This window comes from Myotis nattereri, assembly GCF_964212035.1.
Source record: "Myotis nattereri genome assembly, chromosome: 18".
NCBI lineage: Eukaryota > Metazoa > Chordata > Mammalia > Chiroptera > Vespertilionidae > Myotis > Myotis nattereri.
This window is the reverse complement of record NC_138093.1, coordinates 6,564,216-6,704,244: the sequence shown is the minus strand read 5'-3', so window position 1 is coordinate 6,704,244 and position 140,029 is coordinate 6,564,216. Positions and strand designations below refer to the sequence as shown.

General features: G+C 47.7%; 8 protein-coding genes and 1 long non-coding RNA gene across 12 annotated transcripts; 5 read left to right on the top strand and 4 right to left on the bottom strand.

Annotated features, from left to right (window-relative positions):
• Positions 1-49,245: 49,245 nt before the first annotated feature.
• LOC308534553 lies at positions 49,246-51,981 on the bottom strand. Its single transcript, XR_013997201.1, has 3 exons — positions 50,968-51,981; positions 50,803-50,885; positions 49,246-50,034 (listed from the first exon to the last, which is right to left on the bottom strand). It is a non-coding gene; the product is annotated as an uncharacterized lncRNA (long non-coding RNA).
• Positions 51,982-56,556: 4,575 nt separating this feature from the next.
• Positions 56,557-60,453, top strand: ADORA3 (adenosine A3 receptor). Its single transcript, XM_081113087.1, has 2 exons — positions 56,557-57,222; positions 59,349-60,453. Exons 1-2 carry the CDS (start codon positions 56,873-56,875, stop codon positions 59,950-59,952), a joined length of 954 nt encoding a protein of 317 aa, XP_080969213.1. The 5' UTR covers positions 56,557-56,872; the 3' UTR covers positions 59,953-60,453.
• A 2,857-nt stretch (positions 60,454-63,310) lies between these two features.
• Positions 63,311-68,070, top strand: TMIGD3 (transmembrane and immunoglobulin domain containing 3). The gene is made up of 4 exons (XM_081113088.1): positions 63,311-63,848; positions 65,487-65,834; positions 66,085-66,151; positions 67,752-68,070. Exons 1-4 carry the CDS (start codon positions 63,671-63,673, stop codon positions 67,822-67,824), a joined length of 666 nt encoding a protein of 221 aa, XP_080969214.1. The 5' UTR covers positions 63,311-63,670; the 3' UTR covers positions 67,825-68,070.
• Positions 68,071-71,424: 3,354 nt separating this feature from the next.
• Positions 71,425-88,111, bottom strand: LOC308533891 (transmembrane protein C1orf162). Of its 4 annotated transcripts, XM_081112087.1 has the most exons (7): positions 87,325-87,957; positions 86,923-87,048; positions 76,613-76,690; positions 75,833-75,890; positions 72,472-72,569; positions 72,173-72,222; positions 71,425-71,935 (listed from the first exon to the last, which is right to left on the bottom strand). In XM_081112087.1, the coding sequence occupies exons 3-7, from the start codon at positions 76,647-76,649 to the stop codon at positions 71,789-71,791; spliced, it is 390 nt and encodes a 129-aa protein (XP_080968213.1). In that variant the 5' UTR covers positions 76,650-76,690; positions 86,923-87,048; positions 87,325-87,957; the 3' UTR covers positions 71,425-71,788. The 4 variants fall into 4 exon arrangements, with proteins under 4 accessions (XP_080968213.1, XP_080968211.1, XP_080968214.1 ...); XM_081112085.1 differs by lacking the exon at positions 86,923-87,048 and having other exon boundaries at positions 87,325-88,111; XM_081112088.1 differs by lacking the exons at positions 86,923-87,048; positions 87,325-87,957 and adding an exon at positions 85,225-85,576.
• On the bottom strand, positions 87,900-102,152 carry ATP5PB (ATP synthase peripheral stalk-membrane subunit b). The gene is made up of 7 exons (XM_081112084.1): positions 101,976-102,152; positions 101,664-101,700; positions 97,231-97,376; positions 93,964-94,127; positions 93,419-93,544; positions 89,295-89,474; positions 87,900-88,314 (listed from the first exon to the last, which is right to left on the bottom strand). Exons 1-7 carry the CDS (start codon positions 102,013-102,015, stop codon positions 88,237-88,239), a joined length of 771 nt encoding a protein of 256 aa, XP_080968210.1. The 5' UTR covers positions 102,016-102,152; the 3' UTR covers positions 87,900-88,236.
• Positions 102,153-102,296: 144 nt separating this feature from the next.
• Positions 102,297-108,398, top strand: WDR77 (WD repeat domain 77). The gene is made up of 10 exons (XM_081113172.1): positions 102,297-102,491; positions 102,738-102,923; positions 103,931-104,072; positions 104,257-104,306; positions 105,070-105,140; positions 105,278-105,332; positions 105,766-105,837; positions 106,196-106,304; positions 106,828-106,896; positions 107,427-108,398. The coding sequence occupies exons 1-10, from the start codon at positions 102,377-102,379 to the stop codon at positions 107,584-107,586; spliced, it is 1,029 nt and encodes a 342-aa protein (XP_080969298.1). The 5' UTR covers positions 102,297-102,376; the 3' UTR covers positions 107,587-108,398.
• Positions 108,399-112,310: 3,912 nt separating this feature from the next.
• OVGP1 (oviductal glycoprotein 1) lies at positions 112,311-122,379 on the top strand. Its single transcript, XM_081113168.1, has 9 exons — positions 112,311-112,957; positions 113,765-113,821; positions 115,569-115,734; positions 116,198-116,322; positions 117,752-117,860; positions 117,952-118,137; positions 119,663-119,779; positions 120,178-120,313; positions 121,546-122,379. Exons 1-9 carry the CDS (start codon positions 112,338-112,340, stop codon positions 122,031-122,033), a joined length of 2,004 nt encoding a protein of 667 aa, XP_080969294.1. The 5' UTR covers positions 112,311-112,337; the 3' UTR covers positions 122,034-122,379.
• Positions 122,380-124,404: 2,025 nt separating this feature from the next.
• Positions 124,405-130,872, top strand: LOC308534684 (pepsin B; the record flags this gene model as incomplete). The annotated part of the gene is made up of 9 exons (XM_081113251.1): positions 124,405-124,460; positions 124,999-125,155; positions 126,019-126,136; positions 126,635-126,753; positions 127,437-127,636; positions 128,752-128,874; positions 129,244-129,391; positions 130,223-130,321; positions 130,544-130,872. The coding sequence occupies 9 exons, from the start codon at positions 124,405-124,407 to the stop codon at positions 130,694-130,696; spliced, it is 1,173 nt and encodes a 390-aa protein (XP_080969377.1). The 3' UTR covers positions 130,697-130,872.
• A 291-nt stretch (positions 130,873-131,163) lies between these two features.
• Positions 131,164-137,069, bottom strand: CIMAP3 (ciliary microtubule associated protein 3). Its single transcript, XM_081112945.1, has 6 exons — positions 136,989-137,069; positions 136,622-136,764; positions 135,901-135,996; positions 134,658-134,788; positions 133,834-133,951; positions 131,164-131,416 (listed from the first exon to the last, which is right to left on the bottom strand). Exons 1-6 carry the CDS (start codon positions 137,005-137,007, stop codon positions 131,315-131,317), a joined length of 609 nt encoding a protein of 202 aa, XP_080969071.1. The 5' UTR covers positions 137,008-137,069; the 3' UTR covers positions 131,164-131,314.
• Between the last annotated feature and the right edge of the window lie 2,960 nt (positions 137,070-140,029).

The following is a 140,029-nucleotide window of genomic DNA, read 5'->3' as shown; positions in this document are numbered from 1 at the left end:
GCCTGGGTGTGGGTGCCCCCTGCCTCTGCCGGCTCTTAGCTGCTGGGGCCACTCAGCAAATCCTGAGTCCATCTTCGTCTGAGGTTCAGTGGACGATGATAACTACGAATTTGAATTTCTGGAAGTAGGTCTGCCTCTCACACCTCACCCCAAAGTAATCTAACAGCATAGAAACCAGACAGAGAGGTTGATGAGTCACAGAAATGGAGACACACGTGGTCCCAGGCGTGTTCAGAGAGGTGGCAGGCCCGGTGCTGCCTAGCACATTGCTGATCACGTTTGATGGAGGGCCCGGTACTGTCCTAACTAAAGGGTTGTTCGCGGAGCTGTTTTGTGGCCTGGGTGTCAATGGGTTGGCCCAAAAGGAGGAAGAAGGAAAAGGGCATCAAATAAGGCAAGTGACAAAGCAAGATGGGAAGTAGGTAGAATCTGTCGCACTGGAAACAAATCAAAATTGTGCCAGGAGTGGGGACTCATTTTCATCTGTTTTGATCGTGATGACATTTTTCATCTGTTTCTGTTTTTAGGGTATAGATGAAACTGTGGACACTGGGAACTGGTTTCAAGCGGAATCAGCCTGTAACAGGAACCCCTGAGAAGAGTTCAGATCAATGCGAGGAGGTGAGGGGGGCACCAGGAGGTGAGAGTGAGGCAGAGGAACTAATTAGTCCCACGGAGAAGCAGTCCCTGGCTTCACAGGGAGCCCGTGCCACCGACTGCCTCGAGCAGTGCCCTCAGGGTGCAGAAAGCGGCTCAGCCCCGACTTGGACTATCTGGCGGTTTCTCTGGAGCGCACTGGGCACACGCTCACTCGCTGCCTTCTTCCGCCTGCAGGTGCTGACTTTGCTGGTTGAGTCTCCACCGCAGCCCTGGGGCCTCTTCCCACTTCCTCCTCCTCGCTGCTCCTCACCAGAGAAGCCCAGGCTTTGTGTGTCTTACATCAGAGCTGGGGACAGCAGATGGCAGGCCATCGTGGCCATCTTTCCCTTTTGTGCTCTTGAAGTCGGATTGGAGAGGCAAAAAGAATAAGGGGCCCAGAGCAAGAAACGTCAGCATTTCCAGAATGAGCCTGGAATGAGGCTCCCCTGCAAATGCCACAGGAGCTAAGTCACCTTTCGGGGCAAACGCTGAACAGGACCGAATGGAGCTCCAATCCTATACATTTTCCTTGTTTCGTTAAATAGAGAAGGAAAGAGCCGGGCTGGCATGGCTCAACGGCTGAGTGTAGACCTGTGAACCAGGAGGTCGTGGCTCAATTCCCAGTCAGGACACATGCCCAGGGTGCAGGCTCCATCTCCACTGTGGGGTGTGCAGTACACAGCCGACCAATGATTCTGTCTCATCATTGATGTTTCTCTCTCTCTCTCTGAAGTCAATAAAAATGTTTGTTTGTTTTAAAGAGAGAGAAGAAAAGAAAGAGAAGAAAGCTAGATACTATTCCTTTAGTTGATATGGTGTGGAGAAGAATCTGAACTATGCTCACTACTTTTTAAATTGCAGTCCTGGGCAGCTCAGCTGGGTGGAGTGGCTTTTAGATTCCAACACTTAGAAGGAAAGAAATGAAAGCATTTTACAAAGGAAAAGAATAAAAAATAAAACGACTGTGGTCCAAAATTGTCTACTTTGACAAGAATTAAAGTTCAGTTCACAAGCTAAAGGACATTCTGTCAAAAGCCACGGCACCCCCAGCTAACACCCTACCACTTGCCTCAGCTCTGCCTAATTCTGTCACCTTTTGCCTCAGAATACGTGGTAAATACGAGTTCATTTTCATAGCTTTCTGACAGCTGGTCAGGTCATTCACGCGTGGAGTGATGACAGGTTGGGTGGCAGGTAGCAATCTCCCTTTGTTGCCACTCCCTTCCCACAGGCTGGGAAACTGAGGCAGAGGAGGCTTCGGGCTCTGGACCCAACCAGTGGTGTTCCAGGAACCAAGCCTTGAGCAGGGCAGTCGTCTCTGGGAAGTGGCTTTTTGATTCAGCAGCGGTACTTTCCAATGTCAGCACTTTGTGTCAACAGCTACAGTGACTCCGTCCACAGGGCCCCTGGTTCTCGGTCTCCGCTGCCTCTCAGAAAAGTTCTCAGGGTGGTTGAAGACAAGGAGGTGGGGGAGGGGCAGGTAGGGCTTGACGGTTGGGTGCTTGACTGGATCTTAGCAGGAAAGGTGAGGGGCTCGGTGATTGTGAATGAATACAGCTACGGGGGGCTGGACTGGAAGCTCCATGTTGTCCTTAAAACGCTGGTAAGAAGCTGGCAGGACCTGCACTAGCTCCCCGCTTGACAATGAAGCACCTCAATGCATGGCCAAGCCTGACCCCAGTCTCACTTGTCCTGCCTCCTTGGGTGTTCCACACGCCCTGTAAACTTGGAAAGGTTTGGGGTAGATTTTCTTGAGGCCTTACTTGTTTCCACCCTCCAAAGAGATGAGCAGGGCACTTATTCCTCGCTTGGTCAAGGTGGTCTTAGAGCAGCTGGGTAAGTCACTAACAGCTGGACTTTGATCGCTTTTTTAAGTGCTAGAAGAGAAAGATGTTTTCGCTGGGTAGAACAGATCAAATCAATGGATGCTTGTTTCTTCCCATCCTCACCATCTCATGCTCAGTAGAGTGAACGAACAATGACTGACACATCACTCAATGAATGCCCCTCCCCCAAGGCAGGCTCTGTGTCTCAGCAGGAAACGAGGGGCGGGGGAGGAAGTGGAACTGGCATTTAATGAGTGCCTACTCTATGCTGGTCACTTTATACAAGTAATTTAATTTCATCCTCCCTCACAAGATCCTACTACAAGCATATCAAACTCGCGGCCCACATGTGGCCCACACGAATATTTTTGCGGCCCAGCCAATATAATAGTATGTAAAAAGGTTTTAATAAAAATTTCACAACTTAATTTTTACAATATCCTATTATACATAATTATTAATAATTAACTACAACATTCGCTAATGACTGATTACTATAATCGTGTTTCATTCATTTCCCTTACGCGCCTTGCGCGCAGGTGCACCATTTCTCCCCACTAATACTAGCAGCGAATATTTTAGCCGCCAATGGCCACGTCATTAGTCTTGGACTGACTTGTCTGGTGTGTTGAACAGGAAATATTTCACTTTCGGAGAACAAGAAAAATAGGTTTATTTATGTTATCCTTATTAATTTGTGCAGTTATTCAGTGTCTGGTAAGTTAATGTTCAAGAAAAAATATTAATTTTTATTAAAATGTTCTATTATTTTATATTAACAATGACTTATTTATTTCAGCCCTTTGTATTCAGCTTGTCTCTATTGAAATAAACCTACGCTTTTATGAAAATTGAAGTTTTTGGTTTTTTTGTGGCCCACATACATTTAAACCTTGTTTATTTGGCCCGTGTTAGCCTTTGAGTTTGACATGCTTGCCTTAGACTCTCCCAGTGAGGAAGCCATGAGATCAAAATTTAAAACCTACGTTCTCTCCATGAATATTGTTTTCATGCTAAAGTGCGTATTTCGAATGAAGACAGACTTGACCCTGACCTCAGTCTACAGGAGGAAAAGGTCAGCCGGAGGGGACTGTCTTCTTGTACAACATGGTTATCAGCAAGTTCTTCATGACAGGAAGGGTCAGAGGTCAAACTTGTTCCAAACCCTGTTTGGCTGGAGGATCTGATTTATTGAATGAACATCTTTCTTTCCAGGGGTGGGGGTGCAGGTCCTTGTGAAGTGGAATCAGCTTATGAAGGGAGATACTCTATAATTAGTGTGTTGAAAAATCCAATTAGAATTTACCCTTATTCATTTGTTAGTAAATTAAGGGGTACCTTAAACTAGAAGGGCCTTCAAAATCATACGACTCTTACCCTTGTCATAAAATAATTACAGCCAAATTTATTGAGGGCTTATTATGTGCCAGGAGCTGTTCTTTAGGTTTTATATGTGCCATTTAATCCTCTGACAATCCTCTGAAGAAGGTACTATTATGTTCTTCATTTTACAGATGAGAGACCAGATGAAAGGCACAGAGAGGTTAAGTAACTTGCCCAGGGTTACACAGGAAGGAAGTGGCAAAACTGGGATATGAACCTCCAAACCTGGGCGCCTATCTTCTACATTTTTGCGGCCTGTCACGGGGAAGATTGCACAGAGATGGGAAGGGGCGATTATGTCCTTGGAGACCATTCTTCTTCCCTCATTTTCCATTTCTAGCATAATAGCAACCTTCTGCCACTGGACACACCAGGTCCCTCTATCCACACACACGTTAAGCTGCTAGCGAAGTCGACAGAGTTGAACTCCAGTCCTTCACGACACAGCGGTGTTCCTCTCGTCCCTTCTCCTGGGCTGGTCTTCAGGGTCTTCCTCTTGTGATGGGAGCGGGGGTGACTGTAGACTCTCAGTTGTGGGTGCTCACCTTCTGCCGTGGTCACTGTCCTGGACACACACAGGCAATAGAAAGCGGCAGAAGTCCACTCCTTGGGCACAATGAACCCCACTGTCACCATCGTCCTCCCCCAAGAGAGCCAGGCAGTTTACCCACACTGGGTGCTGTGGTTGAGGTTAATGGATGTGGTCTTACGTTGTCTAAATATAGGGATGTGGAACTCTCTGGGGAGAGACCAGGCCCGCAGAGAAAGGTCGCTACGGAGAGGGGCTGAGCGAGGCCTGGCAGCCTCAGCTTTGAATGTGGCTGCTGAAACTCACATCTGCCCAGCCTTGCAGGTGTAAACCAGGATCGCAGAATTACTCACACCACTCAGATGTGTAAAGAAAACATGGTTTCCTTTTTCTCTAATGTCACCTTCTCAACCCCCTCGCACCCCCCTGCTGGGTCGCCAGAGGGGAAAACCTAATTTTAGTTCAACAGGTTTGAAAACTCAGTCACTCAATTATGTAAATAGTTTCTTTCAGCTCAACCCTGTGTCTTTGGGGTAAGGCTCAGCCTTTCGGATTCCTCCCTCCTTCTGCTGGTTTCTCTGTACATCAGCGGTTTTCAAGCTTTTCTGTCTCATGGCACACCTGAATTAATTACGCAAGTTCTACAGCACACCAAACAATATATTTTTTTGCTGATCTGACCAAAACAAAAGGTATAATTTTGATTCGTTCACACCGGACAGCTCTTGTTGTATTGGCTGTTGTCTTATTTTGGTATTTGACAATCTAAGGGGAAAGAGGCCAGTGCCTTGACTAAGTAGTCAGGTATTACATGTTTTAAAAATTCTTTCGGCGCACGGGTTGAAAATCGCTGCTGTGGATGGTGCTCTTGGCTCTGAGACCGGGCCTGGCTCCCTCACCCCACGGCTGTGCCCTCTTAAAGGCGATGCCCTACCAGCCAAGGGATTCCATGGGGAATAGGAAGTAGCTCTCCTGTCCTTGATGTCCCCTTAATTTATTTCATTCTCCTTCAGGCAGAAACCTGGAGAGGAGCAGTTAGGAGAGGACAAGGAACTCTGGGCCTGATGTGGGGCTGTCTACTGCATCTCCTCTAGCATCGGCTGGAGAGGAGGCCTGCTGGCCGCTGCCACACACAAAGGAATAGCCTCTTTACCTTAAGGAACTCTTGAACTTCTAAAGAGTGTTGATTATCCAGTTTGCTTTTCAAGCTTGTTGTAACCTGGCAAAGCCTCAGGGCTGCAAAAAGAGGGTTGTAGGGAGGAACTCAAATACTGTGTTCCTGGGTATCGTCCCTGTTATATCTATGTATGGGTGATCGAAGGGGTGGAGGACTCTAGGATGTTTAAAAGCTCTCCTCAGAGGAGAGGCAGTGTGGTGCCGTGCTTAACGGCCTAGACTTGGATCCAGAATGGCTTCTGATATTTCCTTGTGATTCGGACAACTTGATTCATATGTGAACTCGGTTTCCCCATCTGTAAAATGGGACAATAGCAGTATCTACCCCATGGGGTGATTACAAGCTTTCCATCTGTTAACATAAAAAGGACTTTGACATTCTTTGTCTCCAGCACTATCTCATAGTAAGCTCACGAAAAATGTTCGGTATTTAGGTTCCGAATGCATATACCATTAGAGCTTAAGCCGCGGAAGCCTCTTACCTGTGATATAGGTGAAAGGGCGTGGATCTCAAAATAGACAGCCTAAGTCCCATGATCCCGAGCAAGGTTGTATGGCCTCTGAAAAACAAAGACAATATCAAAGGATCGCTGTCACGATGAAATGAGGTGATGTACGTGAGGCACTTAGCAGGGTTTGGTGGAGTTTCTTCCTCCTCCTTCTCCTTATGTCAGCAGCACGCTTCCATAATTGTTCACCGTGATATCCTCAGCCAGGGATCTAAAGCTCTAAGCAGCCCCTGAGTGGCTCACGCACAGGAGAAGCCCGTAGATGCCAATGAGGCCCCCAAGGTGGGGCTCAAGACCCAGAACTTCTCCCCCGTCCCGTGTGGCTGGTCCGAGGACATTCCTGTCTTCCCGTCCTCACAAGGGCACGCATTTCTCCCCTCTTTTTCAGTAAGTTACACTCTGGTCCGTCGGAGGCTGTGGCTGCTTTACTCACATCACTCAACCCACACTTGGAGAGCAATGTGTTTGCATAAATAGTAGCAGATGAAAAATTTTAAATATCACTTTTTCTCTCCTGGCACTCTGTGAGAGAAATGAGCAAATATAAACAGAAGGGTGTCACACCAGAAATACAGCAGATGGGTTCCTGCTGGAGACCCGGACTTTCCCAGAGTTGACACATTGGGGAAATTTAGGATTATGACAAAATCTACTTGTAATGCTTTCGCTTTCTTATTTCTTGGGCACAGCATTCGTGGCTTAATGACTGGGCTTAAAGTACACTTGCAGTCCAAATCCTCCCTGGGGGAGCAAGCAGGAGGCTGTGGGCACTCTCTGGAGGAGGGAGTCCCTTCCGGGGCCTCACACAAATCCAGTGGGATTTAGGGACCAGGGAGGAGAGAGCAAGAGAGAGTTTATCTTCACTCCACGCTGCGAGGGCAGGAGGAAAAGGGAAACTCTTCACTTCCCATGTCAGATGGTTTCGTGCTTGCGACCTGGAGCTGACTGTGGATAACCACACACGCCCCTGACCAATGCTGGTTTGGGCCTCCTCAGTTCCGGCAACACATCCTGAGAAACACATCTATCTATACCTGGGGAGTGGATCACAAACCATCCTGAACTCAGCTCGCGCCTCTGGGCCAGACTTGGTAAAATATTATTTTCACTCATTCATCCAACAAATTTTATTGAGCACCTACTATGGGCTAAGCACTGCACGAGGAGTGGGAATATGGGAATGAAAAAGACGAGTATAATCCCCGGAAGAGCTCCTTACCCGCAGCCGGCCCGGCTGACCCTTGCTCTTCATGAGTTGTCTTCAGGTTATGAAGGAGTCCGCCTGCCTGCAATGGTGACTTTTGGATCTCAGAGAAAGTTCCACCCTTAACTGATAAAAAAAATTACTTAATACTATTAAGTAATTTTTTATTACAAGCATGTTTATCTGTTAGGTTTAATAAGAGAGGCAGCATGATGGTAAGACCACAGACTTTAAAGACGGCCCTGGGTTCCAATCTAGGCTCAAACATTTAATAGCCATGTGCCGTGGGGAGAGTTCTTTTACTTTCTGTGGTTTCATGGCCTCATGTGCCAAATGGGGAGAAGAGCACTTAACTCCGGCCGCTTAAATGAAATAATGAAACCATCACCACGCAGGGCTTAGTGGGGAGCTCACTGTCTCCCGTTAAGCCCAGGAACTGGAGTCTGGGTGACACAGGACTCGCCTTAGTATGGAAACATCACTGGCCTGAAATTGTTTTTTTAAATTTTTTTTCTAAAATATATTTTTATTGATTTCAGGGGGAAGGGAGAGGGAAAGAGAGATAGAAACATCAATACTGTCAGGGAATCATTGGTCGGCTGCCTCTTGCACACCTCACACTGAGGACTGAGCCATAACCTGGGCATGTGCCCTTGATCGGAATCAAACCTGGAACCCTTCAGTCTGCAGGCGACGCTCTATCCACTGAGCCAAACCAGCTAGGGCTGGCCTGAAATATTTAATGACAGCCACACAACTATGCTAAATGATCAATTATATCCATAGCCCCCTCTACCCATCCTGACTGATGCCAACTCTCTCTGCTTCTGCTGCCCTAACTCTGCAGCTCAGAAGATGCCCCTCCAGCAAGTGATCCGCCCAGGGAAGCCCAGAGGAAATCAGAATCTCCAATAGGAAATCAGAGAAGAGACAGGAAGGCGTTTTATAAATGTTTTAAAACGAGATCCATTTTACTGTTATTTTTACTCATCGAAAATATTATCTGTTCTCTGCAGGATCCTTGAAAATGCTGGGCCGAATATGGAACTTGGGGGCCACATTTAGCAGGGAAATGCACAGCTGGACGCTGGTGACACTGCCTTCAGCCATGGCTATGTCCTTCAGGACCCTGTACTGAAACCCCCCAGGAGTGACACTGGCAGCTCCCTCTGATTGTCTGTCCTGCGGGTCCCTCCGCTAGCTCTCAGGTTACCCATCCAGATATTGGTGGGATTTACCCCATGACTAAGTGGTGGGGCTGATGTGAAAATCTCCAAATTCCGTACATTAAAGAATTATAGTTTTAAAAATGCAAAATAAACACAATGCCCAAAACATTGGGGAGAATTCAGTCAACTCTATGCCTTATGAGTCAGCCATAATAATTATGGGGACATCATTTCCCATGTGATCACAGGGAAAGACAGTAAGATACATTTAGCAAAATGCAGCACACACAATTCTATATACAGAATGACAGCAACTGGGTTAAAAAAAATAAACCTACGCCTAGAAAAGGACGAGGAGGAAACACACTACACTGTGAACATTTTGAGTGTTGGGACGATGGCTAATTTTTTGTTTCTACTTTTATTTTTATAACGAGCATATATTATCTATAGTGTCTTAAAAAGCATTTGAAATGAAGACTTCTGAGGCCAAGAATATGGATTTCCCTGAGATGATTTTCATGAATCATTTCCAGAGAGGTTTATCAGTAAGTAATTCACTGGTTGGCTCAGCTGAATGTAGGTCCAAGTGAGCAGACATGGCTCTTAAGGAACTTAATAGGGATCTGATCTTTTTTTTTTTTTAATATATTTTTATTGATTTCAGAGAGGAAGGGAGAGAGAGATAGAAACATCAATAATGAGAGAGAATCACTGATTGGCTGCCTCCTGCACGTCACCCACTGGGGATCGAGCTCTCAACCCGGGCATGTGCCCTTGACCAGAATCAAACCCAGGACCCTTCAGTCCACGGGCCGATGCTCTATCCACTGAGCCAAACTGTCCAGGGCTGGTCTTTCTTTATAGGACCTGTAGTTTTCTTTCTAGCTACCAAGCCTTGGTAGTTTCCAGTCTCCCCCTTCTTCTTGATGCCAAGCTTTGCCTTCTCCGAGTCGTGGATCTGATGGTACACGTATGCGGGATAGGGGTGAGGGCTGCCCAAGATGAGCCTACGGGCTGAGTCCAACCAGTGAAGCAGAACGTGGCTTCAGGCTTAAAGACACACACCAACTTGTTTTGTCTTTTCCTGTGTTTAAGCAAGTCCCTAAACTCCCTGGGTTTTAACCTAAAACAAGAACCAGACAGCCTGTGACCTAACCCTATCGTCCTCCTAATCTGAGACAGCCTGCCCCCGGGGCATTTGATCATTTCTTTTCCCATAACATTCTCCTGGCAGCCACACCCTAGCGACAGTCTCTGCATCTGAGCCCTCGTTCCTCGCACACGTGGTTTTACTTTCTGGTGTGGGGGTTCAGACGGAGCCACCACAAGGTGTGTAGATTACTCTGAACTACAGGCAGTTTTAGCTTCAGACTCAGGAGAAACCCGGCCTCTCCCTTTAGCTACTATCTCTTGGGCAGGGCCCACTGCTCTATACTGAACCGCTGTTCTTCTCCCCCCCCCCCCCCCCCCCCGCAACGATCCTCTGAAGCCCCCAAGGTGCATGACCTCATCCCTAGCTCAGAGGTCCCCATTTCTGTCTCTGAGCCTCTCCTGCACGGGGGGCTCTGACGCTCTCAAACTTGGTCATTTTCTCTTGCTGATCTGTCTCATGTCTGTTTGACCAACTAGAGAAAGCTTGAGGGTAAAAGGAAGTTTGTTCCTCCTCACGCTGGCTTCTTGTATCAGTGTGACAGTCAGTCTTTGAGAGGGACCGGGGCTGGCCAGGCAGATCCCCACAAAATCAGACACTAACATGTCTCAGGGACTCAGCCGACTCCACTCCTTTTTGACTCAGGAAAGAACAAACAGCCGGAGTGTGTCCTAAGCGACCAGGTCACATGCTCAGTGCTTTGTAAGTCAAGCTGGTCCTGAGGGGCGAGGGGTTCCGGCCTCTCAGCCTTTGCTGACCATCACGCCCACCCTGAGGGCTGCCCGGAGCCTCCTGCCTTGAGCTGGCCGACCAGCTCCACCGTATGCTTCAAGATAACGTTTTGGGGAAATGATGCATTCTGAAAAATCCAGACCAACAGAAAAGTACAGAGGAGAGATTTAACTTAGGCCCCGACGCCTATCACCCAGGCCATGGCCTTAGAGCAACACACCACCGTGTCTCTAAGTAGCAGCCCTGCCCCAGCCTGCACCAAGAATCCCTGGCCCTGGGACTCAGAACTTGTAAACAGAAGAGGACTGCAGTCAGGTGGCCCGTCCAGCTGAGTTTTACTAGACAGCCCGGTGTTAGCCGTTGCCGAGGGGCCTGCTCTAGCCTGAGTCAGCCAGGGCGTGACAAGCCACAGCGTGGCTCTTACCTTGGCAAGCCCATCGAGTTCCCCGCCCCCTGCGCCCACTCAGCTGCTCTTAGCCACCTCTGCCAACTTGTTCATTTTGTTTCTATTTCTCCCCCGCCCCCCCGCCTCCCGGCAGCCACCTCCTCTGCTATTTACCCCCCAACACACCCGCTCATCATCAGAGATCTGCTATCGAAGCGTGGTGACTCATTTGTCACTTAGGTATTTTGGGTTCATTACTCTTCAGCCAGTTTACCCAGAAGAACCACAAAGAGCCAACACAGAGAAGAGAGGAAATGGGGGCGTGCAGATGGAGGGGGCGGGGCAGGAATCCAAGGGCTGCTGTGGAAAAGCTCAGCCGAGGTGCGGTTGTCACAGAGCCAGGGCCTTCCAAAAGCAACAGGGGGAAGGAAGCAGTGCTTTGATGAAAACTTCATTGAGAGGCCTGGACGCGCCCCCCGGAGTCCTCCCACCACAGGGGATGGAATGTTCAGGAATCCGAAAGAATCGTCTCTCCTCTTAGGGAATACGAAGAGCAACCACGCCCGAGCTGTGTTGACTCGGTCAAAGCAAGGTGGAAGGGAGCACTTACGGGACAGCCAAGCAGCGCCTGCAAAATACAGTTCACATCGTTTGCCGGAACCTTCTGACCCCCGCTCCCCTGCATCTGTGTGCCTTTGGCTCAACCATCTAGGTTTGCTCTGAGAACAGGATCGGGAGTGTGGGGGGGAGATGCTGCTCTGCTAAGAAGAAAGACGCTGCTTATGCTGTGAACAATGGAAAAATCGTGTGTGACAGGTCAGCCAGAAGACTCATAGGCTTGAGAAGCTTCCAGAAAGTTATTGTTTAGAAATTAATCTTCCTTACATTGTTCCCCCCTTAAGACACTGCTCAGTACGTGACGCTTCTGCTTGTACGCCAAGCCTGCCTTGTTTTAGTTCTAATCTCTTTAGTAAGAGGATTAAATTACTGTTTGTGACATTTGCCATCCGTTTCTAGTTTGGGGCTTGCAAAATGAGCAGGCTGGGAGTATTCATTCCTTTCTAATTATGCATCCTTCAACTCAACAAATATTCCCCAAATGCCTAATGCTGGAGCCAGCCCTTCAGGTCCAGACCCGGGGCCATGGGCTACATCCCAGGCTGGGCATCTCCAGAACAGGGTTCTGAAATTGAGAAAGAAGCTGATGAGAATACGGGGAGGATGTGCCCGACGGGCGTGTCTCAGTGGTTGAGTGGCAACCTACGAACCAGGAGGTCAAGGTTTGATTCCCAGTCAGAGCACATGCCCAAGTGGTGGGCTCGATCCCCAGTGGGGGCGTGCAGGGGGCAGCCAATCATGATTCTCTCTCATTATTGATGTTTCTATCTCTCTCTCTCTGCCTTTTCCTCAGAAATAAAAAAAAATATATTAAAAATATATATTAAAAAACAACAACAGGGCGGATTCATGATAAATATCATGATTTTTCATTTGGGCTGTTAATTCCTTCTTATGCCGCACGGTACGTTAGGACAGTAGGCTGTCCACAGCAGCTGCTATGTGCAACCACCTCTCGGGAGAGAGTGAGAAATCTAACACATGTCTACCGTGGAGTCCCGGTGTCAGGATAATGGAGCAGGAAGAAAGCATCCAGGTCTCTGATGACATTATGGCATCATCTCAGCCAGACCACAGTATCCTGTAGGTCCCATTTTCTGATCCATAAAGACCTCACTTTAATTTCCATGCATTAGTACCTTTAAAAATATTTCTAAACTGCATTAAGAATAAATCATCATTGATGGGTCAAAGAAAAAAATCATTACTAAAATGAGGCAACATATGGAGCTAAATAATAAAATATATTTCAAAATTTGTGGGATGCAGCAAAAGCTGCAGAGAAATTTGCAGAGAGGCATTTACAAAAGCTTTAAAATACTTATTTTTTTAAAAAGACTAGAAATTACTAGACCATGTGTTTATCTCAAGACACTAGATAAAGGAACAATAGCACACACACACAGAAAGTAGAAGAAAAGTAAAACAGGAGAAGTTAATTGAGAAGAAAGCAAAGTTATAATAGAAAAGATCAAGAAAATAAAAAGCTGGTGCTCTGAAAAAACTAATAAAACCAACAGAGATTAAAAGGGGAAATCACTACATACATAACAGAACTTTTAAGGAATAAGAGAATGGCCCTGGCCAGGTGGTTCAGTTGGTGGGAGTGTCGTTCCATACACTGAAAGGCTGCGGGTTTGGGATGCATGTGGGAGGCAACCGATCAATGTTTTTCTCTCACATTGTTTCCCTCTTCCTTCCCTTCTCTCTAAAATCAGTGAACATATCCTCAGGTGAGGATTTAAAAAAAAGAACAAGAGAATGTTATAAACTTTCTGCAACTAAATTTGAAGACTTACATGAAATAACCAGTTTTCTAGAAAAAAGAAACTTACTAAAACTAACTCAAGAAGAAATAGAAAGTCTACTTAGAGAGCTATACCTATTTTTACAAAGTTGACTTGATAGTTTAATAATCTATACACAAAAACAAAACAAAATATATGGTGGCCAGAGGAGTTTGTACGCAGATTCTGACAAACACAGCAGGAAAAGATCGTCATGATCTTGCACAACCCATTTCAGAGAACAGAAGAAAGAAATAATTGCCACATGTTTTATGATACTGGCAGAATTTTGATGTCAAAACCAGACAAGGATAGATAAGAAAGGAAAATCACAGACGAATCTCTCAGAGGTCAAAATCCTAAACAAAATAGAAAATCAAATCCAGTAATGCATTAGAACTAATATTTATGATCTGTGTTGGTTTATCGCAGAATACAATGCTAGAACATTAGAAAATTTAGTAACGTCATTTACTACATTTATATTCTAAAGGAGAAAAAAACAAATCATCATCTCAATGGATGCAGAGAAAAACATTTGATAAAATTTAATTTGTGGCAAAAATTTTTTAGCAAATTCATTATGAAAGGAATTTCCTTAACTTGACAAAAGATGTTCACCCAAAAATTACAGTAAACAATATACTTACTGGTTAATGCTTCTTAGAAGCATTCCCTTGGAAGACAGGAATAAGACAAGAATGTCTAATATCTCTATTTCTATAAAATTGAGTGACGGAGGGCCAAGCAAGCAACCAGAAATTAAAAAGAAATTAAATGTATAAGGGCTTAAAAAGAAGAAACAAACTGTTGTTCTCCCCAATCAATGTAACTGTACAGCAAATTGAAGACAATCTACACACTAGTAAAATAAGAGTTCAGCAGAGTCCACAGAAACAAAACCAAATGCAAAAATTAGCTGATTACTATCTAGGAGAAACAAATAATTAGGAACTGTCATTAAAAAACAATGCTTCTGCCCTGGCTGGTGTGGCACAGTTGGTTGCGTGTCATCCCCTGTACCAAAATGTTGCCAATTCAATCCCAGGTCAGGGCTCACACCTGGGTTTGATCCCCAGTAATAGGGGGTTGGGGGGTGAAAGAGGCAGGTGATTGATGCTCTGCTCTCACATTGATGTGTCTCTTTCTCTCTCTAAAAATCAATAGAGCCCTAGCTGGGTTGGTGCAGTGGATAGAGTGTCCGCCTGTGGACCAAAGGGTCTCAGGTTCAATTCTGGTCAAGGGCACGTACCCTGTTTGCAGGCTCCTCCCCAGCCCAGGCCCTGGTCAAGGCTCGTGCAGGAGGCAACCAATCGATGTGTTTCTCTCACACTGATGTTTCTCTCTGTCTTTCCCTCTCTCTTCCACTCTCCTTAAAAATCAATGGCAAGCCCTAGCTGGTTTGGCTCAGTGGATAGAGCATCGGCCTGTGACCAAAGGGTCCTGGGTTTGATTCTGGTAAAGGGCACATGCCTGAGTTGCAGGCTTGATCCCCAAGAAGAGGCAGCTGATCAATGATTCTCTTTCAATATTGATGTTTCTATCTCCTTCTCCTCCTCCCTTCCTCTCTGAAATCAATAAAAAAATATTTTTTTTTAAAAAAGAAAAATATCCTTGGGTGAGCATTAACAAAACAAAATAAAACAAAACAAAAATCAACAGAAATATTTTTTAAAAATGCTTCCTACCAGCAAAATTTTTTTAAAAAGATAAAATGAATCTAGCCAAAGATGTGTAAGATATTTGCAGAAATAGCTATAAATCCATATTGGAAGACATAAAAAAATACCTAAACAACTATGAGAGGTACTATATTTTGTCAGTTCTTCACAAGATAATTTATAAGTCCAGTGCAATTCAGTAATAATCTACAAGTGTTGTTTGGTTTGGTTTGGTTGTTTTCTTGAGTGCCACTTGATAAGCTCAACTTCCAGGGCCTAGAACAGTGCCTGGCACTGCAGGGTGGTAAGGGCAGGCACTGGACAAGCTGAGAAATGCATATACTCTAACACTCACTCATTAGAATACGAGCCACAGGAAGGTTTTCTAGAACAACGCTTTCACATGTGCTCAAGAGATCATGTCCAAATCTGCTTATTTATTCCAAAATAGCAACAAGTGGGAAGTAAGAGAATAGATAAATAGATTGCGAAATATTTAGACAGTGGAACAACATATGCCAGTTAAAACACACGAATGGGAGCTATCATGTGTCAATGTGGGTAGAGTATTATGTTATTTTCTGTACTTAATGTATATTTGCTTGAAATATGTCATTAAAAGAGTTACAGACCCTCTTTAAGGGGTTTAAAAAATGTTAGATGAGCAAAACCTTTAATATAAAACCAAATATGATGGTGCATTGTATTTTTTGCTACATAAAAGTTAGTCAATAAAACCAGGTATGATAAGAGGTACAAAATGCTATGAGCCCCGAAAGAGGAGAGATGAATCTCTCCAAAGGGAATGAGAGCCCTGTTCAGGCAGGAAATTGCTCTTTTTATTGGCGTAAGTTGGAAATGGAGCAGAGATTCTTGGTGGAGGGAGGAAAGGCCCAGGTAGAGAACATCGCGGGCAGTTTTAGGGAGTGTTTGGAAGTTCAGTTGGACTGAAACGTCGGGTGAGTACAGACAAATGGGGAAAGAGAGTTTGGGATAAAACCTTGGAGAAACTTAAATACCAACCATGGGTAGAAAAGCCAAACTGCCCAAGGTGTGCTCGGATACCTGGACTTGTGTTTCAAGTTCTAGTCGCCACTTAAATTTATTTCCTTGGGAGTTTAGTTCAAGATATTTTTCTGATGTATTATTTAGTGTGGGGTTTTTTTTTTCACTTATAATTGAGAATATCAGTAAGACACCAAAAGTTTGATAATAACTGTATTAACACGCTTAGTTAAGAGAATGATACGATTTAGAAAAAGATGTAACTGGAGATATCTATTTCAATGAAGTGCTTTCTTCATACTTCTTTCACTGTTATTACTACTTAGTTTATCCAGAATTTTCCCTCTGTCTTGACTATAAAACAACTTTTTATGCATTTGACCTTATTTTTAGACTCGAAGGCTCAGTGACTCATTTGTTCACATATATCATTGTATTATTTACAACAGCCCAAACCCAAATAATAATGGCCTTGACTTTCACAGAGCATAATATTCTGGGACAAGACATATAACTAAGCCAGCAATGACAATAGGGTGACAGAGGTGTGTCCAGGATGTTCTTGTGGAATAGAGGAGTGGCCGCTCATCAGGGAGTTAAGGAAGGCTCCCTGGAGGAAGAGGTATTTGAGAAAGATACTCAGCAGTTAGTTAGCTAGAGAGAGTAGGAGAGCATCCGAGATGGAGGCTCAGGGGCATAAAACATCCTGCGCATACTGCCAAGTATGATCAGGAAAAAGAAAGTGTTAGGGTACTTAGTGGAATAGAGGCCACAGATGTAAGCAGGGGCACGCCATAAAGGATTAGGTGTTAAGTAAATGGGAGGTGAAAGTGGAGACCATCATCATAGGTAGACTTTACAGACTTGGCTTTGAAGGAGAGAGAAAGGGCTGGAACTAGGAGAGGAGAGTGCTGTGTGGAAGGGTGGAAGTCCTTTTTAATTGAATTTATTAGGGTGACATTGGTTAATAAAATTGTATCGGTTTCAGGTATACAGTCCTACGATACATCATCTGTATGTTGTATTTTGTGTGTTTACCACCCCAAGTCAAGTCTCTGGTTGGAAGTTGTTTTTAAAGAGAGAAGAAAATATTTATATGCTGTCAGGAGAGACCCAATGAAGGGGAAGCTTGGCGTAAGGGAGAACGAGGGTATGATTAACAGAGTAAGAGTTTCCGGAGGAGGAGGCAGAGACCAGATGGAGGGATTAGCCTTGACCTGGAGAGAAGTTTACTCTGAAACAGGGGAGGAGGATAGAAGGAGAGAACTTGAGTCTTTCGTCTTTAGGAACTCAGGGAGTGCCAACCAGATGTCTTTAATTTCTCATGGTTTGCTGAAAGTCAAGGTGTTGAGGGTCTGAGGAAAAAAAGGGAACTGAGTAGAAGACAGATTGACAGCCACCGGAAGCAGGAGCCCATGTACCTGCACGAGGCTGGAGCCGCCTGGTGCACAAATGCCAGGGACAGGAAGTCAGTGATGGAGGATGGGATGTTAGATGCCAGGACGAGGAGGAGGAAGAGGGCTGGGAGGAGGCTGCTGGAGAGGCTGAGGGCAAGGCCCTGGTATTGAGGAGAGTCCAGAATCGTGAGATCACATTTCTGTGAGACACCAAGTCTTCCACGCGGACACCGGAGTTTCACAATCGGATAGAGGCCTAAGAGGTGCTGGGGGGTGGGAATATGGGATGTGAAGCAGGTGCCAAGACCTAGGTGAAGGTCAGGAGATGCATGATTCCTGCCGGTTCTAGGGATTGAAGGCTGCAGGGCAATGCCACCAAATAAAAGACAATCTGAAAGAAGGCAGAGGGGGGTCATTTTTGCATTCCTCATAAGCACTCACTTGTTTACTCATCCTTTCATCTATCCTTGCATTCCAATCCTTCAACAACCTAAAAATATTTGTTGGCCATTTACTATGTGCCAGATCCTCATCACTGGAGGCAAATAAGATATAGCTCAATCCATCAGTTAGGAAACACACATTCCCCACCCACCCCACTGCTCCAGTTGTTGAATGTCTCGGGAGTCATTTGGGATACTTCTTACGCTGATGTCACCTGGCTGCAGTCGTGCTGGAGTTGCCATGGTCTGCCCGGGCTCAAACTTAGTCATGGCTGTTCACGTTGCCATTGCATCAATGGAGTTAAGTACACTGTTGGTAATAACAGGCTGAGCTTAGTGGCTGTTTCAATTCCAAAAAATTACACTATCATTTGGCATTGAAATGAAAGTTATTGTGTTTGGAAGAGGCAAGGACATCGTGGGACGTGAATCTGATGTCAGTGAAGCAGACATTCATCATTACAGAAATTCCCACCGTTCCATATATCATCACAAAGCTCAAGAACCAAGTGCTCTATGGGACTCTCAAAAGAAAAATACCCACACACAGATATAATTGTGTTTGTCTGTTACTGATATATATACAAAGAACTGTCTAAGACAAGCCCAGCAATGAAATAAACGGAGGGTCTGGAGCACCGTCCCATGTTTCAAAGCTCAGAGGCTGGTGTGACTAATTCCCGGGTCACAGGGTTAGGGTTAAGGCATTGGGTCATAGTTTAGGCAGAGGTTTTTTGTTTGTTTGTTTGTTTTTTACAGAGGTTTTTTTTTCTTAGTGATACATCAAATAATGGTGTAGCCTATAATTAAATGTCTTAGAATGGATGATATTCTAATGGATGTAATTCTTGTCCTGGAACCATCTAAACATTTTCTTTTAGAAAAGAGATTTCGCCCTAACCGGTTTGGCTCAGTGGATAGAGCATCGGCCTGCGGACTGAAGGGTCTCAGGTTCGATTCCGGTCAAGGGCACGTACCTTGGTTGCAGGCACATTCCCAGTGGGGGGCGTGCAGGAGGCAGCTGGTCGATGTTTCTCTCTCATCGATGTTTCTAACTCTCTATCCCTCTCCCTTCCTCTCTGTAAAAAATCAATAAAATATATTTAAAAAAAAAAAAGAAAAAAAAAAGAGATTTCATAAATCACAAGTTTTAAACAGCCCATGCCTGGCTGGTGTGGCTCAGCGGTTGAGCATCAACCCAGGAACCAAGAAGTCGCTGGTTCGGTTCCCCGTCAGGGCATATTCCCTGGGTTTCAGGCTCCTTCTCCAGCAGGGAGCGTGCAGGAGGCAGCCAATCGGTGATGTTCCTCTCATCACTGATGTTTCTCTCTCTCTCTATCCCTCTCCCTTGCCTTTCCAATGACATGATGCCGTCCACGAAGACAGAGTGTACTCCAGATCTCCACCCACCCTTCATCCTTTTGCCATCATTACCGGACTGTGTGGTGGTAGCAGCCAGGAGCCCAGAGCAGCTAGGATCAGGGCCAGGAGGCCGGGCTCTGGCCTGGGTGGGAGTAATCCCCTAGCCTGGCACCTAGAACTTCAAAGAGCAATTTGATCTTAACGACCTTACTTAGGTCCGCGTTCTAACACAGCTGTTGGAGCACACACCCTATAAACAGGAAATGCCTGAGAAAGTACAACTGAGAATATCTTATTTTTATTTTTTAAGAAACTACGATGAAGCCAGCACAGAGAGTGACATTTATCTGGTATTTCAGTTAACAAGTTAGAGCTGCTCCCTGATGACCCTGGTTTTATGTTCTGGGCAATCGTGTGCCTGCTGCTGCCTAGACAGCCCCCCGTTCATCAGTAACTCATTTCGCCTCGTGCAACGAGTGTCTCAGTCAAGGGAGTTGTAGGTACATATCTGTGTTTTGCTGTCATAGAACAGGAAAGGACTGATTAAACCCTAAAGCGATATTTAGATGTCTCTGTGCTTGGAATATGGAAAATGGAGGACTGGGCGAAAGGAAAACCATGTACAACAGAGGATGGGTAGGTTCTCATTGGTGGGAGAGCATCAGAAAGGCTACAGTGAAGAAGTGCTGGCTTCCAGAAAAGACTGAGCTGCATAGAGGGCACAGTTCTAACCCACCCTTTGCTCCAGATTCCACACCTGCCCCTGCCCTGCCCATGTGCCATCTGCTTCAGTCACGCAGTCTCATCAGCTAGGCTGTTTCACACCACGGGTCTTTACACGTGCCCCCCACACCTGCAGTGGTCCTAGTCCTCTCTCCTCCTCTCTGTCTGGCAAATTCCTGCTCATCCTTCGGGGATGAGATGTCACTTGATTTGCTAATAGCATGAAGACAGTCTAGTACAGCATAGTGGAGAGAGCTTGGGCTTTAGAATGAGACATAACTGAGTTCAAATCTTGGTACCATTTTTACTGGAAGGGTGACCTTGGACAAGTTCACTTCACCTCTGGAAGTATGTTTCCCCCTCAGTTAACAGAGCTAATATCTTGTTCCCTGGTGTGGAGTGAATATTAAGTCACAGAACTATATAACGTGCGGGCACACAGGAGATACTCAATAAATGTCAATCTCCTTCCGCCATGCCCATCTTCCAAGCCTTCCCTAATTCTCTAGGCAGCATGATTTTATGGAAAACTTAGAGTATGAATGAGCCTGTGTCTTATCGCTGCGCCTGTTGTGTCTACATAGTATTCACATTCTTCATGCCATGCTTAAGATATAAGGTTTCCAGATGAAAATTCAAATTCATTTATTTATTCAACAAATATTTATTTAATGACATCAGATGGCAGCTAACCCTATCACTTGTATGTGTTTTTTTATTGTTGGAAGTATTACAAATGTCTCCCTTTTCTTCCCATTAACCTCTTCTAGCCTGCTCCCATTCCCCACCCCAGGCCTTCACCACCCTATTGTCTGTGTCCATGGGTTATACATATACGAATACAAGTTTTTTGGTTGGTCTCCTCCCACCTACCCTCCCCTGCCTTCCCTCTGAGATTCTGTAGTCTGTTCTATGCTTCTATGTCTCTGGATCTATTTTGTTCATCAGTTTATTTTGTTCATTAGATGCCATATATTAGTGAAATCATAGGATACTTGTCTTTCTCTGCCTGGCTTATTTTACTTAGCATACAACTCTCCAGGTCCCTCCAGGCTGTCTCACAGAGTAAGAGATCCTTCTTTTTAACTGTTGCATAGTATTCCATAGTGTAAATGTACCACAGCTTTTTTATCCACTCGCCTACTGGTGGGCATTTGGGTTGTTTCCAGATCTCAGCTATTGTAAATTGTGCTGTTATGAACACAGGGGTGCACACATTCTTTCCGATGGGTGTTTCGGGTTTCTTAGGATATATTCCTAGAAGTGGGAGCACTGGGTCAAATGGCAGTTCCATATCGAATTTTCTGAGAAAACTCCATACTGTTTTCCATAATGGCTGCACGAGTCTGCATTCCCACCAGCAGTGTACTAGGGTTCCCTTTTCTCCATAACCTTGCCAGTACTTGTCATTTGTTGATTTGTTGATGGTAGCCATTCTGACAGGTGTGAGGTGATACCTCATTGTCCTTTTAATTTGCATCTCTCTGTTGATCAGTGACTTTAAGCACTTTTTCACATGTCTCTTTGCCACCTCTATGCCCTCTTTGGAGAAGTGTCTATTCAGGTATAGGGAAAGGGTGTGAGGCTTCCCTGCCCACTCTAAGGGCACCACTCTTTCTAAATCTCCATGTGTTCACCAACCTGGAAGCTCCTGAACCCCTTTCTTATCTTAGTCTCCAAACTAAAAGTAAACATGCTCTGCTTTGTTGCCCTTGCCCATTTAGACATTTGTCAGGGCACCTGGGATGCTTAATTATACTTATTTGTTGAATCATCTGTCTCCCTCTGAGAAACTGTGTGCTCCTTAGGGCAAGGACTGTGCCTTTTATTTGGCATATAGGAGATGCTCATTTAAATGTCATCTAACCGAGAAGCACTGCAGTAGACTTTAGGATGGGAGGAGGGAAGGGAAGGGGAATAAGCCACCGCCCCTACTGCCTTTTTGGGAGCTTGCAATTGTATAAGGAAAAAGAGTGTGATTAAGTGGGGTTATGAAAGAAGAGATTATAATAAAAGCTAACCACTTCATATGCTTTATCTCTCATTTAATCCATGATTTACTTGGAAACACATACTATTATTTTGTAAATGTGGGAAATTGAGATTTTACTGACTGGACCAAGCAGCTAATATGCTCCCAAATCCAAGCTCCTCATGGAAGTACAATATGTATTTGATGCTATAGTTTGAATGAAGTCCTCCAAAATCTATTCGGGGAGAGATTACCATCAGGGTTCGGTCTTCATGACTGCTTACCTCACAAGAAACCTGGATTCCTGAGAAAGAACACCCAGATGTCAGTGGATTCGTCCAAACTGACAGGGGCTGAGATTTCTACTACCCCTTCTCAACCCATCTTCCCACCTCCAACTCTAGAAAAACTCTAAAAACACAACCTCCCGGAGTTGCTGGATCCACAAACCTCCTGGGTCTCAGGGGACAAGGGAAATCTGACCTGCGTGGGATCAGGTGTCCGGGACTACTTCCTGGGGTACAGTGAGGACAGTAGGTCCTGATGATGAAAGTCTGGAGTCTCTACTCAAGATGTTTGTCTGAGGTTACCTAGTAACCCAAGGACAAGTTCCTCCTTCCCCTCATAGGTCCTCTTCCCACAGCTCTGGCTGCAGGCCCACAGGGAGGCCTACCTCCTGGTGTCTTAATGACTTTACAGTCTGATTGAAATCAGGCGGCCTCCACGCTGGCACCAACACCCATGACACTCTCCAAAGATAAGGAAACCCCACATGACCCAGCTGGTAGCAAACAGTGCCATAACCACGCCCACACCTCCCTCCCCTGCACCCCTTCAAAGGAGCAGCAAACGCCACTAGGGTCCTTATTTGGATTGGGAAATACAGACACCCTGACACCACATTGGCTATTTCAAGTTGCTTATCCCAGAGAGGTTCTACAGCGTGTGCTTTCTTCATTCATTTTGCTGAACCAAGTGCCACCCTTTCATCCTCCAGGAATTCTCTGGATAGCTTTACCTGCCTGAGCACCCCAACCCTCTGGCTCAAATGATATGTTGACTGAAATGGTACTGCAGACTCTAATCATGATGGACAGATACAGGATGCAGTCCAACGAGCATTTTCTGGCCACTTGATGCATTTGGTTTTGTCTTGTGTATCCAAATAGTTGATAACCCCCATTGGGACTAAACAACCCATTTCTTCAGTGCCACCTGGTGTGGTCCTCTGACCAACAGTGTGAGAATTAACTGGGAGCTTTTTGGAGATTCAGACCCTCGGGGGGGATCGCTTTGTAAAGTATATGATTCTCTAACCACTAGGCTGTACATCTGAAGCTGATACAGAATAACACTGAGCATAAACTGTAATTGAAATAATACTTTAAAAAGCAATGCAGATTCTCAGGCCCCACCCCAGACCCCCTGAATCAGAATCTGTATTACAGAGACCCTCAGTGGTTCGTGTGCACATTACAGTTTGAGAAGCTCTGGGCTACCGTGTTGTTAACTGAGACACTGAGAGGCTTGTGACCCCTGCATGGCGGTCAGCATGCAGGGCAACCTCTGCTTTCTCGTCCCCCAAGATCCTCCACTGTGGACAAGAAGTCTACTGATCCCTGTTGTATGTTTCGTACATATTGTATATTTTTTCAGTGCCCTACACAGATATTTTTTAAAAATATATTTTTATTGATTTCAGAGAGGAAGGGAGAGGGAAAGAGATATAGAAACATCAATGATGAGAGAGAATCATTGATTGGCTGCCTCCTGCATATCCCATATTGGGGACCAAGCCCACAATTCAGGCATGTGCCCCAACCAGAAATTGAACTGTGACCTCCTGGTTCATAGTTCGATGCTCAACCACTGAGCAATGCTGGCTGGTCTACACAGGTTTTTTTTTATTAATAAATAATAAAAAGAACAACAAGTTGTTACTGAGCATTCATGCACTAGGGGATTTACATGTGTTATTATGCCACCATAACAAAGTACCAAAGACTGGGCAGCTTAAACAACAGGAATTTGTTTTTCCCACAGTTGTGGAGGCTAGAAGTCCAAGATGTCAGCAGGTTTGGTTTCTTCTGAGAGCTCTCCATCCTTGGCTTGCGGACGGGGCTTTTTACTGTGTCCTCACATGACTCTTATCAAAGTGGGCATGTGTCTGGTTTCTCTGTGTCTAAATTTCCTCTTCTTGCAAATCAGATTGGATTAGGGCCTATCCTAATGGCTTTGTTTTAACTTAATTACCCCCCCCCCCATTCTTTTTTTATAAGACCATCTGAGTCACAGCACCAGAATGTTAATGGGGAATGGCACCAGATGTTAGACCTCAGTCCTTGAGTTTTGGCTAAGAAAGAATTCAGAGGCAAGACTCAAAAACAAACAAAAGTTTCTTTAGAAAGTCACACAGGTAGAAGAAGTGAGCCAGCAGGGCTGTGTGGGCTCAGGAAACAAGTTACAGAGGCAAAAGAAGGGTCCTTGCAGCTTAGGAGAAAGAAAGGCAAAGAAAACAGGCCTGGGGGAAGCGTGCTCCAGAGCAGCTGTCACCAACCTTTCGGACCTCACGGACCACCAGTGGTCCACAGACCACCAGTTGGTGACCGCTGCTCCAGAGGTAGCGCATGATTGGGCCTTAATGACGACCTTGTCTCCAAATACAGGTACCTTCTGAGGTACGGGGGCTTAGGATTTCAACATACACATTTTGGAGGGACACAAGTCAGCCAATAACACCTATAAAGTGGCTAATTATTATTATAACCATTTTATAGGTGAAGAAACAGGGTGAGAACTGGGTGCTAGCCTCTGTTCACTCCTAAAAGACTGGAGTTCCCATGCCAAGATAAAGGTTAGATTGGCAAACACTTGCACATCCTCTGTTAAATTAAGAAGCTTCCCTATGGCCCTAACCGGTTTGGCTCAGTGGATAGAGCGTTGGCCTGCGGACTGAAGGGTCCCAGGTTCGATTCTGGTCAAGGGCATGTACCTTGGTTGCGGGCACATCCCCAGTAGGGGGTGTGCAGGAGGCGGCTGATAAATGTTTCTCTCTCATCGATGTTTCTAACTCTCTATCACTCTCCCTTCCTCTCTGCAAAAAAGCAATAAAAGATATTAAAAAAAAAAAAAAAGGAGCTTCCCTATGCCACACACTCAGGACACAGTGTTCAGAAGTTTCATCCTTGACATTTTATGCTTTGATATTTTTAAAATATATATATTTTTATTAATTTCAGAGAGAAAGAGAGAAAGGGAGAGGGAGAGAGAGAGAAACATCAATGATGAGAATCATTGATCCGCTGCCTCCTGCACACCCCCCACTGGGGATCAGGCCAGCAACCTGGGCATGTGCCCTGACCAGAAATCAAACCATGACCTCCTAGTTCACAGGTCGATGCTCAACCACTGAGCCATACTGGCTTGGCTACTTTGATATTTTTTCCAACCACAGAGTCTGCTCCTCTAACTGGGAGATTCTGTTCATCAGAATCTTCCAGGACCTCTGAATTTCCACTTCCTACAAATACATCTGTGGCTTAAAAATGCTAACAAGTGGGGGGGGGGGGGTTTGAGACTTTGGAGTAGGTAGTACAGTCCCCTGTGCACCCCAGGGTGATTTGAAGAATGCTGGGAAGGTCTCCTGGCCAACCTCCCCATCTTAGACAACAATTCCTTCATGTGGGACCTAGAGACATTTCAGGCCTCAGAGGCCCATGAAAGTGAATCCCGGAGAGATAATTGCTCAGACTCCTGGAATCACTCAGGTAGACAGGAGCTTAGAGATAATTTCGCCCATTCCCCTCATTTTATATTAAATTAAAAACTCCTATCTTGCCTGACCGGTGTGGCTCAGCAGTTGAGCGTCAGCCCATGAACCAAGAAGTCACGGTTGGATTCCCTGTCAGGGCACATGCCCGGGTTGTGGGCTTGATCCCCAGTAGGGGGCGTGCAGGAGGCAGCTGATTGATGATCCTCTGTCAGCATTGATGTTTCTATCTCTATCTCCCATCCTCTCTCTAAAATGAATAAAAATATATATATTTTAAAAATTCCTTTCTTCAGTCATACTAGTCACATTTCAAGTGCTTGGTGGCCCTCTGTGGCCAGTGGGGTTGCTGAGCCCATGAGACAGCCGAGGCCTACATGTCACCTCCTCTGACGTCCCCAGGCTGCACATGGCGCCGGAGCCTTTGGGCTGGACCTGACCACAGTACTGATCACATTGTGATACAGCCGCCTGCTCCCTCCCCCGTTTCCCATTAGACCCTACACTTGACAGGACTTTGCCTCATTCTTCTTTGTATTTTCTGCACCCAGCAGCGCAGGCCCAAAATAGCCGCTCAGTTTGTCTGCACAAGGTTGAATGCCTGAACACCAGCAATTTTCTCAGGGCCTTCACAGCGCTATGAAATCTGGTCCCTGGCTCGCTCTGGGACCTCATCTCCTACCAGCCTCCCCTCTGTTCACTGGGCTGCAGCCACCTGGCTCCTCGCCATTCCTTGAATGCCCTCAGCACCGTGTTCTCTGTCCGTGAGAGCCAGGCGACTTTAGATACCTCATTAAAGCTGCCTTCCCTGGCCAACCTCTTAACAATAGGCTCCATTCTGCAGCACATATTCTCGCCCCTTTCTTTTTCTTTTTGAATTTATTTTTATTGGTTTTAGAGAGGAAAGGAGAGGGAGTGAGAGAGGTAGAAACATCAACAATGAGAGAGAATCATTGATCAGCTGCCTCCTACATGTCCCCTACTGGGGATCGAGCCTGCAACCCAGGCACATGCCCTTGACCAGAATCGAACCTGGGACCCTTCAGTCCACAGGCTGATGCTCTATCCACTGAGCCGAACCGGCTAGGGCTTCGCCCCTTTCTTTTTCGTCATGGTGCCATCACCACCTGGCACGTTATTTACTTCACTAACCCGACGCTCCCTACTAGAATGTGGGTTTTATGAGAGGAGGGACTTTTTCTGTGTGGTTCAAAGTTGCATTTCTAGAACAATCCCTGACATCTAATAGGTGCTCAATAAATATTTACTGGCTCCAAGGAGGGCAGGCTATCTATGAAGGGGAGCTGGGGGAAAGGGAAATAAGGCTGTCCAAGGCAGACTTCCAGAAATTTCAATACTTTTCCCATTTCAAACGGTCCAAATGGCTTTTCCTTGATTTATGGTGCAAAGGTGGTTGCAGGAGAAGCAGGGGTTGGAGCAGGCCAAGGCTTCCTGAGTGCCCAGAGGCAGGAGGTTGGCTGGGCGGAATGTGGCTGTTGGAAGCTTCTGTGGCAGTTGGTGCAGGAGACCACCCGTTGGGCTGATGGAAGGGACTCCAGGTGGACGCGTGGAGCAGGAGGGGGCCAGGTAGGCAAGCTCCGGGAAGAGCAGTTGGGCGGGTCGGGTGGGCTTTGGGCCGCCTGGTTCTGAGTGGCAGGGAGGGCTGGGAAAACGGAAGAGCTGGGGGCAACAATCTGGGGTTGGGGCTGCATCCTGGAACGTGACTGGGTGACACGGGGCAAGCGACTCGGTCGATGCTTTGTCCTCGCCTGTGAAATGAGAGAACTTGTACTTCACAAGGTCGTTGTGAAGATGACATGACGTGATATCTGGGAAAGGGCTCCGTTGACTGTACAGTGTTGAGAAATTCAAGTGATGGGGACTCCAGGCTTCCCCCGTGTGTCCTCTTGTCTGCCTGCCCTACACATTCAATCGTTGGGTTTATCAATTACATACAACGCAGGGCTCTTGTAAACTTTTATTTGGTTATAAAACTCAGATCCTTTCCTCCTGTACATCCCATAGGGCTCAGAAAAACAAATCTCAATCTGGCCTCAGAGAACCGCTGGAGACACATTTCGGCATTTTAATGGAGGCTGTTCTCCAATGACTTCACTTGTGAATGTCGGATCTCCCAGACAGACTGCAAGCTGCTTGTTGTTAGAACACAGACGGCAGTCATTCAATCCTGGGTTTAAATCTGGGCTTTGCTGCTTCCTTGCTGTGTAGGCCTTCGGGCAGTTACTCAGTCTCTTTCAGCACTAGTCTTATCCACAATATTGATATCCTAATACTATCATTTGTAGTGTTATGAGAATTAAGAGATAATGTATACTACATTCTTGCAAAAATGTTTAGTCTGATCACATAAGTTTCTATATGTATTTTCATTTAAGCCTCAATATTTTCAAATACAAAATGTCAAATAATGTTTTTTAAAATTATCTTTTAAATTAGTGTGTAATTGAATTGCATTATGTTCACAGCACATGGCGTATATGATACTGATTATTTTAAATACAATAGAACTTAGTTTATGGCCTAGTATATAATTTATTTGAAAGTATAATCTGCACTTGCTGGGACTATGTTTTATACATAATCAGTTTCATCGAGCTTATTGAAGAATCGAATAATACCTTCTTGGTGTTTCAGTCAGCTTGTTCTATCAGTTTCCCAAAAAGGCAAGTCAAAGTCTATCACTATGGTGGTAGATTTGCCCATTTTTTTGGTCATTCGGTTACTTTTTACTTTCTATAGTTGAAGCTATTTTATTAGGTAGTTAAGAGTTTAGAAGTTTCTATCTTCCTGGGAAATGGGAATGTTGGTGATTATGTAGTGACCCTATTCTTTGAGTGATATGTTGGTCCAATATTAATATTGCTAATCCAGCTTTCCTTTATTTATTACATTGCCATTCTTTAAGTTTCAATCTTGCTCTGTCCTATGTTCTGAGTATTTATCTTGTAAACAGCAAATAAGAGGATTTTTTAAAATCCTTTTTAAAAAGTCCTTCATATTTGACTTTTAACCCATAGAATTTGGTCTATTTGTTGTAAGTGCTGTTATACTAGTATTTAGATCATTTCTTTCATCCTCATTTGGACCTTCTATTTGTTTCATTATTCCCACTCCTGTCTTACTTTCTTTTGGACTGAGATTTTTCCTCTGCTTATTTCATTTCCTCCCTTTGATAGATCGTCTTTTCCTATAATGGTTACCCTAGAAATTTTAATGTGCCTAATTTACTTACCATAGACTAAAGCTAAAGGGATGATATATTTATCATCCCTTCTAACAGTACGAGGAAGCTTAGGGTGCTGTTACTCAGATCATTCTCCCAAACTCATATACTATTACTATTTCTAGTTCTGTTTATTTTCATCCCGTAAGTTACCAATTTTTATTATTGTTTTATATGACCAATTGTTTTATAGATTTACCTACATATTTTTTAGACTATTTGCTCATTGTACTTTCTGGCATCTCAAACTTTTTTCTGACATAATTTACTTCTTCTCAAAATGTACTTTTTAGAAGCTCATTTAGTGCTTATTAGTAAAATTCGAGTTTTAAATTATCTGGGCTTAATTTAAGATTTGTTAATTAAACTATCTGTTTTTAGGCAGAATTCTTTTTCATCTTGGTCTTTTGAAGACATTGCACTTCTCTCTTCTGGCTTCCACTGTGATGTTCAGAAACCCGTTGTCGGGCCCTAGCTGGTTTATCTCAGTAGATAGAGTGTGAGCCTGTGGATTGAAGGGTCCCGGGTTCAATTCCTGTCTAGGGCACATGCCCGGGTTGTGAGCTCAATCCCCAGAGTGGGGCATGCAGGAGGCAACCAATCAATGATTCTCTCTCATCATTCATGTTTCTATCTCTCTCTCCCTCTCCCTTCCTCTCTGAAATCAATAAAAAAGTATATATGTACACATAAAAGAAACCAGTTGTCGGTGTAGATATCATTTCTTTGTAGGTAATCTCTTTTCCCTTTGACTGGCCTTAGCATTTTCTTTGTTAACCTGTAATTTTACTCCAATGTGTCTAGATATATTTTTCTTTTTTTTTTTTAAATATATTTTTTATTGATTTTTTACAGAGAGGAAGGGAGAGAGATAGAGAGTTAGAAATATCGATGAGAGAGAAACATCAATCAGCTGCCTCCTGCACATCTCCCACTGGGGATGTGCCCGTAACCCAGGTACATGCCCTTGACCGGAATCGAACCTGGGACTCCTCAGTCCGCAGGCCGACGCTCTATCCACTGAGCCAAACCGGTTTTGGCTAGATATATTTTTCTTTTACTAAGGATTCATTGTGATTCCTTAAGTGGACCATTTGTGTCTTCTATCAGATCTGGAAAAATTATCAACCATAATAATCTTTTCAAGCTTAAAAAATTGTAGTAAAATGTACATATTAACTATTTTAACAATTTCTTACGTGTACGATTCAGAGGCAATAAGTACATTTACATTGTTGTGCAACCATTATCATTATTCATCTCCAAAACATTTATCTTCTAAAAGTGAAATTTTATACCCATGGAAGACTAAGCCTCTCTCCCCCAGCCCCTGGCAGCCACCATTCTGTCTCTCTGGATTTCACTGTATACTTATTTAATGTTCTGTAACATTAATACCTATATTTAAAGCCTCAGCAGGTGATTTACCCCCCCCCCCACATGTTTTTCTGATGTCTTTCAGGGAAGTTTGTGTCTTCATTCATTTTGTGATTTTTGGATTGTGAGCTAACATTCTTTGGAACTCTGTGGGAATTCTTAGAGGCCTGAGTGGAGATAATTTGTTCGCTTTTGTCAGAGGCTTGGGTACTTACTAATTTGGGACCACAGAGACTACCTAGATTAAATTTTTGATTTAGGTTTGCTTTTTTTAAACATGAAGAAAATCTGAATTCAGGCCCCAAACTGATTAGAGATCTCATATGTGGTTAACAAGTCACAAAGGGGACTCTATGACCATGTACCAAATGCCACAACTGATATATTAGTTGAATTTCACTATGTTCTTTTGACGGATATATGTGTCTCTTCTATTTACTGAGTGTATAATCCTTTGCCACTCCTGGATAAATGTCTGGGTTTCTGATCTTACTCTTCAACCTATGTGAACTTGAGACTTATTGTACTGCCTCCAAGTGGCCATTAAAACAAATGCTCTAGACCAGTGGTCGGCAAACTCCTTAGTCAACAGAGCCAAATATCAACAGTACAATGATTGAAATTTCTTTTGAGAGCCAAATTTTTTAAACTTAAACTATATAGGTAGGTACACTGTTATTAACTTAATTAGGGCACTCCTAAGCTGGCCTTTGCTAAAAATGTCCTCAATCTCATTGAGGTACGTTTGCTGAGGTCGACCCCTTCCAACTCTCCCATCCACACTCAACTCATGCATGAACTGCGCGCGCCTCCCCTTCGCTATGTCTGTGTCTCCCATAGACTGACCGACACCCCCACTTCTTCTAACGCCACTTGTTCAAAATAGACTCGCCCAGGCCGAAAACCGACTTCTGCGCATGGGCTACTGTACGTGCGCGCTTGCACGTGGTATTTTGTGGGAGAGCCACACTCAAGGGGCCAAAGAAGCCGCATGTGGCTCGCGAGCTGTGGTTTGCCGACCACTGCTCTAGACCAGTGGTTCTCAACCTTCCTAATGCCTCGACCCTTTAATACAGTTCCCCATGTTGTGGTGACCCCCAACCATAACATTATTTTCGCTGCTACTTCATAACTGTAATTTTGCTACTGTTATGAATCGTCATGTAAATATCTGATATGCAGGATGTATTTTCATTGTTACAAATTGAACATAATTACAGCATAGTGATTAATCACAAAAACAATATGTAATTATATATGTGTTTTCCGATGGTCTTAGGTGACCCCTGTGAAAGGGTCGTTCCACCCCCAAAGGGGTTGCGACCCACAGGTTGAGAACCGCTGCTCTAGACCCAATACATTACATAAAAAGGAAACAAAACAAATAAAACAAAAAATTCCACTACAGCCCCCAGCTTTAGCTTTCATCCTCTTCTTGAGGTTTGTGCTGTGGTTTCATCCATAAGCTTCAAATATTTTCTTTATTTTATTGCCAAATAGAAGATGTTTGTTAGATTTGACTTCGTGGTTTTGAGGGGTTTAGAGCAGCAAGGTTTTCGGAAATGAAATCCCCTGTGATACTACACACTTCTGTGGATTCTCGTAGCTCTAAATTCTGTGATGTTTCTAACTTGATCTTTGGTGCACCTTTTTGTGTATTATTTTAATTCTCTCAACATGTCTGTGAGATAGGCATTATCACTATCAGCATTCCCATTTTAAAGACGAAGAAACTGAGGTATAGAAAAGCTAAGTAATATGCCCAAGGTCACACAGCCAATAATCACTGGTAGGTATTTGAATCTAGGAATTCTGGCTTCAGTGCGCATGCTCTTACCCACTCCAATCAATCATCTTCAGTTTCTGCTTTGTGCCCAGCACACTTTCTTCCTGCTTATAATCTGTATGAGGAGGCAATGCATACCCATACGAAACCATTTGAAAACAGAGAGAACACTATGAACTAATTAGACAACCTGGATGAAATGAACAAATTTAAAAAAACACACAAACTACCAAAATATGAGTCAAGAATAAATAGAAAATCTGAATAGACCTATAAAAAGTAGAGAGACTGAGTCAGTAATAAAAACACACACACAACTTTCAACAAAGAAAAACCCAGGACCAGATGGCTTCACTGAATTCTATCCAATGCTCGAGGAAGTAAACCAATCTTACACCAATAAATCCTACACCAATACTTCCAAAAAATAAAGAGCAGCGAACACCCCTTACTTATTCTAGGAGGCTATCGACACCAGACAAAGACATCAGAAGAAAACTACAGATCAAATTCCTTATGAATATAGATACAAAAATCCTCAATAAAATACTAGCAAAACAAACCCAGCAGCATATACAAAAGATTACATATCATGACCAAGTGGGATTCATCCCAGAAATGAAAGACTGGGTCATTTCTTGTATGGTATACAAGCAATGTAATATAAATTATATATATAGAATAAAGGGAAAAGCACATGATTATCTTTTTTAAAAATATACTTTGATTTCAAAGAAGAAGGAAGAGGGAGAAATAGAAACATCAATGATGAGAGAGAATCATTGATTAGCTGCCTCCTGCATGCCCCACACCACAGGATCCAGCCCGCAACCCAGGCATGTGCCCTGACCAGGAATCTAACCCTGACCCATAGTTATGGAAATAAATCTACATGACAAACTCTGAATGCAAGAACTGGTCTGCATGTGGGCAAGCATGTCTGGTATCGTAAGTCTGTGCAGAAAAGAAACGCTTCCCTGACGTCCTGCCCTCAGTGCCCGCCTGGTCCTTACTCCATCAAAGGATGGAGGCCATCAGGCCACTTCCTGCGGCTCCCGCCTCTCACCCGCACAGTCCTTTCCCCCACGTGGACAGGAGCCACAGAGCCACTTCTCCTTATCTAACCTTTGTGCATGGTCCCCAAGTCCAACGGCTATTTAAAGAAGGGAATGCCAATCCAACGAGCTGGTGACACAGACCTCATAAAATCTCACATCTTGCAACGGGTTCTTTTGAGGGCAGCGGTCATCTTCCCGCCCGTTGCACTTGTGCCTTGCTCGATGTCTCATAAAACCTGCACGGTTTAGGGCAGTCACTCTCAGCTTCCCGAGACTCTCCATTTCCTGAGCCTCTGTGAGGCTCCTCCCTTCTGGGGGTCTTAGACCCATAAGATGATGGTCCCTCTTCCCTGCTCATCCACCGAATGTCAGGCTCCCCGGCATTCTGCCCACTGCTCTTCTCTCACTTTCTCTCCTTCAATGGTGACCTCATGTAGTCTTGTGACTGCCACCATAGCATATGAGCCGGCTAAACATCTCCGTGGACATCTCATAGGCACTTCAAACTCGGCATGGGCAAAATTGCCGCCTCTGTACGTGTAGTCCCCCCTTTTTTGGTTGGGCTGTAAGTTATCTACTGATTTCACTTTCAGGTGCTCACGGAAGATTTCAGATCCCCTCAGTGGGCCTGGAGCTAGGGATATAGGGCCCCGAGCTCATCGGTTCATGTCCCTAAGTTCTCCAACACATGCAGAAGTGACCAACCAATTCTATCACAGCTCGAATCGGCACTAAAATCTCCTTGTTAACTCAAAGCTTTACCTCTCATGGAAGAACTTGGCAAGCTACATCCTGGCCCAAATCTGGCTTAATTTAAATAACACACATTTTACTGTTTTCAAGTGCACAGTTTAGTGACATTAAGCACATTTACATTATTGTGAAACTGTCACCATCACTCATCTCCAGAATTTCCCTCATCTCCCCAAATGGAAAGTCTGTACCCATTAAACACGCACTCCCCATTCCCCACTCATGTCAGCCCTGGGCAGCCACCATTCTATTTATCTATGAATCTGACTATCGACTGCGCTCGATACTTTATTTAAGTGGAATCACAGTATCTGTCCTTTTGCGATGGGCTTAGTTCACTTAGCATAATAGCCTCAGGTTCATCCATGTTGTTACGTGTGTCAGAATTTTCCTCCCTTTTTCAGGCTGGATAATATTTCATGGTACCATTTTGCATATCCATCTTTTTGCTGATGGACATCTGGGTTGCTCCCATCTTCTGACTATTGTGAGTAATGCTGCTATGAACATGGGTTTGCAAATATCTGTTCGAGTCTCTGCTTTCCATTCTTTTGTCCCATCTGTTATAGCTCTACTGTCCTTAATCTCATCTCTGTCCCCACCTTCCACCTTGTACTTCTTTGAAAATTAAGGCCCAACTGCTTGCACTCCTCATCACAGCCCATTCTCTTGATTTTTTTTTTAAGAGAGAGAGAGGAAAGGAAGGGGATAGAGAGATAGCAACATCCATTGGCTGCCTCCTGCACGTCCCCTACCGGGGACTGAGCCCACAACCCAAGCATGTGCCCTGACAGGGAATCGAACCAGTGACCTCTTGGTCTGTAAGTCAACATTCAACCACTGAGCCGCACTGGCCGGGCACAGCCCATTCTGTATACTGCTGTACGTTTGCTCATATTATTCCATCTGCTGAGAACACCCTTCCTACTTGGGGGGAATGACTTCACATAATTCTTCCTTTAGAAATTGGGTTACCTGTTATCTTCTCCAAGAAGCTTGTCCCAAACTCCCATGTGAATGCGATCCTCTCTTCTGAGTCCTACTGGTTCCCAGTCTACGCTGTCCGGTCAAGACATTATATTACATCACAGCTATCTAGAAGATTTTTCAAGAGCAAGGTTTAGATCTTCTTTTGCTTAACTTCCTATGGCTAACCTCGATTTTTGGCACATAGATAACATCTATTAAAATTAGTTTAACAAAACGGAAAAGAATTTTGTGTTTCCAAGGCGAGTGCCTGACTCTCTAAGGGTGGGATGTCACAGCCAATGGCAAAGCGAAGCTCAAGTAGGAGAAACCCTCCAGTAATGGTCCCGAGAATCAGGCTCACTGGGGGGTAGAACAGATGAAATCCTGCAGATTAGGAGTGTAGGTATCAGATGACTTCCGTATCACAGGCTGGGAAAACCCTCTGTTGCCAGGGCACTACGCAGGACATCTACTAAAAAGGTATGTCAAGTTCAGGTCATGCTGAAGGCCCGTAGGCAACAATCTGGTCTCTGTGGTTACATGCTTCTTTCCTGGAGGAATGCCAGAGCCAGAGGGAACCTTCTCGTTCTATGGTGCATTTAGATGGAAACATGTCTTATGCAAGGTTGGGTCTTCAACTCTTGAGAACGTTTCTCCAAATGCAGTCCAATAACTGTAGGTGTTGCCATGATTTTGTAGACAATGTGATTCCAAACCCAAAGGAGACCCAGTGGGCTTGGTTCCTGAGACATCAAAGATGAACAGGCGCATTTAGGGCTAAATATACAGAGTAGTAGGTGCCCACTACACAGGGCGAGGAGCCAGGAGCAGGCTGACTCAGCAGCCACAACAAAAGGGACACATCCTCACAGGAACCTCCTCCTCACACTTGGAGCAGAGCCACTAATCACACACAGACATATGGCGTGTCTACACAAAGAACTAGATAATGGAAAGACCTCACCATTTCTGCAGACTTGTGCATGAAGGCTTGAGTAATGAACTTGCCAACTCAAATCCTTTCTCTGGATTTGGAAAACTTGAGAGTAAGAAGTCGCTTGGGTATAAATTGTTGTTTTGTGGGGTTTTTTTGTTTTGTTTTTTGGCATAGTATCTTGTCCATAAAAAGAGTTCATTGAAAAAGGGGGGAGGTGAAGAGTGGCTAGCTAACATCCTCCCAGCGCCCTTATCAAATGTGCTCGATAACTGTTTGATATGAGATCTGTTGCAGGAGAACTAATTGTGATTTCTGTGAAATTGCTGTCATGTTCTGCCTGTCACAGGAAGTGTGTGCTTTAATGGCTGGTATCACCCAGGCCATCATCCTGAGATGTTCGATTTTCCGATGCAGTTCTTCTTTTTAAAAATCGTGAAAATGCCATGTGAGCTGACAAAAAGCAAACAAGTGGTTTTTAGTCTTAACGGCTTAGGTTTTTAAGGAAATTATTTGAAGAAAATAGTAAGAGGGACTTTCTGGTGCTAAGAGCATGGTGGGGTGGGGTGGGGTGGAGGGAGATAGGGAAATGGTCTTGAATAAATGAATAGTAATTAAAATGGTCCAACAAAATGATCACATCCATTTTAATCCTTATTATCCATGTCCCCCCGAATCTCATGTTGCTAAGGGTGATTTTTTTTTATCCTCACCTGAGAATATGTTTTATTGGTTTTAGAGAGAGAGAGAGAGAGAGAGAGAGAGAGAGAGAGAGAGAGAGGAAGAGAAAGAGAAAGAGAAAGAGAGAGAAAGAAACATTGATGTGAGAGAGAAACATTGAGCAGTTGCCTCCCATACACACTCTGACTGGGGATCGAACCCACAACTTAGGTGTGTGCCCTGACTGGGAATGAAACCTAAAGCCTTGTGGTGTACAGGATGACACTCCAACCAACTGAGCCATCCGGCCAGGGCTATACTGTATTAATTTCATTTATTAACTCCAGATTAGATATGTCTTCCTTAGGCTAGTAAAGTAGAATCGTTTCCCTTGGAAACATAATGTTGTTGTTCCTTAGCATTTACGAGTGAGTTCAGATTACCTTCTTTTTCATTCTTTCAAACCACAGATCCAAAAGGGAGGGAGAACTCCCTGGTGTCCTAAGACAGCTTGTCCTGGGACAACTTGCAAAGTGCAGCTCAGATTTTCGGCCTCTTTGGCCTTGGTCACCCAAAAAGGAAAGTTTTCCCTTTAAACAACAACGCTCTTATGAACATGTGTCTTGCGTCATAATTGCCATTTACAAGTGTGGGCCTGCGTCACTGCGTGATGAGCTCTGGTGTCGGGTTACCCGCAGGTGCCCAGCGAGTCTTCTCTGAGCCTCTGGGTTTCAGTGAGGGACTCAACGCTGTACTGGGAACCAAGTATTGATGCCACGCAGGGCATTTACTGAGCATCTGCACTCTGCTGGGCATTAGTATGCAAAATAGGAAGGATGCTCCCTGTGTCCAAAGAGCTCAGAGTTTGGTGAGAAGCCAGCTGACGAACAGATAACCACACCGCAGTGTGAGCCATCGTGTGCCAGAGGGGAGCACCCAGTGATGCCTAAGAGGAAGGGAAGAGGAATTCTTTTTTTCTTTTTAAAATATTTGCATTGATTTAAAGAACTTGTTAGAGAGCAAGTGACCGTTGACCCCAGGCCTTGAAGGATGAATGAAATTCTTCCAGTTCAAGAAGAGTTAGGTGAGAACTGTGGGGAAGTAAGTTTGCGTAGATAAGGTGGTTGCAGGGGAACTTGAAAACCAGGGGCAGGAACTTGGACCTGAACTGGTGAGTCACGGGAAGCAATCAGCTGTGAGCTGCGGAGCGGGACAGCATGACCCGTGAGCTGTTCAAGGGAAACTGTTCAGACATGACCTGTTGGAGACACGGAGGTTGGCCCAGGCACAGCCAGGCAGTTCTGCCAAATGCCAGTCAATTGGACGGTAATGAGTCTGGGAATGGGGTGAGGAAAGAAGAAATGGAGAGCAAAGGACAGTGCTTGGCACACGGGAGGAGATGCATAGAAGTCTGCTGAGAGGAGACTGGAATAGTTAAGTGGCTCGTTGACAGCACTCCATGGATTAACAAGGAGTGGACATGAAACCTGAGAGGGATGAGGAATATGAGGGATGAATGGCTTCAAAGAAAAAGAAATGCACTAGCCCTGGCCGGTTTGGCTCGGTGGATAGAGCGTCGGCCTGGGGACTAAAGGGTCCCGGGTTTGATTCCACTCAAGGGAAAATGCCTGGGTTGCGGGCTTGGTCCCTGGTGGGGGGCATGCAGGAGGCAGCTGATCAACTGTTCTCTCTCATCATTGATGTTTGTATCTCTCTCTCCCTCTCCCTTCCTCTCTGAAATCAATAAAAATTATTAGAAAGAAGAAGTTTTGTTTCTTTCTCCTGAGTGCGCCGTATCACACCTCCAAGGGGTGGACAGCAAGTTATCAGTACGCGTTAATGGGAAGTGACAGCTCAAGGAAACGAGGGAAAGACGGTGTGGCTTTCAGCCTCGCTGGTGTCCTAAGATGGCTCGTCCTGGGGACACCTCTCAAAGTGCTGCTCAGGCTCTTAGCCTCTTTGGCCTCGGTTTCCTCATCTGAAAAATGGGGCAGCTAAGTGTGACTAGCTACCGTCCTGCCAGCATTAATAATCAGTGACTCTGTCCTTTTTTTGCGAATACTGGTGTTCTTTCTACTTAAAAAAAAAAAAAAATAACAAGCTGAAAAATGCACCTCAACGCTTCCCCCTGAAGTGAGCGGAGAGCACCAATGTATGAGGTACACAGAGAATCTAAAGGCCTGTGAGCCGAAGGATCCCACTGCCAAAAATGGAAGTGGCGTTTGGAGTGTTGTTTTTGCCATGTCCCCTGGACTTAAATGGAACGAAATCCTCTCGCAAAGATGAAGAGGAGGGGAGAGGAGGGGAGAGGAGGGGAGAGGAGGGGGTGCCTTGGCAGGGAGCGGCTGCTATTCCATGCAGCCGAGGTCCAAGTTCAAACACGCTTGCAGGAAAGCTGCGGTCCAATCCCCCCACCCCCTACACAATGAAGCTGTTGTGAGTCCCCAGGCTGGGAGAAGGCAGCTGGGTTTCTGGAGCTCAGTGGCCAGCGTCTTTCTTGTTCCTCTTTGAATCTCCTCTCTGGGAGACACGCCCTACGGGACACACTGGTCTGGAGAAGGAAATCCTTGTTGTCAAGTCTCACAAACAGGCAGCGATCCCGAACAGGAGCCACCAGCCCTCGTGAGCACGTGCCTCCGTGAGTCACCCAGCCGTGCGGGGATAAGGACTTTCCATAAAACAGGGAGCGCCCGACACTTTCCCCTCGCTCAGGGCTTGCCCTGCCTCTGATGACCATTTTTGGTGGGGACGTCGCTGGACGGCTGGGTCTTTTTGCTGCGCTGGCTGAATTTTGTAAACCACCCCCTCCAGGAATGTGTTGGATAAATGCCCATCTGATTGCCAATGTCCAGCGGGACTTCTGTGCCTACTGCTCACGAGATCTAATCGGCCGGTCCCCGACATGGCTCTGACCCTGTCTTTGGGAAAAATTTCCCAAATGATGAATTCCTTTTCCTGCTGAACCTCTCTCTGTGCGAGCGTTTTTTCTGCACGTGAAGCGTAAGCAGCTGACACGAAAGGAAACTTAGGCTCCCAGAGACGGAGGCGGGTATGATTCCCATACGGCACCTGCTCTGGGCGTCCTCCACGCCAGGCACTGGGAGGGGCTCTCTGTGAGTTTAATTCATTTAATCCTCAAAGTGACTAGAAAGTAGATATTATCGTCTCCCACCCTTTAATGCCGAGGAAACTGTGGCCCTGAGAGGCGAAGTCAGGAGCTGCTGGCTGGTGCTCGGAGCCGGACGCGGTGCTGACTTCCCCTGAGCGGGCGGCCCCCTAACTCTCCTGCCTCCTGGTCTCCTGAGGGCCATGCCGCGTTTTAGTTCTGGATTCGGTTCTGGACTATTTATTGTCTTTGTCCTCGGGTTCCCAGACATCAGATGGGCAGAAAGTAATGGGGGAGTCCACAGGGGTGGAGGGTGAGGGACGAAGTCATGCGTTGAGTAAACACACATGTGGGTGCGCACACATGTCCACAGGCACGCGCGTATGCAGACACGCATGCACACACATACGTGCACATGTGTGTGTGTGCACAGACATGCATGCACACAGACCCACACACTCCCAAGCGGCCCACTTGCTTGCTTTCTATTCCCGTCCCTGGGCTCCGCGGCCCCTTCCTGCCAGGTTATACACAGCCCTTCCCCGAGGGACCAGCCTTTCGCCGCCAGGTCCTGGGAAGGGGCAGGAAGGCGATGACTTCCTTCCCAAGGGCCGCCCGGAATCCGTGCTCGGAGAGGAGCCCTGACCAGAACTGCTCCACCAGAATAGCAACTGGCAGCGCCCTCGGCGCCCCGGGGCCGCCTCTGGCTTCCACCGTGTTTGGACGGAGCAGCCCAGGTCGCCCCATCTTCCAGCCTCGACGCCCCCCCCCCCCACCCCACCCCCGTCTCTCGGTGCCTCCCGCACCACCTGCGAGGCCAGCGGCACAACCACCTGGGCTCCCGGCCCGCCCGCCCTGGCCACCTGCCCTGCGGCCGCTCGCCTACCTCTCCCTGGGCGCGGCCTGGAGTCGGCACCGAAGGAGCGCGAGGGTCCGAGCGTGTCCGACAGATGCAGCCCCCGCGCCGGGCCGCGTCCGCTTCCAGGGCCCGCGGGAGCCCCCGGGGCGAGTGGGCGAAGCTGGGGCGCCGTGGGGGCCTCGCAGGTCCCGCAGAGGCGCCTGAACAGGCCCTTTCCAAGCGCCACCCCTGCGCGGACCCTCGGCTCCCTGACTTCCGGGAGAACCGCTTCCGGGTCAGGAGGTGAACCGCGCGGGGAAGGTGGGCGCCCGCTGACCCGCCACGTGGGCTGCTGGCCCCGGGCTGCCGGGCGGGTCTGTCCCAGAGGCTCGGCCTCCGGCGGGACTAGGGGCCCAGCGGCCTCTGGGGGCCCCTCTGCCTCCCCTGGGGACTGGCTTTGGCCCGAATCTCCCCCTGAAACTACTAGCCATCCTTCTCACCGCCCTGCAGCCCATCCCGTGCATTGGACCAAATGGAAACAATAAAGCTTTTTGCAGCAAAAAAGAAAGAAAAAGAAAAAGAAAGAACAGCCACTGTAAAGGCCGGCCTCTGGGCGTGAGGCGTCGCCATCGGCAGCTCGCAGACCTAGCAGGAAATTCGCTCTGTGCTCGCGTTGACCAAAGCAAACCCCAATCCCGATGGGTCACCCCCACACGTGCCCCCAACCCAGGACCCCAGGATTGCCATCTGGGGACATATTCTTTTTTTAAGACATTTTTAATTTTTCAATCACCGTTGACATGCAACGTTGTATTAGTTTCAAGTGCACATGGGGACATACCCTGAGACACGCTGTCATTGCTCTTAAAACCACAGCGTGGAGAGCTGTGCTGTCGTGACAACGGATGAGGTTGAATTAATACGGAAAGATGCCCGGGGTGTGTTCATCAGGTGAAATGAGCTTGCGGAGCTGTATGCAGGGCACAATCCCATTGGTGTAACAAAGATAAAAATACCCGCATGATAACAATAATAAAAATGCACAGGAGGAACACCTACATGGGCTCATTATGCACTTGCCATTGTTCTAAGTGTATTTATTAATGTATGAATCCTCAGAACACAGTCCTATGAGATGGAAACTCAGATTGCCTCAATTTTATATGAAGAAGTCAAAGTACGGAGAAGTTAAGTAACTTGCTCAAGGTCACCCAACTAAGGGGCGAAGTCAGAATTCAAACCCAGGCATCCTGGCTCCAGAGCGTCTGTTACTGAGCACCACATGCGACGTAAGCAAAGAACAATTCTAGGCAAGCACACGGCACCCTGCGAACAATGGTTGGCTAAGAGGAGTGGAAATGGTGGGTGGGATGAAGGACAGCACGGGAATTTTATTTTTATAATCCCTACTTTGGTACTTTTGGGCGTTATTCTTTTTTTATTGTTGTCGTTAATCCTCACCCAAGGATACATTTTTTTCTGATTGATTTTTAGAGAGCGTGGAAAAGAGGGAGGGAGGGGCAGAGAGAGAGAAATAGAGAGCAAGAGAGAAACACGGATGGTTGCCTCCCACACACACACTGACTGGTGCCAGGGACTGAACCTGCAACCCAGGTACATGCCCTTGACCAGGAATGGAACCCAGGACCCTTCAGTGCGTGGGCTGGTGCTCTAACCACTGAGCAACAGTGGCCAGGGCCTTGGCATTATTCTTAAACTATCTGATGATTTGCGCACAGTTTTAAACATTCTTGAAGGGCTGCAGGCAACCATTGACTCTGTGGTAGCTCTGCCAAAGGAGGAGATTCCACAGACTTGGTTTCTGGGAGGACAGAAGTGGATTGGGCTTATGAGCGGAAAGGAAAGAGTCGAGTTTGACTTGAGGATAAGAGGAGGTAGGAGGTGCTTAGTCAAATCCTAGAGACAGGAAGTGGAACTGTGCTCGGGGACTGGGGAGGGGGATGGGAGTCAGTGTTCAATGGGTACCGAGTTTCAGTTACACAAGGCGAAGAGCTCCGGAGATGGAGGGTAGTGACGGCTGCATAGCAATGGGAATGCATGCAATTCCGCCACCCTGGGCATTTAAAAATGGTCAAAATGAGCCCTAACCAGCTTGCTCAGTGGATTGAGCATCAGCCTGCAGACTGACGGGTCTTGGGTTCGATTCCTGTCAAGGGCACATGCCTAAGTTGTGAGCTCAATCCCCAGTAGGGGGCATGCAGGAGGCAGCTGATCAATGATTCTCTCTCATCATTGATGTTTCTCTCTCTCTCTCCCTCTCCCTTCCTCCCTGAAATCAATTACAAATATATTTTTAAAAATGGTTAAGATGATAAATGTGATCTTAGGTATACATTACTACAATTAAAAGCATTGAGGAGATGCCCGGCCAGTGTGGCTCAGTGGCTGAGCAATGACCTAAGTCCAGGAAAGCCATCCTGCGTTGCCACGGTGACGGCGGAGGCCTGGCAGTGCGAGAGGGGATGTGGGCTCAGTTAACTTAGGTGAAGAAGTTACTGACTCAGGCCACTCGGTGTCGGTACTTTCTGCCACGAGGTGTTTTCCAGAGGATTCCTGAGACGCCTTCCTCTCTCTACATGTTTCATGAAATGTGTATGTGTCTGTGTATCTGTATATATGTGTGTATGCATGTATGTGTGTCTGTGTGTCTGTGTATGTGTCTGCCTGTCTCTATGTATGTATGCGTGTCTGTCTGTGTATGTGTGTGTGCCTGTGTATGTGTGTGTGCCTGTGTGTGTGTGCCTGAGTATGTGTGTGTGCCTGTGTATGTGTGTGTGCCTGAGTATGTGTGTGTGCTTGTGTATGTGTGTGTGCCTAAGTATGTGTGTGTGCCTGAGTATGTGTGTGTGCCTGTGTATGTGTGTGTGTGCCTGTGTATGTGTGTGTGTGCCTGTGTATGTGTGTGTGCCTGAGTATGTGTGTGCCTGTGTATGTGTGTGTGTGCCTGTGTATGTGTGTGTGCCTGAGTATGTGTGTGTGCCTGTGTATGTGTGTGCCTGTGTATGTGTGTGTGCCTGAGTATGTGTGTGCCTGTGTATGTGTGTGTGCCTGTGTATGTGTGTGTGTGCCTGTGTATGTGTGTGTGTGCCTGTGTATGTGTGTGTGCCTGAGTATGTGTGTGTGCCTGTGTATGTGTGTGCCTGTGTATGTGTGTGTGCCTGAGTATGTGTGTGCCTGTGTATGTGTGTGTGCCTGTGTATGTGTGTGTGTGCCTGTGTATGTGTGTGTGTGCCTGTGTATGTGTGTGTGCCTGAGTATGTGTGTGCTTGTGTATGTGTGTGTGCCTAAGTATGTGTGTGTGCCTGTGTATGTGTGTGTGCCTGTGTATGTGTGTGTGCCTGAGTATGTGTGTGTGCCTGTGTATGTGTGTGTGTGCCTGTGTATGTGTGTGTGTGCCTGTGTATGTGTGTGTGCCTGAGTATGTGTGTGTGCCTGTGTATGTGTGTGCCTGTGTATGTGTGTGCCTGTGTATGTGTGTGTGCCTGTGTATGTGTGTGTGCCTGTGTATGTGTGTGCCTGTGTATGTGTGTGTGCCTGAGTATGTGTGTGTGCCTGTGTATGTGTGTGTGCCTGTGTATGCGTGTGTGCCTGTGTATGTGTGTGTGTGCCTGTGTATGTGTGTGTGCCTGTGTATGTGTGTGTGTGCCTGTGTATGTGTGTGTGCCTGAGTATGTGTATATGTGTGTAGTGGGATGAGACCACAGTGACCTGGGATCCAGCAGACCCAGGGAGGGCCGGGCTGGCAGCGGGCCTCCCTCCGACAGCAGCTCCGTTTAGATGGGGTGGAAACGGTGCCTAAAATAGCTGCGGCCTCCACAGGCCCCGAGACCAGCAGCGCCAAGGGGTCGCACACACTGATGCCTGGGGCTGGGCTGTGAGACAGGTGTGGTTTCTGGCTTTCCTGGGGCCCCTTCGCCCCATCCGGTGTCGGAAGGCATCACGCCCTCTGTGGGCAGATCCTGGCCGCCCCAGTGGGGCACAGATGAGGCTGGCGGCCCACAGGAAGTCTGGCTCCCTCAGCCGCCCAGCCCTGCGCACTCTGCTCCGTGGGAGGCTGTGCCCTTCCTCGGGCAGAAGGGCAGCATGCTCTTCCCAGTTTACTGACCCAGGGCCTTCGCTGCAGGAGGGAAACAGCTGTGGGCTGGGCGGCAGTCAGCCCCCGGGGAGACAGGGTGAGGCGGTGGCTCTGGGCTGATGAGGGTGGGTGTGCTCCCCACCGGCCACTGCACTCGCCTGTGGGCCTTTCTGAGCCACTGGCATCCGCATCCGAGCGTGGCCCCTGCACGCGCCCCCCGCATGGCCGACGGGGGGAGGGTTATTTTTAAGCTGCTCTGGGTGACTTCCTTTTGGCCTCCATCCTGCTCTCCTCTCTCAGAGGCTGACAGCGGCTTCCTGCTTAGACCAACCCAGTCGGGGGGGGTGGGGGGGTGGGGGGGTTGCAGGGTCCTGGGGGCAGGGCTGCTGTGTGCAGGTTGTGATGGGACAGAGGAGGGAGCCAAGCTCCTGGCAGGCAGAGTCCAAACCCAAGGATAACAGGACTGTCGGAGGCCTCCCAGCCTCAGGCCCAGGTCTCCGTGGGGGTGGGTGGGGCGAAGGGGGCCTGGATGGGTCCCCAGCGGGGGGTCACAGGGCACCTGCAGGCTCTGGGGCCAGGCCGTGGGGCTGCACTGAGCCCCAGCTCTGCGGCCGGCAGGGAACTCCCTCCGTCCCTCGGCATGTGGCGTGTCCGGAGGGTGGGCCAGCGTCCCCAGATGGTGCCCCTGGTGAGTCACACTGCCAGCCCCCCCCACCTTCGCATCAGAGCGGGCACACGCTGAGCTCCGCCTGCCCCTCTGCCTCATGTGGCTCTCAGACCCACAGCTGGGGCAGCTCAGCCCAGATGACAGCTCCGACCGGGGGCTCGCAGCCCCTGCCTTGAGAGCGCCTGTCCACTGGGGCCTCGCAGGGCTGAGGACGGGCCTCGCAGCTTAGGGGCGGCAGGGGGGCATCCAGGTGCCAGAGCGCACGGGAGACGGGCCGGAAGCGCCAGGGTGTGTCCCAGGGCCCAGTGACCACTGCGCCCCCAGAAGGGCGGGTGCAGATGGGGGTCGGGGCCGGGACCTGGGCCCTCACGCTAGAGGCTCCTCCTTCAGGGGCAGAGCCAGCCCCGGGGCCAGCTTCCTGCTGAATTCAGGATTCTAGACTCTCAACCTCTGTGGCTCGGTGCAGACTGGCCATGGACCCCCGAGCTGCCCGGGCCAAGGACTGCTGGGCTGGAGGCTGGCTCCCCGCCCACAGGCAGCGCGGCCTTGGCAGGTTACACAGCCTTCCCCAATGTCAAGTTCCTCACCTGCAGGAAGCAGATGTGATGAGGATGCTGGGGGCTCCGGGCCTGGGCCACACCCGGGATCACGGGAGAGCCGGTGACAGCGCTCGGCGCGGTGCCAGGCCCAGCGGAAGCCCGGGAGGAGTAGTTGCTATTTCTGTATGACTGCAGAGGAAAGTCCCGGCCACACTGCGCACACACGCGCGCACACATACACACACGCATGCACACACGCAAACACACAAAACCGCACACACACACGCATGCACACATACCCCCCCACACACATACACACAAACACACACATGCACAAACACACACAAACATACACACGCATGCACACTGTGCTAGGTGCTACTTTAGATTTTGCTGCTAACGTACATACTACATCTGTTCCCTCTTGGGGCCTTTGTCGTCGTCTGTGACAGGGGAGTTGGACTTGCTGGTTTCTAAGACCCATGGCAGCGCTCGCAGGGAATTCAACATCTAAGAGGGCACGTATTCAGGGCTATGCAGAACCCGTCCTTTGTGAGTGGGAGGGAGGGAGAAGTGGGGGGCCTGGTGGAAATGTTAGGGCCTTACCCCGGGGCCGCTCAGCCTCGGGCGGTCGGACTGAAGCTGTGCCCTTTGCCCTCCCTGAGGTTCTGCATCTTCCTCCCACAGCCTGCCCCACCCCCCCGTCGCCCCCTCCCGCAGCCTGGCCCAGCCTGTGCTGCCCGCCTCCCAGCAGGTTTCCAGCTTGTGGGTGGCATGGGGTCCACATTGGTCATTTGTTCCATTTGCTCAGAAACAACAGCCAGCATTATTGGCCGCAGCTGGAGAGGGTGCCAGCTCCACCATAACACAAAAAGCCCAGTCATGGGCGCCGGGCGGGGGCGCGGCCGGGCGGGCAGGCAGCGGCCTCGAGTCCCAGGGCTGCCGCTGAAGTCCTGGTGGCCGGAGCGAGGCCCGGCTCTCCGCTGGGCAAGGCCACAGCCGGCCCGGGCACGCATCTCGGAGGGACAAAGACAGGATGTGATTCTTGCTGCGTCGGGGCCAGGCCTGCCTGGAGCCCAGCCCGGCCCTGAGGCCGAGCCCTTGACCTAGGACAAATCCTACTTCTTTGTTTCTTCGAAATCAGGAAAGATCCCAGGGTTGACGAAAGATGAGATGGAGCTTGGTGTGGAGGGCTGAGAGCAAGTACAGCGACTGGCAGATGAAATTGTGGGCCTCGCGAGTGAGCCCTCCCCGCCTCACCCTGCCACCCTCCCCCCTGCCACCCCTTTGCCAGAGCTCGCTGTCATACTCCCGCCCTGCGCAGGGGGGCCCTTCCTAGTGAACAGTGCCCCACGGACTGCAAGGCCCTCCCCCGCCCCCCCTCCCCCCCCGCCCCAGAATGAATGACACACGAGAGACAAGAAACTATGCCGGTTGCCGGTTGCGGGGGAGTTTCACCTGCGACAGGTGGGGAGCCCAAGAGGCCTCACAGGCTGGTGACCCTGCGGGAGGCACTTGTGGGGAACTGAGTACCATGGGACCTGAGCCTGCCTTCCGCAGCCTCACACAGGAGCCCTCCCGGCAGGGCAGGCCTGCTATGCTTCCCAGCAGGTGGGCGGGCACCTCGCCTCCCCAGTGCTCACTAACCACTCAAAATTGGGGGGGGGGGGTGCAGAAGGGAGAGGAAGGTGCTTCCCTGAAATCCCCTCTGAGAACTTCCCATTTCTGAAGCCAGGAGTGGGAGGAGTGGGTCTGGGATTTGGAACAGGAATGGACCCCCCCTCCCCGCTCCGCCCCCCCAAAGAGACAGAGTCTCACGGAAGATTAAGAGGACCTGGGAGGGATCCTAATGGACCCCCAGCCGTTTCTGTGAGTGAAGGGCCTGGCTGCTCACTCCAGGTTTGACCTTGAACCGCCCCCCCTTCCCCCCCCCCCCGGCATCAGTTACCTCTGGTGCTCCAACCCACCCCCGTCCGTGGGTCCAGGAAACCCCGTGTCAAACACAGTGATCTGCGTCACTCCATGTCATGAGCCCCCGTTGCATCACGTGTTGGATGCACTGGCCAGCCAGGGCTCCGGTGGTTCTAGGCCAGTGATGGCGAACCTTTTGAGCTCGGCGTGTCAGCATTTTGAAAAACCCTAACTTAACTCTGGTGCCGTGTCACATATAGAAATTTTTTAATATTTGCAACCATAGTAAAACAAAGACTTATATTTTTGATATTTATGTTATATATTTAAATGCCATTTAACAAAGAAAAATCAACCAAAAAAATGAGTTCGCATGTCACCTCTGACACGCGTGTCATAGGGTCGCCATCACGGTCCTAGGTCCTGCGTGCAGGTGGAGCAGTGACAGGACAAGAGAGGAAAGGAGTGGGCTGATTCCAGCTGTGAATGAGGTAGCGCAGGAGGCAGAGCGGCGATGGAGAGTACCTAGGCGTGAGTGTGCGTGAGTGCATGTGTGTGTGAGAGAGGGGTGGGGAGGGGACCATTTGAGAACCACAGAGATAAGAGAATGACACGGCCCGCTGCATGTCAACATGCTGAAACCACAAACCGTACTGCCCATATCAGACCTTCTCTCCCAGGGTTCCTTTGACTAGACCCCAGCCCGTCACATGCACTGGTTTGAGGTTGAAGTCAGATGCAAAAAGCTATTTTTGTCGAGGAAGCGGTCTTTCCAGATCCCTCCTGGTTCCTGCTGGCACGGAGAGAGGCACGGTCGGCACTCTGACAAGGGGAGGCGACAGGCTCGCGAGAATACGTCGTACCTTCCGTGGGGACGTACCGCAGGTCTCCTCTGGGCCAGCTCCTGTCCCAGGCTCCTGGTGCTCTGGGGAGAAGGGGAGTGGGAGGGAGATGTAGAGACAAGTAACGCATATTTTCACGTGGAATTTACAGAAGCTGCTTATGAGCTCGCGGGAGTCGGCTAGCCAGTGGGAGAAGCAGTTGTGTAAATAAATAGCTACAAGATGGCGTGCCAAGAGCTCAAGTAGAGAAATGTGTGCGCGGAGGTGGGCGCACAGAGTGGGGAGCCACTCGCTCGGCTGGTAGTAACGTCAATCCTCTGTGGAAGGAGATGGGGTGTCCCCAAGTAGATAAGCCCCACTGGGGGAGCGCGCCCTCACGCCCGGCTCGGCACATTCCCAAGTGGCTATGACTGGGTATGGATGATTCAATTACTGTATTGAAAACGTGCCTCCCAGGGCTCACCCAACCCCACAGGGCAGCTTCAGTTTCATCACTGGCATTTTCCTTTTGCCCAAACTGACCATCCGGGCGACGATTCTGGAACAATCAACCTGCGGACACGCCTTAGAAACACACACGAATGCTCCTTCCCACGTCAGCCCCGTGTGCGTATCATTTATGCCGCCGGCCTCCAAGAAGGGTGGAAGCCGCTCAGAGTAAAAGAACTGGGTGTGTGGCAATCACTGGCCCAGAGGAGCCAGGGGCCGGCGTGGGGCAGGCAGGTGCCCTGGGAAACGAAGCCACGCACCACCCCCGAGGTAGACGCCAGCTCCCGGCCTCTCGGCTGCCCCCGCAGAATTCACCAAGCCTCCCCCCCGCCCCCCAGGAGCAGTTAGACAAAGCAGGCTCGTTGCCGAAGAAGAGCAACCTCTGTTGTAGCACTAAACCCTCCAGAGAAATTTATCGTCAGAAACCAGCGGTTCTCAACCTGTGGGTCGCGACCCCTTTGGGGCTCGAACGACCCTTTCACAGGGGTTGCCTAAGACCATCGGAAAACACACATATAATTCCATATTGTTTTTGTGATTAATCACCATGCTTTAATTATGTTCAATTTGTAACAATGAAATGGGAGGTCACCACGACACGAGGAACTGTATTAAAGGGCGCGGCATTGGGAAGGTTGAGAACCACTGCTCGGAAACTTTCTGCCAGCGACATCACAGCAGAGCGTCTGCAGTGGTGACGGGAGGCCGGGACACATGGCTTTCCACAGTGTCCTTTAACAAGGAGCAGAGAGAAGGTCTCAGCAGGGAATGGAAGTGTGTGGTTTTACGATGTCGTCGTCTGATCACTGACTCGACGGAGGAGCAGCAAGTAGAGAGGGTCAGGCCGAGGTGGCTGGCCGCGCTCCACCGGCCCCGAATAACAATCCTCTTCGCAGATATTCGACAACTGCTGGAGAGCAGGCAACAGGCACGACGACACACTGCCCCCCGTAGCTGGCCTGACCTACGGCACAAGTCTTACGCGTTAGCACACTGGAGAATTCCCGCCCCAGATGACAGCTCGGGCTTTGGCACAGCTGGTATGCGACCGTTCTCGGGGGGTTCGTTGGAAAGAGCCGGGCCTTTGAGCCAAGTCAGACTCGGGTCCGGGCCCCATCTCTGCCGTTTGCTGGCCACGTGGCCCGGAGCCGGTCACTCAGTTGTCGAGAAGCCTTAGTTTCCTCACCCGTGAAATGGATCTAATAGCACGACCCCGCAGGGGTGCTGTGGCACTGCGGGCGCCGTGGGGAGAGAGCCTGGCAGGGTGGAGCGCCTGGCACGTGCCCGCTGGCCTTCTCCCCGTGACGGCTCTCGTGAGGGTAGCTATGGAAGGCGGTGGAGCAGGAGGGAAAGAAAGATGTGTCATGGGGACAGGGGAGGCCCCCATTCACTAAGGGGTGTCATCACGTTTGTTGGGTAGAGGGTAAACAGGAGGGGGCCAGGACATGGCCCTGTGTGTACATTTAGGGTCAGCAGTTTCTCTGCCCAGAATTCCTCCCTCCACCTCCAGGTGTGCAGATAAAGGGCATGGGGGTGGGCAGCAAGGTTCACAGCTGGCCCACGTGACATCTGGCCTTGAGGATGACCACTGTGGGCAGGGGATGGGGGAGACGCGGGCATGGGTGGCTAGGTGCCTGGGGCTGGGCCCAGCCGGCGTGGCTCAGTGGTTAAGCGTCGATCTATGAACCAGGAGGTCATGGTTTGATTCCCGGTCAGGGCACATGCCCAGGTTGTGGGCTCAATCCCCACCGTGGGTCATGCTGGAGGCAGCCGATCAATGATTCTCTCTCATCATTGATGTTTATATCTCTCTCTCCCTCTCTGAAATCAATAAAAATATATTTTTTAAAAAAGAGGAAGCTGGGTTGTGAAGAGACCCAAGGTGCTTTGAGAAATCACAGGTTCCAAATGAGGAAAGGCCAGCCAATTTCCAGCAAAGGCCGGGGAAACTGGCCAGCGGACCCTGTGTGCAGAGAAGGGAGAGGGCAGGGCGGAGGTTGGCAGGGGTGAGGGAGGGGCCAGTGAGGTAGGTGTGGCAGGTAGGTTGCTGAACAGCCCAGTGGAACCTCACTCACACCAGCAAGCCCTCACCTGAAGTGAGGAGGCCAGAGATGGCAGGCCTCTTTCCAGCTGTCCGATCTCGAGCAGAGTCCTCTGCCTCCGTTTCTCCTGCTCTAAGATGAGATGGACAATGCCTGCGTTGTTGGGTTAATTTAGTGAGGAAAACACAAACATTGTTTTTATTGGAACACTCACAGGTTTGAATGGAGAAGCTGCCTCTGCTCAGCCTTTTTGAGTCAAAAGGATTGAGTGTATCTTTGTCTCCTTTGCCCTTGATTCTCACTTTTATTTTATTTTATTTTTTCATTTTCTGCCCGTCCTGAGGTGGCGGCTAAGGCGGGCTGGAAGGGGTGCCACTAAATTCTCATCGTTTTCAGCCTGCGTCCTGCGTGGCCGTGGGAAAGTGCTGCCACCTGGTGGTCACTGCTGGCTATAGCAGCCCAGCAGGGATACAGGAACAAGCCTTTCGGGCACTGGAAGCTGGTGCCTGCAAGCTTCTACCCCGTGAGACTCGTGTAGTTCGAATACCTCCTCACTTTCCGAGGGCCCAGAACCTGGAATAAAGGGTTAGCTGAACCCTTGTGTGGGTCCTCCGCTAGGGCCGGGACCTGGCACACTGATGTAGGTGGGTGGGTGTGGTGCCTGGAGCGGTTCCCCTTTGCTGGCAGGATTTCCTGTTACTCAGAGTGAAGGAACCCTGACACACACACACACACACACACACACACACACACACACACACACCACACCACACCACACTGGCTCTAAGGGCGTCTCCTGAACTCTGCAGGTCTCAGGAGTCCCTGCCTCTTGGGCCATAGCTGGATTGGCTCAAGTCACTGGGCCCCAGTAAGAAGTCCCCTGGGGACTGTGGCTCCAGGCCAGGCCCCTGGAAGAAGCCCTCTGAAGGGCCCAGCCTCCCCCCTCTGGCCTGATGGAACGGCGAGGAGAGTGGGGTGCTGGGAGCGGGGAGTAAGGGCTGGCCACCTCCCTGGGCTGATGGTGGGCCCTCGTCCTTTCTAAGCCCCTGCCGTTGGCTAGCAGGACTAAAGCTCTGTGAGGCTTTGGGGAAGCCGCATGGAGCCAAGAGGAAGTGAGCAAACTGATTTTGTGCAACTCTGCAGGCAGCAGTGAGTCCGGGAGAGCCAGCCCCGCAGAAGCAGCCACCTTCCGCCTGCCCGACATCCTGTCTTGGCTGCCACCTGCACCAGCCGTGGGGCTGGCCTCCCTGCCTGGGCCCCGCTGACACTGCCTCTTGCTGCCTTTGCAGGCTGGCTGCTGGGGTTTCCCAGGCTTCTCTGAGAAGCTGCAAAGTATCTGATGAGTCTCTGGCCAGCCTCTCAGGATGTTAAACAGAACTCCAAGGTCCAGGCTGCAGGCTCGTGGGTGAGCCCTTGGTCAGGAGGCTCCGGCCCAGGCTGGGGATAGGCTAGGCCTTTCCCCAGGACTCCAGTGGCCTTCTCTCCCACAGTCTTGCCTCCTCCACCAAGTTCAGGTTCTTTAGTAGAACTGAAACCAACATGACCCTCATTTTATGGGAAAATCCCTGAGCCACGTTTCACTTGTAGTTTATTACTTAGAACTAGAGGCCAGGTGCATGAAATTAGTGCACTGGGGGGGGGGGTCCCCTCAGCCCAGCCTGCCCCCTCTCACAGACCAGAGCCCTCAGGGGATGTCCTGCTGATGGCTTGCCTCTGTGGGAAGCAACTGGGCTGATCAGGGGAAGGCGCCACCGCCATCACCCCACTGCTGCTGCCACTGCCAGCTGCCGCAGCCACCAAGGTGTTTTTATCCACATGGACTCCAGTCCCTTCACCACGAAAAAATGACAACTTTCTTTAGGCATTTTCAAGATGTCTCTTTCATAGGATATGACATTTTTTTCTTTCTTCTTCTTTTTTTTTTTTTATCCTCACCTGAGGATATTTTCCCATTGATTTTTAGAGAGTGTGGAAGAGAGAGGGAAAGACGGAGAGAAATATCGATGTGAGAGGGACACTTCAATTGGTTGCCTCCTGCATGAGCCCTGACCTGGGCCCTGGCCAGGGAGGAGCCTGCAACCTAGGAACATGCCCTTGATCAGAATCAAACCCGGCCATGGGGCTGGGGCTGGGGGGCCGCCCCCCCCCCAGCCCCCCCCCCCCCCCCCCGTGTTGTTCTCTTCAGCTCCAGGGCCAGGCGTGGGGCCACCTGTCTGTTGTTCTCTCAGGCTCTGGGCCCCTGGCAGGCCCCTCCTCCTGAGCTGGTTGTGACCGTTAGGGTGACCCAGCCTAATTTGCATATTACAGTTTTTTTATCTCTATATAATTCTTTTTGGCATCTTGGTCCAATGGAAGCTTTTCTTTCTGGCCCAGGGCTCCCTCGGGGCCCCAGCCCCAGTGGCCAGCGTGTGTGTGTGTGTGTGTGTGTGGCATCTGTCTGGTTCCTCCTTCTCTTCCTAACTCCGAGCTGGGGCCCGACCTGCTTTATACTTGTGCTTCACTCCCCTGGTCTTGGCCGCTTCTTTATTCCCCAGATGTGAGGTTAGAACCTCCTCCTGACAACACGGCACCGTCAGACCCAGGGGCTCCTTGTGCCAGCAGTTCATTTCTCGAGGGGCAGGCAGCAGACAGGAAAGTAGAGGCACTGCCCTCCAGAGCTCGCAGGAGAAACTCGGCACCTGGGGGCTCCAGGAGGGGCGGCGTCTGGGACTTTCCCCCCAAGGCCTGGTTTCAGGGCAGCCTGGAGGGAACAGGGCTTGTTTCCTGGGCCCAGAGCGTGTGCACAGGGGCGGGCGGGAAGTGAAAGCTGCCTCCAGCCTCGGGGATCCGCCCGCCCCGTGGCCCGTGGTTTCTGGGAAATCAGGCGGCAGGAGGCTGCAGGGGCCAGGAGACCCCATTGCAGAGGGTCCCCTGGCCATTCCGAGGAGTGTGGACTTGACCCTGAGGGCCGCTGGAGGCTGTGGGGGAACCCGGCCTCTGGGGTGGGTTAGGAGGGTGAGGAGGTCCCGCACGAGGTGATGGGGCAGCTACTTAACCAGGACTGGCGGCGGCCTCCTGTCCTCTGTCCCCTGCACCTGTTGGCGGAAAGGACACTCAGGCCCTGTCCTAGGCCCAGAAGGGAAGCGACCCTGAAAGCTCTCTCTGCTCAGAACACATAGAGCAGTGGTTCTCAACCTGTGGGTTGCGATCCCTTTGGGGGTCGAACGACCCTTTCACAGGGGTCGCCTAAGACCACATATTGTTTTTGTGATTAATCACTATGCTTTAATTATGTTCAATTTGTAACAATGAAAATACATCCTGCATATCAGATATTTACATGACGATTCATAACAGTAGCAAAATTACAGTTATGAAGTAGCAACGAAAATAATGTTATGGTTGGGGGTCACCACAACATGGGGAACTGGTTTAAAGGGTCGCCGCGTTAGGAAGGTTGAGAACCACTGACGTAGAGGAAGGCGTCCCCGCCCAGGAGGGGAAGTCCCAGGTCGGCACAGGGAATTCTGGAGACGGAATCCCAGGTGTGAAGAGGTGGCTTGGTCGGTGGCCCCAAGCATGTCCCCTGCCTCTCCTGTATCCCATGGGTTAACGTCTCACGGGCTCTCCTGTCCCCACCACGCTGCTCTTATGACTGGTGCTGGGACAAAACCCCCGTCCGTGGCTTCTCTCATGCAGCTGAGATGGGCAGGTCTCTGCTGAGCAGGGCTCCCCTGGGCACAAAGGGGAAGGGAGGGGCAAGGATCAGAACACACGCCGGTCAGGGGCTGGCTCTGAGGCTCGGACACTCTCCCCGGCCGGCACCACCTCTCCATAGGCACCTAAGGCTTCCTTCTAGGAGTTGTGTCACCCACCAGCTCCCCAACACAGAGCCCCCGCCGCCCTCGGCAGCCAGGCTGGGTGCCAGCAGACCCTGGATGCCAAGGCCCCAGGAAAGCTGGGCTGTCCCAGCCCCACACCCAGGCAGCGTACCTCGCCTCACCCTCCTGCAGGCTCCTTGGTGCCCCCGCGTGGGAGGGGCTGGGGGGAGAGTGTGTTTTCTAGAGTGACTCAAAGGTCACCACAGCGTGAGAACAACCCCCCACCCCCCATCCGCACGGCTTCCTAGACATGGCTCCTGTGACTTCCTTCTCCGAGGAGAGATAAGAGAGCGGTTTCAGGGGAGACGTTGACAAGTGGCCACGTGGAAGCCGGTAAGGGACGCAGTCAGAGGCCCCTCCGTGTCTGGGGAGTTGGCTCAGGGAGACGGGGCAGGGCAGGCACTCAGACGTGGCCCCGCCAGCTTGGGGCGCAGTGGGCATCGGTGGGTGGCGAGGGGACCCTGGCAGGCCCCAGCGGAGGCATCTCGCCAGCACCCAGGGCCAGGGGCCAGTTAGCAAGCCCCAGAGCCGCACTTAGTCGGTCGGGCAATGCATTTGGGGCTGTACGTAGGTTGGTGCTTTAAGGTAAATATTCCAAACCCCTGCCGGAACCGGTTTGGCTCAGTGGATAGAGCGTCGGCCTGCGGACTGAAAGGTCCCAGGTTCGATTCCGGTCAAGGGCATGTACCTGGGTTGCGGGCACGTCCCCAGTGGAAGATGTGCAGGAGGCAGCTGATCGATGTTTCTCTCTCATCGATGTTTCTAACTCTCTATCGCTCTCCCTTCCTCTCTGTAAAAAAATCAATAAAATATATTTTAAAAAAAATATATTCCAAACCCTTTAACCCACTGTGTGGGCTGAGGTGCAGCTGTTTCTGTAAATGACCCCTTTGGGCGGCACAGAGAAGCACCTGAACGAGGTGGCCCTCGAATAGCAATCGCCCCGAGTGTCTGGTTCCCAGGAGCAGAGACCAGGTGAGCAACTTCAGGGATAGGGCCCGATTCCCAGACAGACACCTGTTCCTCGGGGTGGGGGTAGGCTTTGGGGCACGAGAGGGGCGGGGATGCCCTGTGATCACATGAACACGTTGCTCTTTCCCTCCTTTCTGCATGGCCGGCCATCCTGTCGTCCTGCTATCCCTCAAATAGGTGTGACACAGGTGGTTGTATGGTGGGGTGCGAGCTGGGAAGGGGTGATTGAGCAGACATGATGCTATGGGACGTGCTGCATCCTCTGAGCAGGGAACCTTAGCTTGTCCCCGTGACAAAAGATCTTTGATATGAAGGCCGGGTTGCCCCTGTGCCCAGCAGAGTGGATGGTTTATAAACAAGAGGCTGGGAAGTTCAAGATCAAGGCTCAGGCAGACTCCGTGTCTGAGGAGGACCCCACTTCCTGGTTCACGGATGTGGGAGGGGCGGAGGAGCTCTGTGGGGTCTCTGATAAGGACCCTGATCCTATTCATGAGGGCTCCACCCTCATGACCTTATAATCTCCCAATGATCCTGCCTCCATATGCCATCCTCTTGAGAGGTGGATTTCAATGTGTGAATTTTGGAGGGACACACAGTCAGTCTCTATGCTCTAGGCAGGAGGAAGAGTAAATTCTGGTGAAGGTGAGGGGCCTGCCACCAGAGACCACTTCTTGTTCCTCTGTGTGTCCGTTTGCCTCATTGTCACGGGATGTTTTGCTAAACCAGCAGAAAGCCAGAAGAGTTCACTGTCAGTGCTCCCAGCGCCTCTCCCACCCGCGCTACGCTAGCGAACCAGCATCCGGTCCTGAGTGAAGAATGCTGAGCCTTCTCCAAGCCACTCACACACCCTCCTCCGTCCTCTCCATCTTCTTGCTGAGCGTCCCTGGCTCCGTGCTTCCTCTTGGCCCATCTCACTTCCTGAAACACCCTGAAGAGGGCTGCTTATCTTGATGGAGCTCCGTGGGCCCTACGGGACAGGGGAAGGCGGAGTCCTTGAGCGCATCTGTCTGGGGAACTAAGAGCGACAGCTCTTTCAGATTCAGCCCACGAAGCTTTTGGGAGCCCAGGGATGTGTCGCCGGCAGAGGGGCTGGAAGTGAGCCCTGTGATGGGCTCTCTCTAAGGTGCGGAGGTCCTCCCGGGGCGCGCCCCACCAGAGACCAGAAGGCATGGGCGAGTTGTAGACTGTGGCTGCTGCACCTGGACCTCCAGCAAGAGCTGAGCTCCCCGGCTCACCCGGAGCCTGTTTGTGCACCTGTCACCCGGGAGGCTCCTCTGGGAAACCAAGATGCCTGTCAACAGCACCACCCTGACGTGGGCCAACATATTCTACATCATTATGGAGATTGTCATTGGGCTCTGCGCCATAGTGGGCAACGTGCTGGTCATCTGGGTGGTCAAGCTGAACCGCAGCCTGCATACCACCACCTTCTATTTCATTGTCTCCCTAGCCCTGGCTGACATTGCTGTTGGGGTGCTGGTCATGCCCCTGGCCGTTGTCGTCAGCCTGGGCCTCACAGTCCACTTCTACGGCTGCCTTCTCATGACCTGCTTGCTGCTGGTCTTCACTCACGCCTCCATCATGTTCTTGCTAGCCATTGCTGTGGACCGATACCTGCGGGTCAAGCTCACGGTCAGGTAACCGGCTTGAAGAGGGGTGCGGTGGGGCAGTGATAGAGGTGCCTAGGAAACGGGACTGCAAGGTTCAGGTCCCAGACTTTTTGAACAAAAGCAAATCCAAATTGGCCCCTGAGCCCGAAAGAGGCCCATTTCAGCAGTTGGTGTGTGAGGGCTTCGGCAGTGACGAGCTGAGACTCAGGAGTGAGAAAGAGGAATCCCTCTCCAGGGACTCGGGGCATGTGTGCTCGATCAGCCAGGGGAGCCAGCGACGATCAAAGCTTGATGCATTTTTCATTAGTAAAAAACGCTCTTGACTTTTAGAAGCGGTAGAATCCTGCAAGATAAGATAAGGAACAGACATCTAAGATAAGCGCAGGCTTCTCTTCTTTGCAAATAACTGTAGGTTATTTTAAAGTTGTTTCCACTTTGCTTCCTCCTCCTCCATGTCAAGAAGGGGACCAAAAAAGTTCCCCATTGCACAGAATAGTGACAATCTCTCATGTGACCAAGTGAATGGAACAGACCACCAAATGGAGGAATCCGGTTCCCCTGACTGCGTGCGTCTCCTGTTCCTCCTCTCTCCTCTCAGGGAAGGAGCATGTGAGGGAGCTGCAGACAAGCTTTTGACACAAACAAGCCTGGGTTCAAATCCCAGACCTTGAAATCTGATCTTGGGCGTAGGATAGAACTTTCTCTCCTTTGGTTCCACATCTTACCACATAATGGTTATGATGCTCTGCGCATTACCTCTTTTCAATGTGAGCTTCTCCACTTCTGACCTGTAGAAGTTACTTGTCAGATTCATTTTTCTCACCTATAAAAGGGAGACAGCGATTACACCTTCCTCATAAAATTAAGTGGATTGACACACGCAGAGCTCTTAGAACAATGCCTGGCCCACAGTCTAGGCCAGCCGTGGGCAAACTACGGCCCGTGGGCCGGATCCGGCCTGTTTGAAATGAATAAAACTAAAAAAAAAAAAAAAAAAAAAAGTACCCTTTTATGTAATGATGTTTACTTTGAATTTATATTAGTTCACACAAACACTCCATCCATGCTTTTGTTCCGGCCTTTGGTCCAGTTTAAGAACCCATTGTGGCCCTCGAGTCAAAAAGTTTGCCCACCCCTGGTCTAGGCTCAATAAATGGTAATGCGCCTATTTATTTTCACTGTTATTAATGAAATGGAGATTCTCATACAAATTGTGAGATTTCATTAAGAGAAAGTCTACTAAGTGCACAGTACTCAACAACATCAGTGTCCTTCTTGCAGTCTGTGCAGAACGTTGTCAGGAAGGACGGGTTAAGGAGAAATGGCGGCTCTCAATGGATGAGCATTTATGGTCCTGGAAGCATTTCAACATGACCTTCCCAACTCCACGGAGTCACTGAACTCAAACACCCAAGTGTGGTGTCAGTGTAAGAAGGAAAGCAGGGTATTCAAAGAAAGAGGGGTGTGGGGGAGGCAGAGTATAATTAAAGGACACCAGAACAAAAAAGTAACCCAACAAGCAAACAATGCAGGCAAACATGCTTGGAGATCATTTCTCACCAGGAAGGCGATCCCAGGAGACTTAGATGATTGACTCTTACCTCCCAGGAACTGAAGAATTCTTGGGCTGGAAATGGACTTGTGAGTGCAGCGTGTGAGCACCTGAGTCCAGGTAGCATAATCCTGATCCATTACAGGTCATACTTCCTTTAAAGTATGTTGTTATTATTATTTATTTCAGAGAGAAGAAGGGAGAGAGAGAGAAACATCAATAATGAGAAAGAATCACTGATCGGCTGCCTCCTGCATGCCTCCTACTAGGGACTGAGCCCGCAAACCGGGCATGTGCCCTGACCGGGAATCAAACCAGTGACCTCTTGGTCCAGAGATCGGCGCTCAAGCACTGAGCCACACAGAGAGGACCAGATCATGCTTCTTTAGAAAGCTCCCCCAGAGAGGTTTTTGGATTTTTTTCTAATTGTTGTCTGTTCATCTTGTCTTCATATCCAGTAGCATTTAGCCAAAATCATCATAGAATAGCAACACTCTCCATTCCTCTCTCCTTGACCAGCTCCGCCTCCCCCCGCCACCGCCCGCCCACCCCGTCCTTTAGCAAATGCTGTGAACTTACCCACTCTCTCCCATCCAAACAGATATAGGAGTGTCACCACTCAGAGGAGAATATGGTGCGCCCTGGGTCTTTGCTGGCTGCTGTCAATCCTGGTGGGGTTGACCCCCATGTTCGGCTGGAACATGAAACTGTCCCCGGGGTCTCCCAGAAATGTGACCTTCCTTCCTTGCCAGTTCCGTTCGGTCATGAGGATGGACTACATGGTGTACTTCAGCTTCTTCACTTGGATTTTCATCCCCCTGGTTGCCATGTGCGCCATCTATATGGACATCTTCTGTATCATCCGGAACAAACTCAGTCTGAACATTTCCAGCTCCAGGGAGACAGGTTCATTTTATGGACGGGAGTTCAAGACGGCCAAGTCCTTGTTCTTGGTTCTTTTTCTGTTTGCCTTGTCCTGGCTGCCTTTATCCATCATCAACTGCATCATCTACTTTAATGGTGAGGTGCCCCAGGTGGTGCTGAACTTGGGCATCCTGCTGTCTCACGCGAACTCCATGATGAACCCTATCGTCTATGCCTTTAAAATAAAAAAGTTCAAGGAGACCTATTTCTTTATCTTCAAAACCTGTATGAACTGCCAGCCCTCTGACTCCTTGGACCCACATATTGAACAGATTTCTTAGTAGTTACCCATGAAAGATGATTGTCTGACCTTCAGATTCAACATCAACACACAATTCAGGTCCTATCCACATGGGCCGAGGTCTTTCACATCCGTGATTCCTCCCACTGATGTGGGAAGCATTTGGCCGGCTGTCTCCGATTGTACCTCTTCTACTACCTTCTGCCTCTAATTTGATTTTTTTCCCTTTGTCATTCCTCCCTAATTCAATTCTCTGGATGCCTGACTTGAGTACAATGTTCTATTGTTAATATTGCCCATGTTCCTCCTTCCCCCCCAAAAGAAGTCACAGAATCTGAAGGAAACCTCATTGATTTACTGATAAAAGGTACCATTCAGGCTGGACATGCATGTGGTGGCGACTCCGTTCCACTCCATGGACCCTGCTCTCAGCAGATGCCCGGGAAACGGTGGGGACAGGAGTGAGCTGAGTTTAAGGGGATACTTACACTGCCAAATCCATCTGTAAATGTATCTGAGTCAATAAAAGATGATGACCAACGATTGTGGAGCTCTTTGCTGAGGGCCAGGGTCACTCGGGGCTTGAAGATCCAGCTCTTGGCATTCAGCCTACTTGCTACCTTGAGCCATGTGGCATGCTCACCTGTATGAATTCTGGGCCCCTCACTCCTTACCCCAAGACACTCTGCTCCCTTCTCCTGGTCTGATCAGAGCACTTGTCAACTTTATGATCCATTCTCGGATTGATAAGGAAGGAATGATTCTCCCTCTAGAGCTGAGTCCTAACATTTCCTCTGGTGTTTCATTGTAATGGGAGTAGTGGGGGCGGGGCAAAAAGAGACAAGGGCATAGATAGTATCTGTTGGGTACTTTCAATGCACCAAGCACTGTGCATGCATTATCTTTTTAGGTCTTGATCATCTTTGAGGTAGGTACCACCAGTATCACCATCTCCATTTTGCAGACGAAAGAACTGAGAGGTTAGGCAATCTGTCTACAGTCACGCAATTAACAAGCAGGAGAACCAGGATATAAACTGACTCCTGCCTTATGAGAGGACGCCAGCTTCTCACCACCTATTCTCAGACATGAAGAGGAACTTGGAACTACTCCAAAGCCCAAACTCTCAAGTTCACCTAATGGACAGTAGCAGATGCATGGACACAAGCTACAATTTGTGTACTCGAGGGCTGCTGGCTTTTGTTTGTTTGTTCCTTAGTTATATCTTTTAAAAAAAATATGTATATTTTATTGATTTTTTTTACAGAGAGGAAGGGGGAGAGGGATAGAGAGTTAGAAACATCGATGAGAGAAACATCGATCAGCTGCCTCCTGCACACCCCCTACTGGGGATGTGCCCGCAACCCAGGTACATGCCCTTGACCGGAATCGAACCTGGGACCCTTCAATCCACAGGCCGACGCTCTATCCACTGAGCCACACCGGCTAGGGCCTTAGTTATCTCTTAAAAACCAGGACGCCGTACAGGGACAGAGTTTAAGTCACATCCTTCAAGCACTGAGTGTGGCTTTGGAGAGTCAAGTTGACATCTCTGGTTTGTCCACCCAAACTCGCCTCTGTGGACACTCACTCCCAAGACAGTACATTGGCTTGATGAGAGCCGCCAGATGGGGATTTCAATGAAACCATGTCCCAGAGGGTAAGTGGCTGAAACGGTTTTTATTAATTCTTAGCCAGTCCTGAAAGTTTCTCCGAACCGCCGTCTTAGACTGGAGCCTGATAATCATGTTTATCTGGTTAACGTTTCAGGGAAGGGTTCTTGTTTCTCCTCCAGTCACCCCAGGAAGAATCAACACTGGGAAGTTCAACTTGGTCACCCCACCCGCCCACTTCCTGGCGTCACTCACAATCATATCTTGCAGGCAGAAGACTGGAACATCCCCCGCACTGTCCCTGTCGGTCCCTGGGAGTGGCGTATGGCTTTATTCCTGACAATCTCTCCCTTTCAACATCTGGGGGGATATTTTTCCTTAAGCATTGCACCCACTGCCCAGGCTTTTTTCTTAGTGGTATCCACTTATTCGAGTCAAGGCTTCCCCCGCTGAATTAAATGTCTGCGTGTAGCTAGAATGCCCCTCCGGGGCGAGGCCCTGGGCTTCCTCTGGGGCTGCTGGTGACCCCCGCACACTGTTCTGTCCAGGAACCACCTTTCCCAGTTGGCAACTTGAGGGAGGTACTGGTTCCTTCTCAGTCCGCACAGGTCTTCACACGAGCTTCTTAATTTGCAGTCTCGAACTTCATTGCTGTAGCAACACCCAGCATCAGCCCTTTTTGGAAACTTGATATAAAGTGATCATTTCCCGCCAAACAAAACAGCTGTCTGTCCAGGGTCATCTGATGTCATCCTAGGGGCTGTAGCTCCTGAGCGTCAGGAAAACACTCTTTTCTTTTCTCCTCCTCCTCCTCTCCTCTTTTTTTTTTCTTCCCAATGGAGCTGACTTTTTATTTATTTTTTGGTCATGTGGGTGTCTCCTGAGCTCAGGTGTTTCACCAGCCCAGAAGTAGCCCTTAAAGTGAAAGTGTCCCTTGGAGTGAATTCAAAAAAGATGAACCGAGAATCACAGGTGAGGAGCTTGGGTAGAAGCGGTGAGTTCCACGCTGGCTTCAGGTTAGAGGTAACGTCACAGGGTCTCCCCGACTCTACCTCCCGGCTAGTTCCCTTTGGGCTGCACAGCAGAGGGGAGCTGTTGAGCTTTTATTCTAAAGGAATAAAGTGGGAAGACCACCCCGACAAAACGAAGTTGCTTCCTCCTCCCCTGTATGATTTCCCTGGAACAAAGACAGATATTGAGTAGCTGGGTCAGTTTGCCCAATGTTTTATCAAGTCAGCTATGGACATAAGCGAAGACCAGATGAGACAAGCAAAGGCTATTTCTTCTGAGTCTACTGTAACCAGGGAGTCAGCCACCGCCGAGCGTCTTGGCAGAGACTAGAGGGGGCGGAGCAGTGGGGAAGCTCTATTTTGGGAGAAAAGGAGGCTTCGGGGCCTGGCTGGAGGCTGTTGTCCTGGGGAAGCTGCAGGCGGGCTGACTACAGGGCGCCTCCTGGGCACTTGGTTAGGGGAGCATATTGGCCTTTCTCTGGCTGGCCCCAAGTTGGAAGCAGGAGAAAAATGTAGGGGAGCTGTCAGTTATTATCAAGTCCTGGCCCCTTGGGGCTGATTGTTGATGGGTTATTGTTGGGCGGTCTGGGCTAGTACTAGCTTCCTGCTCGTCTGACTGCTAGCAGGCTGGTCCCTGGGCCTCTTACTGTAGATAAGGGGCTGGTTTCCTGGGCTGGTTGTGGGCCTGCTCACATGTTGCAGATGCCACTGGGCACATCTGCTACTGACAGCTTCATGTTCCACCCCTGACACCACCCCCCAGTGAGGCTTCTGTGTCCACTCAGGAGTCAGGGGAGTTAGGAATCTCCTTGCTAGTCTTCCTCTGCGCTAAAGAGGAATTGGGCCTCCAAGAGTGGTGGATGGACCCGAGGAGTGGCCTCTGGGATACTCAGAGCCTTGCCAGGCGAGGCACAGCTGCACACACGGGCATGTGCCAGCGACGGTGTTCCCATGTGCTCCTCTGATTGCGTCCGGGTGGGTTTATCCAGGATGGGGATCTCCATTCCTGCTTGGGGCTCTGCCCGGAAGCCCAGGACTTTCTCAGTTGCCCCACTTTATTCTATACATTCACGTCCATGAATGGCATTCTTTTGATGAGGTACCCTCGTGCCATGCACAACCTGGACACCTGAACATGGCAGCAGTGCCTGGATTAGCCAGTCGTTCCTGCTCCCCTGGTTTCTCCAAACAGGATAAAACCACCTTGAACAATAGATACCTGTTTCTCTTAAACAGATCCAGGATTGCTGAGATCTCTCATTTCCGTCCAGCCATGGGGCTCTTTGTCCTGCTCTCCCTGACTGTCCTTTCAGGTAAGACAGGGGAAGAAATGTCACCAGCTTCCCCAACTTCCCAGGGACCTTCCAGTACCATCTCCTCTCCTAATTTCTAGCGCCAACTGCGAAAGGAGTGGGATGGGGAAATAGGAGGTGAAAATAGAGCTTGTCCAAAATAGTTCTTGTTCTTAGCTCTGATTAGAGGGCTGTGGGGGGTTTGAAACCCTCGGCTAAAATGAGGGCCCTGCATTCTCTCTCTCAGTTTAAGTTCCCCTTCCCTTCCCCCATCTCCCCTTCAGAAATGTTTGTGCAGACAGACGAGGGTAAGACTTTCCCCTTTCTGCCCATTCTTGACGCCAAAGACGAGACTCCGAGGACGGGGCTGGCCCTGGCTCTGTCACTCCAGCCATGTGACCCTGGAGAGTTGCTGGGGTCTCTCTGGGTCAGCGCTCCTGCCTGTAAACTGAGCATCACATGATCCTCCTTGTGAGGTTGATATGAGAACAAAATACCAAATGATACCCATTGGTCCCAAGGACATGAGCCTGCTTTGCAGGGTGGTCCCGCTCACCATGAGCCACACTGGAGGTGGCATTTGAGGGGAGCCCAGCACATACCTGGAGGCTGACATGGACGGGTTGCTGCCCCCATTTCTTCTCCTTGGTTGGACACTTCCCCAGCCACCGTCAAGCTGGACGTGGTGTGCACGACTTCCTCGTTATGCAATATTGAGGTCTTGTAGGGAGGAAATAAGAAGTTCTTGGTCTCTAAGAACAGCTCCATACAGTCAACAGAAGCCCCCAAACCTTCTCATTTTTTTTTGAGGGTCTGAGGTGGCCTGTGGGGGAGCGTGGCTGGGGGCAGAGGATCTATGAACAGTAAGCCTCAGGCTCTTCAAGCCCCCCGTCAAGCAATGTTGAGAGGCGTCCTCAGTTCTTGCAGACGGGGGTCCGTATTTTACCCGCCCAGAGGCCAGGGAGGAAGGCTTCTCCAGGGCTGCTGTGTTCATTTGCTAGGCCTGCTGTAACAGGCATCACAGACTGGCGGCTTTGGCAAGAGATTTATTCCCATGTAATCATGGAGGCTAGAACCGCAAGGTCAAGGTGCTGGCAGGCTTGGCTTCTCCTGAGGCCTCTCTCCTTGGTTTGCAGAGGGCCGCCTTCCCGCTGTGTCCTCACATGGTCATTCCCTCTGCCACCTGTCCCAATCTCCTTTTTTTAAGGACAACAGTCATGTTGGACTAGGGCCCATTCTAACAACTCCATTTCGATGTAATTGCCTACTTAAAGGTCCTATCTCCAAATACAGTCACATTCTGAGGGACGGGGGTAGCACTTCAATGTATGAGTTTTAGGGATCACAACTCAGCCCATAACAGTTGCCAATCCCAATCAGGCAAAAATCAGCCTCCAATGTTTTCATTAATTTTCCTCAAGGAGGGCAGGAGCTGCAACCCGTTAAAAGAACACTGGTGTTTTCGTACGTGTGTGTAGTGTTTTTTACTTTTTATTGAACTTGCTGGGGCGGCATTAGTTAATAAAATTATGTCGGTTTCAGGGGTACAGCTCCATAATACATCATCACTGTAGTGTGTGTCCACCACTCTGAGCCAAGTCTCCCCATCACTGCTGGTCCCCCCTTACCTCTCCTGCCTCCCTGTGTGTTTTTTGACAGAAGCCATGGTCATGGACAAAAAGGTCAAGGAGAGCTTTGTGGGGGACACAGTGTCTGCTGTCTGCAGCTACGCCGCCCACTACAAGGACCATCTCAAGTACTGGTGCCGAGGCCACTACCGGGACTACTGCAACATCATCGCCTTCACACCCAACAGCACGGGCCGCGTGGCCCTGAGGGACACGGGGGAGCAGCTCATTGTCACTGTGTCCTGCCTGACCAAAGAGGACGCGGGCTGGTACTGGTGCGGCATCCAGCGGGACTTTGCCCGGGATGACATGGACTTCACCGAGCTGGTCGTGACTGACTATAGAGGAGCCCACACCAGTGACTTTTGGTCCGTGAAGGGTAAGGGGCATGCCAGGGGTCTATGTGGGGGTGCCCTACAGGGGTGGCTCAGCGAGCAGAGTGCAGTGTCTTGTTCCCTCAACCTCACTCTTGCAGGGTACCTTTCATGCCACTGTGCGTGGTGCCTCTGCGTGACCCAGCCATCATTCACGCTGTGGAGACTGAAGGGATGCCAGAGAGAGATGCAGAGGCAAAGGGTGGGCCTGGGAATGGGCCTTGCTTGGCTCTTAACAAATCCTTTCTGATGCAGATGCGTCAGGGAACATGAACAGAAGCTGCAGGGCTTCCAAACTGGTGTACAAGGCAGATCACTACAGGTGAGCAGACATGACCATTGACTCACACCTGCCACTTTCAGCTGCATTTTGTTTCTCCACCTCAACGAGGTCTCTCCAAGGGGACCATATCGTTCCTTCCAAAAGGATATAGCTTAGGGCTCTTGGTCACAGGATGCCCTGTCGCTGTTTTCATTTAAAAGGAGAGAGCGGTGTCTGCTAAATCCAAGGGCAGGATGTGGCCGCCCTCAGTCAGCGGGACTTCATCTCCGTCTCCCATTGGCTGCTCTTGTGTTTGCCTCCCCCTGTCCTGCCCTCTAGTCTTCATTTTGCCCTGGGAGAAGATAGATACCCATGTCTAGCTCCTGAGTTCTTGTCTCCCCTTCAGAGGCCTAGCTAGTCTTGGACTGGATTCTTCTTCTCCAAGGTCCCAGGTTAGTTTCTGAGGAAGGGACTCAGCCCAGCGCAGACACCTACCCACCCTGGGTGCAATCCAGTGGGGTCTGGAGGGTGGCGGCCACTCGGAAGGCATACGCTTGGCAGGAGCTGCTGCAACTGGCTGGGGCAGGAACAGGGCCGAGGGGACTGATCTCAGACAAGGGGATCCTGAGCAGAGTGTCGAAAGGTGGCCTCTTCCGAGGGACATAAAACTGTCTGTGGTTCCTTCCAGGATGTCCATTCTCATCACCTGCGTACTGATCACAGGGGTGGGGATCATTTCTCTAATGACTCACTTGTTCAAAAGGAGGAGGAGTCAAAGAAACAGAAGAAGTAAGCAGTGGTTGGTGGGGGGAGGGGGCAGTGTAGGGAAAATAAAAGGGATCAAGAAGCAGCTTTCAAATGGGTAAATGTGACCTCCTCTTATTGCCTGGACCCCTGGAAGCCAATGCAGACAGCCAGGGGCTCAGGGAGGTTCTGCTTCCCAGTGACAAAGGCACCATGAGATGTGACAGAGACAGCACTGTCCCCCTCGTCAGCGGAGGTGTGTGTGGACCAGGGAGGAGGGAGGCCCTGAGACAACCACAGCACAGCTTCCAGGACTGGGGGGCCACCTGCCTGCCCAGCACACAAGCTTTGGGAGGCAGCCTTACTCCTTGATTGAAACGTTTTGTTCCCCCTAGAGGGACTAGAAGCCACGCCTCCTGTCAAAGGGGGCCCCCAGGTGAGAGGGCATAGAAAGGTCACCTTGGGAAGGGTCAGGAGTGGAAGAGGATGGGCCCACCAGCCTCAACCTAGACCAGGTCATGAGAGGCATGGCCTTGAAGCCTTCTGCCTTCGGGCGATTACAGGTAAAGGCCTAACTCGAAGCCAGAAAACCAGGCAAGCTGCTTCTGCGTTCGCCACACCTCTGGTAGGTTCCCTCCTTGGCTCTTCTGCCTGAGCTCTGTGCCCCACAACTACCCAATCTTTAGGGCTCCCCGTTCGTAACCAGAGAGCAGGAGCTCCATGCAGGGCAGGCTATGTGGACCTGTCCACCTTTCCTTTCCAAGTAATAACCAGCTGATTTCAGCCCTGAAAACAAACTGTGCTATTCAGTCCCCAGGAAGCCCTCATGAGAGAGTTGGTAACTTTGGCTGAAGAAACACTCGGCCTGGGTAGGCAGTAGATCTCAACTCCATTTTTCCTTTTGTTTCCAACAAAGTAAACTCTTTGAAGCGGCCCCTCGTGTGTCCAGACTTCAAAGGAACTGGCTCAAACTGGACAGATGTGACTGAAGATTTATTTAGCTCATAAGCAAAGTGATGCTCCAATAGAATCACCGTGACAACCAGCCACATCTACAGCTAGGTAGGAACAGTGGCCACGCCTGCGCAAGGCTAGTCAGAGAACACCTCAAGATCTTGGTTCTCACGCATTGAGCCGGCTGGAAGCGAAGAGGAGGGGCAGAACCTCAGTCAGGGGCCCAGGAGATCACTTGTATTTTATCTGTGAGCCAATAAATTTCTAACCAGTGTTGAATGAACTCCAAAGTGTCACGGGAAAAATATTTCTGGACGTTTCTTTTAAAGTATAATATTCCAATTAATTCCTGAATTAATATTATGTGCTGTCCTACCCAAAGAAAGAGAGAGAGATAGGCTAAATCCTTGGTTTTCAGATTCTCTTAGGGAAAGACTGTACGGCAAACTGCTCTTTGAAGACTGAATGGATGCTGGTTTTGGTCAATGAGAAACCAAAACGCAAAAGCTTAAATGAGATATTCATTCAAATCAGGAACACAAGTCAAGGCAGAGGCATCAGCCACTGTAGGTGCAAGTGAGGTTATATTGTCATTAACACCCGAATTACCAAATTAGCCCCCACCAGCATGTCTGCACCCACCTCTCTTAGCTCCCACCTGTGTGTCTGCACCCTCTCTCCCCATGTAGTGTCTCTCCTGCTATTTCAGGGAGTTCCCAGGGTCTCCCCATACTGCTTCTGCTGTCCTCATAAAAACCCTGCTCTTCTGGTCTCTTCCAATAGGGTGCTGGCCAGTCTCCGTGCTCAGGATACTCAAGTGGCCCTTTGGCCTGAGCAGGGCTAGGACAGGGAGGTTGGCTCGATTCTGCACACACCCTGCACCTTCAGGTCCAGGCTCTCCAAAGTCCTCCATGAACACAGTTCCTTCATCATCATCCGAAAGAAACCCTCTCTCCATAGGGAGGGAACTCCAAGCCAGTTAACAGCCTGAAGAAAAGGGGAGGGCGTGTGGCTGTCACCCCATTCCTGCATCTTCCCTGTTTCCATACAGCCAGTCAATCCTTCCAGATTCTCAGATCCAACATCAAAGTACTGTCTTATCCCTCAGCCACAAACCAGCCCCGATCCCTCCCCTGTGGCCATGTGCTGAACTCACTAGAGGAAGCCACCACAAACAGCAATCCAGTCTGGGCTCAGTGAGGACTGCCTACGACAGCAGGCAAGAGAGCAGACAACCACCTTCCACAAAAGACGAAGCCACTCTAGATGTCCTGGGAGAGTTACACTTACCTGTGTGGGAAACCACCTCCCTGAGGGCCCTACAGGCTTATCTGCTTCCATGACCCAGGGCCTCCTTTCTTCCTTCACCTGCAAAGATTCCCAATCAACAGACAGTTATTCACTCACTCATCTCACTCTCCAGCAAGGCTAGTTGCACATCACTCTTCATGACAGGGAGACAAAAAACCCCACAAGACTTTGAAAACAGAGCTCTGCTGTTAAAAATGGGAAGCTTCATGAAAACAGAGGGAAAACAATGAATCTGATATTTCACATACATGTGGCTAAGGAACTGGCTCTGAGCTGAGAAGCTGTGGCTTCTAGCTTTGGGGCGGGTAGAATTGTTTGATGTCCTCCTAGCGTCTGGGAACCTTTGAAAATGAATGAAGCCCAGCCGGCGTGGCTCAGTGGTGGTGCAGCTCAGTGGCTGAGCGTCAACCCATGAACCAGGAGGTCACGGTTCGATCCCGGTCAGGGCACATGCCCCGATTGTGGGCTTGATCCCAGCGTGCAGGAGGAAGCCATTCAATGATTCTCTCTCATTACTGATGTTTCTCTCTCTTCTCTCTCTCTCTCTCTCTCCCTCTCCCTCTCTGAAATTAATAAAAATATTTTTTAAAAAGAGAAGTAAAAAGTTAATCTTAAAAAAAAAATAAAAGTAAAGGAAGTGAATGAGGCTTCCTTGTGGGGGGGAGGAGAACTGGTGGCGCTCTGCTGCCCTCGTGGGGCTGCCTGCTCTGCTGTGCCCAGGCCTCTTTGCAAGCCTGCATCCCTAACGTGTCTTTCTCCTGGACCTGTGAGCTCCCTCGATCAAACCCCAATTCCATTGTCTCCTCAAAAGCCCACTCCTCGATCAAACCCCAATTCCATTGTCTCCTCAAAAGCCCACTCCTTGATCAAACCCCAATTCCACTGTCTCCTCAAAAGCCAGCTGTCAGGAGCAGCTCTCTGTCTCAGAAAAATCACGCTCTCCTGCCCATGTGGCCTGCCCCCTTACCTGTCTGGTTTCTCTGCCCCTCTTCATGCTGGGGCAGCAGGCAGTGCAGGCCAGATGCAGGAATCAGAAGTCAGAGCATCTGGTTTCCATTTTACTCTGCCACATGTTGGGTAGATTATGTCAGCTCTATGAACTTTAATTTTCTTACATTGACTTTTAAAAACATTATTTGACATATTTTTAAAAGAAGTTTGTGGAGGAGGCTCCCCACTCCCCACTCCTGCTTCCTTCCCTGTGCACTGAGCCCCATTGGGGTGACACTCCACAGCGACGCCCCTTTTGAGGCACAGTGTGGGAAACTGAAGGCAGAACTGGGCGTACCTACTCTGTGCTTCCTCTTTCTTTTTTAATCTTTGGGTGCAGCTTACAAAGAGCACGTGACCTGTCCTGAAGCGCATGGGGCTAGCCAGCACCGGTTTGGGTGGGAGGGGACCCGCCTCGGAGCAGCTCTATCCCCACAGGGCTCATTGGTCTGAAGCCCACTGTCTGCAGCTCCAGAACACGCTGTCCTTTCCTGTGTGGGGGGCATGCAGGAGGCAGCCAATCAATGATCTCTCTCTGTAATAAAGATGGTACTTTGTTCTCTGTCTGCCGAGTCCTCTTCTCTCTCAGTTGGTTCAGAGTTCAGGCGGGGAAACGAGCGCTAGGTTTCAGGCCCCTGAAGATGCTCAACAGGTAAAGGAAGAATGTTAAAAGTTACAAAAGGCCCTAGCTGGTTTGGCTCAGTGGACAGAGCTTCAGCCTGTGGATGGAAGGGTCCCAGGTTCAATTTCAGTTAAGGACACATGCCCAGGTTGTGACTCAATCCCCAGTGGGGGGCATGCAGGAGGCAGCCAATCAATGATCTCTCTCATCATGGATGTTTCTTTATCTCTCTCCCTCTCCCTTCCTCCCTGAAATCAATACAAATATATTTTTTAAAAGTTACAAAAGGCATTTAAGGGAAAGCCTATGTCCTTCCATGCCACCCGTCAGTCCCTCAGTTATCAGGGGTGATCACTAAGACCAGTTAACAGTGTTTCCTTCTGGGGACAAACTAAATATCGGATAGCCCCAAAAATGTATATACACACTTTGAATAATTATAAAGGCAGTGTTCATTAAAATATTTCATTTTCAAAACTGAGCTATCAGCTATTGAAGTGAGTATACATTTTTTGGGGATACCCTGAATATAGTATACAAACACAGGTGCGCACGCACACACACACACACACACACACAGGTATTTTCCACATGAATCAAGAATATGCAGAATTGTGTTCAACTGTGTGCCTTTTCCTTTAACATCACTTGGAGATCTTTGGGCCCTGATATCTGGAGGGAACAGGGACACATGACGAAGAAGGAGCCAACAGCACAGCGGGTTTGCTTTTATTTGTAATTCTTGTTAGACTGCTAGGTTGGTTGACTCTTCCCAAGTTGATCAGTGACACTGAGTGAACACTCTCGGTGCACTGAGCTTGCAGCACACACTCTGGAAGAGGACGAAGGGGGGCAGTCGCGGACCTCGGGGAATTCCATTTTATTAGTCCAAGTGGGAGATACAGGAATAAGACTGACCCTGGTCACAAAACTGATAGCCAAGGTTGCCAGATCACACCCAAACAACTCCATCTGCAGTTTCACCCAGATTGTGGTCCAAATTTTCTACAAAGGGAAAGCGATGTATGAAGATGTAGCTGACGTGAGAGGAACTGGATTCAAGCCTTATTGGAAACTCAGGATGAGTCTGCCAGTTTAACCTGAGCATAGATAACGGAGTTCAAGTCTGCAGAATGGTTTGCATTCAGGTCGTCTCTCTTTTCTTTTGAGGTTTTGAGGGCCATGCTGGCAGAGGTAAGTGCCTCCTCCGGGTTGGATGACAACTACAGAGGAAGGAGGAGGGGGAATGAGCGAGTTCAATGTGGAGGGATGTGTCTCTTCAGAAGCAACTTGAAAGCTTCAGCCAGAGAAGACCCCAAAGACCAGAAGAGCCCTTCAAAGAGTCACTGCCCAGCACCCAGAAAGCACTACTACTGCTTAGTGGATAAGCCACAGAGCAGAGAGGGAAATCCCAACGGCGGCAGGTCTCCAGTGTCACGGAAACTGCGTGGTCATCTTACCTTGGCAAGAGAATCTGAGTGAGGATCCAGAGCGTGGGGACTTGAGTGATCTGCCATAAGTGCCAGGAAAAAAGGGGACAAATCTCACCAATGGGGTCTGGAGGAATGAGAAGCCTCTCCCTTTGGTCTTGGGTGAAGGGGTGGGCTGGGGGGGAGGCGGTGCAGGTGGGCAAGGTGGAGGGTCTGGAGGGCAGCTGAGAAGTGGAGGAATTCAAATCTGTGGTCTGCAGAGAAGGTGGGCTAACTCTATTCTCAACAGCAGAGAAAGAACTGCTGCCCCATCTCTCGGAGCCACTCACATTTTCGGTAGCTCTTTATGATGAAGAAGACAAGGGCCATCAGCAGCAATGTCAGTAGACTCCCAGCAAGAAAGGCCAAGGCCAGGTGAAGTTCTTTGCTGTTGTGGCAAAAAGAGGGAGCAGATGACCTTGTGGGCTTTTTGAAGGCCCTTCCTAAAGATCAGAGTGTGTGTAACCTTTTCCTTCTATGGTAAGCCTCTAAAATAGCTTTCACGCTTCCTACTGCTTTCCAACTTTTTGGTTTCAGGTTTCAGATCCATTTGAAAGCCTCAATGAAAGCTGTGAACTCTCTTTCCCTCAAAAAAATATTCATAGTTCTAAAATTATTCCAAAAAATTGAAGAGGAGAAAAAGCTCCCAAACTCATTTTATAAGGTCACCATTACCCTGGTACCAAAACCAGACACTACCCCCACCCCCCGCGCCCCCCAAAAAAGAAAAGAAAAAACTATACTATAGGCCATGAACACAGATGTAAAAATCCTCAACAAAATATTAGTAAACCGAATTCAGCAATACATTAAAAAGATCATATATTATGGTCAAGTGGGATTTATTCCTGGGATGCAAGACTGGTTCAATTTACACAAATTAATTAATGTGACACACCACAGAAACAAAATGAAAAAAAAAATCATACGATTATATCAGATAGATGCAGAAAAAGCATTGGACAAAATCCAACATCCATTTATGATAAATACTCTTAGCAAAGTGAGGATAGAGGGAACATACTTCAACATCATAAAGGCCATACATGACAAACCCACAACTAACATCATACTCCATGGAGAAAGCTAAAAGCTTTTTCTCTAAGATCAGAAACAAGACAAGAACATCCACTTTCATTTAACATAGCATTGGAAGTCACAGCCACAACAATCAGACAAGAAAAAGAAATAAAAGGCATCTGAATTGAAGAAGTACAAGTGTCTTTATTTGCAGATGACATGATACTATACGTATAGAGAACCCTAAAAAGTCCACCCAAAAGCTATTAGAATAAATGAACTCAGTAAATAGCAGGATACAAAATTAATAACCAGAAATTGGCGGCATTTTTAATATATCAATAACAAACTATCAGAAAGAGAAATTAAGAAAACCCATTTACAATTGCATCAGCAAGAATGAAATACCTAGGAATAACTTCAACCAAGGAGGCAAAAGACCTGTCCCCAAAAACTATAAGACATTGAAGCAAGCAACTGAGGAAGACACAAATAATGAAAGGCTATATATACTGTACTCATGTACAGGAAGCATTAGCATTGTTAAAATGCCCATGCTACCTAAACCAATCTACGGATTTTAATGCAATCTCTATAAAACTATCAGCAGCATTTTCACATAACTAGAACACATAATCCTAAAACTTATACGGAACCATAAAAGACCCTGAATAGCCAAAGCCATCTTGAAAAAGAACAATGAAGTTAGAGGTATCACACTAATATCAAACTATACCACACGGCTATAGTAATTAAAACAGCATGATACTAGCATCAAAAGAGACACACAGATCAATGGAGCAGAATAGAGTACCCAGAAATAAGCCCATGCCTGTTAGGATGAAATACCCCTAATATCTCCTACTTGGAGATGTTTTCTGAAATATGTATTATTATAAGCCTTTCCCCATAGCTTGGGGCAGAGGGCTGGTGCCTGCAGAAACAAGATAAGAAGTCCTCTCCCCCCTACTGACCTGTGCACTCTCCTCCCTTGACCAACTCCTGCCCTCCCCACTGCTTGACCAACTTGTGCACCCACATCCTGACCCTATTTTTGCATACTTCCACCATATATAAGAGAACATAACCACCCCCTTGGGACTGACGCTGACACACTGGTCTCAGCCTTAAACCCTCACAACATCTTGGGCCCGCCTCCTTTCGATGCGGACCAAACAATGCCTATGTGGTCAATCTCTGACAAAGGAGGAAAGAATATACGGTTGGGTAAAGACAATCTCTTCAGTAAAGTGTTAGAAAAACTGGACAGACACATGCAAAAGAATGAAACTGGACCACCATATACAATAATAAACAAAAAATGGATTAAATACTTAAAAGTAAGACCTGAAATCATAAAACTCCTAAAAGAAAACATAGGCAATAAACTCTCTGACATTGCTCTTGGTAATAATACCTTTTTGGATGTCTCTTCTTGGGCAAGGGAAACAGCAACAACAGCCAAACCAGACTACATCAAACTAAAAAGTCTTTGCACAGTGAAGGAAACCATCAAAAATAAAAGCAAAAGGACAACCTTCTGAATGGAAGAAGAAATTTGCCAATGATACATTCAATAATATCCAAAATATGTAAGCAACTCATATAACAACACCAAGAAAATAAACCAATAAAAAATGGGCAGAGGACCTGAGTAGACATTTCTCCAAAGAGGACATACAGATGGCCAATAGACATGAAAGTATACTCAATACCAGGGAAATACAAATTAAAACCACACTGAGATATCACCTCACACCTGTCAGAATGGCTATCATCAATAAATCAACAAATAAGTGTTGGCGAGGATGTGGAGAAAAGGGAACGCTCATGTGCTGTTGGTGGGGTTGTAAACTGGTGCAGCCATATGTAAAACAGTATGGAGGTTCCTAAAGAAATAAAAAATGGAATTGCCTTATGACCCAGTGATTCTACTTTTAGGTAGAATTTGAAGGAATCCAAAACACTAATTATAAAGACATATGTACCCCTATGTTCACTGCAGCATTATTTACAATAGCCAAGATATGGAAACAACCTAAGTGTCCACCAACAGACAAATGAATAAAGAAGATGTGATATATATCTTGGAATATTAGCCATAAAAAAGAGTGAAATCTTGCCATTTGTGACAACATGGATGAATCTAGAAGGTATTATGCTAAGTGAAATAAATCAGAGAGAAAAAAAATAGCATATGATTTCACTTATATGTGGAATCTAAAAAGCAAAATGAAACAAAACAAAAACAAACTCATAGATACAGAGAAAAAATCGACAGTTACCAGACAGGAGGGGGGATTGACAGGATATATTGTAAGTTATACACATGTCAAATCATTATGTTGTACACCTAAAACTAACAGAATATGCTATGTCAACTGTAATTTTAAAAAACGTTCATAGGTGGCCCCACATAACAAATTTTATTTATAAACTTAAAGGATTCACGGATCTCTTGAGGCTTGGAGAGGTCCCTAGGTAAGAGGATAAAAAATGGGTTTAGTTTTTCTATTGTCTCTGGCCCCTTCTCCTCAGATGTCCAGTCCCAAGCCCATAATGCAAAGCTGTCAACACAAAATCAAGCGCCCTGTAGTATAAGAGGAAGTGGGTGGGAGAATGTTCACTTACTCGGAAGGGCAGGGTGCAGGGGTAATTCTTGGAGCTGTTGTGGTGTGGACTCCTTTGTCTATGAGAGAATATGAAGGGGGTTAATGTATCTGCCACTGATCCTCACCTAGGCTTACATGCCCCCAGGTGCCCCGCCCTACCCAAGTAACCCGTGGAGATTAATGACAGGGGCTACAACCCCGCAAATGGAGAGAACATCCTGCCTTAGGTCCTGAGTACTTTAACATGGAAATTAGAACTGGAACTTAAAAAACCATCAGCTACACAAATGAAAGAAAAGCCCAGCGTATGTCCTTTAGATAAACCCATAGTTCCCTTTGATAAACAAAAACACCGCCTGTGTTTCCCAGATTTAAGCAGAGAATCCTAGAACTAGTGTTTCCCAAGGTCCTTGGAAATCTGACCTTGGCACCCACTGCCTTTTGTTTTTTTTTGTTTTTTTCATTTGTTTGCAGTGAAGCCAAAGGCAGCCACGGTGAGTTTTCCCAATCCCTACACCACAAATGGGTTGGGTAGTGAGGGAAGTCAACTAGATTCCCACAAACTACCCAGCTGGTCTAATCCCAAGCAGAGAGACACCCTGTGCTCAAATCTAGAGGATCAGACAGTTCTCTCCGGTTCCCCGTCTCTCTCTCCCCGGTATGACTGCATCATGGTGAATTCTGATCCTTCCAACCTCAGAAACGTTGTCCCATTACAGCCCTCCAAGCGCACCTTCCAATTATTCCAGTTCACTTAACCAGGCAGTGAGGCAGGTAACGGTTTCTGTCCTGAACTTACCAGTGTTGGGATCGTTTTTGGATTGACTTCCTCCCATTCTGTCTTCCCCCGAAATAAAGAAGGAACCTCTGAGAGAGCCTGGAAAGGAGAGGCAGTGGACGGGTCAACCGGGACCTCGACATAGGAGCAGTATCAAGGAGAGGCAGGTAGTGACGAGTGTTCTAGTGAGGTCAGTGGTCACAGACTTTATGTACTGTGGTTGCCACAGCTCCGCAGTCCGTCCTCAGCTTTGCAGGTCCAGGAATTTGATCTAATCAGGGCACCTAGAATTGACTGGTTACACAAGAACTTCCACCAACCAACTCAGAGGAGACTGATGTATAAACTGAAATAAGGAGCATGTTGGTATAACGAGCAGCACTGTATCAGAACATGTAAGAAAGCCAATAAAAACCATAATTTTGCTTGGTAAGCATTGAATTGAAGTAGGATGGGAGATGAAAGGATATTTTGAACTGAGTATCATGTAGGTCTGATGCATCTGCCTCCCTCTCCCATGCAGTATTGAGTGAACTTTTACAAATTTTTGTTGCTGGAGGTCCTTCCTCTAGGTTCTATCAGACACTTCTGTTCACATATTGTCTTTTCGAGTGAAAACATTCTCACCTAGGCTATGGTTCTATTTGTTATATATCAAGCTTTCTTTATTTTCCCTCTATTTTTTATGTATTTGTACCAAAAAGTATAAAGCACCAAAAAGCAGAAGTCATCTAAACTCTTACTACCCATAGTTTAATATTTTAGGGTATTTCCTTTGTTTCGTATTTCCATAAATTCTAAATATAGTTTTTCACTTTTTTCCAGTTTTATTGAGATATAATTGAAATATCATTGTATTAGTTTAAGGTATACCAATTAATGATTTGATATACATATATATTACAAAATGATTACAATGAGTTTAGTTAACATCCATCATCTCACAGTTACACTTTTTTTTATGATAAAAAATGTTTAAGATCTACTCTCTTAGCAATTTTAAAATGTGCAATACAGTATTAACTACTAGAGGTCTGGTGCACAAGGTCTGTGCACTCGGGGTGGGGGAGGAGGGTTGGTCCCTCAGCCTGGTCTATGCCCCCTCACAGTCCGGGAGCCCCTTGGGGATATCCGACTGAGGGCTTTGGCCCGTTCCCCGGACATCCTTAGCACTGCCATGGAGGCAGGAGAGGCTCCTGCCACCACTGCTGCGCTCACCAGCCTGGCTCCTACATTGTGTCTGCCCACTAGTGGTCAGTGGGCATCATAGCAACCGGTCGTTCCACCATTTGGTCGATTTGTATATTAGTCTTTTATTATTTAAAATAATCACCATGCTGTTCCCAGATCTTATTTATCTTATAACTGGAAGTCTGTACCTTTGACCATCTTCACCAATTTTCCCCACACCCCCTTCTGTCTCTGGCATCTGTTCTCTGTGTCTATGAGTTTGACTTTTAAAGTTCCCACTGTAAGTGAGATCAGAGTGTTTGCCATGCATGTTTTAAAAGGCTAGTTGAGATATTTCTTCATATATCCTTTAAAAAAACACCCACAAACTAAGCTTTTTATCATAGACATTCTCCCATGCCACTACAAACTTTCTCTAAGTATTTTTCATTGTGATAGTTCTGTTACAGCTGTGTATTATAGCTTGTTTAACCAGTTCCCTGTTTATTATTTACATGTTATTATTTTCTAATAAAACAGTTCTTGGAGGCCACAATTTTATTTCATATTTAAGTAAACCCATGCTAAGTATTTTTGGCTTTGGTATATCTATTGTGTTTTAAGGTAATTTAGACAACAAATGCCACTAGTTATTTGTTCAGCTCTCAAAAGTGAATCGATTTCCAAGGTCTGGGGCATGGGGGAGGGTTGGAAGCAGGACCTCACTGCCAGGGACAAGTAGCAACAGTAACATTCTACCAAGTACCTCACAATCCGACCAGATGTTTTTAGATCATGCATGTAGAACAGTGAGAAAGGCCACAGGGAAACTGGGTGAGAGAACTCGGAGCTGGGAGAACCGGACGCTTTCCACAAACAGCAGAATCAGCAGTGGAAACTACCTTCCTAGCATTTTTTTTGTTCCTGTTTTCATTAAAGGTCAATGATGCTCTTTGTCAAGCACGATAAAATATTTAGATAGCATTTTAAATATATTGAAATACATGTTTATGCTAAGTAAACAGAGTATGAACTAATCCTATGAACTTACACTAGACCTTACCCCTGGGAAAGGAAGAGAAGAGCATGGCAAGTTTCTGTACAATCTTAACCTTTACATCAGTGGCTCTGAATCTGCAACTGCCCCAAAGAAATGTTACCACAGCCACCTGGACAAAAAGATGGGCCATCCGACCCTGAAAGACCAAACATCACACAAAACCACTGGGCCACAGCCACTTACAGATCCAGGTTGAGAAAAGAAACAAACACATGTCCCTTTAAAAACACTCACATACTCACAGAAGCATGAATGAAAACAGAAACAATGCCATACATACCTTTTCACATTTTGTCAGGCACCAGAATCTTCCAGATTGCCATTAAATTAACCAACTCAATGCAGACATTCAAATATAACCCTTCCCCCACCAAATAAAGTTGGAAAGAAAAAGAAATGATAGAAACCATTAACAATGAGAGGACATTTTTCTTTGGTGAGCAATTATTTTGTGTAAAATAAAAACTTGGAATAAAAGCATTTACCTTGAAAGGAAAAGTCCAGTCACGAAATGCCCCGTCGAAAACTGAACTTTTGCTTCCGTGGCTACTCCTATTTTTTCAGAAATGACGAAATAATGACTGCCACTGTCAAGTTTGGTCTTGCAAATCAACTAAACCTGAGGACAGACTTCCTCTTTGAGGCCAACACTGTATTTTTTATCCCATAAGCAGAAAACTTCTTTTGTATCTTTGGACACATGAATGTCAGAGCACAAGGGATAAGACAAGTTTATTTCTAATTAAGGACACGTGGAGCAATCACATGGCAGATATTATGGGGGTCACAGCAGTATGACATGACCACTGTCAGCAAGCATCTCACTGTGTCATTTATTCTAATCTAACCAATAAAAGAAACTGAACTATCATGTTAGAGTTAAGTACCCCCTGTGCAGACTGTGTGTTTTAAGAGCATGGAGAGCCCTTCAAAGAGAAGGCAAATCATTTATAAACATCCATTCATAAAACAGCATCAATAAATATACTCAGAGGAGAAACCAAGATGGTGGCATAGGTAAACACCGGAGATTGCTGCCTCGCACAACCACTTCAAAAATACAACTAAAAGACGGAACGAACATCATCCAGAACCACAGGAAGGCTGGCTGAGTGGAAATTCTACAACTAGAAGGAAAGAGAAAAGCATACTGAGACTCAGAGGAGGTGCGGTGCGGAAGTAAAATACAAAGGTGCGAAGGTGCATGCAGAGAGGGCTGGCGGCTGAGGTCATGATTGCCTTTTTCAATCGGGAGGGAGTCTCCGGCTCTGAGCTCCAGTTCCGGGCGAGTCTCTGGGGACCCAGGCTCATACGGGAGAAACGGGACTGTATGGCATCCTTAGGAACTCGAGGGCAGCTTTCTCTTGCAGGCACACACAGCGATTGCCGAGGCCCCTGAGGATAGGACTGAGAGCAGCCATACTGCTCGCTTAGCCTGCCCAGTTGATCCCCTGGGGCTCTGCCCCACCCAAGCCGTGCATGGAGGCTTTTGCATATGAAAGGCCCGGCCCTTTATAATCTGAAAATTACTTAATAAACTGCAGCTGCCCAAGGCCCCAGGGCAACTTGCATTGCTTTACAGCTGGCTTCTGCGGGGTAGCCTCAAGCAGAGGCTAGATTAGCACCTCCTTAGATCCAAGAGCCAGTGTACCCAGTGGTCAGAGTGGGACCATCCAATTATAATTCCGCAGATTCATAAGGGACACACTCAGGGGGCAGACTCAGTGAGCACTAAAGCCCCACTGAAGCAAGTCTTGCCCCAGAAGGGTGTCTTCAGCACAGAAGTTCTCCCACCGTAGACACAGCTGATTCTCATAGCCAATTGGCCTGGAGGTCAAATCCTCCCAGTGATACCTACAACAATCAAGGCTTAACTACAACAAGACTGTGCACAAAGACCACAAGGGAGTGCACCAAGAGTGTCCACCTCAGGTAATTGGGCCACTAGAGGACACTTAGCACAGAAAACCACTTTATCAACACAGGGAAGCATAAAAAATGCCGAGACAAAGAAACAGGACACAAATGACAGAAATGGAGGAAAGCAAACTAGTGGATATAGAGTTCAAAACCACACTTTCAAGGTTTTTCAAAAACTTTCTAGAAACCGCCGATAAATGTAGTGGGATCCTCAAGAAATCTAGTGAGACCCTCGATGTTGTGATAAAGGACCAACTAGAAATTAAGCATACACTGACTGAAATAAAGAATATTATTCAGACTCCCAACAGCAGACCAGAGGATCGCAAGAATCAAGTCAAAGATTTGAAATGCGAAGAAGCAAAAAACACCCAACCGGAAAAGCAAAATGAAAAAAGAATCCAAAAATACGAAGATAGTGTAAGGAGCCTCTGGGACAGCTTCAGGTGTACCAATATCCGAATTATAGGGGTGCCAGAAGAAGAGAGAGAGCAAGATATTGAAAACCTATTTGAAGAAATAATGACAGAAAACTTCCCCTACCTGGTCAAAGAAATAGACTTACAAGTCCAGGAAGCACAGAGAACCCCAAACAAAAGGAATCCAAAGAGGACCACACCAAGACACATCATAATTAAAATGCCAAGAGCAAAAGACAGAGAATCTTTTTTTTTTTTTAAATATATTTTATTGAATTTCTACAGAGAGGAAGGGAGAGAGACAGAGAGTCAGAAACATCAATGAGAGAGAAACATTGATCAGCTGCCTCCTGCACATCTCCTACTGGGGATGTGCCCGCAACCCAGGTACATGCCCTTGACCGGAATCGAACCTGGGACCTCTCAGTCCGCAGGCCGACGCTCTATCCACTGAGCCAAACCGGTTTCAGCCAGAGAGAGAATCTTAAAAGCAGCAAGAGAAAGAAAGTCAGTTACCTACAAGGGAATACCCATACGACTGTCAGCTGATTTCTCAACAGAAACTTTGCAGGCCAGAAGGGAGTGGCAAGAAATATTCAAAGCGATGAATACCAAGAACCTACAACCAAGATTACTTTATCCAGCAAAGCTACCATTCAGAATTGAAGGTCAGATAAAGAGCTTCACAGATAAGGAAAAGCTAAAGGAGTTCATCACCACCAAACCAGTATTATATGAAATGCTGAAAGGTATCCTTTAAGAGGAGGAAGAAGAAGAAAAAGGTAAAGATACAAATTATGAACAACAAATACACATCTACCAACAAGTGAATCTAAAAATCAAGTGAATAAATAATCTGATGAACAGAATGAACTGGTGATTATAATAGAATCAGGGACATAGAAAGGGAATGGACTGACTATTCTTGGGGGGGAAAGGGGTGTGGGAGATGCGGGAAGAGACTGGACAAAAATCGTGCACCTATGGATGAGGACAGTGGGTGGGGAGTGAGGGCGGAGGGTGGGGTGGGAACTGGGAGGAGGGGAGTTATGGGGAGGGGGGAAGAGGAACAAATGTAATAATCTGAATAAAGATTTAATTTTAAAAAATATACTCAGTAAGTAATTATGATGGGTCGTACAGAGGGCTGGGTGTGGTGGGTCATTCTGAGAGCAAGGCAGAGAAGTTCCTCATGGAGCTACCATCTGATTGGAAGATGTGCTAAATGGGTGAAGCAGCAGAATGCCATGCTTGCGAGTAAATGAGAGGATGTCTTTAGAGAGCATGGGTGATCGGAAGGCCTGTGCAAGGAGCAGGCAAGTAGGGTGAGAACCATAGGACAGGACAGATGTGGCCAGGCAGCGAGGCCTGGGAGGCCAAAGGGCAGGGCAACTCAATGAGGGAGGAGCTAACAGAGCTGGGAGTCAGGCTAGGGCCAGTGGTCGGCAAACTCATTAGTCAACAGAGCCAAATATCAACAGTACTTCTTCAAAATAGACTTTCCCAGGCCGAAAACCGACTTCTGCGCATGGGCCACAAAGTTTCAATTGCACTGTACGTGCGAGCCCGCAAGTGGTGTTTTGTGGAAGAGCCACACTCAAGGGGCCAAAGAGCCCCATGTGGCTTGTGAACCGCAGTTTGCCGACCACGGGCGCTAGGCTATATGCCCACACTTGGGGCTGGGCCTGGGGCACAGGTGGGGTTTGAATGGAGGGAGGAGCGAGAAACAGTGTGAGGACTGCCTCGGGCCCAGTGATGGATTTCTGAGATATCAGTATGGGTTAAAAGTGGGGCATCTGTAATAGGTGGGAAGTAAAAAACAGTTCCAAAGATGGACTTCAGCCAGATTGTGGAGGTCTTCCAATCCAAGCAAGAAATGTTAAGTGTTAATAAGGAACCATGAACCGTTTTTGAATTGGGATATAACAAACATGGCCTTTAAGGAAGGTTCTACCACATCACACAGGATAAAGTGTGGGACGAGGAAGAGAGGAGGAAATAAGCCAGGAGAGTTGAGCAGTATTTTAGGTACCTAATAAAGGCACGAGCAGAACCCACTGGAAACCTGCTATAAGATGGGAAGTTATAAGACTTGGGACATGGATCCGGGAATGAAACAGCAGGATGAGTCAATGACTACGCCAAGTTTTTGAATCTCAGTGGCTGAGAGAATTCATTTTTTTTTAAAAATGTATTGTATTGATTTTTTACAGAGAGGAAGGGAGAGGGATAGAGAGTTAGAAACATCGATGAGAGAGAAACATCGACCAGCTGCCTCCTGCACACTCCCCACTGGGGATGTGCCCGCAACCAAGGTACATGCCCTTGACCGGAATCGAACCTGGGACCCTTGAGTCCGCAGGCCGACGCTCTATCCACTGAGCCAAACCGGCTAGGGCGAGAATTCATTTTTTCATCCACTCCGCAGTGAAACAATTATTTTGTGCCATGTATGAGCCTAAGTTCTGAGGATATCGTGGTAAGAAAACGGCCTTTCCTGCCTTCATGGAACTCTCAGACTAGGAGGCTGTGACCAGAGGAATGGTAGCAATCCCATGGGCTGTGAAGGCCCCTCCAGCTGTGTATGCCTGTGACACAAGGAACCATGGCCGGCTTCCTGGAGAAACACAAGCCAAATCTGAGGTGTGAGTTGGAGTTACACTAGACCAAGAGCTGGGTGGGGTGGGGGGAAAAGATCACAGGGAACTGAATGTTCCCTACGTGAGGGAGGAGCCTAAAATTCAAAAGCCCTGTATCAAAAAGGTGGATAGGAAGTCCAAGCAAACAACAAACAAACGTATGTGAGGGTAGGTTTTCAAGCATAATGCAGGCTGTGAGATGTGGAGCTGGAGGGGATGAAGCTGAAGAGGGAGGCCGAGCCAGTTCCCTCAGAGCTTCTGTCTTCATTTTAAGAGAAGCGGGTTTATCTATACTAAAGGCATTTGAACAAGGGTGACACAATCAAACCTGCTGTCTGAAAGAACCCCTGAAAAAAAAGGAGAGCAGATTGGAAAGCAGTCAGAACAGATAGGAAAGCCCAGCTGAGAGGTTACTGCCATGACCCAGTTGAGGGATAATAATAGCTTGGACCAGCAGTAGAGCGATGAAGCGATATAAATTTATCTGAGAGGCATTTAGGAGAGGAAGATAACATCAATGATTGTGATCAAAGATGTCACCAAAGGGCAGGAGGAGGAAGAGGAGCCAGAAGAGGAGACAGCAGCAACTCAGTATTTAGAGGATTCATGAATTAATCAGACATTTACTGAGCACCTACTACAACCCAAACACAGTGCTATGTTCTGGAGTACGTAAGCGTAATGAGTGCTTTAGATGCAATGTTGGGCATCTCTACAGTGTGAAGTGGAATCGCAAAGAGAAAGGGCTCAGGTTACCCAGTGAGGAGGGAGAGTGGGTGTTAAGAAAAGCATTGTGGAGATGATGTTTGAACTGCATCTTGAAAGAGGAGTCACATTTTCTAGGAGGAAGCGCATTCTAGGCAGAGGAACAGCCTGAGCAAAGGCATGCTTTGTCACATTCAGGGAAATGCAAATATTCCCCCAACATGGATGCTGTGGGGTATGAGGGTGGGATGGGGATGGGGAATGGGAGAGGAAAGAAAGGCTGGAGGGCAAGACTACGTGAGGGAGGAGCCTAAACAAACTTGACCTTAAAGGCAATGGAGAGACTGCTGAAGAGGAGTAACAATATCACATTTGGGCTCAGGCAAGAGGTAGGACTGGTGAGGGCCAGTTAGTGGATCCTTTAGTGCTGCAGATTCCACATGAGAAACGGGGATGATCCCTCAGGCAGCCTTTCCGATCTCCTACACCACAGTAAATTCACTTACGGAGCTCCTTTCACACCTCCCCCACCCCCGCCCCAGCTTTAACATTAGGAACACATATTGTTCACTGTCTACACTGTAAAGTCAGTGGACACAAACTATACTTGTCCTACTAACCCTAGTTCTGAGCAGTGCCTGACACTGTGGGCTTTTCCTAAATCACTGCTGAATGAGTTTCCTCACTAAAAAGCTTCATTCTTTCAAGGTCCACCCTTACCTTGCTAGTTTCAGTGGAAAAAGTCCACCTTCTGTTGAAGGCCAATTCCTCCACTTGTCACCTGAGTATCGCTTCCCACTCAGGGACTTGACTTCTATCATCCCTCTGCAATCTTTTCGTCTTTCCTTCTATGGCCTTTTCTTCACAGCTATTATTTGTTCCAGCCTGTCTCAGCTTCCAACATTCCTCTGAGCCCACCTGTGGCTCCCTCTAGTTACCGTCTACTGGGGTGAGTAGTGCTCTGGAAATTATGCTACATAGATCTATTTCCCCACTGCCTTCTAATCCTCCACCACTATCACCTATCTTCTGTCCCTGCCATTCAACCAAAGCTACTCTAAGGAGGGCCACCAAAGACTCCAAGCTATTACCTCCGTGGGCAATGATTTCAGAGAGGAAGGGAGAGAGACTGAAACATCAATGATGAGAAAGAATCATTGATTGGCTGCCTCCTGCACGCCCACACTGGGAATCTAGCCTGCAACCCAGCACGTGCCCTGACCAGAATCAAACTGCAATCTCCAGGTTCATAGGTCGATGCTTAACCACTGAGCAACGCCGGCGGCTGGGCTCTGGGCACTTTCAATCCTCTTAACCTCCTGGAGAAACTGGCTCTTCCTGTGTGAAACTCTCCAGTCCGTTGACTTCATGGCCCTACCCTCTCCTGGTTTTCCTCCAATGACTCCCTCTTTTGCAGAATCCCCTTTCTCTGCATTTCCTCTAACACACGTTCTTTCGTGGCTCTATACTTAGCCCTATTTTCTTTTCTGAAACAGACGTCCTCCTATATTCCAAATCACAGTAAACAGTGCCTCCTTTTCTTCTCTCAAGCAAGTAAACGGTGACTCAACTTAATTCATTCCTTCTCCCATAGTCAGTCTCCCTGCTCAAGTCCTACTAATGTTGCCTCTAGTATTTCTCACTAATTCCTTTCTTTCCGTCCACACTGCTAAGGCCTATAGTTAAGGTCTTCAATGTCCTTTAGTTAGAATGAGCCAACATCCTCTTTCCAAACCGCCCTCTAGTTGGTACTGATTGTTCTGAAACAAGAATCTAGTCATCATTTCTCTGCTGGAGACTTTTTTCATTGGCTTCCCTGTTCTCAGAACAAAACCTAACTTCTAAGCATAGAATTTAGGCACTCAAATATAATTCCTATTTATGTTTCACTCTTAACTTATTGAGTTGAAAAAATGTTACTCTCCTCCAGTGGCTTCTCTACAATCAGCTGCTGTGCCACCTCGCTGGATTCCAATCCTAACTTAATTTCAATGCCAGCCTAGACATTTCTTTTCCAACCTGTTGCTTTTCTGTTCTCCATGTTTCACTAAATGCTTTCATTGACTTCTTAGGACTAGAATTTTTGCTTTAAGTTTTACTCATTCAGGTTAACATTTGACACGATAGTTGTAGTGGTTCATAACATGTCGATTTGGTTAGACTGAACTATACTTTCTAAAATTCTCTTTCTTGAATATTCTAGTAAGAGTGAACCGCAAGAGATTCTTGAGCAAGCTGAGAGGGCGGATGTGAGGTGTCTGTTTTGTAGCCCATACATGTTGTCATCTGTTGGTTCACCAGTTCATTGCAGCCGGGCCTGCAACTTCCCAATCTTTCCCTGGATCATCCTTCAGCTTCTCCAACCTTTGGACTACGTCTGTGTGATGAAGGGCCTGGGGTTTTGTAGGACAATCTTACCATCAAGGTCAGAGGTAATAAAACTGACGGTTTCAGTGTATACTTGTGATTTCCACACTTTCCTACCCTCTCCCACTTTATATCCATCTTCCCTTCTTAACTGCCTGTTCTGTGAACTTCAAGATCCTGCATTAGAAACAAAGATAAGAGACTGCTTTAACCAGCTCACCAACAGCATCGATTCTAATCCCTCATATCAATCTGATTTCTAGAGTAAATGAGTATATTAGCCATCAATAAATATTAATCCAAACAATTTTACGTAAGTTAAAATCATAAGAAGTCAAGAAAATAGCAATTACTCATATGATACATATTTTCAAATATTTCCTATTATGTAAGTTGCCCATTGTGTACAAGTAAAACTTTATGTAAACATGAAAGAATTAAATGCAGACAAACCTATGGAAGGGCAGAACTTTCTGATTTATCTGCTGGATTCTTTTTTTGTTTGTTTGTTAATCCTCACCCGAGGGTATTTTTCCATCGATTTTCAGGGAGAGGGAAAGACAGAGAGAAACAGCAATGTAAGAGAAACACATTGATTGGTTGTCTCCTGCATGAACCCTAACCAGGGCCCGGGCCCGGGAGAAGTCTGCAACCAACGGGTACGTGCCCTTGACCGGAATTGAACCCGGGATCCTTTGGTCCACAGGCCAACGCTTTATCCACTGAGCCAAACCTGCTAAGGCTATCTGCTGGATTCTTAAGAGCAATTTTATGACACATTGAGTCCATAATATTTTCCATTGATATATTACTAAAATTATAACAAAGTAAATGGAATGACTTGATGTACAATATTCCCTTTCGTTATTTTAAGAACCTTTAAATTGTCCATAACCTGTCAGCCAGAAACAGCTTACCAATAATAATGGTCTTATAAACAAGATTATCATTTCAATGACATCTTTAATTTTTACCCATATGGCAAATGTTGAAATAGTATTTCAGAAGATTACACAATTTGAAAAAACCTTGTTTCAACTGTCACTTTATTGTAAGATGATAGCATTAATTACAAATTTAAATTATAACTTGGTAGTCTTTAGTCAGGTACCAAATTGTATTAAGAGGAAACTGCTTATTCAAAAGTGATCATAGAACAACTCAAAATCAGAGCAAGAAGGACAATAAACATCTCACTGGCCAATAGATTGTTTTAATTCTCTCACTAGATGAAACTCACGCTTTTCATTTTAAGTGGGGTAAACTGTAACTCCAGCAGATGGCGATACAGAAAGCTTTTGTCACAGCCTAGTTTCCAGTCCGTCACTCAAATGTTTCTAGCTGTCTCAGGCTGGACAGATGCATTTACATAACTGGCTGTGCTTGAGCCTTCTTTGCAAGCAGCTTTAGATCTGAAATGCACTTGGCAATTGTCTCCTTTTCCTGTGATAAGAAAAGAGAAATCTGGTTAGATCTTTCCAAATCACGGAAGGATATAAACATGCAATTCTTATCTCCTACAAAACCTTGAGATTCTTACACAATCTTTAGTTGTATTACTGACTTTAAATATAATAAACTATTAGGAATTATTTACTTATTTACACGGGGAAGAAACAATTTATTTTAAGAAAATCCAGGGATTAGTTAAAATCCCCTGGCTCAGCTTTTATAAGTGAAATCTATGTAAAGTTTGAAGCCAGTTACGCCTGTAACCACACATGCCATCGGTGTGAGCTGTACAGCTACTAGCTGCTTGAAAGAGAGCAAACTAAGATTAGCAATACAAAATTATTAAGAATGAAAATAACTGTTCTTTTATTTTCTGCACTTTTTTACATTTTCCAACTTTTTAAAATAAGTATATGTTTTTTACATAAAAGATAGTTTATTAAAAAAACAATTCATTAATATAACACTATATATCTGGGAAAGAAGAAATCATGTCGTAAGTAAATAAAGAACATAATTTTTAAAAAGGAAATCAAGTTTAGGTAAATAGAAAAAATTCCTGTTCAAGACCAATAATCAGGTGTTGGGAAAGAGGAAATGGAATGAAAATCATTAAATTAGGAAATGGAAGGGGCTCAGAAATAACCTTGTCCAGTCTCTATGTTTTAGAGAGAAATTAAATGTGTTGGTTAATGTTTCCCAAATGATGAACTTGATCACAGTCTGCAACAACCACTGTTCTGAACAATCTTTCTATTGTTCTGACCTGAGATAAGAGGCCTTTAACCAAACTCTGGAGGAGGAAGTCACCCAGGTAGCTGTGCAGCATTTTCTAGGTTCCACAATTCAGAAAAACCAACCAGAGATTGTCTCTAAAAACTCCTGGCCGGCTGTTCTGATCCTGGCTGGGCCACCAGCGGACACCTGTCAGAGATACCACTCCAAGTCCAGAAGCTTCAAACACCATGTACCTGCTGTGCAGAGATGCTCTGTACCACATGCTTCTCCACCCATTGCACCATGTGCTCTTGTTCCTTCCGACGCATCATATTCTGCACAGAGATATGATAGTCCAGGCGATTCTTGACCTCCTTGTATACTCTATGCAGCCGTTCCCGGTAAGTAACCTCCAAGGCCATAGCAATGTTATTCTGAAGCAAAATGAAGGAATGATGAAAACTGCACTTCAACTTTTAGTTTCCAAATTGTCTTTTTTGAGTGTAATTGACCTCTCTGTTAATTTCATGCATACAATGATTCTATATTTGTATATACTGTGACAAGATTACTACAATGAATCTAGTTAACACTGTACCACAGGTAAGTTTCTGGATTTTGTTATCTTTATTAGAAAGGCCCTATGAACTCCAAGGGTACTGTATTTCTTTTCATACTCTCCTTTCTACTTTTATAGTTTCATTTAATAAGATCTTTAATTCACTTGAAATTTATTTTAGCATGAGGCAGAAGGTAGGAAACCAACTTTATACTACTGACAAAGGTACCCATTTGTCCTTCCTCCACTAAGATGAAAATGCCATTGATGTAAACTGCCGTATGTGTTTAGGTCTATCTCTAAACCCTATCACCTGAGTTTCTACTCATATACCAGACCATACTATTTCAAGTTCATTCTAATTTTATAATTTTAATATTTGGCAGGATTGTTCCTCATAATTTCAATTTTTCAGAATATCCCTGTTAAAATTTTTAATTTTCTATTTATCAATTTGTCCAAGTCCCAACATCCCACCTCTATCTCTTAGTATTTTCTTTCTAAGAAGGAATGTGTTAAAATTTAGAGATTAAAGTAGAATTGATGTCTTTATAATATTGAGCCTTCCAATCTCAGAGCCTCATACCTCACAAGCACTTCACAAAGAAAAAAGATTATACATTTCTAGTGAAGTTTACTCCTAGGCATCTTTTCCTAAATGGTTTATCTTCCTCCAGTATATTTTCTGATGGATTGCTATTTGCATATAGAAGTCTACTGATTTTGTTTGATATTAATTTTGTATCCAGACACTTTGCTGAATTTACTTCTTGTTTTAAGAGTTATGTTGCTTCTCTTAGGTCTTCTAGGAATATAATCAGGTAATCTATAAGATTAACTTTGCCTTTTTGAATTTTTATACCTCTCGCTTCTTTCTCTTCTCTAATAATATCTACTCACGCCTCCAGAACATTATCAATTTAATAATGGTGACAGGGACATTGTCATCTCCTCGTGTGTGATGAGATTCCTTACAGTCAGCCTGTCAAATGTGAAGGCTTGGCATGTTAATCTCACGGAGGCCCTTAATACTCCTGGTTACGGTTCATTAGCCCATTCCCTCTCCTGATCCTCTTTCCCTTCATATCTCTCGTATCTTCTTCTCTATTTCCAACTCACAGCAAATGAACTTCCTTCTTATTTCACTGAGAAAGAGGAATAAAAGAATTTCCACAAGCTTCTACCACCACATAAAACAACCTACCTGAATCTATACTCACATGCGTTGCCTTCCTTTCTGTAGCTATGGCTGAACTATCTATGCTCTTGAAGCCAACCCCTCCACGTGTGCATTCTATCCCAAGCCCTCTGGCTACTGACGGACATCACTCCAGCAAACTCTCCCCTCCCCTTTCTTGCATTAATTTTTTTCCTAACTTCTATCAGGTGCTCATATGTAATGATACTTTTTTTTAATCTCTCGATTCCTACATCCTCCCCTCCTAGCTATTAATTTCTTTGCCCACCATTACAGTAAAACTCTGACAATTTTCAGTTGTCTATACTGACTCCATTTTCTTTTCTTCCATTGTTTTCTTCAACCCACTCCAATCGCTTCACTAAAGTAGCCCTTACCAAGGTCACCAAGAACCTCCATGTTGCTAAATCCTATGGTAAATTCTTAGGCCCTTTATTACTTGACCATAAGTAGAGGGACTACAAATTGAAGCAGTACTTTTTTTTTTTTTTTTACCTGTTTTTTCCCCTTGTGTTCCAAAATTATGGATTTAATTGCCACCTGTAAGCTCATGACTCCAAAATCTGCAGCTTGGAATTATCCCCATCGATTCCAGACTCATATATCCAATGACCCTAACAACTCTACTTCACCAACTCATTGGCATTTCAAATCAATGCATACAAGACCAAAGGCTATCTGCAACAGGATAATCAGAGTGATCCTTCAAAACGTGAGATCATATCACTCCTTTGCTGAAAAGCTTTAATGACTTTCTCTCTCCTTCAGAGTACAGGGAAAAGTTTTTCCAGAAGTCGATAAGACTTTATATGATCTAGCCCAGCCGTGGGCAAACTACGGCCCGCGGGCCGGATCCAGCCCGTTTGAAATGAATAAAACTAAAAAAAAAAAAAAAGAAAAAATAAGACCGTACCCTTTTATGTAATGATGTTTACTTTGAATTTATATTAGTTCACACAAACACTCCATCCATGCTTTTGTTCCGGCCCTCCGGTCCAGTTTAAGAACCCATTGTGGCCCTCGAGTCAAAAAGTTTGCCCACCCCTGATCTAGCCCCTGGCCACACTCCACCTTGCCTTTTTAAAATTCTCCTCCTCACCCAATCTACTTCAGTTACATTGGCCTCCTTACTTTCCTTGACTATACTGAGCAAGCTTCCAGGTTTAGGGATGACATTACAAATGTTCTTCCCTCTGCCTGGAATACTATTTCTCCAGAAATCCACATAGCTGCACCATCACTTCTTCCAGTTTCTGCTCAAAAATCACATTAGAGGCCTTTCTGACTGCCTATTAAAATAGTAACTTCTCCTTCTAAACTCTCTTTCCCTTTAACATTAGTTTATTGCTCTACATAGCACTTATTACCAATCGACACTCATGTCTGATCAATTTTTTTTCTGTCCTTTTCTCAACCCTTGGCTAGAAAGTAGATTCCACGAAGGCAGACTTTGTTTTGTTCTCTGCTGTAATCCCAGAACCTGTCTTGACTGGTGTCTCCATAGAGGAAGAACTCGATTATGCATGAGGCAGAAAGTATTCTCTGGTTGTAACCTAATTGTGCATGGAAAGAGGTTTTAAAACATTCACATGCTTAAGAATCTTCAGGCATCCTGTTTTTAAACTATAGATATCTGGATAGCTTCTAGCAGAGGTTCTGATGCCACAGGTCTTAGAATAGGTCCAAAAACCTGCACCAAATGACTGATGCTTGTGTGGTACTGAGACCACACTAAGAAATATTGGACTAGACACCCTGGCCTGTTTGGCTCAGTGGATGGAGCGTCTGCCTACGGACTGAAGGGTCCCAGGTTTGATTCCGGCCAAGGGCACATACCTGGGTTGTGGGCTCGATCCCCAGTGGGGGCGTGCAGGAGGCAGCCAATCAATGATTCTCTCTCATCATTGATGTTTCTATCTCTCTCCCCCTCTTCCTTCCTCTCTGAAATCAATAAAAAAATATATTAAAAAAACACACAAAAAAACTAGATAGAGTGCTTTTAAAAAAGAAAAAAGAAATATTGGACTAGAGCCTGCTATTCAGATACTTACTTTACCTAAGCATGTCATTTTTCATTTCATGGGTATTTCTATAACATAAAACCTCAATATAAGGACATCTCACTTTAAATATTAGGCATAAAGTACGGTACTCAAAGTAATAACAAAATATTTGGACATGTTCCTAAAGCAGTTTAAAAAACTAAGTATTTTAGAATCTAATTCTGCTCTGACCATGGTAAAAAGTTCTACTACTACCTGAATCTGCTTGTAAATTTGGAATGTAAGTTTCAGATTTTCTTATAGCAAACATGTTTCCTCGTGAAGTGCCTTAGACAGTGAATTCCGTTCTTTAATCAGCTATAACTTAATGATTGTTTTCCTTTTGTGTGGATTTATAATTTTAGCTTTCTAATTTTAGAGTAATAACTAAACATTTACGCACGTGATAGGTCTTCAATGTCTAAACAGCCTTAACTGCCAACCCCCACCTAAATCTTCTCTTTTCTAAATAAAATATGCTCAATTTCCAGCCATTCCTCATGTAAGAGAGTCTAAATTTTTTTTTAAAATGCATACAAATGAGTAACTTTATTCTTCTTAGAAAGTTCTGAAACCTACCCTCTGGACATCAAAAAGGTAATGGCGCTTTTGAACCAGTGCCTGCTGGGACTTCTCCAGCTCAATTGCATCCTGGATGCCTTTCATGGTAGCCTGTTTCGCTTCTTCTAGTTGGGCAATTTGTTGCTGCAATTACAATATTTAGAACAAAGATCAGTGAAAGCACCAAGAGTAATAAAACAGATTCATTTTATTTTTCCGCAAAGTTATATTCCTGATTTATAAAAACACAGAGACATACACACATATAGGGAGAAATGCACAAATCCTTTAAAAGAATTGCCCATGACAGCTACACAGTATCTGTTGAATGAACAAAACCATGGAAAATGTGGAGAAAGTTTGGTAGATTTTCAAAAATTTATCTTGATTTCTGATCTCAAATTAGTAACCTATCAACACCTGTAGTTGTACTTATAACTAGATTAATTTCTAACTATATTGAATATATATGTATATACAGATATATATACATTCATATCAAAAACATCACTTGATGGCTTCTACTATGGTCTCAAATGGGAAATAAGGTTTATGGTTCTTACCTCATTGAGTTTATCAGCAAATTCCCCAATAGAGGCACCATATTTTTTAATGACATAGACAAGCAACCCTATTGTTGATACAGCAGAGATGGTGTCTGGAGTAACCACATATATTTCTTTGGATAGAAAATATAAGATAAGCCCAGTTCCGAGCACATAGGGTCCTAAAAAAAGAAAAGGTTATTTTATGATGGATATGCTAGATCTAACAGGGGAAGATAGAAAGATAATTCTGCATTTAATTAGTTGAAGGCCAAATAATGATTAAAATAATTGGATTCAAAGAAGAATACTGGATTGAGAAGCATTATGGTAGAGTTGAGAGAACAAGGATCTGAACTCAAGGAAATCTGACTCTACAACTTACAAGAAACTGGGGAATATAAGTAATTTCTATCTTAGATTCCTCATCTGTAAAATGGGAACAGTACCTTCTTCACAGGGTTGATGAAATTAAAAATAATGTATGTAAAGTGCCTAGCACAGCCCAGTTGGTGTGGCTCAATGGCTGAGTGTTGACCCACGCACCAAGAGGTCGCTGGTTTGATTCCCGGTCAGGGCACATGCCCACGTTGTGGGCTCGATTCCCAGTGGGGGGTGTGCAGGAGGCAGCCAACCGATGTTTCTCTCACTGATGTTTCTATCTCTTTCTCCCTCTCCTCTCCCTCTATAAAATCAATAAAAACATATATTTTTAAAAAATAATGTGCCTAGCATAGCTGCTCAACAAACAGGAACTATTCCACAAAGATGTCAGGTAACTTTCAGAAGAAATTTGTTCAGCAGAATGTACAACTTACTGAATGGGAACATTAGTCAGGATAAAGTTTATCTACTGCTGCTTATTTTTATTGACTAGGAACCTGACACTGAAGATAAAAAACAACTACAGCTGTAAAGCAGTACATACATAAAAGCGGAATAATTAGATATCGGGGTTCTCAATTCCTGTAGCATCTTCAAATGCTTCAAATATAGCTATCTTTTCTTGCCTCCCAGGACGCTAAACAGACAAAGCAGACCTTTATGGCAGCATTTTAGTGTTTTTGAGCAACACCAGCACCAAAGGACGTTAGGCTATATTATGAGAATAAAGGGGTAATACTGCTGACCTCTGAACAATGTGGTGGGGAGCAGTGAAGTTAGGGGTGTTGACCATCCCCCCAGTCCAAAACTCACACATAACTTTTGACCCCCCCCCAAATTTAACTACCAATAGCCTTCTGTTAATGGAAGCCTTATCCAATATCATAAACAGTCAATTAACACATATTTTGTATGTTATATGTATTATATGCTGTTCTTACAATAAAGTTAGAGACATAAGAAAATAAGAAAAATACATTTACAGTATTTATTTATTTTAAATTGGCCTTTTTAAAAAAGATTTTTTGTTTTTTTAAAAATATATATTTTATTGATTTTTTACAGAGAAGAAGGGAGAGGGATAGAGAGTTAGAAACATCGATGAGAGAGAAACATCGATCAGCTGCCTCCTGCACACCCCCCACTGGGGACGTGCCCACAACCAAGGTACATGCCCTTGACTGGAATCAAACCTGGAACCTTTCAGTCCAAAGGCTGACACTCTATCCATTGAGCCAAACCGGCTATTTACAGTATTTATTGAAAAATATCCACATATAAATGAACCCCTACAGTTCAAACCCACATCAATGGTCAACTAGAGTTTCAAAAATATTTTACCCAGTTTCCCATACAATGTTTCAAGATTTGTTTTGTTTTTTAATTTGCCTTCTATATGTAGATTTTAAATGTGAATTTGCAAAAAAGGTCTATCACATGTAACATTTTCATCATCTATGGAGATCTGTGGACACTAATGTTTCTTGCAATTTCAGTTAGGACAGTGGTCGGCAAACTGCGGCTTGCGAGCCACATGCGGCTCTTTGGCCCCTTGAGTGTGGCTCTTCCACAAAATACCGACTTTTGCGCGTGGGCCATGAAGTTTCAATCGTACTGTACGTGCACACCCGCACATGGTATTTTGTGGAAGAGCCACACTCAAGGGGCCAAAGAGTCGCATGTGGCTCGCGAGCCGCAGTTTGCCGACCACTGAGTTAGGAAAATGCTAATCTAGGCACTCCCTGGAGGGTTCAAAAAAAAACACCTTGGTTTCCAATGTTCCACAATCCTAGCAGGACATGAGGATAGCAAGCAAGGCAGTGCATGTAGCAGAAAGGACACTAAACCTAAGTGGAGAATCTGGATTTAAGTACAACTCAGTTACTAAAGAGAGAATAAATTTGGTAAATCCTTGGTTTCCTAGTTCTTTTGGGTAATGAAAATGTCTTCATGGGACTGTTGTAAGAATTAAATAGCGTTAAGTGAAAACATATCTTTCTATATAAAGAAGCCTAAGCAACTGTTACAACCAGTCGCTATGACGCACACTGACCACCAGGGGGCAGATGCTCAACGCAGGAGCTGTCCCCTGGTGGTCAGTGCGCTTCCACGGCGGGAGGGAGTGCCGCTCAGCCAGAAGCCAGGCTCATGGCTGGTGACCGAGAGCCTCTCCCGCCTCCATGTCAGTGCTACCTAGAGGCTGCAGCAGGCGCAGTGGAGCAGCAGAGCACCAGCCTGGGCTCCTCCCTGGCCGCCTGCCACTTTGTGCACTGCTACATCCCTTGGGGGATGTTGGATGGGCCCCCGAGGGATCCTGGGATATGAGAGAGTGCAGGAAAGGCTGAAGGACGCAGCCAGGCACGAACCCATACATTGGGCCTCTAGTTGCATTATAAAAATGTAATGTTTCACAACATTTTATGCTTTTCTGAGAGGGGGAAAAGCTGATAAATACAGCCCACTTTGTTTTCATGCTTACATATACAATTTAATACACTCTACTGCCTTACCTGGCTTTATTCTAATCCACAGCTATTTCTATTAGATAGCATATTGTACAGTTACTTGTTTCTTTATTGTGTATCCTACAATAGAATGTATGTTCTGTGATGGCACACCACTGCACGCCTAGACTAGTGCCTGGCACAGAGCAGGCATTCAATAAATTTAGTATATCAACAAATGGAGACATTGCTAAAAATCAAGTTAAAATTCCAAACAAATTTATTCCAAAGACAAGTTAGAGCGACTAAACTGTTATACTGAATCACTTCCACAATTACTTTTAGAACAGCTGGCTTGATTTTTGTGGTGTATGTGAAGAAGTAAGAGGCCGCCCAAATCCTAGGTTAACATAAATCACACAATCCAAACATACTGTCAAAATGGGCAAATGCTCACCTGTTACACCGGTTTTAGGATAAAGAAACTGGAAGAATTCCTCAGGGATCAGTCCAAGACGAACTTTTCCTCCATATTCAGGAAGAGGTGGTACAGGGGCAAGACTTGGCTGCCCAGTGTGAAAGATCCTTGTTGCTTGCACAACCCTAAGGTAGCAATGACACAAATTTAAAGCCTATTCTTTAAAGAGAACACCGTGTATGAAGTTAGTAGAAACAATGAATGGGGATAAGGACTGAGGCAACAAGAAAGAGACGGGGACCAAGAACAGAAAGGTCGTAACAGAGAGAATAGACCAAGAACAGGAAAGTTAGGGACTAATAATTAGCTGTGTGACAAGGCAAATGACTTACATAAAGTCGTATGTAATCTTCTATCCAAAACTAGAATCCCTTCTGTAAGTCTCATCAGTTATCTATTATCAGCACGGAAATATATTAGAACATAGACCAAAGGCAGACTACTGTCTGGGTTCAAATCCTAAACCCGTTTAGAATGGTACTTGGCGTATGTTAAAGTCCTATGTCAGTGGTTAACTATTACATGTCCACTGTGTTATGAGCTCCCTGATGGCAAGAACTTTGACCTTTTTGAATATTCTCTGGGATGGGGTGCTGACCAACACTACGTGAAACAGGTTTGTTTCAGTGTTAGGTAGGTCTAATTATGTTCATCTTTGAATTGAACTGCTATGTATGTCTTGAAACCTCCTTTTATTGGTTCTGATTTTATTTTTCTCTGTACGAAAGATATGCTCATACTAGTATATGTGGGTTAAACATCTCACTCCCCACACAATCCTGACTGTCCACCACAAGCAGCTCTCTGATTTTGTTTACAAAAACTAGGTACACAGAACTGAACATAATACTCTTAACACAGCATGACCAAATCATTCTTTCTACAAATATATATTCTGAACTTGCTATTGCCATTATTGTATTGTACTACTATTGTATTGTACTACAGTGGATTTGAAAATTATTCTTGTACTGTAGCAGCCTAAGATTCCATTTTTAGGAGTTATAGCAAACTGGTGTCTCGTTAGGTTTCAGATTAAATAAAATCCACTAGTCGTTCTCCTATTTGCTGTTAAGCGTAGTCTCCTTCAAATACTCGGTATGTTTTTGTCCCAATTCTCTGTACCTCTATCCCCTTGCAATGTAAGAGTTTATATTATTTCTTTGATTTTGGTTCACTGCTGGTCTTTTTAACATTATTTTTATCTTTCTGAATTACAGTTTACACTCTATAGTATTTTCTTTTAGTTTCAATACCCCATCAACTTTTGAAATCTGAGAATCATGCTCAAGATTCTTTCATTTAAATCAGGGTTTCTCAACCTTAGCACTACTGACAGTTTGGACTACTGACAATACTTGGTTGTAGAAGACTGTTCTGTGCGCTGTAAAGGGATTAGCAGTATCCCTGTGGTCTGTATACACTAGAACCCTGGTCGGCAAACTGGCTCGCGGGGTACATACGGCTCTTTGGCCCCTTGAGTGTGGCTCTTCCACAAAATACCACGTGTGGGCGAAACTTCATGGCCTATGTGTAGAAGTCGGTATTTTGTGGAAGAGCCACACTCAAGGGGCCAAAGAGCCGCGTGTGCCTCGCGAGCCGCAGTTTGCCAACCACTGCACTAGAAGCATCTAGTGTAGCATCCCCCTCCAAATGTCCCATGGAGGGCACACTGGCCCAGGCTGAGAACCGGCCCAGGCTGAGAACCGCTGATTTTAATCACAGCACTGGAGAATTGGCTTTAGGCTGACACAAATCCTCTCATGAACTGGCTGTTGTAGTTCAAGCCCTCATCTCTTGCCTGAACTTAATAATCCAAAACCTGGTCTCTCTTCTTCTGGTCAAATACCCCTTAATCCTAGCCCCTGACACACTACTGCCAATATTTTTAAAATGTAAATTTTACTTAAAGCCTACAGAAAAACAAACTACTTAATATAGCGCACATGATTAAGCATCTGTCAAATTTTAGACTCTCACCTTTCTTCATTTTCCTACCCTCTAGCCATGAAGTACTCACAGCTCTCATAAACCAACAAAAAAAAAACAAAACCACACCCTTCATGTTGCTCCTTCTGCCTGCTATGCCTTCCACTTAATAACTGCCAAATCCAACCAGCCTTCGGGACATCTCTAGTACATCCTTTATCAGGGCCTCTCCAATCTTGGGGTAACACTTATTCATTCCACAAACATTCATCACTGACTTTCCACTTATGTCAGGCCCTGAAAGCACAGCAACAAGCACACCAAGTCCCAGCCTTTTTAACACTGTTGTAAGGCTGTGGGAGTGTGTGTATAGGTCTGCACGCTTTCAGGTAGCTATTTCGGGTTCTATGAGGAAAAACGGAGCAAGATAAGGGGACAGGGAGCAACAGAGTGGGAGCAAGGCGTTTTGTAGGAGGCCAGAGGACACCTGAGCCACTGACTCTGGGGAAAGAGAGAAGAGCAAGTATAAAGATTCGTGGCAAAAAATAAGCTCCACAATTATAAAAGGAACAGCAAGGCAACATGGCCACAGAATGAGCTAAAAGGACAGTGACTAAAGAGGCATGATAGGACCCGCTCATTTTGGGCCTTCTGGCGATGCAAGCTTGGATTTTATTTCAAGTGGGATGGGGAGCTCTGGAGGGTTCAGGGGGGTGGGGTGAGGAGACGGACATAATTCCTACTGGGAGAAGGGGCCGTAATGGGAAAGAAGAGATGCAAGGAAACTAGTTGAGAGGCTACCAGAATAGCCCCTGTGAAAGTTGATGGAGGTTCGTACCCTAGGGTGGTAGCGGGAGAAGGGGTCAGAGTCCAGGTACAATCTGGTGGAAGGACCTTGCTGATGCATTAGATATGGAAAGTGAAAGAGAAATCGAGGATGTTCCTTGTATCTTATATATGAATCTTGTGTATTTTATTTATTACCTGTATTATAATTATTTACTTGTCTGTGTGGAATCTTTCTTCTCTGATAAGTTGGAAGGAATTATAGCTTTGCTTTATTTATACTCAAAAATTACAGAGAGATTAAAGCCACCTTTTCAAGCCACAGAATAGTTATCACATTTTGCAAGATTTACAGCTAAAAACAGAAATCACCCTCCCAAATGGACATGTTTTATGAAATAATATTAACCTAACAGCTGCTAATATTTACTAAGCATATACTACGTATCCGGCACTAGTTTTATAGTTTCACAGGGATTAACTCTTTTAATTTTCATAACCCATAATGCACAATTATCTTCATTGTGCAGATGAGGAAACAGAGGTGACACAGCTGGTAAGTGGAGAGGCCAGGTGTACCTCTTTCTTCTAGCTTTGGAGTTCTTATGCTAAACCAGTGATTTTCAAGCTTTTCATCTCATGGCACACATAACTAATTAAAATTCTGCGGCACACCAAAAAATGTATTATATTTATGGCCGACCTGACCCCCCCCCCCCCCCGCAAAAAGATATAATTTTGATACATTCACTTGATGGCCATTGTTGTGTGGGCTGTCTTCATTTTTTTATTTGACAGTCGAAGGGAAAAGAGGTCAGTGCCCATGACTAAATAGTCAGGTGTTGCATGTTTTAAAATCCCTGTGGCACACAGGCTGAAAATCGCTGCTCTAAAGCACTGCTCTACAGCTACCTCCTCTCTGGACTGTCAGCTCCATAAAGGCAGGCCCTCAGCCTTGCTCATTTTCTATCTCTGGCTGTCTGGGTGGCAACTAAATACCTATTGAATCAATACATTTCCCTGGCTCTTATCTCCTGGCAGTAAAAGTCGGAATCTGGGAGACAGACTGCAAACAACTCGCTTCATTTTTGTTTTACTTTAAAAAACCTGTTCACTCATATGTGGGCTATGAAACAGAAAGCAACAAACTAACAAACAAAAACAAATCAACTCACAGACACGGACAACAGTCTGACCAGAAAGGGGCTGAGGGAAGGCTGATGAGGGTAACGGGGGTGAAATACACGGCGAGGGAAGGAGACTCAATGAGCACACAATGCAATCTACAGGTGATGCCTTACGGAACGGTGCACTTGAAACTTAATGTCACCCCAATACATTTAACTAAACACAAGGCAAAAACTTGTCCTTGGGTATGCAAAAATTCCGATCACAGGAACTCTGATTCGCAAGGTGGCAGCTCTGTCTACCTGAAGGTCACAAGGGAGAGGGGCGGGGCTTAGAGACAGCAAACCAGTTTATAGTTTCGTTAGGACACATCGCCTAAAACTCTGCATCTTTGCCATAATGTGATAAGACGACGGTAGCTCAGAAGCCCCAGTGTTTGAATGAAGCTTTACGCGTTCCAAAATCACCTAAAAGAAGGTAATTTCTGGCCCAAAGCTGAGAGGTCACAGAGAAGCGAAAGGCGAGGACAAAAAGCAAGGGCGAAGGGGAGCATGACGCCCCTCACTTACCCGGGACCGAGGAGGGCGGCGTTCTTCAGGGAGGGGGCTGCAAACACACAAGCGCAGGTCAGCAAGGTCAAGGTGACATTTGGTTCGCCCCTCCCTTGGTCCCCGCGGGGCCCGACCACTAAGGCCACTCACCTCTCTCTCCTGTCCCCCGAGACCTCGCGCCCACCTTCCCAGCGGCGCTAAGAACCCCCCACTCAGGCCCCAGGCTCGCTAGCGTTTCTTCGACCACTGTCCTCCCACCCGCTCCGCGTAACCCTAGACGCGCTTCTCTACGGTCACTCTGGTAGCCCCGCCCAGGCCTACACCTCTCACCCGCTGCGGCGGCTGCAGAAAACACCACCCGAGACAGCATGGTCAGCGAGGTCAGGCTCGGCGGTCCTGGCGTCCGGGTGACCTGGACGAAGTATTCTACCCGAGTCCGAGCAAGATGGTCGCCCGCAAGTCTCGCGAGAAGAGAACGCGAACCCTCGTTCCCTCAACTTCCTCTCCAATTGTTTTGTCTCGCGATAAGAGGCACGTAGCGCGGAGAACCAGTCGCGGAGGGCGGCAGCCGGAAAGCGGAATGGAACCGTAGAAGCAATTCTCGCGAGATGTAGAGTGCCAGTCGCCTGGCCAGAGGGGCGGAGGCCCCGGGGGTACCACGTGGGGACTGTCGGAGCTGAGCCTCCCGCGGGCGTCCAGTTTGGGTCTAGGTTGGCATTGAAACCGTGGAGATGAGGAAGGAAACCCCGCCCCCCCTAGTGCCCCCGGAGGATCGCGAGTGGAACCTTCCCCCTAATGCACCCGCCTGTATGGAGCGGCAGTTGGAGGCTGCGCGGTACCGGTCGGGTGAGCCGAGATCCCGGGCCTGGTGCTCCCTCACCCCGCCTCGGGGCGACCCTTCCCGAGACTGTTCCTTCTGGCCCGCCCCTGCCCCTCCTGCCACCCTGATCCATCCCTCGCTGAACTCGGTCCCCAACCGTGCCCCGCGATCCGGAGCTCACATCCAGCCTCAGTCCGCGTGGTTTTCTGGGCTGTCGCCATGGAGACGAACCCTTACATTCCTCGCGCGCTGACAGCTTGTACCTCCCTTAGATGGGGCGCTCCTGCTCGGGGCTTCCAGCCTGAGTGGCCGCTGCTGGGCTGGCTCCCTCTGGCTTTTCAAGGACCCTTGTGCCGCCCCCAACGAAGGCTTCTGCTCCGCTGGAGTTCAGACGGAGGCCGGAGTAGCTGACCTCACCTGGGTGGGGGACAGAGGTATCCTAGTGGCTTCCGATTCAGGTGAGTCACTGTCTCCTCAACCCCACGGGTGCAATGAAGGCCAAGGGGGGTACAGGTGGGGCTAGGTTCAGTCTTTCATGCCCCACACTCAGTGCGTGGGGTAGCTTGAGGGTGTTGGTCCCTCAGGAGAACTCCTGTGTAGGTGGGAATACCTTTTCCAAAATTCTGAATTGCCTGGTGGGAATTTCTAGCAAAACTCATAACAAAATTAAGAAATGGGTTGGAACCATTTTTTCTTCCATGTAACCTGTCCCATAACCCCCCAATCCAGACCAAGGATAATCTTAATCTTAGAGATAGTGTTGAAGCCAGTCTCTGGTGCCTCTTTTCATATTTTCCCATTTTCTTCTGAAATGTCTCTATTCTGCTTTCTTTGTTTTGAATGTCAGACTCAGTAGTGGAGATTTTGTTATTAAAAAAAGAAAAGATCAGAATTGGCATGTTGGCAGGCATTACATGAAATTTAAAATTGAGCCTCTTGACAGTTGAGCTTGAACACTACATATATTCAAGACAACTTTTGGGGTGTTTTCAGTACTTAACCAGTCACCGTGCAAGCCACTGAGTTATTCAGCGTATTTTTAAAGACTCTGCAAGACATTTATTGAAACTGTTCAACAAATATTTATTATAATTGGAAAGCTTTAACCACACTGGACTGTGTGTACATAGACCATTGTGGAGATGTCACCCTTTTCCTCCCGGGAATGTATTTTCCAGTATTTTCTCACTGGAAGTGGGGTGATGGATTTTACCAGCTGGTTCATCTTTTCCTAGAAGCCTTCGCCACGTAACGGTTTGGACTGTTGTTAGGAAAAGAGTAATACCAGCATAAAGGCAAATGGCTTGGAAGTTAGCTAAACCCTCTAATAATATGGACTTTGCTTCTATAGAAATAACTGAATTTGTTAGCTCAGTGACAATGGACTACTTGAATCCTAGAAGTGGATTACTGTGTTGGTGTAATTCAAGCTTGTTCCCTTCACCCTCCATCCTATCCCTGACAGGTGCTGTTGAATTGTGGGAGCTGGATGAGAACGAGACGCTCATTGTCAGCAAGTTCTGCAAGTATGAGCACGATGACATAGTGTGTACCGTCAGTGTCCTGCGCTCCGGCACACAAGCTGTCAGCGGTAGCAAAGACTTCTGGTGGGTCCTTGTTCTCGGCACCCCTGTCTCTAAGCCTCCTTTGGATGTCTTCACTGTTTGATTAGCCTTGTTATAGAACATTTTAGACTCATTCTAAGATCCCAGTGACTGATTATGGCATAGCTCTAAGGTGTCCGTGGAGATTTTGCAACCCACTGAGTATCTATTTCCTTTTTCTTCTTAGCATCAAGGTCTGGGACCTCACTCAGCAGATGGTACTGAATTCATACCGGGGTGAGTACCCTCTCTTTTTTTCCAGTCCTGGCCTTAGCCATTTTATTTATTTATTTATTTATTTATTTATTTATTTATATTTTTATTGACTTCAGAGAGGAACGGGGAGAGAGAGAAACATTCATGATGAGAGAGAATCATTGCTCGGCTGCCTTGTGCACGCTCCCGACTGGGGATGAGCACACAACCTGGGCATGTGCCCTTGACCGGAATGGAACCCGGGACCCTTCATCCCGCAGGCCGATGCTCTACCCACTGAGCCAAACCAGCTAGGGCAGCCGTTTTATTTTTATTTTCTTTTTGGACTCTTTGTTTCAACTTTGCTTGGATGTTAGGGGCAGCAGGTCCTTGCTCTCCTGCCTGACTACTACAGGCAGTTACTCATTCAATTAGAGGAGAGAGAACATTCAGGAAATCTATTCCCTTAAAACGTAGTTCCAGAATTCCCGTGAGGCATGCGTCCTGCAGTATGAAGATCACTCTTCTAGGATGTTAACTATGAAATCTTTCACTGTCCCTGCTCAGCCCTAATTTCTCTCTCATTGTCTTTGCTTATTAATTTTCCCCAAGCCCTTTTTAGGTTTTATAACTCCATCAACATCTCCTCTTAGGTTTTGTTTCATTCAAAATCTCTCGTGAAATTTATTAAATTGCATCATGAGCCTAGGCCTCCTTCTCCCCTCCCTCCTGCCCCTTGATAGGGTCTGGCTGCTGGCTAGTAGTGGCTTCAGCTTCTCTCACATTTTTCTCCTTTCCTGTGCAGCTCACTCTGGGCAGGTCACCTGTGTTGCTGCCTCTCCCCACCAGGATTCCATGTTTCTTTCGTGCGGTGAGGTGAGATACAGCCTCTTCTTCCCTTCCCACTCCCCAGCCACACGCCAACCCTCGAGGCCAAAGTCTAGTGTGGAGGCCTCCTGGCCCGCGGCTGCTTCTTGGATTCTGAAGCCCTTTTTCTCTTCCTTGGCTTCTAGGACAGTAGAATTTTACTCTGGGATACCCGCTGTCCCAAGCCAGCGTCACAGATGGGTGAGTCGGAGAGCGCGGTGGGAGAGTGGGACTGGGACCCACCCAGGAGAGGCTTTCCTTGGCCAGAGTCAAAGGGAAAGTCATCAGATGCCAGTTGCTATGACATAAATTACATAACCGCTCTCTTTCCCACTGAGGTTCTGCTGACCTCAGAGGAAGGGCTGGTTCCTGGGTGGTGATTTACTTTCCATTTCCTGGATGGGTCAACAAGGGGGCCAGAGTTGAAATCTTCATGCTTAATGCTTGAAACTTGCCGGCGGCTTGTGTCCAGAAAGGGCAGGAGGCTGGTGGGTCAAGGATGAGGACCTGGCTGCCTTCGTGGGGTTTGAGAATCAGAATAAAGAGTTCCTGGGACTTAGACTGCATCACCTGAGAAGCATCTTCTCAGAGCTGGGCTCTGGGTCTCATACGAACCCTCTTCTCTCCTTTGCAGGCTGCAGTGCCTCTGGCTACCTTCCTACCTCACTAGCTTGGCATCCACAGCAGAGCAAAGTCTTTGTCTTGGGTAAGGGAGCACCTCAAACTGCGTGTTGACTCTAGAAAGGGGGAGGATGTTGTTTCACTTAGATTACAATCCATCGGTGATGTTAAGTGAAGACTTACTATTTAGGGAATTTCTTTCTACTGTGCATAGTTGTGCTATCATGGTGACAGGGTTTGCGGTTAAACTGATCACTACATCATCCATTAACTTAATTTTCACAACCACCTGATGGCTACTTATTTCTATTTAATGAAAGAGATAACTGATCCTCAGAGTGGTTAACTTGTCCAGCCTCGTGGGACTAGCATTCAAGTCCAGGTCTGGCTGAATCCCAAGCCCGCACTCCTAACCACAGTGCTGCGCTCTCGCTTTTCTGCAGGTGATGAGAACGGCACTGTCTCCCTGGTGGACACCAAGAGCGCAAGCTGTGTCCTCAGCTCATCTGTGCACTCCCAGTGTGTCACTGGGCTGGCGTTCTCCCCACACAGGTACTGTTCTCTGTCACCAGGGCCTGCCGGGGACACCTGGGCACAGCGAGGGGACTTGCTTATGTCAGCCAGGCATTAGGAAGTTCCTTAAAGCAGACACGGCTCTGCAGAGGTTTCGGAATGTCAGTGGTCTCGTAAGATGGGTCCTTTTTTGGGTTGTGCAGTCCCTGTCTGCAAATGGCTAACATCCAGCTCAGCACCCAGCACAGTGAATACTGCAGGCCTCTGGGACAGTGTGGTTGAGAAGCCCGTGTTTCTGGGTTATTGCTGGAGCTGCAGGGAGGGACCGGATGGGGTGGTTAGTTGCCAGGATGATTGTCCACCCTGGATTTTTTCCATTTCCCTCATCTTTCCTTGGAACTTACAATGTTGACTTGAACGGTAGCCAGACCTTAACCCAGCTTGGGGATCATGCCCCCTTCTCCAGTCACTTTAGAGGGGGGTTTGGGAGCTGGCCCATCGGGGCTTGTCTTGGGTTTGTCTGTCCTGGGACCCATGGGCTTGCCTTCCCTCCCTCCTCTAGTGCTCCCCTGCTGGCGTCTGTCAGTGAAGACTGCTCCCTTGCTGTGCTGGACTCGGGCCTGTCCGACGTGTGAGTGCCAGGGGAGCTCTGTGAGCGGGAAGCGGGGAGGGGAGCAGCGGGGCCAGGCCCTTTTCCCTTTCAGGAAAGTGCATTGTCTCTGTCACGGGGACCAGGTGGGGGAGGCGGGCTGAGTGTTGACCCTCTGCCTCCTGGGGCTGCTTCACAGCCAGCTCTGCCCCTGGTAGAGGAATGTGGTGGCGGGCGGCGTTTCTGAGACTGGCATGCCAGCCTCCCAGAGGGCAGCCTGCCCTCTTCCCGTAACGAATCGCTTAGTGAAGTGGAGCCTGTTACCAGGTGAAGAGCACCAGATAGAAGTCTGTTTTGTCTTCCTTCTTGGCCATGACTTGCGGTCTGAGCTTGGCCCATGTCCCTGCTCTTGCTCTAGCCTGTTTCTTCGTCTATGAAAATAAGGTTCAGTGAGGTCCTCTGGGGGGTGATACCTGACGAAGTGTGTGTAATGCATCCCAACAGTGTGCCTGGATATGGTGGGTTCTCTCCTCCTGTCCCTGCCACGCTCACACTTTCCTTTCCACTTCTAGGTTCAGAAGCCGAGCCCACAGAGACTTTGTGAGGGATGCTACATGGTCTCCGCTCAATCCCTCCCTCCTCACCACCGTGGGCTGGGACCACCAGGTCATCCACCACGTGCTGCCCACAGAACCTCTCCCAGCCCCTGGACCTAACAGTGTTGCCAAGTAGACTGGGTTTAAGGCAAAAGCAAATCCCCCAGGAGTAGCCTCGCCCTTTGCCCTCTCAGCCTGAGAGACCACACAGGAGCCTTTTCAAATCCAGGTCAGCTGATACCCAGACCCGGGCAGTCACTAGGCATGTCTCCCAGCCTGGGTGGCTGATTCTGGGATCCTGTAGTCGTAGGGAAGAAAAACTATCTGGGAAATGGATAGATATGTATGTCTGAGTGTGTGTGTGTGTAGATTTTTGGTCGGGAGAGGGAAGCCCACCCTCTCCACCCCCTAAAAACGAGTTCATGAGGCTTTTATGCTTCCCATGTAGCTGTGCGCGGGGAATCAGCTGTGTCTAGATGAGATGTGGGCATTCCTGGATTCTAGAAGCAGCTCATATACCACTCAGATGGAGCAGCTTAATTTTTTTTATAGAACTGAATTCACCTTTAACATGGGCAGTGCTTCCATTCACAGAAATCCAGGCCAGCTCAGCTGGGGCAAGAGCCGGGCCACTCACCACAGTTTTGCACAACTTGCCATTAAACTGACTTCGAAGTCCATTTCTGGCCGAATAAAGTTTGGTGCCTGTCTAGTGCCTCCCCAACTCCCATAGAGTTGTGTATGTGAAAGATGAGGGTTTTGTTATCATAGAGCCCATAGATGGGGATGGTGGAGAGCTCAGGGGCATTTCAGTTAAAAACTGACATATAGACTTGCAGAGAAATGGCTGCCACCTTTCTTACCTGAAAATAGCCTGGGGCCTGACCTCTCCTGCCCCTGGGCCCTTTCTGTGGACACTGGCTGATGAAATAAAACGTTTCGGCTTTATGGGCCTGTCTTTTCCAACGCGTCTTATGTGCAGTTACACATATTTCACTTCTCGGGGTATCAGTCCTACAGCCCCCAGAGCAGCTGGTTGGAACTTAAGCTAAACATTTGGTTACTGGGCTTGGTGGACTGGCTGCTGCTGCCAGTTAGAAATCATGGCTCAGTTCCTGAGCGTATTGAAATGAAATATAATCCATCATGTGCTTTTGTACTTGCGAGTTCAGCTTAGCTAAAATCGCACGGAACTGGGCAGTTTGAAGGAACATGGACACATTTTTATAAGTAAAGATTCCGGTCAAGCATGTCCTTTGGGATAAGCATTAGAACTTTAGTTTCAAAGTGAACGTTCCCATTTCTGTAGAAAGAAGCCTTTACCTGGGGTTTGGACATAGTACTGACCTCTACTACTTTATTAAAATAGTCTTTTTTTTTAACTGCCTCAATTTTTAAGTAATATATAGGAAATAATGTTTCGGGGGTAATATACATTTTCTAATACACATTAAACATATATTAAAATTTTTAAAACCTCATGTACAACCAAAATCATCTTTTACATTAAATGTTGGAAAATACTGCTCTAGTCTAGTTCATTCATTTAAAGGACGTGGTAAGGCTCTTTGATGTTTACACTGGTCTGTAGCCAGCACTCTGAGTTATACCAACCAACCAACTGATTTTGTTCAAGTCATACTTCTCCAATTCTTTCTTGAGAACTCATGAAAGGTTTGGTCAAATGCTTTGTTAAAACCAAACCACTTCATGTCTGTGGTCCTGTCTTCATCTAGCAGAGTGTTATGTGGAAGGGGTTGCACTGGTGTAGGGATTTCTTCAGTAAGTCCCCTGCAAAAATTTGTAAATGTCTTCTCATTTCACGAGGACAGGTGAAGCCGCAGCGAGGAATATTTTTAAGTATCTGGGTGGGTGTGTAAAGATGAAAAACAATCGTATTCTCTGACAAGAACTCATGGAGAAAGATTGAGAACAAATGGCAACATGCCCCACTGATTTTCAACATAACCCATTCAGCTTCTCACTATCCATCTTCTGCTGCGCACCTAGAGGCGTGGTCGCCAACTCTTTGGCACGGTCATCCCTGAATGAAGCAGAGGTCATTTCTGCGCATTCATTGTTGTATCTTGGCATTTTCTTCAGCACGATCAGTCCCTTCTGGAGGTATGAAATGGTTAGGTCTGACTTCCAGCCTTGCCCATTGCAACAGAATAGGAGTCTGAGGACTGATCCTGGTGCAGGTAAATGAGGTTCAGATAGTCAAACGTGGCTCTGTGATGGGTGCGGCATTAAGAGCCAGTGCCCCTGGCAGGAGTTTGGGTAGAAGGGCATAAACCGAGTGTGAAATCTCAGTGATGTGGACCTGGGGGGCGGAGGGGGGTGAGGGGAGGCTCAGAAGAAGAGGGGTAGGCATTCTACAGCAAGGAGGTCTTCAAAGACAGTCAATAAGGCCCCAAAAGCCTGGCAAGACTGAGTCAGGACCCAGGTCCTAGGAAACAACTGAAGTGCCCACAGTATGTAGAACAGGAAGAGAAATCAAAGCAGAGACCTAGTAACAAGAATGAGGGCACAGGGGTTAGAAACTGGGCAGCAACTCAGAGCAAGGTCACTGGAGTTAGAAGCCACACCAGGGGTCACCTAACCAACGGCGCATGTTGTTGCCAAGCCTGCTCCACTGGTGCCCTCAGGAGGCTTAATTATCTCCTGGTTTAGGTTAGTAAAGGCCTAGGAGTGGAGGGTGGGCTGAGTGTGCAGGCGGGACTCCAGTGGCCCCGGTGATGGTGCAGAGCAGGAATTCATCTCAAGGCAACAAAACTCATGTTTTCCCCATTGCACCCATCCAAGAAAGAGAGAGACACATACACACTTCTCCAAGAGAGATCGCACACACACACACACACACACACTTCTCCAAGAGAGAGAGAGAAAGACACACTAGTTCTTGGGATGTTTACTAGACTAGAAGCCCTTTAAGAGCAGAAACCATTGTATTAGATCACTTGTATTAGATACTCTCGGAGTGCCTAGCAGGGCCTGGCACGTGCTCAAGGAATATTTGTTGAACAGAGACACAGTCTGTATTAGCATCCCAAGAGGCTCTCCCAGAGTTTCGGTGAGACGTCCTCACCCTAAACATTCTATGCCCTTCATTGTTTTTATTCTGTGATATCCAAGCAAACTGCTGATAGCAAAGTTGATCCTCCTGGTTTCTTCATACTGGAAGTGAAGCAGATCCAACCACTAGTCGTTGTTACTTTTCTGTGGCATTTACTGTGTTGACACCTGGTTAGTACCTTGGTGACATGTGGATTAGTGGAGAGTGACGGTCTCTGAGCATGGACACCACATCTCCCCATTGGCTCATCTACTGGCTCAAACACTGTGGATATGGGCAATCAGGTTTTGTCTTGAGAAATCGAAGCATCTCCCAACATTGGGTCTACTTCACTGCGTGGCTGCCACCAGTGGCTACCGAGTGATGTCCCTCTTCATACCAATCTCTGCCCTCTCCTGACCAAGATGCTTCATGTTAGCTGCTGTGTATCATCAGGTGTGAACTGTTATTCTTCCAACAAAGTGCAGAGTGAGCTACTGTATCGTGTGCCCTCCAACCATGTATATCACCTGCCTGCTGAGTGTCAGAAGTTGAGTGTGAGAACCTTGCTCCACTGGGTAGCTCATCTGGCCTCCCCAACAGCAGCCACCATTCCCTGAGCCCTTATCTACCCAGCACTGACCTAACGCTTTCCAGACATGACCTCTTTCATGCCTCTAAAATCCTATGGAGTAAGTATGAGCTATCATGTCCATTTTACGAGTGTGGAAGCTGAAGTTCAAAGAGCTAAGTTACTTGCCCAAGATTATAAAACCTCTAATTGGTGACACTGAGATTCAAACTTTGGTCTGCCAGAGTCCCCAGCTGGGACCTTAAAACTGCACATGCACTGCCTCCTAGCAGTAATCTTACAACAATGGAATTACCGCTCCCAGGCAGTGCTTCTCCCTCACACTCAGTCCCTGGGGCTGACTACCAGGAAGAGGGGCTGACCAGCCCTGCCCTCCCCCTGGCCCATGGTGCCAACCACTCCTTGTCCCTGTCTGATGGAGCTTTGCTTTGTTGGCTCTGAGAGCTGGAGAGGGAGGACAGGCGTGCTGGGGTCACTGCGACTCTGGGCAGCAGCCCGTTCATTCATCACTGTCCCTGTTTGCGTGTGAGCAGCTGGGCCGTCCAGTGCTATCCCACGGTTGTCCCTGGGAAGCTCCTATAAAGGGGCCTGAGCTCTGGCCTTGCAGCTCCCAGACCATGGACATGGGGAGACTGCTGCTGTGGGTCGGTGAGTGTGTCACTCATCCAGGAGGTGCCAGGCTTCCTCAGTCTGTCAGCCCTCTGGTGCCAGGAGGCAGCCTGGGCCTCCGGTGGCCCGGATTAGAGAGAGGTGGATGGGACACAGTGAGAGGCCAGAGGGGCCCAGGGAGGAGTGATGAGGGAGTGGTTGTCAAACCTGGCTGCACATTAAACACTTTTATGTCTGGTTTCCACCTCGGACGAGTGAAATCAGAATCTTGGTAGGGAGGAGCCGGGATGCCCCTGCTTTTCCATCGGCAGCAGGGCTGAGCAGCACTGGCCGGAGCTTTGGCCGGGACTTCTGAAAGTCCTGGTTGTCCCCGTGCACAGCGTGTGTGTAGCCACGTGGTGTTCACCAGAGTGAGAAGGGGTTAGGTAGGTCTGGCCCCACTGACTCAGCGCAGAGACAAGAAAGAAGTAAATGAACAGCTATGGTGCTGGGCCAGTGGCTGCTCTGGAGGGCTGGAGGGCGTGCCGGGGTGTGTCACTCGCTCTGGGCTATGAGCTCTGGGCGGGCACTGACTGTGTGCGATCCCTTCCTTTGTTTGCTGCAGGGCTGGCTCTTGCGCTGAGACCCCGGGATGGTAAGGAGACTGAGCCCCCCTCTCCAGAGCCAGGTCGATTCTCTGGCTGAGTCGTGCTCTGTGTTGAGTGTCCCCCGCGTCCTGACCCTGCCCTGGACCTGTGTCAGGGTCACTGACCCAATCCAGTTCAGCAGAGGATTCTGTCACCTGCTGTTGGTGCCACCGTCTTTGTGCTGGGATCCAGGCCCGGAAATCTGCTCCGACCAGGATTTCCCAGGCCATTCTTTTCCTCCTGGGACCTCAGCAGTGGGGGGTGTCTGTGTAGCTTTGGGGTGTACATCTGTGTGTGTGTATGGGGTGAGGGGTGTTGCAGTGGCCTGGCCTCTCGGGCTGTGTCCACGCTGCTCTGTGGAAGCTGAGCCCCCTCCTCTCCCTCGGTCTCTGTCGACTAATGTATGCTCTCCCCTGCCAGGCGCTGCCCACAAACTGGTGTGCTATTTCACCGACTGGGCACACAGTCGACCCGGCCCTGCCTCGGTCTTGCCCAGTGACCTGGACCCCTTTCTCTGCACCCACCTGGTATTTGCTTTCGCCTCAATGAATGACAACCAGATGGTGGCTAAGGACCTCCAGGATGAGGACATCCTCTACCCGGAGTTCAACAAGCTCAAGGAGAGGTGTGTTCACAATGGATGTGGCGGCCGTACTTTCAGATTTTACAGACGGAAGAGAATTAAGACCCCCCTCCTTTTTTTTTCCGGTTAATCCTCACCCAAGGATATTTTTCCACTGAATTTTTTTGAGAGAGTGGAAGGGAGTGAGGGAGGGCAAGGGAGAGAGAGAGAGAAACATCGATGTGAGAGAAACACATTGATTAGTGCCTCCCTCAAGGGCCCCAACCGGGGCTAGGGATCGAACCTATAAACCAGGACTCTTCAGTGTATGAGCTGATGCTCTAACCACTGAGCAAGGGCGAGAATGAAGCTCTTTGTTATTTGTCAACGTTCCTCCATTCTTTTCGTCTGAGCCTCCTTCAAGCAGGACTCCAGAACATCCCTGAGTTGGGACTGATAAACACCCTGAGCTTTTTCTAGCCCCCGCACCCAAGCCTTTGCCTTTGCAGTGGCTGTTGCCTCTGCCTGGAATGTCCTTTTTGCCCTTCTCGGCCTGGCTACCCCCAACTCTCCCTTTAAGGCCAGTGGGGAGGATTCCAGGCCTTTATCCTGTTAAAGTGCTCCATCTCAAATGCTTCACAAACACCTGCATCTTAATTGCCTGCAACCCCCAAGTTGTGAACCTCTAAGGGGCTCCCTGGGGGGGATGCCTGTGGGTGGATTATGCCCACTCTTCTACCTTGTTCCCCTTTCCTGGGCTCTGCTCTGCTCCTTCCCTCCTCCTGCCCTTTCACTTTCCCTCCCTCCCACCCCTACTTCCCATTGTTCCGCCAATGAATGCAGCTGCCCACTGACCTCCCCGCATCATAGGAACCCGGAGCTGAAAACCCTACTGTCCATCGGCGGCTGGAACTTTGGCACATCCAGGTGAAACTTTGCCGTCCCCATCTTCTCTCTGGACGGGGGCGATGGCAGGTGGGAGGGTGGAGCAGGCCGGTAGGAGCAGCGAGGGCAGGTGGGGAAGCCAGACGAGCTAATGCAGACGCTTGCCCCAGGTCCTGTTCTGGCCCTGGAATCAAGGGCACCCTGACCTCTCCACCTGAATGAGAGACTCAGGAAAGTTCTCACAGGTGATGGGAAAGGGGGTGGGCGAAACGAGGGGCAAAATGGGGCCCTCACAATTGTCCCCCCAACCCTTCATAAGAGGCAGGGGTTTTGTCTCACACGGGGGAGTCTTGTTTAGGGCAAGAGGAAGAAACCCCAACCCTCACAGGGCCTGAGTTTCCTCACTTGATAAATGGATATTTACAAATACCCACCTCAAAGGGTTGGTTCGTCGGGGTGTGGGGGCGTGGGAAGGAAGTAGCGTAAATGAAATGCCACACGGGGGCCTTGGCACGTGGTGGCAGCTCTGCGAGCCCCTCGCCCTCCCATGAGGCAGCGTGCAGAGGAAAAACTGCCTTCGTGTTCCCTGAAGGAGCATTTCCCCAATGTCATGGCCGAGGCCAGGGGTAGAGGCCACCCTGCCTCCTCGCCCGGGAGGAAGGGACCGCAGGAGAGGTGACCTGGCCGCCTGGGAGTGCGAGGATGGACCTGTGCGGACAGTGGAGGGAGGACTGGGGATGTTGGGTGAGAACTGGCTCCGCCTACCCAGGCCTCACATCTCCCTCAGTGACCACGCCTGTCCCTCTGTGGCCACGCCTCTCCCTCAGTGGCCACGCCTGTTCCTCTGTGGCCACGCCTCTCCTTCAGTGACCACGCCTGTCCCTCTGTGGCCACGCCTCTCCCTCAGTGACCACGCCTGTCCCTCTGTGGCCACGCCTCTCCCTCAGTGGCCACGCCTCTCCCTCAGTGGCCACGCCTGTCCCTCTGTGGCCAGGTTCTGAGCATTGGCCACTGTAGACGCTGGATCAGGAGCGTACACACAAGAGGCCACAGAGTGGTTGTTTGCTTTCCACATTTGCAGAAAAGAGAGCAGGAGTGGGAGGTAAAAGGAACCGGCCCTATTTCATGCAGGTGTCCCTCAGTGATCAGCCACTAGGAGGTGGCCTGTCTCACCCTGAATCTGGCTGTGCCAGTCAATGCACAGAACTAGCCCAGAACTGCTTAAAGTTCAACTCCCATAAATTGGAAGTTTTCCAACAACGGAGAAAAAAATAGAAAATCATCAAACAGCCAATGAACAAAAGAGCCAAGAGGCCAGAACCCCTGTCAGAGCCTGGGCCTCTGGCACCACGTTTTGCAGCCCAGGCCCCGGTCAGCTCCGAGGTCTCTGTGGAAATGCTGGCCCTTGGCTGGGCCCCTCCCTTACTCAGGTCAGGGAGAGGATGTCCGCGCTAGGACAGGTGGCGGGGATTGTAATTCCCCAGGAGGGCACGGCAGGGCCAGGGTGCCTGGCCTGTGGGCACCCGGTTTTCTGCAGCCATTGATACTGAGCCTGCTTTCCACCCCAGGCCGGTGCTGGTTCTGTGTCTGCCTGAATCCCCATTCCTGGGTACTCAGCCCTGGTGCTGGGAAGGAATTTGAAGACGGTTTGAGATTTTCAAAGACCTGCCTTCCTCTCCTCCAGCCACATCTGTGCCCTTCATGGGGACAGGGACCAAGGGACCTTACAGGAGGTCATGGTTCTACAGAGAGAGCTTCTTGCCACCCTCCCCTCCCCGTCTCCCTGCAGGTTCACCACTATGCTGTCCACACCCGCCACCCGGGAAAAGTTCATCAGTTCGGCCATCTCCCTCCTGAGGACGCACAACTTCGATGGTCTGGACCTCTGCTTCTTGTACCCTGGGCTGAGAGGCAGCCCCATGTATGACCGGTGGAATTTCCTCTTCCTAATTCAAGTAAGGCCAGGCCGGCAGCTCCGGAATCTGGAAACGATTCTACTTTGATCATAGGTGGGCCTGTGGCATAGGAGGAGCAGGAAGCCAAGGGCAAGGGCAGGAGAGCTGTCAGGGAATGTTCCTTTCCTGCCACCACCCGAGAGGTGTGGGACCAAAGAGCCACGGGGTGGCTCGTGCTCTGTCGTATCCAGCGCTTGCCCCAGGCCTCCCGCCCAGGTGATGCCTTCTCCGGGCAGCTTCCTGGACTCCTGCAGGCAGGCAGCCCGACCCCTTGCTCCCGAGCCTGCCTGCCACCCTCTATGCAATCACTTACCTCTAAAGGGCCTGTGGACAGGGCCTGCGGCCGACTCACCTTTATGCTTCCAGAGCCTGGTCAAGGCTCCGTCTATAAAGGCTTCCTGGGTGGCGTCCTCTCTCCCTGACTGTTTTGCCTGGTTCTCTGCGTGTCCCTCTCACGTCCCAGGAGCTGCTGCTCGCCTTCCAGCAGGAGGCCCAGCGCACCATGTGTCCAAGGCTGCTGCTCTCAGCTGCCGTCTCTGGGGACCCGCGAATCATCCAAACGGCTTACCATGTGCCCCAGCTAGGAAGGCAAGTGGGGGCTGCCTCGGGGGGAGGACATTGAAGGGCAGGGGGCATCTCACGCTCACACCCCCAGGCCCGGGGTGGGGGCAAGGATTGGCTCCATTAGCCCTGGCTTTCTGTAGGCGTCAGAGTGAGGTGATGTGGTACCAGCCCCCCACATCGTCGTGGGGAGCGTCTCTGTGTAGCCATTACTAGGTCTCACGGGAGAGAGTCCCATGAGCCCGGCCTCTGCTGCCCCTGAGGACAGCTGTGGACACTGGCCGTTTGGCAGAGGGCTGGCATTGAGAGGCAGCTGAGTACCAACCACTGACACAGAACCAAGACTGGGCAGGCCCCGTCGGGCCCAGTTTGCAGAGCGGGTTGCACAGCCAGATAAAGAATAGCTTGTAACTCCTTCTGAACGGGCCAGCTCTGGACTAATTCGCTCAGATTTCAAGAATCAAGCATTTACAGAAGGGAAACGGAGGCAGATGCAGAACAAAGAGAGGCTGGGGTGCTTCTGTGAGTGGTTACACCAGGGAGTGTGGTTTCAGTGTGAGCAGAAGGGTGGGAGACCCAGGGGGCACGGAGTTTGTTAGTCTTACAGCCAGGCAGGGCTGAGGGGGGTCCTGCCTTCACCAGCTGGGTGACCTTAGGCCAGCAGTTTTCAACCTGTGGGTCGTGACCCCTTTGGGGGTCGAATGGCCCTTTCACAGGGTTCGCCTAACTCCATCGGAAAACACATATATAATTACATATTGTTTTTGTGGTTAATCACTATGCTTTACTTATGTTCAATTTGTAACAATGAAATTGGGGGTCACCACAACATGAGGAACTGTATTAAAGGGTCTCGGCATTAGGAAGGTTGAGAACCACTGCCTTAGGCGAACTGGTTAACTCACCCAGTTTCAGTTTCTTTAGCTTACAGTCGGGACAGTCACGGTCCTGGGAGTACTGGCCGGATTGAAATGAAATGAGATGAGCCATGTAAACCCTTACACCAGCGACCTGGTAAGGGCTCAAGTACACTTGGCCACTAGAACAGCTTTCTGGATGCGGTGGGTTTCAACGTCCCTTGAATTGCAGACGGGCAGAAGTGCTCTCACTGCTATGGGACAGTTACTGCTTTACTCACGTCGGTTTCTGCAGACCTGTTAGTACGTGTGTCAGGCCCGACTGCCTTTGTATTCTTGTCTGAGCCCTGCCTGTTTCCATGGATACCCTCAGGATGGCATAGGTCCCCAGGCTAGTTGTTCTAGTGGCAGTATCTTAAGTGGATGGCCCAGTATGGGCAGGCCCATCAGGCAGAAATACTAGTAGCAGGGAAGCTTGGGTGGCCAATGCACAGCTAGTTAGCTAGTCAGTTAGTTAGCTAGTTAGCACAGTGATGATCTGACTTAAACATCTACCTAGTCCAAACCTTATACACATTTCCTCCTGCTGCCCTGTACAGGCTCCTGGATTTCATCAACGTCTTGACTTTCGACGTACATGGGAGCTGGGAAGAGTTCACAGGGCACAACAGCCCCCTGTTCTCTCAGCAAGGAGACCCCAGATCTGTGGTAAGAGAAGGGATGGTCTCAGAGGCAGCTGGACCCCTGCCCCGGAGCCCAGGCCATAGTAGCAGGAGGGTTTGTGATTTCCTACGTGCAGGCATATGCCATGGATTACTGGCGGAAGCTGGGGGCCCCCTCCGAGAAGCTCCTCCTGGGGTTCCCCACCTATGGGCGAACGTTTCACCTCCTCAAGGACTCTGAGCATTGGTTGCAGGCAGAAGCTGTGGGACCTGCATCTCCAGGGAAGTACACCAGGCAGCCTGGCTTCTTGGCTTACTATGAGGTGACAGGATAGGGACCTCTGTCTATTCGTTAAGGCTCCCCCACCTGCAGTGTGGGCAAGAGTAAGGTCAAGGGGCAAAGGAAGGGTGAGGGCTACAGACAGGATGGAGAGGTAGTTTACTGGGGCAAGGGAAAGCCTCTCTCTGGGATCGTTTCTTTTTCTTCAAGGAAGTTATTTGAGTCCTTTGTAAGGAATGAGGGGCTAGGTGGAATATGAATAAAGGGGACAGATATTTCACTCTTAAAAAGAATCTTAAATGTCATACACGCCAATCCTGACTTACTATACAGCCTAAATATAATTAATATTTGCTGTATGTGTAAAATTTCAAACATTTGCAAAGTAAAAGAATAGTGTGACCTCCTCTCCCTGCCGCCATGACCACATACCACTCCTCCCCCTGTTTCATTGATTAACCTCTCCTGGCCAATCTTATTTCATCTCTGCTCCCGGACTCCCTCCCCACTATGAGATTATTTTGAAGCAATTCCAAAAATATCCTCTGCTACAGATTCTTCCTTCTCTACCCCAGTTCCACTTCTTTAATCCCAGTCTCAGCGAAGCTTGCTTTTTGTGGAGGAAAGACACAAAGACCCAAGGGATTGTAAAACACAAGAGAAGACAACGAGAGGCACAGAATGTGTGGCTGTAGGGTCGGGAAGGGTCTTATGGAGCAGGTAGAGCCCTGATGGGCAGGAATGACAGCGTGGGAAGGACCTCCCAGGCAGAAGACAGGACAGCAGGTACAAGGGTGCCAGAGGGAGACTGACAGCTTTGCCGTAAGTAGTAGTGGCGGGGCCAGTGTCTCTCCAATCTTTGCTCTGTGCTGACCTGCTGGAATGTTCTCCTGCGAATCCAATGAAGCCGAGTGGTGAATGGTAGCATAGTGAAATACTGTTCTTGAAGGGCATTATGGGTCAAAGAACTCTTGATAGAACTTTTAAAGAACAACAACAACAAAAAAGACTTAGACATTAGCTTCTGCAGCCCAGCTTGAACACTTCTGCTTGCTGGAAACCCAGCTGACACGCAGATGCTGGATTGATTGCCACAACCGACTTCTCTTTGCCTTTGAGAACTTTAAACTCATCCGAGGTTCAAAGGCTAGTTTGATAACTATCTAGTTGGGGTACTTTATGCCCATTTCTAATGAACAGAGGAGAGACTTGTTCATGAAAACTCTTTAGAAACATACAGGTTTGGTCAAGGGTCAGGTGTGCTACTGTTGGTACGTTGGTGTTGACATGATTCACCAAACCCAGGTCGGGTTTCTTAAGGAAGTCATCCACCTTGGTTCTCTTTCTATCATTTCCATCTTGGACACTAGAGGAAGGCATGTGTAATAGCAGGAACTTACTCAGAATAGATGGGAGGTCCTTCGTGAATGGCTTCCCCACACCCTCTTGGGTCTACCTTCTTCTCACCCCCTGGTGAGGAATTCTTCATTCCTGGGCAAGGAACAGTGTGTCTGCTGGTGCTTCTCTCCATGGCCCTTCACAGAACTAACCTGCGACACCCCTGGCAGATTTGCTCCTTTCTCCAGGGAGCGAAGAAGTGCTGGATTGAACATCAGCGTGTCCCTTATGCCTACAAGGCGGAGGAGTGGGTCGGCTATGATGACGCCATCAGCTTCAGACACAAGGTGAGGCCTTGGTTCTTTCTTGATCCAGCATAGAGTTTCCCTCTGGCGGCCATGAGGCCCTTGTCTGTGCTGTGTGTGTGTGTGTGTCTGTGTGTGCACGCTCGCACTGGGTGGAGGATGAAAATGTGAGGGTAACGATGTTGGGTGAGTTTTAGACATATCTGATCTAAATGGGGTTTCCTAATTCCATCTAACCCAACCCTCTTATTTTGAAGAGAAGAAATCTCAGTTTTTCATGATCCCATAGCTAATAAGTGGTAGAGGCTAAGTTCAAATACAGGTTATCCTCCTATGCCTCCTGCTGTATTGCCTCCTGGGAGTCCATCTTCTGTTTTTTGCCATTGTGCTCAATCTGGAGGGCGGCCAGTATAGCAGGTTGACTGACTACTCCTTTGCAGGCATCGTTCATAAAGAAAGAGCACTATGGGGGGGCCATGGTATGGACGTTGGACCTGGACGACGTCAGGGGCACTTTCTGTGGCACTGGCCCTTTCCCCCTTGTCTCTGTGTTAAAGAACCTCCTGTTGCAGGCTGGTAAGTAGCTATGACCTGGAAGCTGGGGTCAGAGGTTGTATAAACAGGCACTGGGCGGGCCCCTTCTGTTAGATCTAAAGGCTTTGGTGAGGCAGCAGGACATTGAGAAAAGAGCATGAGCTTTGATTATTCTCGGGCCAATCTGTTTTCTAATCTTGGTTTGGATGTGTGCTCCCCTTGACCGCTCTGAGCTTGGTTTCTGTATCCGTAAGATAGAAATCATCCTCCTGACATTATTATAAGAACCGGATGAGATATGGAATGAAATCCGTGCTGGCTCATAGTTAGCACTTAGTATATGTTAGTTTATTTCTCTATTTGTTTTTATCTCCTGCTTTCATGGCCAAGGGCCAAAAAGGAAATTAGATTTCTTTGGCTGCCTCTTTGATTTCGTAGAGCCTTCCCTGGCAGCTAGGAGATGGCCTCACATGCTAGAGCTGATGGTTGATAGTCCTCATTTTATGGATAAGGAGCTTAGGGCTCAAAAAGGTACCACAGGGGTGCAGATGGGACTCCAACCTGATTCTTTATGATATACTGTCCAGAGCAACTTTCTTTCTTTCTTTTTTTTAAAAAAATAGTTTTTTATTGATTTTTAGAGAGAGAGGAAGGGATAGGGATAGAGAAATGGAAACATCGATGAGAGAGAAACATCATCCATCAGCTGCCTCCTGCACAGCCCCTACTGGGGATCAAGCCCACAACCTGGGCATGTGCTCTGACCAGGAATCGAACCAGCAACCTCTTGGTTCATGGGTCAATGTGCAACCACTGAGCAACACCAGCCAGGCCAGAGCAGCTTTCTCGACCTCAGCGCTGTTCCTGGTGCCTCCTACATTGGGGGACACAGGAGATTTATTCTTGAAGACTCAACAAGTAAAGAACTAGGCCATGGGGGCAAGGTCTTGCTGAAGGTGGCGCTAGAGAGGTCAGAGTAAGGGCTCAAGGATAGAGAACTGGCAGGCTCCTTCTTGGAGTCATTTACCAGGAATCTACCAATCCCCTGAGTGCCCATGGGCATCTGGGATCATGTTAACATGATGGGGTGGGGGAGCAGGGCTTCCATGTGGTGGGATTTTATCTGTGTCCTCAAGTATGTGCATGGTGGGATCCTCCAATTTTGGATTTGGGGAGCAGGTACTTACACCCTGGAGTGGTGCTAGCCCTGCTAGTAGTTATGGGATGGGAAGGAAGGGGTAGGACTCTCATCTTTTTCTGATGATTTTCTGTAGAGTCCAGTTCAACTCTTTCACCAAAATTTTGGCCCTCATCTGCTATGAATTCTTCAAGCACTGGCCCTGGAGGGCTGACTGTGACCAAGGCACTGCCCACTGTTTCGGGGATTTTGCTCTCAGGAGGAGAGGGTATGGCCACTGAGACGCAGAGAAAGACTGAAAACATGACCACAATCCCCAGAGGTGGGATTGTGACCCCTACAAGGGGAGCTGCATCCTTTGGAAAGCACACTGTAGTTCTACAAGGGAAGACTGAGACCCCTGGGGAAAAGACCATGACCCCTGTGACCCCTGAACAGATGACTATGACCTCTGGGCACCTTGAGACTGAAACCTCCGGAGTGAAGAACATGGTCCGTAGAAGGAAGACTGTAGCACCTGCAGAGATGATTGTCCCTTCGGGAGAGATGACAGTCACCCCCGATGGGAAGACTAAGACTCTAAGAGGAGAGCATTTGACATCAGAGGTGGACACAGACCCCTGATAGGTTACTTTGCTCTTTAGATGGAAGCTGCCCTCTGACCTGTCGTCCAGCTCCCAGGACACTCCTTTGGCCTTGGCGACCCCTTTGTTCCCATTGATGGAAACCATTCTGTCAACCGATGACCCTTTCAACCAGTGCTCTCTGTCTAAGGATAGGAAACTGCTGTGGATCAAGGAGCGTCCCCTCTGTTGGTGGCAGACGCTGGGGAAAGCCCTTCTTTTCTTCCAGGTGGCCTGGCAGAAGCCTCCTGTGCCTCACCCTTCATAACCATTCATGGGGCAAAGCAGGTCCCAAAGCCACAGTGAGCCAATCTCTTCTCTGTTGAATAAACTAGAAGCAAAGAATCCATCCGAGTTCTTTGACGTAATTTCTTTCTCTCTTTCTTCTTTCTTTCTTTCTTTCTTTCTTTCTTTCTTTCTTTCTTTCTTTCTTTGTTTCTTTCTTCCTTTTACCATTTCTTTTGAAAGTGTAATCTCCAAGTCTTAAAATGAGTCTCAAATTAGAATTCCAGTAGTGACTTACTGAACAGGCTAGAGAGGGAAAGGCTAGAATGAGCCCCGTGGTGTTGGAATCAGAGGTATCAATATGAAGTCATGATTCTAAAAGTGTATACAGATAGGTCAGTAGAAAAATTGATATAGAAATACAGTATGTGTATACATAATTATATTCCTGGCTTGGACCACTGAGAGAGCCTGGAAGCAATGACATTTCAGAAGCAATAAGCCCATCTAATGCTCAGATCTTGACTTCTAAATTTTGCTTCTCAATAAAAGGAACCGGGGATCCTTGAAAAGATAGCTGATTCTTGGGCTGGGCCAGGGGAGGCACAAGAAAAGACTGGAATATCTTACGTTTCCATAAAGTAAGGAAGTACTCAAAAATCAATGAGGCCATGCCAGTGGGATACAAGAGCCACCCTGAAAGAGTTCCAATGGGACAATTTGCACAACAAAATAATAATAGATTTTACCCCATAGAATAAAGTAAATATCATGAGTTCATACGCTATCGATGAATAATTGAATTTAAAAATGGAGAAGGGACAGCTGCTCCTTAAAATAGAATGTCAGTTAATAAACATTGAAGAAAGAGTCTAGGGTGTGACAAGAGACTGAGGCACAGATGTGGGGTGGGAGTCTTAGGAACCACCGGCAAGGTGACGATTTGACCGATTGACATGGGAGAGGGGCAGGGTGCAGGCTCCGAGGGCATGACTAATGAACAGGTACGGTTGTCTGCACCCAGGAAAGCGAGATGAGGAGAAAATGTTATGAGCGTTCGTCACTTTCTAATTTGAATTTTCAAAACACGATCTTTGTAAGTTAGAAATACTGCCAATAGGTGGCAGCAGCATGCAGGGTTACATTTTTTACGAGGACCAGAAGAAAACTTGGTCCTTGTGCACAAATGAATGAAAAAAAAAATTTCCCCATAAAATAAAATATCTTCCCCCCCCCCACAAAATAAAATAACTTTCTACATAAAAGGGGAAAGCAAGTATACATCTCTTTGTTGTTATTATCATTAAGATTGATAGTTTCGTGCACACTGAAGCTATGAGAGCTTGCGTACACCAGGCTCAGAGAAGGAGGCTGTGGTTAGGTAGAGGTTGAGTTCAGACACACCAGAGACTTAATCCCACCTCTACCATTTATTGACTATATGATCATGGCGGGGGGCGGGGTGGGGGGAGGTAGTTTGATTCTGTGCCAGTCATTTCAGCAGGAATGCAGACATTTGCATACCAGGGCCATTTCTTAATGGTCTTTGCACTTCCAGAGCTCACTACGGAGGTGAGCATAGCGTGGGCATTCACTACATGTTGGCTAATTTGTGAACGGAGACGCTGAAAATGAGGAGCAGAGTGTCGTGGACATTGAGAATCACCTATGGAAAGCCATAGACGGGACTGATCAGAGGAAGAGGGAGGAGAAAGAGAAGTAGAGAGTAGACTGTAAATTTCAAAGCAGCACATGCCCTTTGAAGCTAAAGAGCAAACTGTTCCGTTGTTCTGGCAGAAGTTGCCAGCACCCACTTCCCAGTAGGCACGGACACCAGGATCTTTTGTCTCCAGTAAACTTTACATTTGTTATCACAGCCTAATCTTTAGATTCCATCAGCAAAGCCACTAATTGCTTTTTAAATAGACCACAGAGTAGACAAAGTCCTTCATGCTTGCCAAAGGGAAAAACAAACAGAATCCATGGGAGTGTAGGGGAACGGGCTGTTACACAGGCAGAAAAGTCCAGGTGCCTAGAGATGGAAAGAGCAGGGAGATCAGGGTATAAGAGAGGGACCCGACCTCCCTCTGTGCGTCCCAACACTTGGGTCTGTCACTGTGTCCTGTGTGTTGGTGAACATCGGCGCCATGAAGATCCTGGTCTTGGTCTTGGTTTGCCTACACCTCTCAGAGGGTGTGGAAAGGTGTGTATTGGGATGCAGCCTCACTGAATTCCAGCTCCAAGGGAGCGTGACAAGCTAGAGAAGAGCGAAGGGTTGCAGGTCTCTTGGAGAGGCAGTCAGATTGTACCACGAACTGAACATCCACTCGGAGCCAAGACTTGAAATGGATGGATGGATGGATGGATGGATGGTGTGTGTGTGTGTGTGTGTGTGTGTGTGCACGTAAGGGTGGGTTGAGTGTTTTGTTGGTTTAGAAGAATGGACAATCCCTGTTCCAAGCTTATAGCAGGCGCTGGGAAGAAACAGACAGTTATTCTCTGGAAACAAGATATAAGCACAACCTCCCCGCCCAAATATTATGTAGTGTGTTTCTGTGTTGGGAATCCAGGAATGACTGTAGTGGTCAGAACTTGCTAAAATCCAGGAGGACTTCCTGGACCTTGCTCTTCCTGAGCAGAAAGTACTGAAGAGATTTGAAAACTCCAGGTCAGATCATTGAAGAGGTTGCTTTAACGGGGCAAGGTGAAGCTCATTCATTTTTTAACCCTATTCTCTGCAGAATCATTCTTAAAAAAGGCAAGTCTATCCGCCAGACAATGGAGGAGAAGGGCGTCCTGGAGAAGTTCCTAAAGAACCACCGAAAGGAGGACCCAGCTGCCAAGTATCATTTCAACAACGATGCTGTTGCTTACGAGCCCATCACTAACTACTTGGATGTGAGTGAAGGTGGAGGGGTGTCCATCTCTTGGCTGATAACCATGTAAAAGTACTCATTTATGCCCCTCATTAGCTCTGATTTGGACTAATTACTAAACCCAAGTCTCACTTTCCTATGGAAAGTATCTAAATAAATTATGGGTTGGTAGTATCTAATAGGGTAGTAGCTCCCTTTCCTTTCCCCTTTCTCTCATTACTGGCCCATCTCTCCAAAGCCCCATTTATATGGTTAAGAGACTTATAGGGGCAATGTTCAACTCAATGGAGAGACCCTAGGGAAGTCCTAGCAATGAGCTGCAGGAGAAAGAAGGAAAACATGTGCCTAGCTGGTTTGACTCAGTGGATAGAGCATCAGCCTACTGACTGACGGGTTCCAGGTTCAATTCCAGTCAAAGGCACATGCCTAGGTTGCGGGCTTGATCCCTAGTAGGGGGCGTGCAGGAGGCAGCCGATCAATGATTCTCTCTCATCATTGATGTTTCCATCTCTCTCTCCCTCCCCCTTCCTCTCTGAAGTCAATAAAAAACACATTTTTTTAAAAAAGAAGGGAAAATCTCCCCCTTTGGAAAGATACACTGGTGTCCAGAGAAAGTATTAGAATGTTCTCGAGGCTATGATGTCTGCTCAGGGCATCTTGACTTACTGGTGTCTCGTGGACTGTTCTTAGTAAGATGTTACACAGAGCATCAGAGCTGGAAGCCACTTTAGGGAATCACACATGGGATGGGAAAATTGTGGGAGAAGCCTCTTATTCCCCTAAGGAGTGATTTGGGCAAAATGTGACTCCCAATGGGTCAGCTTCTTCCCCACCCTTAGGACAAGGCTAAGCTGTGTAATGAGGGTGACGAACCTTTCTTTGCAGGCTTTCTATTTTGGGGAGATAAGCATTGGGACACCACCCCAAAATTTCCTGGTCCTCTTCGACACGGGCTCTTCCAATCTGTGGGTGCCCTCCACCTATTGCCAGAGCCAGGCCTGCTGTGAGTATACCGCCATGCCACCCCTGCCATGGATGAGAGCAGAGTAAGGGGCAGAGTCAGGATTGGCCCAGGTTATAATGTCAAGTACAGAGTTCTTGGTGCATATCTACGATCTCTTCCTTCTTAAGTTAGGAACCTCTAGAAATCTTGCCCTCAGTCTTGCCAACAGTTATGGAGAGAGGCAGCAGACAGACTGTAACTTCCACTTCTTTCTACATTGTCCCTTTCCCTCCTCTCTCTCCAGTGGCCAGAATCCCTGACATTTTTGAGGGGATCCATCCCTCAGGGAATGATGGATTGAAAGGAATTCGGGCAATGTTTGCTGCCTAAGGGGACAGGCTTTTCTGGGGCTAACACGGTTTGTCTATATTGTGACGGATCCAAGGCTGAGCCCCACCCCAGACTTGGTCTGATGATCCTGGGCCATTGAGGATGTGTTTCCTCCAAGCATCCTGAAAGCAGTGAATGATGCTAATATTTCATTCTGTCTTTCTACAGCCAATCACAACAGGTTCAATCCCAGCCTGTCCTCCACCTTCAGAAACAATGGGCAAACCTACACACTGTCCTACGGGAGTGGCAGCCTGAGTGTGGTCCTGGGATATGACACTGTGACTGTGAGTGATGTTCTCATAGCCTCTGAGGTTCTGTGCTCTGGCTCCCATTTCTAAAGCCTTAAGCTCTCACACAAATCCACGATTACTAGTCAGGTCAAACCTTCCCAGGAGCTGAGAGTTGGAAAAGGCATCAAAGGCCATCTCATTCAACCTTCCCCCCAAGACAGGAGTTGCCTCCACAGCAGCCCTGGCTGCAGAAAGCCCGTTATGCTGTGTTGAAACTGTGTGTCGTCTTATGACTGTTCCCTGCTCTCCACTCTACCCTCTGCAACCACACAGAACATCTGCTTCCTCCTCCACACAACTTCACCTTGGTTACTTAGAGATTTGCCCTTTCACCATTTTCTTATGTTTTTATGTCTGACACCCATAGCTTCTCTACAGATTTTGCACGTAGACTGCTCAATAGAAAACCAGTCGCTGTCCATGGAAATGGAAACTAGAACTCCAGGAAACAACCACCTTTGCTTCCCCAGCACCCACACACTTTTTCCTAAAACATACGTGGTTGGGTGACGCTGTTGCCCTTTCACCTCCCACACAAACACCCAGGAGCGAGCTCAGTGTGAAAGAAGCCAGCTTCTCCCCCCAGATCAGGGTCTAGATTCCAGACCCTGGGCACCTACATCCGGGAACGATTTGTCCACGTTGAGTTGTTCAGCTGCTCTGTCTGCTTGGCCCAGGTTCAGAACATCGTCGTCAATAACCAGGAGTTCGGCCTGAGCGAGAATGAGCCCAACAACCCCTTCTACTACTCAGACTTCGATGGGATCCTGGGGATGGCCTACCCCAACATGGCGGTGGGCAGTGCCCCCACAGTCATGCAGGGGATGCTGCAGCAGGGCCAGCTCACCCTGCCCATCTTCAGCTTCTACTTCTCTCGGTAAGAGGCCTTGTTCTGGGAAGAGGTAAGCAAGTGAGGCTCCGTGGGGGCTTTGGACAACTCAACACCAGTCAGAGCTCAAGCTGTAGCGTTTTCTGACTCAGTGACTGCATAATCTGCTATGCACTTCTGAAGATTTATAAACACATTTCTGGGGGAATTTTATTTTAAACGCACTGGAATGATTTTTAATTGTGGCCATAAACCATCCGATGACTCTTTTCTTAAAACATAAGCAGTAGTCCTCAATATTTGTCCAGTAAACCTGGAGATTGCTGTGAGCGATCCGCGTAACTGTGGAGCTATAGAACAAGCGCCGTGAACATTGACCAGTGAAGAGAACAATAATGAGATGCTAATTATAACGGCATCTCTGGCTTTATGAAGGGTTCTTGTAGCAATGACTTCCAATGACATCTTACAAATCCTGTTGCTGCCCTCATTTTTCCAGTGAGGAAATGGAAGCTCAAACAAGCTGTGAATGTTAAGCAAGCTCCCCCCATGTGGGTGTAAAGCCGAGACTCAAACACAAACATTTTGATTTGAAAGCTTTTCCTTCTCCCTCTGGCCTTGAACTTTTGTGACACGCGTCACTCCCTGCTTTTCTTTTCTACACACACGATCCTCAGGGAACCTGAAGTCCAAATGCCTTTCGTCTATGACTGGCAGGTGCAGGGTAGCGAGCACAACAGACCCCAATCCTCTCAGCATTCCCTGGTGACCCACCGGGCCATGACAGAAACACCCTCCCCCCAGCAGCCTCGGCATCTCTGTCAGGCCATGCGGGTGCTCTCAGAGGGGTTTCTTGCTTTGCCCCAGGCAGGGTGTCTGGGATACTTTTATAGCTTTTTTCCAGGTGCCTGATTTCCAAGTCCATCTTCTTTATGGACATAGTCTGTGTTTCCAATTCTCTGAAAATTATTCCCAAGAATGATTGGGTGTCTGAGAATTCCCCTTTCCCTTGTACCTTGAGCCAGGTGATGCCTGAAGAGCACCCCTTCGTTCTGCCGTACCCCAGTGTGGGAGGGAGGGAGGGGAGGGGAGAGGAGAGGAGGGAGAGCAACGCCTGACCCATCTGTATTATGGAAACTCATTCACGTTACATTCCTTCTCAGCCAACCAACCCATCAGTACGGTGGAGAGCTCATCCTGGGCGGCGTGGACCAGCGGCTTTATTCCGGTCAGATCGTCTGGGCCCCTGTCACCCAGGAACTGTACTGGCAGATTGCCATTCAGGAGTGAGTAGAGAAGCGGAGAGTTCCTGTGGGTGAGGGTCACGCGTGGGTGTTTCTCTAGCATGACAGCATTCCCTGTTGCTGGCATGGCAGGGCTTTCTCGAGGAATCACCAAACCCTCAGGCTGAGATAGACTCTGGCATCCAGGTCCTGCCTTCCCAGAGCTTTCAGCCAGAGCTGGAGGGGTTGCCAGACCAAGCCTGAGGGCAACACTCCGTGACCAGGAAGGCACAGAAGCACGCCTGGCAGAGGTGTTAGTGGGTGGCCTGCTTCCTGGAAGAGCCAGAATGCCGCAGCTGGGCGGCTGGTGGGTGAGGGCTGATCATGTTGGTAGCGGATGCTCCTGACTCTCTGTACTGGTGTCCCCCTCAGGTTTGCCATCGGTGACCAGGCCACTGGCTGGTGCTCCCAGGGCTGCCAGGCCATCGTAGATACCGGCACTTTCCTGCTGGCGGTTCCCCAGCAGTACATGGGCTCCTTCCTGCAAGCGACAGGAGCCCAGCAGGCTCAGAACGGCGATGTGAGTAACCAGAAGCCACGGGAGTGCCTATACAGCCAGGCAGGCTCAACACAGGAGCCCGGGCTCAGGCAATGAGGTCATCAGAGGGAGGAGGAAGGGCTGGGTGGGCCCCTGAGCCCCTGGCAGGACAGATCGGGTGGGAACACAGCATGAACTCTCAGCGCAAGGAACGGTAAGGGGGTGAGTAATACCGACTCCATCCAGACTGTGAGTGGGACCAACGGCTATGGGCAGGTGCTCTTAACCCATCGCAGGTCTTAGGAACACGCGCCAGCTTGGTCTGGCCACTGTCGTTTGACTGCAGTGTCATCAGGGCACAGTGCGTTTTCCCATCCCACGCGGGTTTCTGTCTTCACTGGGAAGACATACGTCTTTGGGTTTTACTCCGAGAAGCCTCCTGTCCCCACCCCTCCTCCTCTTTGCACACATATCAGTAGTTTGCTTCTCCTTGTATGTGAGAGTCTGGGCCCAGACTAAATCCTGGCTCCCCAAGGTGTGTGTGTGTGTGTGTGTGTGTGTGTGTGTGTGTGTGTATCCACACCTTTTCTCTGTAATTTGTACTTTCTGGGCTTAGAAATTGTTGTGGAATGAGCCTAACTCCTTATAGCCATATGGATACAACTCAGGTCTAAGAGCTGAGATGCCTGAAAGGAGAGGATTCCAGAAGAAAGAGGGGGGTCTGGTCAGCGTTGTACGGGAGTCAGGCCTTGCGGCCCTCGCTCTGAGAGAGCCTGTGCTGCAAGGTCAAGCACAGTCACCCAGGAGAAGGGGGCTCGCTCTTCGTCTGGGCTCCAGGGGGCGCTCTACAGCTTTGCCTTTTCTGTCTCCCAGTTTGTGGTCGCCTGCAACTCCGTGGAGAGCTTGCCCACCATCACCTTCATCATCAGCGGGTCCCAGTTCCCTCTGCCTCCCTCCGCCTACGTCCTCAACGTATGTGGTCACTCCCAGGATATGTGGTTGGTTGGGCCCTACAGCTGTCCCGTGTCCCAGCTCACAGCTGGGCAGCTATGGGGAATCCCCAGGGCAGGGCTGGGGTGAACAAGAATTCAGAGACCCCAGAAGGTGCCATGAACTACAGGGTGGGGGAAGTTTGGGTGCGGGGAGGTCTCTATAGTGCAAATGGTTATATCCTGGTGTCCCCTGTCCCCTTAGAACAACGGCTACTGCAGGCTGGGGATCGAGGCCACTTACCTGCCCTCCCCCAACGGGCAGCCGCTGTGGATCCTGGGGGACGTCTTCCTCAAGGAGTACTACTCAGTCTATGACATGGCCAACAACAGGGTGGGCCTTGCCTTCGCCGCCTAGACGGCGAGGGGCAGCTGTCGGCACCCCGCACGCAGGGCTGGGGATGCCCTCGTGTGGCTGTGGGCTCACCGCACCATTTCCAACTACCCTGACCCCTTCTGTTCACTACAGTCTTACTTCCTGCAACGAATAAATTGGGAAACTCCAAAAATCTTTGAAGTTCCTCCCAAAATGTCCTTTTTGTGTGTGTTCTGCTTTTAGTCATTTATTCTAAATGAAACTTAGCAGCAGCTACGTCCGGGGGTCTGTTCACTGAGCGGTGGGAGAGAACCGGGAGGGAGAGCAGGTCTGCGCGCAGCCGGCTTCAGCACAGACCGGAGGCCTCCACCCGAGGTCATCCCCCCTCCCCGCACTCTACTCCAGCGCTTTCCTCTCTCCATTCTGGAAAGGAACATGAACCAGACCCATCCCCAACTTCAGAATGTTGGAGAGAGAAAAAAGAAACCTTCGCATTTCAAATAGGTGCTGTGAGGGCCGAAATACAACGCCAAGCTGGCCTTTATGCTCTCAGGGGTACTTAGGCCCCCTGCCCCTCCCTGGGCCTCAGGCTGGCCGAGGAGCAGGCCACACAGTGCAGGGGAGAGGAGCCGCTCCGTCCTCCGTCTGGGAGATGCTTGGTCAGGAGGAGCATGTGGAGGAAGACCCAGCTTCTGAACCGTAAAACAGGCTCAAGTAGGCCATACGGTTCCGATGTCTTTTGAAGTCCCTGTCGCTGGGCAGCTGCGAGGAGAGAATGTTGTCTCAGACCAGATGCGGAGGAGAGCCCTTTGGCTCTGGTCCTCCTGGCTGTGCAAGGAGGTGCCCATTGCAGCTGCGGTGGCCTAGCTAACCCCCACCCCACAGTCATCTAGCCTCAGTCATCCTCTCCTTTATTTATTATTTATTTATTTATTTATTTATTTATTTGAGAGAGAGCGCGAGGAAGGGAGAGGGAGAGACAGAAAGAAACATCAATATAAGAGTGATCGGCTGGAAACAGCCTAAGTGCCGATCAGTAGATGAATGGATTAGAAAACTGTGGTACATCTACACAATGGAATACTATGCTGCTCTAAAAAGGAAGGAACTCTTACCATTTGCAACAGCATGGATGGAACTGGAGAGCATTATGCTAAGTGAAATAAGCCAGTCAATGAAGGAAAAATACCACATGATCTCACTCATTCATGGATAATAGAGACCATTATAAACTTTTGAACAATAATAGATACAGAGGCAGAGCTGCCTCAAACAGATTGTCAAACTGCAGTGGGAAGGCCGGGGAGGGTTGGGGGGCAGGAGGTAGGGGGGTAAGAGATCAACCAAAGAACTTGTATGCATGCATATAAGCATAACCAATGGACATAAGACACTGGGGGATAGGGGAGGCTAGGGGACTGTCTAGGGCGGGGGGGAGGGGGGGAAATGGACACATATGTAATACCCTTTGTAATACTTTAAGCAATAAAAAAAAAATAAAAATAAAAAAAAAAGAGTGATCGAGCCCGCAACCCAGGCATGTGCCCGGATCAGGAATCGAATTGGCAACCTTTCAGTGCACGGGACGATGCCCAACCAACTGAGCCACTCCAGCCAGGGCTGAGTCTCTCAACTTTTGTATATACAGTGACTCTTTATCATCTTACTTTGGTGTCTATCATGTTGAGAATTTTTTTTTTTTTAGTTGGTAAATCTCTAAGAGTTAACTGGTAAACTTCTTGAAAACAAAGATCGTATGTTCAATTCTTGAATGTGACCTATAGGCCCTAGCACAATTATACTAATACATCAGGCATGTAATAAGTATTTGTGAAATTTATCCAAAATTCCACTAGGAAATAAAAGGCACCTTTGGAATTATGGTAGCTAACATGTATTGAGCATTTATTATGTTATAGGTACTGTGTTAAATGCTTTTCTACCTTATCTCAATCTTTACAACCTTATCAGATTGATTATTATACTCATTTTAAAGATACAAAAACGGAGGCTTAGAAAAAGTAGGGGACTTGTCCAAGATCATACATCAAGTAAGTACTGGAGCTAGGATTTGAACCCAGGCAGTTGTCCCCAGAATCCATGCTTGTACAGAATGCTCTACAACCCCCTGATGATCTAATACTCAAGTGATATGATAGAAAGAGCAGGGTTTTTCCCATCATTCTCTAGAGTCTAGATCAGCCGTGGGCAAACTACGGCTCGCAGGCCGGATCCGGCCCGTTTGAAATGAATAAAACCAAAAAAAAAAAGACCGTACCCTTTTATGTAATGATGTTTACTTTGAATTTATATTAGTTCACACAAACACTCCATCCATGCTTTTGTTCCGGCCCTCCGGTCCAGTTTAAGAACCCATTGTGGCCCTCGGGTCAAAAAGTTTGCCCACCCCTGGTCTAGATGGATCTAGATCTAGATTCATGTGTGGCCTGCACAAATCACTTGATCTGTCTTAACAGACATCCTTAGTGCTGCTGTGGAGGCGGAAGAGACTACCGCCACTGCGCTTGTCAGCTATGAGCCTGGCTCAAGGCTTCTGGCTGAGGATGCTCCCCCTATAGGAGCACACTGACCATCAGGGGGCAGCTCCTGCATTGAGCGTCTGCCCCCTGATTGTCAGTGCGCATCACAGCCACCGGTTGTTCCACTGTTCGGTTGATTTGCATATTAGCCTTTTATTATATAGGATAATTCTCCTGTACCTACCACAAAATATTTGAGAATTAAATAAGATTCACTGGAACTTTTGTGCAGACATGCACATCTTAAAAAAAAATTTAATAAAATTGCCCTAGCTGGTTTGGCTCAGTGGATAGAGCATTAGCCTGTAGCTGAAGAGTCCCGGGTTCGATTCTGGTCAAGGGCACATGCCTGGATTGCGGGCTTGATCCCCAGTAGGGGGCATGCAGGAGGCAGCCAATCAATGATTCTCTCTCAGCATTAATGTTTCTCTCTCCCTTCTTCTCTGAAATCAATAAAAATATTTTTTAAAAATCTAATAAAATTGTACAACTTTCCCCCAAATTCCTATATGTATATGCACACAAAATTGCGCATATAATTTCAGGGGAACAGGACTTTCCAAAGCTCATTCACAGACTCCCCGTTAGGAGCCCCTATGGAAGAACAGATAATGTTCTAAAGAAGGCCAGTGTTGTTACCTCAGCTTTTAGGGTCCTTTTCTGCAGACATGGAATCTGAGCCCAGTCTGGAGATCCAAATTTCATTGGCCAGGTGACTTTTGCGGGTGGCTTTATCTGTGGGTTGTACATGTCAGGGCTAGAAATCAAAACATATAACATGATGTCTATGACTTAGTGACTATTTGTGAATCCCATCAGTAAGCTGTCCCTGAACTAGGTCTAACTCCTTGATAACAGGCAACAGGCTGATCAGGTTTTTAAGGTTGTGCAAGCACCTTCAGCTGTTAATGTCTTTCTAATTAGGTGTCACTCACTTTCCCAGAAAGACTTCTCTCCACAACCCTTGATAAAGTAGCCTCCAGTCAATCCATCACTCAGCATTATATCATCATCCTGTTTTATCATCCTCATAGCACATTGCCAGGTCACCATTCTGCTTGGTTTGCTCATGACAGTCTTGGCTTATGGCTACTGTCTTGGTATAGTTATTCATAAGGTCCCCTTTCACTCTCGAATGTGTCACGGTCAGACTAATACATATATGGTCACTCTCCTCCTTACTGTTGATATTTTCTTATTTGCTCCTCATCTGATTCTAGAATGTAAGCTCCAAGAAATCAGGAGCCTTGTGTGATGGGTTCAATGCAACATCTCTGGAACCCACAGAACTGCCTGTCATATTCATAAATACTCGTTAAACGAATCACTATGATTTACACTTCCATGATGCCAGAGATCTGGAAGGCAAAAGAGGTTGAATCTTAAAGATGAGTGGTTTTGTACCCCTGTCCTTCCTTTCCTATCGCTTTCTGTTGAAGTGCCCCAGAAAAGAGGAGACATACCCAGGATAACTCATGTCCTTTGAGTGAGTTATAAATCGAGGCAACATGACATTAAATGGAGCAAAACTTTGTTTTCGTTTTCCCTCCTGAAGATTTATTGTCTGGTACGTGCCTGGGTGAGGTGTCAGATCCTGTTTCCAAGAAAAAGAGCAATATGTTAGAAGATGATACACAGGTATACACGTGAAGCCTTGTAGTAAAACACACACACACACACACACACACACCCCAGACTCATCCTCTTCTGGTTCATGTATCAGCTATGGTTTAACCATCTCAAGCTACAGAAATAGGCCTATGAGAGGTAGAAAACCAAGATAGGTGTGGTTCAACTACCTAAAAATGCATCCTGCTTAGGTTGGAGAAATCAACCTCCTCCTGCAGGCCCCCCACTGGGGATTGAGTCTGCAGCCTGCATCCTTGGGCATGTGCCCTGACCAGGGATCCAACCATGACCTCGTGATTCATAGGCTGATGCTCAACGACTGAGCCACGCCAGCTGGGCTTGTTTTGTTTTTAATCTTTACCGGAGAATATGTTTATTGAATTAAGAGCAAGGAAGAAGGAGAGAACCCAGGTATGTGACTGGGAATCTGACAACCTTTTGGTGCACTGGATGATGCTCCAACCAACTGAGCCACACCAGTCAGGGTGGAATTTTTTTTAAATATATTTTTATTTATTTCAGAGAAAAAGAGAGGGAGAGAGAGAGAGAGAGAGATAGAAACATCAATGATGAGAGAGAATCTTTGATTGGCTGCCTCTTGCACGCTCTCTACTGGGGACTCAGCCCAAAACCTGGGCATGTGCCCTGACTCAGAGAATTGATTGATGCTCAACCACTGAGCCACAACAGGCTGGGCTGTTTTTCTAACTGACAAGATAATCCAATGCATATATAAACAAAGCTTCCAGTACTTTAACATCAGGTGTCTCAGTCACCACTGAAACTCTAATTTGGTACCACTTCTGATAATTGTTTCTCACTCTCCCAGACTCTCTCTCTCTCTCTCTCTCTCTCTCTCTCTCTCTCTCTCTCTCACACACACACACACACACACATTTCCAATGCATTAGCCCAAGCTTTTCAGATAGGCTTAATGGCTTTTGCCTAAATGTCTATATTTCTTTAATTTCAGAGCATATTGTTTAGGTAACCTCCCACTCACTGCCCTGTGCTTCCCAATGCAAATACAACACCATGGATCACACAAAAACTGAAGTGCATGCAACCATTTCTAACCTTATTCGGCTTAAACCTCATGGCTGTTCTGGCTCCCAAAGTATATCCTTTTTTACTGGTCGGGATTTTGGAGAGGTTGTGTACCCAGTCATACCTCTTCGGGTAGAATATATTTTTTAAAACAAAGAAAAACACAGAGAACGTTATCGTCATGAAAACAGCATGGACTTAGAATGAATCTTCTCTGCAGGAGTTGCTCTCTCTTGACTTCTTGACTTCTGCGACTCAAGACCATAGAAACAAGGACATGAGTAACAGGTAACTTTGCAGGGGAATGTGCCTGGGTAAGGCGGAGTAAGTGACATTTCTTTGCCTTCCAGTGAATCCAGTCCTCTGACCACAGAGCTGGATTTGCTCGAATGCAAGTGTACCTGATCATATTATTTCATGAACGCTCCTACCAACACATCTACAATCCAGGTTTGGTCTAATGGGTGGGTAACTGGCATTGGTCCACAAGTCTTTGGAGGTGGGAATGGAGTGGGGACTATCCTCTTAACTATAGGAAGCAAAGGCTTGTGTTGGATGGAGGCTGGGAGTGAGGAGGACGGGTCCTTTAATCTATGACATTGACCCTGACAGCTGGCTGCAGAGAACAAGGGCACTTTCTCATTTGGGGACCCTGAAGGTCACACATTCTGTAGTTTTCCTTCCACTGAACTTGGCTATCTTTAAATTGATGGGGAACTGGAGACATACCTCAGGGAAGGTGAATACTCACAGTATCTGTTGTGTAACATCCAGGCCCTCTGTGGGGTGCTCCCCTAAGAGGGAGAAACTTGTTTCCCAAAAGGGTGTGCGCATGGAAGTAAGGAAAGATCTTCTTCTCTTCTCCTGTTCCGAAGGGGTGCTGAACCACAGGTCCTGAAGGTCAAGAAAGAGAAGGGCCACTTGAGGGATCGAAGGGAGTGCCTTAGAGGGGGAGACACAGGAGGCTGGGCAGAGGACAGGGCCTTGCCGAGCTCTTAACAAAACCAGACCAAAGTCCATGAAGGGGACCCAACGGCCTTTCCTCCCCTTCGTCTTTCCCAGCCGCCCCCAGTCTTCCTCCCCTGGACGCTACACCCCTTCACCGCAACCCTCCTCACCCCCTCGGGTGAAGCCCATCCTGCCGCTCGTTTGGGTTAGTATCTGTGTACTGCGTTGCCAAGGGAATGGACGCCTCGCGGGCCTCTGCTCGGAGCTCGCCTGCGCCTGCGCAGCAAATGGGAGCGCCCGCCCTGGAAGCCAGCCACCTACAGGGCGGGACCCGCACCTCCTCCCGACCCGGACCTGGAGCCGGAGCCCAGGGGAATGTGGACTCTGCAGCTGGGTTGGCGGTAGATGGCTTTGCTGGATCCGTGACTATTGGGGCGGCGGGGGTGAAGGATGGGCCCAAGGGCCACTGGGAATGCGCTGAGGAGAGAGGGGACACTGGGGCTCAGACTGCCTGGAAATGGGGGCTACTAGGACCAGGGACTAGTAGCAGCCGCTGCAGTGATGGCTTATGGAGGTGCGCTCCCAGGGCAACCCGAGCAGGGGAATTGGGGACCCTATTAGCCCCTCTTTTTCCTGTTCCTCAAGCCCTTTCCCCATCAGGTGGTCTCCTTGTCCCCCTAAAGCAGTGGTTCTCAACCTTCCTAATGCCACGACCCTTTAATACAGTTCCTCATGTTGTGGTGACCCCCAATTTCATTGTTACAAATTGAACATAATTAAAGCATAGTGATTAACCACACAAACAATATGTAATTATAGATGTGTTTTCTGATGGTCTTAGGCGACCCCTGTGAAAGGGTCGTTCGACCCCCAAAGGGGTGGCAAACCCACAGGTTGAGAACCGCTGCAAAAAGGAACGCAAGGTTATAACAGGGCTGGAAGCCTTAAGAGGAGCAACAAAATTACAGAAGTTTTAATAGTTTTTAAATCGTGGGCAGTCACTTAAATGTCCAAGTTCCCGTTTCCTCATCTCTACATTGAGAATGATAAGAATTCTTCTTTACAGGGTCGTGAAGAGGATTGAGATAACAGAACTAAAGCAATCCAGTGTCTGGTAGGTGGCAAGAGGTGATTATTGCTGAACACCATCTCCAGCCGGCTCAGCAGCACTCCCTCCCATCCTCAGCCAAGAAGGATCAAGGTGTGTGTTGAGTTCTTTACCTTTGTCCTGGGTATGTTCACTAACTTGCTTTCACCTGGATATGATTACTAACTTGCTTTTAGGATGGCTTTAGGAATTGTCAGGTGTAGGAGGCAACAGAACGTGTGGCCCATACACCCTTTGGCGCCTAAGGATGACCCTGGAGTCCATTCTTACTGGGCTAGTATTGTATGCCCAGGATGGTTTTACAGATCTAAGGTAGTGTTTCCAAAAAAGTGACACTGAGCCCTGGAGGATATTGGGGACACTCGTGGAGCATTTGACTTGTTGAAAATTATTGGAGGGATGCCCCTGCTCAATGGGCCAGGGAGGCTGGACACCTGGCCGTGCCCAGTCTCATGTCCTACCTAACATTCAATGTCCTTCTGGACACTGCTGGGCATTTCTGCAAATAATTGGCTGTACTTGACATATAGCATCAAAACTGTTTTGTAAATAAGAAATAATGCAGACAGCCCAGTAAGATAGAAGAAGGTCATTATGAGATACAAAGATTCCATCTCAAAGTTACTGTATAATTTCCTCCAAGCATTCTGTCTACTCAAATTGCAGTAATACTGATGGTAAAGAAAATGTAAAGAAATCTTGGCATTGCTCGATAACTTTCACTTTTATTAATATTTCAGGTAAAATTAGTATTGTAGGTACCCACCATGTATTTGAAATTCGTGTTTATTATTATTATTATTATTTACTTTTAGTGACATGAACATGTCTTACAAAGGACTTTGAACATATGACAACCTGTTTCCTCGTTGGCAATTTGGTGTGCTTCCAACTAATCCTCTGGCTGAGAAGAGATAAAAAAGCTAGACTAAATAAAATATTTGAAGACATCAGCGATATACCAAGCAAGAAAAAACATGCACCCTAGCTGGTTGGGCTCAGTGGATAGAGCGTCAGCCTGCGGACTGAAGGGTCCCAGGTTCGATTCCGGCCAAGGGCACATGCCTGGGCTGTGGGCTCGATCCCCAGTAGGGGGTGTGCAGAAGGCAGCCGATCAATGATTCTCTCTCATCATTGATGTTTCTATCTCTCTCTCCTTCTCTCTTCATCTCTGAAATCAACAAAGAAATACATTTAAAAAAGAAAAAAAGAAAAAAACATGCAGACCCGAGCTCCCAGACAGAGGGGAAGCCCACAGTGCTGAACCCAGCAGTTGGTGCTGCTCTTCCCTCTGAATATTTGCTAGTGAAAAAGCTGGCTGCAAAGCAGAAGACTTGAGCAGAACTTTGCACAGTGTCTGAAAGCTGGGGGGGGCAAAAATTAGGCTGACCCTGGAGGAGGGAGAACTGGAAAACACCTTGGGCTTGTAGCTGGGACCTTAAACAAATAAACCCTAGTGATGAAGATGTCCATTTATAATTCTGCTCTTTTATTTTTTTTAAAAAAAATATATTTTTTATTGATTTCAGAGAGGAAGGAAGGGAGAGAGATACAAACAATGATGAGAGCGAATCATTGATCTGCTGCCTCCTGCACGCCCTCCACTCAGGACCGAGCCCAAACCCTGGGCATGTGCCCTGACTGGGAATCGAGCCGTGACCTCCTGCTTCATAGGTCAACGCTCAACCACTGAGCCACAATTCTGCTCTTTCATTTTCCTACACTGCTTCTATGAAATGGCATCTAACCATCTCTCTTAATTCTATACTTATTCATTAGTCATTATATGGTGCAAGAGTCCGACTACTTCATTGTCTTCTAAAGTAGTCAAATCTGTCTGGCCGATGTGGCTCAGTGGTTGAGTGTCAGACCAGGAACCAGGAGGTCACAGTTCGGTTCCGGTCAGGGCAGGTGCCTGGGTTGTGGGCTCCATCCCCAGTAGGGACATGTGCAGGAGGCAGCCAGTCAATGATTCTCTCTCATCATTGATGTTTCTATCCTATCCCTTTCTCTCTCTCCCTTCCTCTCTCTCTCTAAAGTCAATAAAAAAATACAAAAAACTTAGTCATATCTGAGCATTTATATGTTATTTTATTAAGAATT

What these genes read in the sequence shown, in the direction of transcription:
- ADORA3 (XM_081113087.1), top strand. Translation starts at nt 56,873, where the DNA reads ATGCCTGTCAACAGCACCACCCTGACGTGGGCCAACATATTCTACATC. An exon ending in CGGGTCAAGCTCACGGTCAG is followed by an intron (nt 57,223 to 59,348) that starts GTAACCGGCTTG and finishes CCATCCAAACAG; the next exon opens with ATATAGGAGTGTCACCACTC.
- TMIGD3 (XM_081113088.1), top strand. Translation starts at nt 63,671, where the DNA reads ATGGCAGCAGTGCCTGGATTAGCCAGTCGTTCCTGCTCCCCTGGTTTC. An exon ending in CTCCCTGACTGTCCTTTCAG is followed by an intron (nt 63,849 to 65,486) that starts GTAAGACAGGGG and finishes GTTTTTTGACAG; the next exon opens with AAGCCATGGTCATGGACAAA. An exon ending in TGACTTTTGGTCCGTGAAGG is followed by an intron (nt 65,835 to 66,084) that starts GTAAGGGGCATG and finishes TTTCTGATGCAG; the next exon opens with ATGCGTCAGGGAACATGAAC.
- LOC308533891 (XM_081112085.1), bottom strand. Translation starts at nt 76,649, where the DNA reads ATGGGAGGAAGTCAATCCAAAAACGATCCCAACACTG. An exon ending in CCTGCACCCTGCCCTTCCGA is followed by an intron (nt 72,570 to 75,832) that starts GTAAGTGAACAT and finishes TTGCCACAACAG; the next exon opens with CAAAGAACTTCACCTGGCCT. An exon ending in CATAAAGAGCTACCGAAAAT is followed by an intron (nt 72,223 to 72,471) that starts GTGAGTGGCTCC and finishes CACTTATGGCAG; the next exon opens with ATCACTCAAGTCCCCACGCT.
- ATP5PB (XM_081112084.1), bottom strand. Translation starts at nt 102,015, where the DNA reads ATGCTGTCTCGGGTGGTGTTTTCTGCAGCCGCCGCAGCGG. An exon ending in TTGCTGATAAACTCAATGAG is followed by an intron (nt 93,545 to 93,963) that starts GTAAGAACCATA and finishes TTGTAATTGCAG; the next exon opens with CAACAAATTGCCCAACTAGA. An exon ending in ACCTTTTTGATGTCCAGAGG is followed by an intron (nt 89,475 to 93,418) that starts GTAGGTTTCAGA and finishes ATTTTGCTTCAG; the next exon opens with AATAACATTGCTATGGCCTT.
- WDR77 (XM_081113172.1), top strand. Translation starts at nt 102,377, where the DNA reads ATGAGGAAGGAAACCCCGCCCCCCCTAGTGCCCCCGGAGGATCGCGAG. An exon ending in GGCTGCGCGGTACCGGTCGG is followed by an intron (nt 102,492 to 102,737) that starts GTGAGCCGAGAT and finishes TACCTCCCTTAG; the next exon opens with ATGGGGCGCTCCTGCTCGGG. An exon ending in GACTCGGGCCTGTCCGACGT is followed by an intron (nt 106,897 to 107,426) that starts GTGAGTGCCAGG and finishes TTCCACTTCTAG; the next exon opens with GTTCAGAAGCCGAGCCCACA.
- OVGP1 (XM_081113168.1), top strand. Translation starts at nt 112,338, where the DNA reads ATGGTAAGGAGACTGAGCCCCCCTCTCCAGAGCCAGGTCGATTCTCTG. An exon ending in AAGGAGACCCCAGATCTGTG is followed by an intron (nt 117,861 to 117,951) that starts GTAAGAGAAGGG and finishes TCCTACGTGCAG; the next exon opens with GCATATGCCATGGATTACTG. An exon ending in GAACCTCCTGTTGCAGGCTG is followed by an intron (nt 120,314 to 121,545) that starts GTAAGTAGCTAT and finishes GATTTTCTGTAG; the next exon opens with AGTCCAGTTCAACTCTTTCA.
- CIMAP3 (XM_081112945.1), bottom strand. An exon ending in GATGTTACACAACAGATACT is followed by an intron (nt 135,997 to 136,621) that starts GTGAGTATTCAC and finishes TTCTACCCGAAG; the next exon opens with AGGTATGACTGGGTACACAA. An exon ending in AAAGGACCCTAAAAGCTGAG is followed by an intron (nt 131,417 to 133,833) that starts GTAACAACACTG and finishes CTCTCCTCGCAG; the next exon opens with CTGCCCAGCGACAGGGACTT.